The sequence below is a fragment of the Strix uralensis genome, chromosome Z (assembly GCF_047716275.1).
Source record: "Strix uralensis isolate ZFMK-TIS-50842 chromosome Z, bStrUra1, whole genome shotgun sequence".
Lineage (NCBI taxonomy): Eukaryota > Metazoa > Chordata > Aves > Strigiformes > Strigidae > Strix > Strix uralensis.
The window spans coordinates 22,271,697-22,415,875 of record NC_134012.1 but is presented as its reverse complement, the minus strand read 5'-3'; the positions used below and the strand labels follow the sequence as shown (position 1 = coordinate 22,415,875).

Below are 144,179 nucleotides of genomic sequence, written 5' to 3'. Positions count from 1 at the left end.
GTTCCCCCCCGCCCCCCCCCCCAATCTTGTGTAGAATACAAACAAAAATACAGTACATGTCATTAAAACTATCTCTTATATCTAGCGTAATGGGGTCTGATTCATCTTTCATTCAAGTCAGCTGAACAATTCTGACTGACCTCACTTAGGAGATGGCTACAATCCACAGCAAACTGTAGTTAAGTTAAACACAAACACGACCATTCAGAAAGCAATGAGGAGTGCCATGATGACTGTTTTTCCCTGCTGTTGGCATCCTTGGGGATGCAAGACAATAAATGCATCTGAACCTTTCTGAGAGAATTTATTTCACAAAGAAACAGGCCCTTTCATGGGCTCCTTTTTCCAGAAATGAACCAACTTCTTCTGCAGAGGTACTAATCTAAACCAGTTAGACTGAATGTGTGCTACAAGTGTATTTGGGAAACTGTCTTGGAGGCAGAGGGTGAAGATCTCTGTTGCTTTCTTTCATTCCTACATATATCACTTTACTGACTGTTGGAACTGGCTATCATTTGGCTTCCTCTGACAAAACAGTGACAAATTACTGCAGGTGTCCTAGGGCACAAAGCATTACTGTTTGATGAATAGTAGACAAAATTAATACTGCTGCAGACTTGGAAGCAGTTTGGACCACACAGATTGCATCATCACTAACAGACAGCGCTCCTGGCTGGGCACCTTCGTGCTATCTCTGATTCAGTGTTATTTGTTCGAAGGCAAGAGAACAGGGGTGGGGGGGATCAACTCATCAACTCTCACACTGATTGCCCAAAATGTTCACAGTCCTGACTAATGGAGACCTTCTCCCCTCTCCTCCCTTCAGATCCCGAGAAAACAAGGCAATAACTCACATGACTCAATGCCTCTTCGAGTCAGGCTGCTTTGCTCTCCTCCCTCCTCTCACTGCAACAGCAGATCGAGGACAAGATAAGCTAAGCATTTCACTTCGTAGCACTGAGATTTGTGGAGGCTGAGACATCAGCAGTCACCAACTCTTGGATGCATATAAAACTACAGGTTGTGTTTTTATCATCTGGAAGCACAGAAAGTTAGAAACTCACAGAGGGGAAAAAAAAAATTGAAACAGAAATCCCCTGTGGCCCTCCACATGGGATTAAGAAATTCCAGGAAGAAATAAGTTTCTTCCTACAAAAAAAAAAAGAAAAAAATTCAAACAAGAGGAGCTATAACTGCTGATCTCCATGGCTTGTGCAGTGGAATGAGCAAGGGGGTCACACAAGAGAGCGCTATGCAGGTGTAAAGAGGCTGGGAAAGTGACAACAGGTTTGTGGAGGTCGGATGGCTTGGCAGGGGCATGTGTTTATTCTTTAGGGGATGCTGGTCTGCCAAAATATGATGCATACTCAAATTGCAGCCACAGACTATGCTGCCACAAGGGAAAAGACAGCACAGAGTATTTTTCTGGGATGATAATGAAATCAGAAGAGCCAGAAAAGCAAAAGTCATGAGGTAGGAGCTGACTGAAGGTCATTTACCAGTTCTTTCAGTTCAGTTCTCCTTGCACACCCTGTGAGGGAGACAAAACTGACTCTGGGCTAGCAAATACTGCTTCCAGGAGGGGAAATGTGAAGGTTTACAGCTTTCATTTCATGCTTTGTTTCTGGACCACAGTTTTTGTTGCCAGCACATTTTGTGTGTCTGTGTGTGTGCTTGCAAGCTTGAAACAACTTGAGTCTGCCAACTTGAGCAGGCTCAGGCCACATGCAGCATCTGTGGGCTCTTAGAAATAACAGCCGTTGCTTTTTGGGGCAGGGAATTAGCTCATAAATATTTACAAGACTGTCAGTTACTGGGACGCAGAGCTCTTAGCAAGACAGTTCTGATCAAAATATGGGAGACGGAACTTCAGCATGCCTGACTGATCTAGTCTGGTAATTGCCCAGCAAAACCATTTATGAGCACAAGGAAAGCAGTTTCCCTCCCTCTGCTTCACAAATAAAGCAACAGCGTACATTGGAGGAGGGCTGCAAAATCCGGCACTGCTCAAAACATGACCCTTGAGACTGCATTTTTCAACCCATATTTAAGCACGTCTCTATTTTAGAGAGGCCAAATAACTTCTCCCCACACCCTCATGTGTTGTAGGAAATCAAGCCTGAATACATCAACTTAAATCTTCACCCAGAGCCCTAGGTCACACAGCCCCAGCCCCACTCAGACCAGTGCCAATGGGAGAGGCCCAAAGGTCACCCTGGTGTCCTGACTCACTGCACTGCTTCCTAACGAGGAGATGTGGCCATGCCAAGCATCTCCTGCAGGGGCAAATGATGCTCTCGCCCTCTTCTTGCTGGGGCAGTCCAGGGACTTAACGGCAAGGTACTTATGTCTCTCAGCGAGGGCTTTCTCCTAATCTCCCTTGGAGCTCTCTGCAGCTGGGTCATATCTGCAGGCACTAAATTAAGCCTCTAAAGGCTATGGTGGCCTTCATAGAACCAGAAATTTGCTGCTGCAAGCTGTATGCCGTCCTTGTCTGAAGGAGCCAGCTTGCACACTTTGAGGACAGGACCTTGGGAAAAGTAATGCCTGCCTCAAAATATAAATGGAATTTTTTCTTTAAGAGCTCATGGATTTTTTAGAAGTTTAGTTGAAAAAATTAGGAAATTGTTTGTTTGGTTTTTAAATGACCATGTGGTACAAGATCTCAAGGCTTGGCACAGTGTTTTGAGCACATCAGTAATACAAGGGGTAGAAAGGAAAAGATGAGGCACAGTGTTTAGGTGAGATATTTCAGCATATGAGGAAATGAGAGGGTTGATACAGATCATCTCAATTTCCCTTATCCAACCCATATGAGACATCAGCAGGACCCAAATGTCAGCGGGACCCAAAGGTCTGCGAGTATGGGCAGGACTGCTCTGCAGGAAGCTCAGCAGTAGGGATTGAGAGGACTTGGAGCTCCTGGTTTGGTCAGAAGTCCACAGCTTTGTCAGATGTAGAAAAGCCTGAGACCTGTGGTTAACACATGGAACTAAGGTCCATTGCTCCATTTCCAGGTGTTTCTCTTCTCCTGTTGTTGGTTGACGTGCCTTTTGGTCCAGCATGTAGCATTAGCATAGGCCTTGTTCTGACTGACCTATTTTGGGGCACCTTCCCTTATGCAATGCTCCAGGTATAACTCTGGAGCACACAAGGATCTATCCACATAGATTTAATTGTGGGATCAGGTCTTGAAGGCAAGATTTCTTGGAGAGAGGTTGCCTCTTACTCTGTGTTTTTCCAGCACTCAGTTTAACGGAGCTGTGATCCTAGTCAAGTCTGGGCATGGGAGTCATGCAATGATGGCATGAGAGCACGGCCTCTTCGTGTATATTATCCACTAGGCACTCACTTTGTAACGTAACTACATGTCTTAAGCCATGGCTTATGTTCAAGAACCGTTTTGGTCAGTACTTCTGCACATTTTTGGGTCTATGTAGAAAGACTCTCAAGTCCCACTCTTTTTGCTGGTTGTTTTGGCTTTCAGCTGTCAGCTACATTAAAAAGTGGTAACAGAAACGGCTTTGTTAAGTTTCATTGTGGCTCTTGCAAGGCACAGGAACTCAAGGTATTGAAGACCTTTTAAGGTGTGATGGGAACAAAGGGACCCTGCCAGTGGAGGCTGAAAATCCTGGTTCTTGCTTAATTTATACTGCCACATCCACCCTGGGGAATTTGCAAAGCTTCATCATGCTTCCTCTCCCCAGACTGTTGTGAGTGAAGAGCGATGCACACACTTATTGCACCAGTGATCACATGAGAGACTCTGATGATCAGCGAGGCGAGATGGGAGAGATGCCTGGTGTCTTCAGGGTGTCTGATGCAACAAAAAAAAGGTACATGAGATTTTTGCCATAGATGCCCATAATGTACCTGATCCTGCCCATGCTAACTACCCCTGCAGCAACTCACAGAAAACCTGGCACCAGCAGCTCTGCTGTCCTACCGGATGCCGCAGAGGTGATCATCCACAGGGCTGAGTCCTAACACAGCTGGAGTGATGGCATGCAGTTCCCCATCTCCGATGGCATCAGTCCCTCCAGCCTGGATGTGAGTCCAGAGGACGTGTCAGCCCCTCGCTTCTCCACTGAAATCTTCCTTTCAAAAGCTGTGTGCACACGCTTTTTGCTCTGATCTGGTGGTAATCTATAGAGACTGCTAATTAGTGGTCTGTGGGAGGTCAGGACTCTCCAGGAGCAAAACGGAGGATGTTGTATGATGAGTCAGACTGCAGCATGTTCTTTTCACAACTCTTGATGTGCCTCATACTATAAAATACAAAAGGCAGGGGACTAATGATCTACAAATTTGATATCTGATTTTAGAGATACGTTTAAAAATGGCAAAAATAATGAAAAATAATTACGATAAAAAAAGGTGAAAATATTTTACAAAAATCAATGCCACAGCATGCAAAGACTCTCCAGACTGTTACTTTTTTTTTGCTGAGGGACAGAGAAAAAAATACCACCATTTTTGGTGGGGACTCAGTCTTTTGAAGTGTAGAATGGCAGGTCTTTTTCCAGTGTCTTCTGCATTTGCAGTGTTCTTGCAGAGACAGAGAAAGATAAAACTAGATATATGAAGGACAAAACCATATGCCTCAGAAAAGTTCTGAAGAGCCATAGTGAACACAACAGATATTTTGCAAAACCAAGAAATATCTGTAAGCAAGATATGCACTTTCTTGAAGAGACACAGCCTAATTTCACTACTTTCTTAGAATCTCCAACAAAATAAGCAGGGCAAAACTGGATTTATCAAAGGGCCCTGGGACTACAGGCTTTTCAAATGCATACTCATGTTTGTCCTAATCACATGTAAATAAAAATGCCTTTCTGAAAGGAAGAAAAAGCTGTATAACTCAGTGACTTCAAAATATCACCTTTTCCTTATCACTGGCCTTAATTCTACTGCCCTTCCCTACTCAGCAAAACACAGAAATGTAGGTTTAATTTCAACCATGCGCATAGATGCTTTGCTGGAGCAGTACAGAGCATTAATTGCCTGGTTGACGCTGATCTTTGCAGGGACTGCTGCAACACCCCAGCACCGGGGAATCCAGCAGGGCTTTCCCCACCGGCTTTTACAGAGCTAGGAATTTGCTCCAGCACCCCATGGGAATCATTCAGCATGTGAGAGATCAAGCTCTTCTCTTTAATAGAAAATGGGAGCTGAAATGTGGCTCTCTGCCCATTTGGTTCCCCAGCACTCCCAGGAAGCTTTTGTGCAGCCTTTGGCCAGATCTCCTCCGCTTTCCCTGCAGCAAAGCAGTGGGACCATGAGCCTGTTGGCAATACTATGTCCCTGGACTTTGCAAAAATGCTTTCCTGCTTGGTCTCTGGAGGAGGAATGCCTGCTGAAGGGTGAATTTAAAACTTTCACAGGACACAGCAAGTGTCAGGAACTGCAATATATATTCTGTTTAAGGCTGTAAACAGAATTAGTTTTATTAAAGGAAAGACAGGGTAGAGATAAGGGTCCTTAGAGGACAACCTGTTGTCACTCAAGCCTTACTCCTTTCTGCATCAGTAACCTGCACTGACTTCCCCAAACGGAATAAAAACCAGAAGATAACTGGTTTTCAGCCAGTGCTTTTCCCCTAATTAAATCATATCTCAGAGTATAGAGGCACTGTAGGATTTGTTTAAGAAACATGATCTCCTAAGGTCTGTCCCGTGTTTCTGAAACACGTTTCCATTACAGCATCATCTGTGTGTATGTAACTTATACAGTGTCTTTGTCAGCTGGCAAAAACTCAGGAATATATATGTCCCCAGCCTACCCTTTCATTCACGTGTACCTGGACAAGTTCTTCCCAACCCCTTTTTTTCACTGAAGATGCCACTGAAATTTCCAGCTCAGCTCCTGCTACAGGTGGCAGAGAAGCTGCCACTGAAAAGCAGACAAGATATTCCTGCATTATTCAGTGCAAAAAAGAAGTTCCTTGCCCTGTCCAATGCATAAAGCGCTGGAGCTTCTGCAGGCATCACTATGAGAAGCACAAGGCCTTGCAATCCTTGCTCGGCAGGTCCTATGTGTGGCCAAGTGGTGGCCATGGTGTAAGAGGAGGGTCACAGCCTTTGAGACATGACATGCCTCAAACAATGTCTTTTGTGCAGAGGAAGTACATCTCCCGGAGGGGAACACGTATTGTGTCTCACGCCACAGAGGATGGAAGCTGTTACAAAGCTTTGGCTGCTGCGTTGCTTGTGTTTGCAGCCCTGGACACCCTTCGTTCCTCAGCTCCCTAGCCGCTGGCCAAGGGAGGCTTGCGAATAAACAATTAAACAATATTGTCGGGGGAAAATTTTCCAGGAGTTCTGTAAAACATTGTGGTCAGCTGAAAACAAAACAAGGCCCGATCCCTGGCAGGAGATGTTCAGGACATTGGAGGATTGAGCCTGAGCTGAGCCAAAATAAATCCCAAGGAGCAACAATAAGCCAGCAGCCTCCATGCTAAACAAGAGTTTCCTTCAGTTTATCTACTTCTGTAGTGTTACTGCTTTGGTGTCCAGGTCCTGAAAAAAGCATTTTTTCAGAGACCAGAGGTCAAAAAAGATTCTTTAAAAGTAATAGACACCTCTTCACCTCTCACAGCGTTCAGGACCACACACTACTGCAAGCTATGTCCATGCCTTCAAAGAGAGGAGAGGAAAGCTTTGGTGATGCTGTTAACTGCAAATTTAAAAGCTTTGCTGCCATTACCTTGAGAAAATAGCAATATCTGAAAGCTGCAGAGTGAGGCTGCACTAAGCCAGGAGTTTAGGAGACCCTTCTTTGCTGTTCCATAACAAACCCCAGCAATGCAAGGGCAAAGATAGTCTGTCCATAAAGAGGTCTGTGAAGGCATGAGTTGGGTCAGGGAGATTCTTCTATCTGAGTCTGCAGACTACCACAGAGATGCCATTGATGCAGGATAGTGCAATGAAATCAGTTTAAAAGTACCGATAGGGGTTTTCAAGGCAGCCTGCAAACTCTGACCACTTATCTCTCTGCAGACTACAGGGCGTCTGAGGGAGCAGTGATTACTAGGGGTAGAGCACAGAGCAGGTGAAAAAGTAACGCAAAGTAACATCCCCATCTGGTTTCAAACACAAGGCTCCCAGTTAATTCGATTTCAGATTGCAAATTCAGCAAATACTGGTGTTTAAGTCTTAAAGTCTGCATCCCAGATATCCTTGGGATAGATCCCAGCATTTCTTCGAGTCCAGACATGAGGTCTGAACCTTCCTGTAGCTGACAGGAAAATGCTGGAAAAATACTAGAATACTTGGAGGAGGAACAACCAGCAGGCAAAAGTGCCCTAAAGGTATGGTTTTAAATATTCACGGCTTTTATTGCAATTTCATGACTTGTGGATGTTTGAGTTTAAATTACCACTAAGCTTTGATACCAAAGCGGTGCATTCAATCCCAGCTCTTCCAAAAATACTGTGTGTAACAAGCATGGTCTTTGTTGCTCAGAGGCTGTACTCCCACATCAAACCTCTGACATTTAACCACAGATGCAGTTGTACACTGCAGGGTTTTAATGCTGAGTTTCACACCACAGATTTTTAATGTCTCCATGTATTCCTTCACTCGATTTTTGAATAGCTCATGGTACACATAACACTGTTACTCAATGATTCATAGCATACAAAGAGTCATGTCAGAACAGCCATCAATATGAAATCACAATACGCTGGAGAAAGAGGCTGCCAAAGATCCAAAAAAATTTGACATAACTACTTTGGGACAGAACAGGAAAAGCACAGGAGTGCACATTTATTTTCTTGCCAGAGGATTAAGTGAATCAGAAATAATATTAACTTCACATAAAACTTTAGTATGCTAAATGATTTCAAAAGATGTAACAAGGTCACAGGCTCAAAGACAACTTTAATTGCTGGGTTTATGTTGAACAATTCTGTTAAAATGAAACAATGTAAAAAGCACCAGGTATGAAAGAAATTGTTAGGGCTACCACAGAAAACCTTAGAGAGTTGAAACTGTTCTTTCCAGAAATGTACAGAAATGACTGTGCTTGATCCCTGGTGTGTGTGTGATTTCTGGCTTCATGCAAGCTAGGAATATCACAGAAAGCTACTCTCTCAGATCATTTCATTCCATCAACTTCTAGTCTTAGCCATAAGCAAGCCTAGAAAATTAAGGGGGAAAAAAAAAAAAAAAAAAGAAGCAGCTGACTATTTTTGATCCTGAATGTAGTGCAGATCTGAGAAAGCTGAAAATATTGGCGCAGTGCCAGAAGGGTCCTTATTTCAGCAAAAGGGACTGGTCCAGACATGACTTTAAGGGCATTGGACTCAGTCCTGTTGCTACTTAAAAAGAAAGTGTTTCATCTTTATGAAGTGTGAACAAGCAAATCCATGGCAGGAGCCCTGAGATATGTGAAAAACAGCATGACATGTTCCTGGTGAAAATGGAAAATGGTTGAAAGTCTGTGCACAGATACAAATGAATATATTCCTTTTTCCCTTCTCTTTCTCTTGCCTAAGGCCAAAATAACACAATGATCCAACTAACAAATGGATTCCTGCTCTGTCTTTCAGTGGCAAAAAACACAGACATCCTTTATCCAGAAAGTCTGACTTAAATGATAGGGGAGTCAGTAAAGCCAGCCAGGGACAGTTTTGAAGACTGTGTTACAAAATAATAGGAATGTATTAAGCAGCTTGGGAAACTTCATGACTGGCAAACTCCTCACAGGAACTTACCACATGTTTTCCAAGAAAAAAAACCCCACCACATATCTCCCCCCTTGAAAGCCAGCAGCTTTATTGTTGCCTGATTGTGTTGCACCAAACTTGTGTGGGAATGAGCCACAGCCATCATTCTGCTGGTTTTGCTTTGCACCGTGCTTTTTCGTGTGCAATAAAAAAATGAAATAAGAGAGGGAAAGCAAAATCCAGAGATAAAAGCAAGGAGAAGCAAGTTATGGAAAATTAATGGAGCAGAAAGACCCTGAAAGGCCAAATGGAAGGGCTGTGCTCTTCCACTAGGCTCTGTGACATGGCAAATGGCTCAGGATCTCTATTATTTTACTACACGAAGATCCCGTGCAAGGGCTGGATCATCTGTCCTGGGCAGCCCAGTGCTTCATACTCCTTGGCCTTGTCAGTACAAAGCTTTTTTTTCCCCCCTCTTCAAGTTTCCTCCTGTTGTTTTTGCTGTTTAGTTCAAATTCTGACAGTGAGGGAAAACATGCTAGTGCATGGCATTTAACCATGGTGCCAGCTAAATCTCTACCCAAAAGATTTAGAAAGTGGCTCATTGGTCAAATCCCAGCTTTCACAAGACATAAGTCACATCAGGCTGCATCATTTGCCTGCTGATCGGGATGCATTCGGATGGAGCAGCATATATGGGGAAAGAGGCGAGAGGAAAGAAAGCACTGCCGTTTCCAAGTTCTCCAAGCCCTGAAAAACTTTACTGAGAAAAATCCAACTGGAAACAAAAACAGCCATCAAAACCCAACGTGGAAGCTAATGGTCTCATGTATTCCCGTGATTTCCAGGTGCTGGTGCGTTAGACACTCGTGAAGACTGAAGGGTGACATGTGCCCACTTTGGGTTAGGGGAAACGGGCAGGGACAGCGTGAAGCCAGCACACCAGAGGCTCGCTTTTCAAGGTCTGGATGCACAGACTGCCCAGCTGTGGATCACGAGTGACACACAGTGGAGGGGTCCATGAGCAGAGAGGGGATGAAAGGCAGGTTGCAGCTGAAAAAAATGCACCATGCCTCATGCGGAACTTGAGAAAAACCACACTGTGCAACTTCGGGACTACTCAGCAATGCCCCCAACCCCGTGCACCTGGGCTTTCATGCAAGGGACTGTAAACAAACAAAGGAGTAGGAAACAGAAGCTGGAAGAACCCTAGTGCCTTTCTGAAGAGGAATTTTAGCTGAGAAAAAGTGACATAACAAAACAGGAGCTTCTTTCTTCAGCCTACAGTTGAACATAAGACGAGTTGGAAAAAAAACCTTCCCTTTCGTGCTCCCCAAAGAGCCCCAAGCACACCTCTCCTCACAAACGGCAGCCCCCTGTGTCAGCCTTGCTATTAACTCCTCCCTTGCCATAGTGTGTCTCTTAAGGGCCTCCCTGGCCAGCTGCATCCTTGGTGCTCTGATGTGCTAATTCAAGTGGGTTAGTCCTTAAAAAGTTGTAGTGCACCCAGCTGTGTGAAGAAGAAGGTGGAAACTAGTCTACCCCCAAACACCTCTTCATGAGCTTTCCATAGAGTGTTTTCTAATAATCTGAACTGATGTGTAGAAAATCTGATTTCCTAATTGTGTGCTGGGTTTTTTCCTAGCTTCATGAGCCAAGCTATTAAAGCTACCTTGTTGCCTTCTTTTATGTTCTTTCCTTCCGCAAAGACGGACAGGCTGCTTTTACTTTACTGCAGAGGAGTAACGACAAGGTAGGGTAGGTTTAATGAGTTAGTCAGAGTGCGGATGCATTTTCCAGGGGCAGGGCAGGTGGTTTTGTCATCTGGAGGAGCATGTATCTGCTCCTGCCTCAGTGCCTGGCAGACACAGTGCCTCACCCATCCTGACTCTGTCTTCTGCATTGCAACTAGCTGAAAACATCTCCTACTTGCTATTTCCCCATGAATATGCAGCCAATTTTCTCCTTGTTTATGGGAAAGAAATACCCTCTTTTGGAATAACAGGGGTTGTGAGATAGATTTTGCCTTCCTTGATCAGTGTGAGTTGTACTTTCCTTGGAGAACAGTTTCTTTGAAATTGGTGAATTGTACCATGAGCTCCAAGTAGAGGCAGGGAGTTCTGCAGATGAAGAAGGTTTAGAAATTAAATGTAGGTCATAGTTTTCATTGAGGTTTATATATAAATAACTTACAAAATGTTATTCATAGGTGCTTAATAGATTACCTTAGTGATTGGCAATCAATTTTTAAGGAGTCCAAAGGGCAATGTGTTGCCTCTAGCCATCAATTATTTCAGTTACTTGAAATATACCATGACACACATTAGACAAGAAATATTTAAAATGTCGCGTTAAACTATAATAAACCTTTTCCAGCAGAACTTTCACACAAGTTAATGACTGAAGCTGTTCTGCAGTGCATGGTACCCTTTCTATCTGGATAGATATTTCAAGTGCTGCAGAACAGACCTATGTCACTAGGATGACATAAGATAAGATGATCTGCCTTTCCTGTAATCTTCTCCAGGGTAGTACCTCAGGTTTGGGAAACTGAAGAGTGGCTTTGATGGGGTCTGTGCTGATTTATAGGAAGTGTGTCTGTAGCCCTGTAGCAGTTTTTCATTAAAAGGAATGGGGGTGATTAGTAAACCTGCTAATGATTTCCTAAAGTTTTAATTTTAAGGCATGTGGCTGTAAGGAGGGACTTGGTATGGGGTCATTCTGGTTTTTTCCTTTCTTTAGAGTCACTTTGGGAATAATTCTTCATCTTTGCATACGGCTGTACCACTGCAACGTGATAAAATTCCCATACCAGTTCTTAGCTCAGAAAATTTATTTCTGACTAAAGGGCCTGTGTAACTAGTCAAAAATTCCTTCCAGAACAGTTTTGCAGAAAACAGTTGCGAGCTCAAAGAGTTTTGATTAATTAACCAGACTGATGACAGGAAGTGGGCTGGGAATAGTCTTGAATGAATTGTATGAGGTAAACCCTAAACTTTCCATATTATTTGAACAGTCACTGTGTACACACAGTCACCCTTCTTCTGCCTGGGACTGCAGGAGTGACTCCATACACGGACAAGCTGGGTCTTCTCACCCAGGTCACACTTAACCTGCCTGTTGAGTCCCACTAAAACCAGTACAACTGACTGCCACAGATGACCAGGTGAAACGAGTGTGATAAATGGGAAGACACTTATATTACCATTTACACAGCTATTTCTTCTTCTGCTGCTGCTTCTTTGTTAATGGCATACAGCTACAGAAGAGGAAAACTTATGAAATAGAAAAGGGAGAAATGCTGATGTGCATGAATAAAATAAGCACAGCACTGTGAAGCAAGGGGGGGAAAAATGGCCAGGAAATACACATCTATCAAAACACATCTATAAAAACAATATCTTCTCAAACTCATGTTAACTGCTCCCCACAGCCCTGACTTTGTTTTTTTTCCAGCAAAATTATTTCAAGTTGTGGAATCCAGAGACCATCAGAAAACATCTTGCCTGATTCATATTCACTGACCAATAGACAGTTTTATAATTGAATCAGTGTCCTTGGAGGAGTAACTGTATATTTGTACAAAAGCATTTTAAAGGTCTCAGCAACAGATTGAGACAGAACTTCATACGCGGCACGCCACACCACCAAGTATGCAGCTCATGAGTTTAGTATGCCATTTCACTGACAGTAGACTACTTCCCTTGCTTTAATATGCAAGGACAGGCAGACCAGAACCTCCCAGATATTTCTTTCTGTAGGGAGGGCTCATTTAGAAAAAAATCAGTATAATTTTGCTATAATCCTTACACATGTGCAAAACTCCAAACTTTTATTTCTTCCTGCTGGAGCAAATCTTCAAGACATATCCCTTGACCCCAACCCAGCAGGTCTAAATTTGATGCAAAATTCTTGGCGGTGCACAGGGGCTCTCTGTAAAATTAGGACTTTATGTTGCTATGTGCTGCAGAAGCATACAGGAAAGAAGATGTTTTTGCCCCACAGCTATGACAACGTGCAACAGGTTGGGGAAAGAAGAGGGCAGGGAGAGAGAGGAGAGAGTAAGATAGAAATACAAGCACGTTTTCATGTAGACAAGTGCAGCTAACTTGTTGAGAGATGCCATCAGAAGTCAACCTTCTGTGGATATCTGTGGATATGTTTCTTCCTAGATCATGAAAACTGCTTTTGCTCTTTTCCTGGCACTTAGACACAAAGAGATGCCAAGACTGGATCTTCCCAAGGAATTATGCTTGGGACATCCAGAGCTACAGCTGAGATCTCCTCTCACAAGACTGAGAAGTGAGCTCAGGATGGACAGAGATGTACCTTAAGTGGAAGTTCTGAAAGACAGGAATATTGAGCATTGTTTCATCTTTGGGTCCTGCTCTTGCAGATGGTGAGAACTGGAAATGGAAGAAATATGCTAACTGAAAGAAATCTGGAGGAGCATTGGTCAAAGTAATGCAACTGGCCTGGGAGCAGAACTGACTAGCAGAGCATCACTGAGTCAGGAAGCACTTGGGAGATGAGAAGTGTGGTCAAAAAGACATGAGGAGAAGGTGAGGTGGAGAGGGAAGGGCCCTGTGGCAACAGAGCTGAAGCAATCAGCATCTTCAGCTGGTGGAAAATGAGGAATTCTCCTGTTTTTTTGAGGAGGACACTTTGCATCTGCAGTGGTCAAGCTACCTTTTAGCTGCCTTGAGATTCTTCCAGGCAGTTAGATTCTTCCAGATCACCTTTAGAATTTTATGGGAGAAAAGGTCACTTAATAACACCCCTTCTTGCAAGAATCCATCCCACAAGAATTTCCAATAATCTCTTGGCCATTGCATCGCTGAAGTATGGATTTTCCAGCTGCAAGAAGAGACTTGTTAAGGTGAGCAATCCCAAACCCTGGGACATCTTTTTACAGCACAGCTCACATGCCTATGGTGCTTTGCAGAATTTCCTCAGAAGCACATGTTTTGACTCACTTTCAGATAATTTAGAAGATAGACTAGATGATTAATCCGCCTATTCTGGATAGCAAGATACGATATGCAATGTGAATGGATTTCCAGATTTCCGTTTCACCACAGAGAGACAACAGCTGTGGATGAAGACATCCTCTGCACCAGCTCACAAGGTTTGGTCTGTTCCACCGAAGGTCCACAGTCATTACCATCCCAGGGGGATGGCATCTAGGCACATGGTCTGTAAAGTGCTTTGGGCCCCTCTGGGGTGTGAGGACTTCTCAGGGGAAGATGGTGACATTTTCTTCTTGCTGCATTGATGTTTGTTTTTTCCTCTCAGGTGCCTCAGGACAGCTGACTGCTTGACTTTCTCCCTCTTGGGTCTGCCAGTAGCTCAGGTTTCAGTTGGGATTACAAGCATTTCCTGACCACTGGTGTTTGGGTTGTGTCACACAGGAGTTAAAAGCTATTTCCATGCCACAGTAGCCAATGAATGATACTTTTAAAAAAGGAAAAAAAAAAAGGTCTTTCTACTGTTTTTTCTGTTTTCCCCTCCTGTAGCGGAAACTGGCATTGCTTCTAGGGAAACACGGCTGACAGGTTGTTTCCATGCTTCTACATGTCAATCTTCGTGTTTATGGCTTGCAGAAAGGGTTGGATCTTTGGCCTATATCCTTAAACCCTCTTATTCCTCCTGCACAATGCCGATTGGTATGGCCACAGCCTCCTGACATAGCCTTGCTGCAGACCCTGGCTTGGCAGAGCTGGAGTAAGGAGGGTACAGCTGGTGAGCTCCTGGGGCTCCCTCCTTGGGCGGAGGGATCAGCCTCTGGGAACACAGCATCCAACCAACTGTACCACAACTCCAGTGCTTCCACCCACAGGGGCATCAGGAGACCTGTGAATGGTGGCTCACATGGTTCCCAGAAATGCCTCTGGGTCACCCACACTGACGTATGAATCTTCCAGCTCTCCAGGTGCTACTGGGTTTATCTACCTTTTAGCCACTAAAAGCTCTTTTTCCAGCCAAACCCTGAGAACTGGCATTCTAAAAGGGATTACTGTGTCATAAGCCATTAGAATATACAATGAATGAGACAAAACCCCCCAATTATTCCTGAAAAGTCAAACTGATGGCACAATCAGTATTGGCTGCTTCTTTTTTCTTCCATTTGACAACTTTTTTCTTTAATTTAGCCTTTGCAAAATAATGTGCTGCTCAGATGATCTCCTCTAGGCAATGATTACATAATACTTTTCAAATTGGCTAGGTGTAGGGATTTATTAAGTGTTACATACGAACACATAACAACATTTTAAGGTGAGTTATCCTATCAGCTGAGGTTACCAACAGGATGTTTGTCTCAACGCATTGTTTGAGCTCAAGGAGCAATGTCAAAACTTTGTTTATTGACAAAGGATCAGCACTGACAGACAGGACAGGATTTGCTTAAAGATCACCAAGATTTAGGAGTGATGCACAGAAGTAGAGTAGCACAGGAGAGGTGTGCATGAAGCAGGAAGATGAATGATAGTTTTTAGCAAACTGGAGCTATTAATTTTTGACACTGGTTGGTCCCCTCATGCTAAAGCTGCTTGTACCTATCTGCTGACCTTCCACTGAAAGACTGGCTCTGAGTAGGATTTTGAGGGGACATCAGTTATTCTTTGGCAAACCAAGAGGGAATGGACCAGCAAGAGTATAACAGTATTTTTGCAGTTGTTTGGGTTTACGTTAATGAAATCCTGCTCTTGTGACTACTACTGAAGTCTACAGAGTCATAGCATGTCACCGGTTATAGCTAATCAGAGCATGAAGGATGGAAGTTTGAGAACTTCCTAGTGTTGGGCTAACTCATCTTTCTGAAGCCACTATGGATTTAAGCATCAATTTCACAGACAGGGCAGTGCCAAGTGCTATGGAAAAAGACACCTCTGGAGCCATGAGGAACTTGTTTTAAACAACTGTATGACAGAGACATGTACCTGGGTGCAAACAGTGTATGCACTGAGTTGGAATATCCAAGGCAATAGTTCTCAAACCACTTTGTAGTGACACCACTCCCTGGATCAGACAGACAGAAAACCCTCTGTCTATGCAGGCTCTGCTTTCAGTTTCCATTTCCTCTTTACAGCCTCCACACTTCCTTTTTCGAACACTTTCTGCCTTCCTGCTGTTAACACCTCTCCATACTGTGGATGTTGTAATGCCATCCCTTTCCTAGAGTCATCGTTCAGCTCATTTCTAGTCTTCCCACATCAGGTACTAGTGCTCATTCACAAAATAATAGGAAATGAAGTCAGTACTCCTAATGTGTCTGTGCTAATGCATGATGGATCATTTTTGGAAAGACCTCCAGCAGGCCATCCTTATTCAACTATGTTATTTCTGTTCACTCTGTCAGAAATTGGTGTTTGTTGCTTCAGAGTTTGCTAACGGCAAGTGGTCACAGAGTGGCTCTGGCTCCTCAGCCCTCTTGCTGCAGCTGGAGGTGGGAGATGCACTTTCTGGGATTTGTAAGGGCTGGTGATATACTGGGCCCTGCCTTGCAACTCCCAGAAATAATCCTTGGAGGTCAAAAATGCTAGGTATTTTCTAAAGGTGGCCCTGTCTTTGTGTCTGGAGCTGTGAACATTCCCCAGCTGCTTAAGATCATCCCTTTTGGCCAATAAAACATACACCAAAAGCATCCTTCAGCCGGTCACCTATACATTCCCTAAGCTTTCCACTCACCACACAATCCCATGATCTCTGTTTATGATAAACATCACAATACAGTGAGGATTTTTGCATGAGGGAGTGAGTCACCCCTAGGCAGATGTACAAGCTTTGTGAACACCTCCTGACAACAAACCACCATGGAGCCGAACTGGAGGCTTTTTTTGAACAGGTAAAGTAAGGACTTACAGGCCAAACACTGCACCTGTATTTCTGGTTGTCCTCCTCTTCACTTTCCTTTGGATGTCAACTTATTTGCTGAAAAAGAAATATCCTAAAGAAAATAACTTTACCTACTATTGTAAAATTTAGTGTAGCTGGCTACCCAGATGGGTAGCAGGTAAAACCAGTGAATATCAAACTAAATGGTAATTGGTTTTATCCTCAGCTCTTTTTCTGATTCTGAGAAGAACAACTGATAATGAATCAGCTTTGAAAAATTGAAAGGTAAATGAATTTCAGTAGTTAGCTTCCAGTAACATGAGTTTTTAAATGTTCACAATGTTTAAAAGGAGCTGCAGGAAAAGCAGGTTGCTCTGCTTACTCTGAAACCTGCCTTTGGTAATATGAACAAGCTCCCTGTCTCTTTCTAAGCTTGCCATCATGTTACTGGGTCTCCAGGCATCCACACTGGTGTCTCCAGGGAGGGTAATGTGCCAGGGAACAGGTATTTCCCCCACTGGATGTGGGTCATTACCTGAATTCAGATCTCCAATTTATAAACAACCAGAAAATTTTCTTACTCCTGACTCTGGAAAGCCTCCAAAACATATATGACATGAATGGTCCACAAATGGTGGTGGCAGGTTTGTAGGAGATGGTGAAGTTGGATGGGAATGTTTCTCTGAAACACATTGACAGAGTCAGTTTACAATTCTCACCAGTTGTGAAGAAGATATTGGTTTTCCCCATCATTAGCACTAATTCTATCTCAGATGTTCACAATAATGTGGAAAGTTTTTATCTGGAAATCTTGGCCATTGTGTCAATATGATTTCAAACTAAGAACTTAATCTTTCCCTTAAAAAAAAGCAAAAGCAAAAGTGTTATAAGGATAACAATAAGGACAGCAGGAAATCCAGGTTCAAAGCCAGTGCTTACCCAAGTATTATCAGTGTTCCACAGTCACACTTGTAGCCTTCCATGCCCTGATCACTTGCTGTTGCTGAGACAGCTCAGAGACTTAATACCAGTCCTCATCACAAGGGAACGTTGCCCCTGACCTGAATATTAATACAGACTCTAGCTTTTGTTTTTATTTTCATGAGTTTTCAGAGATTACATATTGTCAAAGGCGGGTTTAGCTCCCATTTGAAAAAGAGTAAAAGCAGTGCCCAGGTTCTGATCCTGGTTTTATAGACATACATCTGGAGTTGCTTTTCTGATTGCAGTAGGATCATCTGGCATTTACAGAAAAATGAGACAAGGTCATGACTGTATGGATAACAGTAACACCACTTTCTGTATTTCATCTCATGTCGTTCTGAAAACAGTTTAAATTATCTATTTTAGTAAGAATTTAAAGCCGTTAACCTGTAACAACTGATTTTTCCAGGGTATGCCACCTACAAATACATACAAACAAGTTAATGATCTTATTGCAGAAGTAGTTACCACCAGTGTATTGAACACTGCAGCAAACCTGATGGAGAATTCATAAAAGAGGAATGCTGTTTCCTTTCTAGAATGGCCACTGGCCTGTCTGAAGAGCATTTGTTTGCTCTAATGGACAAATGCTATTATGAAATGGACACAAATGGTTGGCACTGTGCATTCCAGTTAAACCTCTGGTGTGGCACCTTCTTTTCTGCCTCCAAGGAGATGTCCAAGCACTGAGCGGATATTGTCATTCGGAGCACCTCACCCTGAGGTGTGCTGCTGGGCAGTGTAGGAAACTGTGCTGGCTCCAGTCCCTGGGACCATGGGTGAGACTCACACTTCCCTCCATAGCAGGGATGTTCCCACTCAAACCTCTCTGAAGTCAGCAAGACTTTTTTTCCATCACCTTCAGCAGCCTGGGAGAAGGCAGCAGACCTCTGAATGCAACAATTTTTTAAAACAACTTAAATGAAAAGGCTTGTGCCCTGAGACTGTTAGCACTCCATAACTTCAGTTATCCTAGAAGCAAATCCCTTCTGATGGCACCAAACCTGTCACTTTTGGATGCCATATTTCCATTCAGTTATGCTCACACTTGGAGGGGAAAATCCATGCTGTCTTTCTGTCTCTACACAAAGACATGAGCACTCTGTCATGAGGCTGATTTTGGCCACTGTATTACCTTCCTTCAGCTTGGCTGTACTTGATTGTTACAACAAAATTCAGCAAGAGACTGTCAGGCTGACTGTTTCAACAAAACATGGCTATGTCCATGGCCTTGACTCAGGTGAGGGAAACCAGGAGTACGTTTCCAGTCATCACAAAGGGGAGAAAGAAATAAGCCCAACTAAACTCAACACAACAGGAAACAGAGGGGCTGGCAGCTGGACGGCTTGGGCTCCATCCTGCACAAAGTCCAATGGAAACCAGTCCCAGCAAGCTGGCAGCTGGCCCACAGAGGGTCAGTTCAACATGGCTGCCTTAGCCCTTCTCCTCCCTGGATTAGACATTTCACCTCGGTATTTATGAATAAAATCCCTTAGTTGCCCCTTGGGAATTACCATGCATGAAAGGACCATAGATCCAGGAGGCAAAATCAGGGAAAATGGCCAGGGAAAAGCCAGGTCATGTTTTTCCATAGGGCGTAGTGAATTCATGCTCCTATCCAACTCACCCGCTAGTGAGTTTGATGCTGTAGGTTCCAGCCAAGATCCTCCATAATGGATCTCTTGTTGTGAAGTCAGTTTGCTCTAACAAATGCTGTTCTGTGCTGTAGTCATCTTTTGGAGCTGAATGGCTCTGCTCCTTGTTTCCCAGGCAGAGCCCATTCCCTCCTCTCTCCTCCCAAACACCACAGGCTCACCTTTAACACAAGTCCACGTGGTCCCACTAATTTTCCATAACCCTCCTCTGCAGCTGTATGCATCTAGGTTTGCTTAGATGATAAACTTGCTGACCTGATAAAGCCTTCCAGGCTTTCAGGAAATACAGCCATTTCCTGCTGGACACTACTTCAGCATCCTACTTTTCAGCAGGTCCTTTGATGGCTTCCTCATCTCCAGTCCTGCAGGAAATCAAGCCTTGCAGTCCCATTAGTTTTCTGACTGTGGTCCAGTAAAGCTTAACCGCAAGTTGTTTTTCAACTTTACATTTAATCCATTTACCTTTTTCTACATTTCTCTTGGTTTATCATCACTAAACATATATTTTGCCTTCTTCCTTCATTACTAGTTTTTGGCCTTCAACTGCATTCTGATGTAATTCTCTCTTTCTGCTTTCCTGTCCAAACTCTTCTCCAAGAATGAGGTAAGTACATTACTAACCAGCTCACGCCTGAGCTGACAGTGAGTCAGCTGGGTGACTGAGTCGCTCAACTGAGGGACTCTTGACTCCTGCACCAGAAATGGCCTCATTTCCTGGTGGAAATGCTCTCCCATGGAGATGTTCATTTATTGGTCTGGGTTCTGCAAAAACACATTACAAAGAGGCATTCCCCATACTGTGGAATTCACAGTGGAAATGGAGCAGAGGGAATAAACCTATTACCCCTAACTGAAACGGAAAATTTAGACACTGAGGGGAAATTGCCTAGTCATATATAGCCTGTGACAGCCAGGCATAATTTCTATCTCTGGACTCTTGGCACACACAATATTTTACTTAGCTGGCTGTATTTCCTCTTTCTTTTGATTATTCCTTGCATTTGTTGACTGTGTCCTGGGTCTCTGGGTTAGAGGCAGGACCAGAAGGGAAGGCACAGCACGGTACAGTGACTGGATTGCCACATCATATCATGCGGTGGCCTCTTGCATGGGCACTGCGGTCTGGGTGAGGGGCATGCACCAGGACCACAGCCACAGCCCTTCTCAGCACAGCACTCCATTGCCAGCTGCAGGGGCAAATCCAACCATGAATGGGCTGGGGACGGTTAGGGAAGAAGGAGGACGCAGAAGCCCACCCAGCCTGGTGGTGCAATTGCAAAGACTCGTGTAGCTCTATTGATGAACAATTCTTTGATGAATGACTGGATCTGCTTTGTTTTTCATTGTATGCTTGACTTGCACACAGTGTTAACTAATGAAAGCATGGTTTTCTTTATTAAAATCACACGTATGTCACTGTTAGTTCATAGCAAACAACTTGGCTTCATAGTGAATTTATACGCCGTGTAATTTTTTTCCACTCTTAATGAAAAACACACTGTTTTGTTTGGAGCATTTCCAGACTTTTCAGTTATGGAGTAACTCACTGAAGGTGGAAGCATGTGGGAGGTTGCTTTAAGCAACGTTACTAGCAAAGCCACTTAGTCTGAACATTGGCTGTTCTTTTACTTTATTTGGATGAAGAGTAATATTTTCAGAAGTGTCTGAGCCACTTAGAAGTCCATGGCCTACACCAGAAAAATTTCACTGGTGCATGCTGGACTGGATGTGATGTTTTTCCTCCAATGGCTGCACCTTCACACAGTAGTACAAGGCATTGGAACAAAGGTGCCTTTAACTAGTGCAGTTTCTTTTGGTTCTTGAGCCAGAATAACCTGGACTGGCACAAACAATGGTAGATGAGTACAGATATATTGATGCAAGTGGAGTTGTGTCTCTTCCATTGTACTCAGCAAAATGAATGCAGCCACATTTGTGAGTGACCTAGAGCAGTTGGAAAGAAAAATCCTTTTGACTTTCAGCCAAAGTACTCTACCGAAACTTTATGCTTCTTCAGCTACGCAAATGATTTGGGAAATGTTAGCCTTGCAAGTAAAGGGACAGACCACTAACATTAAAAAAAAGAAAAATCTGTGCTACAAAGGCTTTTTTTTATACCACTGTGCACTGGAAAATGGGTAGAAAAAGCAGGAACTTGAATTTTGCATAGATGACTTACTTGTTTTTTCTTACACCAGTGCCTGATGTCTGCTCACTATTAAAATGTCTAGCTTGGCTACAGCTGTGCTGCAGGAAACCTCCAAAATGCTATTCAAATGCTGGAGAGAAAGAAAATCCCAAACCCTGTTGCAAGACACAGGCTGCACACATCCTGCTGGTAGTATCTGCTGTGGGATGGATTCTGCTGCCACAGCTCAATCTCCAAGCCAGGCAATGCAAGCCAGAAATGCTCACTGGCCAGGAGCCACTGGAGAGGCAGAGGGGCCATCAGGCTGTCATTTTTTCCACGCTCCTGGAAGGGCCCCCTCATATCAACGTAGCCATATATGTTCTTTGACATGTCCTTCTTGGCTGAGTTATAGCCATGGAGGATGAGTTAAAGCCAGTGGTGAGGAGCCCATCCGGAGTTCATTGTGGAGCGCTGCAATTGACATCTCCTGACAACAGCCCTTAAAGCCTCGGCCCAGACAAAATTTATATCCTTGCCCTTTGAGCCAGGTCTGCAATGATTATAATCCACATTATGGATTCATTATAACCATATCATTCCCAGTCTAGTGCTGTTCTGCTGTATCCCAACAGAGATTTCACCTCTTTACAAAATGCTAAAGGCAGGGGAGAGGGTTGTCCAGCCTGGCTCCATTTCATATCACTACTCGCAAACATTTTTTGCTACGTCCTGCTTGCAACACAGCCATGTAGCTTACCTGCAGCTGCTGCTCCTGGCAAGGCTCCCCTGGCACAGCCGCTTGCCTGGGCTGACTTCTCCCCCCGAGAGAGACATGAGGGTCCCCCCTCCTGTCCACAGCCCCTTTGGTCCCTGCCTTCTCTACAACACTTCAGCCATGGCAGGGCAGAAACTGGGAAGGGTGAATAAAACTTTCCTGATTGCATCCTATTCCCTGAGCTCACCGGGAGCAGGTCAGATTCAGAAGCTAGTGAGGGCACTTTTCAAGGACTGCAATCCTTCTACAGCAGCTAGGTTTACATGGTTTGTTTAAAAAAGGAAGCTGTCATCTATGGATGGTGATGAAAAAAAATCATAATTTGTCATTTTACAGTTGCTCTTTGTGCTTTTCCAGGATTCTGGAGCGCTTAGATTCAGGGTGCGTTCTGCAAAAAAAAAAAAAAAAAAAGAGTAAAGATGCCCAGTGTCTGTCAGTTTTCTGCATAAAATATAAAATAATAATAAAAAAATACATTTTAAGTGAAAGTTTTCTAATCCTGTAAGTTTTCATGCAGTTTGTCTAAGCAAAATCATTGCCTGTGTTGCAATTGTGTTTTATTTGTGCACTTAGGATAAGTCATTAAATGTGCCTGGTGTTCCTGGACCAAAATAGACATCACAGCACAGACACTAAGCATGTGTCTAGCTGACAAGAAAAGAGGTCTGACAGTCAAGGGCCCCAGTTCCCACTTTACTTTTATGTGCGCTCCCTCTGGTAGAACAGGTGTGGATGGCTCATGCTTTTAACTGCATGGACTGAAAAGCAGGATTTCCACTTCACAGAAAATTTGCAATTTTTTTTTAATTTTTTTTTTTAAACCGCGAGCTCTGTTTTTGAGGAATGATAATCCACAAGGAAGACTGGTGCTTCTGAACCACCGGCACCTGCCATTTCCAGCGTGCTCCCCTGCTGTTGTGGGTCTGTGTGATCTTGACGTAGTTATGCCCAGATGCCCCATTCCGGCCACCCCTTCCCTGGCAAAATGCTGCCCTCCCTCACAGGCATGTGCTGAAGTCGCCAGCCCAACTGCACCAGTCCCTCCAAGCTCCTGCACCTGGGGGCTCAAAACAATCTTTCCTCCCTCAAAACATGTGTCGTCTCTCTCTCTCCTGACCCAGGAGGGAAGAGGGCATGGACATGCCAGCTCGCTGTTTCCTGGACGGGTGCCATCACCATCCCTGCTTGTGAGTGCATGACCCTTTGGCCAGCAATTCGAAAAGTCTCAGTTTGCTGCTGGGCCCCTATTGGCTGGGTACTTTATACCCCCAGAGGGATGTCCCCACCTGGGCATCCAAGGTAAAATAAGTGACTTTGGAAGAGGAAAGGAGCCACAAGTAAAAATAATGCCAAGCATCAGACTTCTGCAGATGTCTACAGAAGCATGATTTCACCCTTCACTTCCTCACGTGTGGGCTGGGAACCTTCCTCCCCCTCCTCCTCTTCTTTTTCCTCCTCCTTCTCCTCCCCAATGTGTTGGCCACCTCCAAAAATGAGTGGTTGGCACTGCCAGGCTTGGCATCCAGGAGCCCACAGGGCACTGCTGGCACCATTGGGACAGTGCAAGCCTGGGCTGGCCAGATCTGGACCACTCCTGAGCCCTGTGACAGACCCTCTCCTTATTCTGACACTGTGCCTGTCCGAGGTCGAGTGTCCTTGTCCCACCACTGTTTCCACTGACACTGCTGTGGGGAGCAGGGCCACGGACAGAAGTGTGTGTATTTCTGAACAGCAGGAGAAAGGACAGGTGAGCTGAAGACTAAACAGCAGCTCACCCGTAAGCATGTTCATGCAAAGATGTAGGAATGATGTTTCAAAAATAAAACAAAGGTCAGTCATCTTTTTCAAACCCTTAACCCAGTCCAGCTCAGAAAAGTCTGTTTTCCTGATGTGCCTCTTTAAGAAATGCCATAGGGGTAGCCAGCTTGCCTGCAGCATATTGCATTAGCTGTAAGGACATATATATGATATTGGCATCTCCCCTGACACAAGAATTTCTAAACAAAATAATTGTCACTTGCTAGCATCTAGTTGTGTCTCAAAATCAGACCTCACTGTGAGCAAACAGCAGAAGGGGTCTGGAAGGCAATAACAGCTGGACTAGCTCAAATCAGGCACATTTTTGAATAACTCCCTTGAACTAAGGAGTGTTTACATATTTTGGAAAAGCAGGATTGCAAAGAGACACTTGAGGACAAGAAGAATGTACAAACTTCAAAATCTGTGGCAGAACAAGCATTAAAATATCCAGATATCATGAACATTGGAAAACAGAGAAATGAAAAAAAATAACCTATGTCAGTCCTTGAAGCATCCTTCAATCTTTTAGCAGTAGAACACCATTTATATAAAAACAGTTTAATTTTGTATTGAGTGTGGGTGGGAAATGGGAAGGCTTCTCCTTGTTTCAGTTGGCCTTTTGAGCTCTTAATAAATTAAATACACCTAAAACAACAAAGTCTTCCATCAGGAAAAAAAAAAAAAAAAAAAAAGTAAGCCATGGAAAGGGTATTATTCTTTCCAATAGAAAAAAACCCACAACCCAAAATCCTTTCCTGAACTCGCCAGAAAGCCTTTGAAAGGATCATAAACCAAATCCTGCACAGAAGGTAGGGGGTTCTGTCCCATGTTGTCCCTCCTTGCCTGCAATTTTTCACTTCCCTGTTCTCTATGTATTATTTTTATTTTCCCATAGCATCATAGAATCATTCAGATTGAAAAAGACCTTTAAGATCATCAAGTCCAACCATGAACCTAGCACTGCCAAGTCCACACTAGACCCTGTGATGGGGACTCAACCACTTCCCTGGTCAGCCTGTTCCAATGCTTGACAAGCCTTTTGGTGAAGAAATGTTTCCCAATATGCCATCAAAACCTCCCCTGGCACAACTTGAGGCTGTTTCCTCTTGTCCTGTCACTTGCTACTTGGGAAAGGAGACCAACATCCACCTCGCTACAACCTCCTTTTAGGTAGTTGTAGAGAGCGATAAGGTCTCCCCTGAGACTCCTTTTCTCCAGGCTAAACAACCCCAGTTCTCTCAGCTGCTCCTCATAAGACTTGTGCTCTAGACCCTTCACCAGCTGCATTGCTCTTCTTTGGACATGATCCAGCACCTCAATGTCTTTCTTGTAGTGAGGGGCCCAAAACTGAACACAGTAGTCGAGGTGCAGCCTCACCAGTGCCGAGTACAGGGGTAAGATCACTTCCCTGTCCCTGCTGGCCACGCTATTTCTGATGCAAGCCAGGATGCTGTTGGCCTTCTTGGCCACCTGGGCACACTGCTGGCTCATATTCAGCCCGTGTTTGACCAACACCCCCAGGTCCTTTTCTGCTGGGCAGCTTTCCAGCCACTCCTCCCCAAGCCTGTGGCGTTGCATGGGGTTGTTGTGACCCAAATGCAGAACCTGGCACTGAGCCTTGAACTTCATACAGTTGGCCCCAGCCCAACGATCCAGCCTGTCCAGATCCCTCTGTAGACCCTTCCTGCCCTCAAGCAGACCAACACTCCCACCCAACTTGGTGTTGTCTGCAAACTTACTGAGAGTGCACTTGATCCAGATCATTGATACAGGTATTAAACAGAACTGGCCCCAATACTGAGCCCTGGGGAACACCACTTGTGACTTGCTGCTGACTGGATTTAACTCCATTCCCACTTCATCCCCCAGGGAATTACAAAGAAACTGTATCTGTGGTGGAAAGCACCTGGTGTTTACCTTGCAGCTTTATTTAGAGATGCTTTAGACTACCTGGAGGAGGTGCAGAGAAAAGCAACACAAATGAGGAACTTCAAGGGCTTTTTGAAGGGTTGAGAAGAGTTTGGCAAGAGGTTGGGTATGCAACAAATAGAGGGGGGAGTGGCAGATCCATAACCACGTGAAGGCTAAGCAGTTAAGAAGAGGAAGACTTTAGACAAAAGTGGAAGAGGCTAATTTGCATCTGCTCCTGCTGGGACCAGCTCATCTGCAGCAGTCCTGTCCTCCCAGCCATGCCTGGCCTGGAGGGGCAGATCTCAAAAGGCACAGAGCAGGTTGTGGGGGTTGGCCCATGCGATGCGGGGGAGTGTGCTGCAGGGTCTGGGCATCATCATCCCAACTATGCTGGCTTTCCATGCTCCTGCTCTGCTTGCTGCCTACTGCACATTGATGCTGCGTCCTGTGTCGCTGCACGTGTTGTGTATTTAATATTAACGGATTGCCACATAAACAGTCTGACTTTGCCAGCAAATGGTGATCCAGGGCTTAAAACAAAAAATCCCAGAGGCATTGCACTGCGTTTTCATGAGGCGTGATTTATTTAGTAACTGTGTATTTTGGCTTTCTGCTCGTTATGCCCAGCAATCAAGCTCTATGGGGCTGCTTTACATCACACATGCCATGTCATGAAAAGCCCAGCACCAGGGTATTAGTCATGAATCACCAGGGTTTAGGGAAAGGAAAAAATAAAATTCTTCCCTTTTTATATTTTTGTCCTTAATAATGGCCGGAGTGATTAGTACTGCAATTTTACCTTAGGAGCACCACCTTTATCTTCTGCTATTTTGCTGAATCAGACATTTAGTTTCTCTCAGTATACAAGTGATTAGCTTCTCTAACAAAAGGCAGGGGGTTAATCAACCCTTTACCCAAGACCTCTTTTCTTCAAAATGTGAAATAGGAATTAGCATAAAAATAGAGTCTTAAATCAGCTATGCTCAAACAGCATTGAAATAATCCTTTCCCCCCCCCCCCCCCCAGTTTTTCCTCCTGTGGCTTTGCAAATCTGTGTGTGGACACATTCATTTCTATATATAAGGCAACCAGCTTTGGTTTAGTCAATGTATGACCTTCTGTGGTTAAATCAAAACTGGGGACACATTCTAGTACAAACATTGTCTATGCATAGCAAAAAAGGAAAGGAAGGAAAAGGGAGAAGGGATAGGGAGAAAGGAAAGAAGAGGGAGAGGGAAGAGAAGCAACAGGTTTGTTTTCTCTGTGCAGGAGAACTTTTCTATGTAGCAACAAGAGGAGGCCTGAGGTTAAAAGGCACAAATGTGGACTTGAAAGGAAGGAAGGTAGGCAAGTAGAAATCAGGAACAGATTATTAAGTGATATACATGAAATAATGTGTCCCTTCATTGTCCCTGGGTTTCAGCCCTATGTTATCTCCTGGAACAGACCAGCCCGTATCCTCCACACAGACATGCTTTTTGAATAATTCCCCTCCACATCCAAAATACCAGCTCTCCCAACAAAGGGTATTTCTTGCACACTCCAAATTACACATGCTAAATACTTTATTGTACTAGATACAACCTCTAAACATTTACAGTAAGTGCACTTAATAGCAAAATTGTTTGCCAAACCTCATTGGCTCTCTCCATACTTGTGAGTTATAAACATGGTTTTGTTTAAACAGAAAAACAAATTAACAGATTCCTGAGTCTCCCACATACACTTCTGGTTATCAAAAATTTATCACAGGCAAATAGCATTTCATGGAGGCTCTTGTTAAAATGCTGGCAGCTTATCAGCGGGTTGGATTTCCATATACCACAGAAGACAGCAGCATAGTTTAATATCCTTGTTTGTTTGTTTATTTTTATATCAACCTCTTTTTTTCTCCTTGATAGACATAGAAAACTGGAGCTGGGTGAATAACTTCTTGAAAATCCTCTAAGAGAAGAAAATGGGAGAAAGAAAAACATTTTCTTGAGGAGGCATGGCTGGACAGGTGTGAGAGTTATACTCTTTAAGCTCTCTATCTATTGGAAGTGGCCTTCCAATCAAACGGTAAAGCCTGGGCAATTTGGCTGAACAAATGAGATTGCAGTTGCAAAGCCTCTCCATTCAGACATAAGTGTATAGCACAGACGGATTGCTAATGGCAAGAACTGATTGGAAAGGACAGGATAGGTAGGCTTGTAATTGCAAATTGCTCAACAGTAAAACCCTTAAGAGAATGAGAAAGGAAAAGCCTGTATATTTGGGTTATGTTACTTCTGCAGCTGGTGGAGAAGAGCCAGTGCCCTAAGGCTGACTTCTGCCAGCTCCGTCCAGTCTCATGGTCAGAGGGGACCCAAAGGAACAACAGGTACAATGGGGACAGGGTCATGCTGCGGTGTGGGGTGGGGACGGTGCACTAGAGAAATGCCTTTGCCAGATCTGCTTTGCATCACCTTGATTCACAATGATTGAAAGACAGGCTACGGGTATTTGCAGTAAAGACTCTCTGCAGATGTACTCTTTAATCCCACCTGGGGAGAACAATCTGCTGGGTGGGCTTTTATCTCTTTCACAGAAAAAGCAGCATGTTTTTAGTCCGGGGACACCTACTGCAGTGAGAACAGACAGTGCCAGTGGTGGCAGCATCACAGAGAGGAACCCCCACTGGCTTTACAGTAGCTAAGCCTGGTATCTGGCAGCATACTTCTGGGGCAACACAGAGGTCAGTAGAAGCTATAAAGTCTGCTTCAGAAGCAGAGCCCACTTGAGTTTCCCATGACAGATTGTTCCTGGGACCCAGACTGGCCATGGCCAACCCGCACCTGGCCACCACAGAGGTACAGACCAAAAGACATACGCCTTGGAGTGACCTGCAAAGTTTCATCTCAGTGCAATGACATACTTGGAGAAATTTATGCTGACATTGAAACGTTACTTTGGAGGGGAAGCAGAATTAAGATACTGGACATAAAAATATGTCCCTTCCTCTTTGATACCCGTTACCCAGGCTTAGTTTGCACCACGAACATAGCATGCCTGCCCTTTCTTCACCAAGTGGCATACAAGCAGCCTTCAATGCCAGCTTGTTCAAGCAGTGCCACAGCTGTGACTAGTTGGGAAAGGCAGAGTTAAAAAAACAGTGGTGGATCTTGAGGCAACTATTTAAGAAAAACCCCTTACTGGTGCACTACAGACAGACAGGTGTGTTTGGTTTTAGGAATCACTAAAAAAGCTCTAGATTGGTCTGCCCTTTCTCCTTGTGTCAGCTATCTGCCCAGCTTTGAGCACCCAGGTTAGCAGCCAGCCTGAAGCTACCAAGGGATCTCAGAGAACATGGAGCAAAAAACGGGTTGACAAGAAATGCAATGTGTGTCAAACACAGAACGTATTTTCAACTTTTCATGTAAGTGCTGTGATTGACAGGTCTGTGGACCAATGGGTCTCCCAGCCTCTCTGTGATAGCAACAGAGAGTTAAAATTCTACTTAATAATCCTTCATTCAAAGGAAATCTTTTCAATTAGTTTTCAGACTTGTGCTGCCACTGAAAAAACAAAGTAGGAAAAACATTTTCTTTGACCTGCAAATGATTTCATCAACCATATTCCTTTTAATACACAACTCCCCACCACTACAATTGCTGAAACAAACACCATTACATTTGAACTTCAAGAGGCTTTACTTGGACCAGAGGCAGCCAGCAACAGAAGAATTTTAATGACTGTGGGAGGATCGTTGGTATTTTAAGAAGTCTTCTAAAACCTTTTGAAGGATTTGAGATAAGTAAAAATAAGTGGAGCAATTTTTTTTTCTCTAAGTACTTTGCACCATGTTTTCACATAGCAGAAGTGAGTTCTACAACTGCACAATGAAGCTGGAAAATCTGGACAGAGAAACAAAAGTTAAAAAAAATCTGAGACAAAACCAAGTGGCATGGGAACCACTCTGAAGAAGAGAGCAAATGAATCCTTCTATTCCAAGCTCTGGTTTTTATTCTCTTTGCTCACAGCAGATTTAATTTCATTAGCTTGCAAAGCAACACTCCATCCACAGATCAGATTTCTCAAGGATATAGGGAGATCATGTCAACAAAACAAAGCACTAATTAAATTTTTAAACAGCATCCACATGCTCAGTGATTTCGTCTAGTGGAATCACACAAGCAATGTTTGAATCCTGTTGCCATTGATCTAAAGCATTGCACTTCACCTATTAGAAGAAAAAGGCACCTGCTGCCAGAAGTGCTCCCGGATTAATCTACCCCACAACTGAAATTTAACTGCTATTAAGAGTTCAAAAGGTCCAGCTTCTTGAATTGTTGAGTGCCTCCTTGGAGAAGGGCTGATCGATGTACCTGGGTAGCAACTACCACCTGTTGCAACTACAATGAGAAAAACAAAGCCTCTTTGGGCATCTGTCTTCACAAGGGGCCTCTGGACCCACCCACGTGTCATAAATGATTGCACCCCTGGTTTAAAATTATTCACTCATGGCTTCTCCAAAACCACCACACTTTCAGCACTGTAAACCAGGATAATGTTATTTCTTAACATCATCCTCCCACCCTATCCAGGAGAGATTCAATAAAGAACATGCAAACAGCAGTAAAAAGGACATCTGAAAAGGGCAAGCCCCCCCCCAAAATAAAGTGTCCATGATGTCCTGCTTTTGTGGGGAAGTTGAGAACAGAAAAAAGCGCTCTCCCCCTGGATCCAGGGAAGAAAGCAACTCAGCACTCTTGAGAAAAGGAAATTGTTTTTCAGTCAGACATCCCCTGTCTTTGGAGGCTCTGACCCTCTCCTTTCTTCCGTTTACCTGCACTAGTTCAAACATCATGCAGGCACTAAGAAAAATTTATGAGTGGCGTAGCAAGCAGATGCTTTTAAATGAAAAAGTTCACACAGCCTGTTTTTCTCCTTCTCAGTACAGTTATGTGGATAAAAAACAAATCAACCTTTACTTGCTCTCAAACACAGTCAGAAAAAAGAACTGTTTTGTCCAAAGCAAGTGCGACATTCAATACCTTGGTCAACTGGCCAATAATGTTGTGTCTATCCCCTCTGCCCACTCCATCTTCCACTGTGTCCACACAAATTTGGCTTGACAGTACAGGTGAATTTCAGTTTTATGGAAAGCAGTGGCAAAACTCTCACTTTATTCAGTGGAGACAGGTTTTGCTCACTTGCTGGTCTTCCCTCCCTCAGCAAGGAACTGCCTTTTCCAAGCAATTTTATGCTTGGAAGCATAAAATCCAAGCCTCTCTTCCATGCAAGAGATGCTAAAAACTCTGCTCTTTGCTGGGCTGACCCTTTCCCCTCCATTTCTTACCTGCCCAAATGGGAGAATATTGTGCCTGTGTTACATTCCAGTATGGTACATTGAAGGATACAGCTCTGATATTTTTTTTTTTTTGTTATAGAGGCAAATTACAATGAGGAAAATGGCCCCAGGAATTTACTGTTGATATATTTCACACTGTTAGGAGAACACACAGTTTCCCAGAGAAAGGTCCCAAGTTTTTTATCAGCAAGATCCCATTTTTGCTCACATTTACCCCTGTCCAGGAGTTTTGATTAATGTCACTGATTCTTGGTAAGTGAGATTCACACAAGTGGCATTTATCATTGAAACAGCCATATATGAAAAAAATCCATCTCTTAGCTTAGCTATTCATAACAATGTGCATGTGTGGCTATTACATGTAGCATGGTCCAGTCATTTGCAATAGACGACTACCTATGTTGTCTTGACTTTACAAAATAAAATTCTACCTTGGTTCTTAGTAGTCCACTGCTTTTGAAATGACTGATACATCATTGAAGAGATACCCTACAAATATTTCTTAGTCCAAAAATGCAGAAGGTGTTTTGTTTTCCATGACAAGAAAGGTTCCATAAAAATGTATACATTTTTTTCACATTAAAAATCCCTTTGCTTTCTGCCATGAACAAGAAAAGCATTCCAACACGATACTTATTTTTTAAAATCTACCAACCTGACCTTAGCCCTTTAAGAGCCTTAGGGACTTGTCCTGCTTTAAGAACTTGTCCATGAAAAGCTTGGGACCCCTCACATGTTACACATTTCATACTGCACTTCAAAGAAGAACATTAAATACCTTGTGACTAGAGTACTGTTTATTTCATAATCTAAACAAACACTGGAATACAGTCTATGCTTTTCTACTTTCCTGCAGACTTTACAATGAGCTTCTTTTTTTTTTTTCATAATTAAAACAATCTGCATACACACAGAACATGCATGCTCTCTAACACCAGTAATGAAGGTAAGAAGAGTCAGTTTCCATCATCTTCCTGTTGCTTGTATTAGAAAAAAATACTTTTGTTTTTACTGTAGTTACGGCAGTGTGGCTAAGGATATGAAGACTAGAGCACAATTTTACTCCCTGCACAGAAAATGTTCATCACAAGCATGCTGATGGTGATAAATATTACATGTCTATTAAATGATAGGCATACTTTTATCCCCTTTACTCCCTTTTTAAAAAGACTAAGTGGCTACATGTAAATGCAGTGAAGCAGGTATAAGCTTAATTAATCAGAGTTGATTCAGACTGGCACCAAGATGCAGCGAAGTCCGACAAAGTCTCAGCGAGGCTCTCCATGGGCTATTGATGACCTCTGCCACAAGGCATCTGCCTCCTACTTTTTGAAAGTAGAAATCAAAGGCCTTGCAGCATGGCCAGTCTTCCGGATGGGGTGGACTGTGCCGGTGTGTTGGGCTCCCTGGAAAAGAAGCACTTGTAGTCCATTAGTGTTTGAGAAAACCTTGTGAGTGGGTTACCTTCCCCAGGGCTGTGCGTCCACCCCGCTCTGTGACATAGCCTGCTGCTCTTCGTCGGCCTCGTGACTGGTTGCGGTTTTACACCACTGAGTGGTCGTTGCTGTGGACGCCAGCCAAGATGGTGTGGTTGAGCGAGGATGCCGACCGGTCCGAGCCTTCGGTGGGGCCGTTGGTGCTCTCGCTGCGCTGGCAGCAGAGGATCTGCTTGAAGGTTGCGCTCATCTCCTTGTCCCGGTAGGAGTAGATGATGGGGTTCATGGCGGAGTTGAACTCTGCCAGGAGCAGGAAGAATTTTTCATAGGCCAGGACGTTGCACTGGGGACAGCAAACATCAAGGAGCAGCAAGACTAATCCTGGGGTCCAGCAGATTATGAAAGCACCTAAGAAGAGAAAGAGAGGACAAAACACAACAAAACTCACAAATACACTAATGCACCATTACTCGTCAAAACACTGTGAGAACCATACAACTGGAAGCGGCAACGGTTAATTTTCTCTCTCAAGAATATCTTTCCCACACTATTTCTTCACTGACCTGATGAGAGGGATGCCTTTCAAAGATCTGTAAATGGTTATGGGCAGCACATCAAAAGAGCAAGTCATTCCCCCCCACACTCACCATCTGAAACTCTGCTTGGCAAATACATTTGCATTTAAAGTTGATAATGAGGAACATTTTTTCCCTTCAGCTAGAGACCTCTGACTAATCAATCTCTTGATCAGGAGAAACAATGCTGCAATTTACTTCTCAAACTAATAACAACAAAGAAAACCTTTCTGTGAGTGCTGTGACTGAAGCATCAGTAATAGAAAAAGAGTGTTGCAGGGAGCAATTCTCAAGAAAAAGAAAGCCTGGGTCTTGTTAATCCATTTCAGCCCCATTATGTAATGGAAAGTCCTAAACACACATCCTTCTTGCACTGAAATGCCGTCCTTCAACAGATCTACTTCTTTTCTTAGGGCTCCATTCAATAGAAATTCAGAGGCTCCTCAGGCTTCAATAGTGTAAATGCCAAAGAGCCTTACCCTGATTAAAATGCTTCCCCCTCCTTTCTCTGCTTTACAAAGCTCTGAGGAGAACAAAGCCCAGAACAAAATTCAGAGTTCAGTGCAGAAATGAAATCAAATGCCTTGCACTTTATTGGGAGTACTGAGTTAAACAAAGATGCTAGCTCCTTGCAAGGTTAAAAAGGTTTTAAATACACGCACTGCTGGGGAAGCCCTTACACACCAATCATGTCAGAACGAAGATGGTGCTCCTGAGATTTTCCAGGCTGACATGCTTGACTGAGGTGGAAACCAAGGTCTTATCATCAGTGGGCAGGCTTAGTGCAGGCAGTAGCAATAAGGGCTTCCCAGTACTACCCCGTGAGTGCTGTTTTCAAACAGGTTCTCCTGTCACTGTGGTATTTATTTGCTAACATACTGCCCCTGTTTTTTCTGCAGCGATGCTCTCTGCAGGTCTAGCAGCTGACTATAGTCAGTTTCCACAGCATGCAGACATTTTGCTGCGCCTGCCAAGGAAGTGCCTGCTATTTCCAGCTTGGGCAGTGGCGGCTGTAAACTGTGCAGACACCTTTCTGTTTGGATACCAAACCCACCTAGATCAAACAGAAGAACATTTTCCAAAGGGCTTTGCAAATATGCAGGGTGTGCCAGGCCACAGACACTGGTTGCCAACGAGGCAACCACACACAGGCTTCCTACATACCAAAAAGTATCCCTAAACTGAGCTTGCTTGCAACATATGGTGCCACGGTGCCACTCAATGCCTATCACTTTGCCAACCAACACAGCTCACAACGGTACAGAAGCTGGGAGGCAAACTGCCAGCTGTCAGTGCAAAGCACCGATGTCTTTCGCCAAATGACTTTGTTAGGGGCTGGCAGCAATTTAACAGCATAGGAATGAAACTCTCCCACGCCGAGGTGGCATCAAACACATGAATCCACTTCATAGCTTTTGTCTACAGATCTTTCGGATTCCAGCAGTCCTAGAAAGGAGTACTTGAAACCCATGCAAAGGACTAAAGTCTTTTATCCCTTTCTTGTACCTTGTTCCCAGAAGAGTAGAAAACTGCATCTCTTTATTTGCAGGATTGTCAGCATTGATAGAGAGACTGCACTCTGCATGGAGCAGCTCTGCTGAGCTGGTTTCTGCAGAAACCAAGACAATCTTTCAAATTCAACCACTCACTGCTGAAACTGTGCGTGTTGTGTTCAACCTCCTAGCTAATGAGGCAGTGGTGGACTTTGTTCCAGCTTGAGCATGTATTTTCTTCATTACAGGCTGCCTCGGGAGAACAACATCAGAGATGGGAACACTGCAAGTCATGGGATCTACAGTCAAGGACAAAAGATGATGACAGCATCCTCATCAGGCCTGTAGCAGAAAAGTCCAATATTGGAACAATGAAGCTGACAGGAAAGTTCTCCTGGAGTTGTTCAAAGTTGCAATTGAAAGCTTCCAATTTTCCAACAATTTTTTTGGTGTGGTTTTTTTTTTTCAATTCTGTTGTTGAGAAACGAAATACACCAAACAGAACATTCGTTGCTATCACTTTTGGGTTTGTTAAAAGCAGTACGTTGGGGGAGGTAGGCATTTGCCTCTGAGAAAGCCCCAAAGTCTTTGACAAAAGTCCACATGCAGCCCACTGCACTGAACAGTGGTCTTAGGTGGAATTTCTGAGCCTCTCTGTGCTCTCAGTATCCCAGATAGATCCAATAACCTATACGCTGAGGCTTGACATGGTTGCACTCAAGAAAAAGTGGACTGTGGTTGAGCAAGCAACTAAATGTTCAGTGCAGCTCATGCCACACTGAAAAAAGATAAAAACAAAGGGTTGCTTTCCCACCCAGCTCTGGAAGAGAATGGAAGTCATTATTCTGCAGTGTCACCCTGCTGCTCATGCCAGGCCTGGAGCTGGGTCAGTGATGCACTGGCAGCCAGAGTGTCAGAAGGAGATGAAATCCATGTTGCCCAGCTCCAGACCCGCCCGGGGTAATGCGGGCTTTCTGCTGCCCTGGCCCCCAGCTGCAGAGCAGGCCGACTTTCCAACCTGGTTCCTCCGCAGGCAGCAGTGGCAGCAGAGGAGCACGGAGCATCCAGGACCGCACCTTTGCGCAAACGAGGCTTCTGAACAGCTTCTGAACAGACAGCTCATTTGTTACTGGGAAGTAAAAGCTGTTGAAGCCAGCCCCATTCAGTCTAGGGTTTTGTTTTACTTTAGCCCCTGGGATTTTCCTAGCAAAACTTCCCACCATGCTAATGGCTCCTGCAGCTTATTAAGTTAAGTGCTTGCAAATGGTGACACAAACAATGTCTCCGGTTTTCTCACTTGTTATTTAACTGTCAGTGCCCTGGAAAATACTGGAAAACATCGCTCATAGTAAGGGCATGTTTGAGTTAGGTACAATGCAAGGAACATAAAAATGTCAGCCTCCTATTACTTTAGATTTAGGAAATATAATCTGTTAAACACTGAATTCTTTCCCTGGAAGAAAAAAAAGCTTGAAGTTTATTTTTTCTACTTCTCACTTGGAATATTTGTCAAAGCAAAGTGATACTAAGCTAAAAGTGAGGTTAAATTCTCCCCTTTCCAGAAAGCTGTTGTGCATTGATTTCATCAAGAATGAAGACCTAAAAATATCACATCTAATAAAACAATGAGAACCAAAAGCTTCCTACTGCAATATACTGAAAAGCCTTAAGCATACACCAAAATCTTGATATATTTTTCTCCTCAGAAACAGAACTGAGAGCACAGTGTAATTTCCAGGTGCATCTTAACATTTTACAAACCCAGTCAAACCCACATTATAATGACATATAAAGCAGATCTATTGCATTCAGTGAATCAAATCTGCTCATCTTTGTGGTTATGTCATTGTCATGCCATGACATGGCATGTCAACATGCGTGAATAAAATTGCAGATGGTTATGTCCTTGAGTGGCTGAAGAGCACTGTGTTGCCTGGACAGATAGCACCTTGGCATGACACCTCCAACCCTGGCAGTCCTTAGAGGTGCTGGCACTGCACGAAGCTGACCGAGCTGTTCAATTGCAGCCGGAGGAACACCCCTATGGAGCATGGCCAAGGTCTGTCCTGCAGGTCTGGCAAGAGAGGTCTGGGTGAGGAGGAAATGCCCATCAGGCTGAGGGGTGAATGGCTAGCCATGAGACAGGAAAGCCCAAGGGAACTGGAGAAATGGCACTGCATCTTTTAAAAAGATTCAAGGAGGCAAGAGGGGAAGGGTCCCTATAAACTGAGGAGCATGTTTTACAGCAGGAAATCTGAGTTACAACAAAGCAGTCATGACACTAATCTCATTTGCTGTTGCTATGTGACACCTCTCACCCAGGGCTGAACCTCCAACTTCTTGTGCATAGTCTGTCTTGCTCTGCTGTGGCAGAAGTCCACTGGGGGCTTTCCAATGACCATTATATGACTACATCACATCTGTCTTGAACTCTTGCCTCGTGCACCAGTGCAGACTGTATTTCCATGGTAGTTGGATGCTTGCAAACTGCTAGGTAAGCATGGCATGGCCTCAAAGCAAGATCTGATTGCAAGAGAGTAAAAACGGTTGTGGGCAGTAGGCATGTCAACCATGACAAATCACACAAAAATGAGTGACTGAAAAAACAAAAGAGAAAACAACTCCAAAAACCAGCAGCAGAAAAGAAACAAGCTACATGAGAATAAACACTGATGAACTAGTCACTCTTACTAGAATACGAGACTGGATGGCTATTCATGAAACTTCTCAGGTTAGCAGGTGAAGCATTTCCTAAGAAGCACTTTTATTTTTTTCCTTTTGCCTTGGACAGTGTAAGTCTGCGTTTATTCCATGAACATTTAGTTTTCTCTAACTCACAACAGCAAAATAAAAGAAGCACTTTTGCTCCTGCCAAGTCACACATCGCAGTCCCTTGGAGGCTTCAGTGGGATGTGGCTCTTGTCAGTGCACACCTATTCTGAAACACCCCTGTTCTCCTGCTTAACCATATTGCATCCCTTTCATATGCCTTCTTCCACCCATCTTTACTTTCCACCCTAACTTTACTGATCTCTGGCATGGGTGGGCTCACATCCACCCTGCAAATTCCTCATACGGAGAAGTCCATATGGAAGGGAAAAATATGGAAAGGGCCTCTTTTAGGGAGTGTGAGGAGAGAATGTGGAAAAAAAATCTCACTTGTGCTTGCAGTTTTGTTAAGATTACAGAAACAGGATAAGGCACTACCCTATGACAGACAGAAAAGACCCACTCCAGCTGAACTTCAGGGACATTTATGTTCTGCCGCTGTTGCCCACCTCCTCTTGTCCACCCACTGGCCTCTCCAAATCCCCTCCTGTTCTCAGAGTGGCACTTGTGATGGGCAGCTACACCACCTCTTCCACTGGGACACCAGTGACCAAGAGAGGAAAGGACATTGAGCATCACTGACAGTTACCAACAGGGAGAAAGGTCTTGCTGCACTTTCTGCAGGCTGAAAGCAATGCTATGGGGAGATGATTTGTTTTATTTAACAAAACCATAGCCAAAAAGGGCTACAGAAATGCCTGGCATTTTCCATGTCACAATACAATCCCACCCTCAGTAGGGAAATCCACTTGCTATGCTAGCTGAGGAGGAAGCTCTTCAGCTGCAACACAACTGCACTTCTTTATGCCCTAGCCATCTGTAAGCTCTATCAATAACACTCCTTATCACACTGAGTATTATCTTGTGCATAGCATGAATAGAGATAAGTACTGAATGAAATAGTGCTTATTTATAGCTATGTATTGTTTTCCCCAGACACAAATATTAGAGAATGAAATCTAAAATGAATGCTGAATTCACATATATGCAAAAGATCCATGAAGATCATTTATCACATGGTAAACATACAGAGTGTAGGAGTAATTCTTCTAATTCTAGTCTGACATAATTTTCCCTAATTTTGCCACAACATTACTACACTATAGCTTATAGTTCTTGGTGGATGAAAACACAGTTGTTGCTGTTTTTTGTAGTTTCTGCTGAAAATAGTCAACACTGGGGAAGGTTTGCTTCCACGCATCAAATGTTTCCATGAAAAAATAAAATGTGACTTTGACATATGGACCAGATTAACAAATGTAGAATAATCCTACGCTGAATTTGGCAAATCCTGCAGAACTTCAGATATGAAAGGCTTGCCTCTCCATCCACAGACTCCAAAAGGCTTGGGGAGGATGACAGTGAGAGACAGTCCTTGAAAAATACCCCAGGCAGGGGAGAGCAGGATGCAGCGTGCTAGTAAGAATGGTCTTGTTGAAAAGGGTGATATCAAAACCCCTTCATTTATTTAAGGTGTCTTTATTTAAGGAAGCTGTATGAATGCTGAATGAGAGATTCATAGCATACTCCTGCAGTTTTTGATTGAGTGCAAAATGCTGCTTTCTCTGACATGTGTCTGGGAGACGTTGACACAATGGCTCCTTTGGGTTTCAAGCCAAACATTTCTCTGGTGGGACTGTGTGTGAAAGGGAGGGGGGATATCTCCAGCAGTGTAAAATAGGAAATGAGAAACAAAGCAAAGCTAAATAAAATCTACATTCATATTCATGCAACAGTATCTTGCATGTACTTCTCATAAACTGATTTGGAGCAAGAGGACCCAAGCAAGTAAGAGAAAATACACAACTAGGGGGCATATGGAAGGAACTGGGTGGTATAAGCTATAAGCTTGTCTTTCACAACACTACAAATGAGTCATCCCTGGGGTCCCCCATTCTAGTCTCCCATGAGCTGAACAGCTCTGAACATCCAGGTTATAGATAAAATCCTGACCCCAGCTTTTCCAAGTATCTGAACTCCATGTTACAAGCTGACAGGTTTGCCAGATTTTTCAGTCTGCTACACCCATGGTTTGCAAAGGCATTTTTAAATATAAACTGTTTCTGCTAGTACTGCATCCATTCCCCGATTTCCTACCACAGCTATATGCACACACACACCCCAACCTCCTCATGAATCCTGTTCTGGGATTTTGAGCTGTTGAGTTTGGTTAGACTTTGCACAAAACAATGGCTGGAGAGTGTAGGAACACAGAAATCATGTCTTGCTCCAAAACGTATTTCCCCTTCCCAGCAGGAATACAGTGTGTTTCTGCTTAAAACATCTGCCTTCACCTTTGAACTCCTGTGCACAGAATTTATGGCTATCTTTGTCAACAAATCACCTCCTCTCTGAGGAACCTAGATGCTTCCCTCTTAAACTATGTATCCCGTTTAAAATATGCTAATGACTTAATATGAAACTTCCTTAGGGCTCTGCCTGTGCTCTAGCTGGGCTGGGAGGACCAGCAAACCTTACCCACAAAGAGTGAAGTGTCAGTGTATGTTAGCATCACCTCATTCTGGGCCCTAGTATTTAGTATTTCACCTGTGTCTGTTCATCCCTTTAATCCTCATCAATTTCTTTTTTTCAGGAAAAATAAAATAAAGTAAAAAACTCTTCCTAAATGGACATACAATCTTGACCACAGCTGATACTGCTGCCGGCATACAGACTCCTTTACTACGGGCTGGCCTCTGCTCTCCCTGTTGTCTTCCAATGCTCACATCACCACATTGCTCCTGACAATTTATCATTTAAATACTCACTCTCACAAATTCCTTGGTGAGATCTTTAGGTCAAAGCCCTCCTTTTAAACCAAACACATTTCTGCATCTACCCCTGCTGGATGTAGGGCCAACAGAAGATACACTTGACCCACCGTGGCATTTCACAAGGTGCTGACAACAACCATTAGCCAACAACATCACTGCCACTACTAGCTGCACCACCACTGTCTCTGAGCATGGAGATGCTCAGACAAAAAACGCCTGTGGTTGGTGGGGCAGCATCTACAGCCATTATGCCCTTCTGTCTGTCGTGGTGGCCGACACCTTTGGTTTTCTCTTCCTGCTGCAGTTTGCAAGCCCAGACCAGAGGTAATGAAGAGGAGGTTTCCCTCAGTAAGACTCATAAATGGCAACCGTGGGAGTCCTCGTGAGCTCGCTCTCGTCTGCATTTTGCGATCACTGCCCCTGAGTGCTTGCTGCTCAGTGCTGGAGGCAGGGTACACTTGGCCTCCTGGCCTTCCTTCTGAAGGTCCTATCTGCTGGGTGCCTTCCCACCTGGACCCTGGGTGGTCTTTCCACAGAGCCTGGCACCAGCTGCAGATGTTTCAGATACCATGTGGGTCTCCAAGCCCTTGCGTATCTCTGTAGTATTTGAAATTTTTGAAATTTGAGGCCCTAACAGACAGAAAAGCCTGGGGACCACCGATAACAGAACAAAACAAACTGAAGAGGAAATAAGACGTGGGCAGAAGCGACCTGTCAGAACTGACCGGTTTATTTCATGGGTACTCATTAAACTCTACCTCAGGTTAACACCTGTTTGGTGTCATTCTCTGCCTGCTGCTTGCAGTCCTGCAAAATGAGTTTGCTGGTCTCCAGCCAGATGATCCAGCCACCCCCAAGTATTCCTTGGCTGACATCTCTGAAGGAGAAATCAAGTGCTAATGCAAATGGAAGAGACCAGGACTGTTTTTCAACTGACACCTGCAAACCAAAGCTGTTCTAATACCTCCTCGTTTCAAATGTACGCTTATCATGGTGTTAAAGAACACCCTGCAAAAATGGCATGTGCAAACCACTTTCCAAAAAGAAAAGCAAAAGCTTGAACCCATGGCAATTTATCCATGTTCATTTAAATCCCTGAAATCAAAAGGCTGTTAAGGAAAAATGGAATTTGCCACTGATCTAGTGACTGCAGGAGAGAAACGGTGCTCCCCCCACTGCCTCCCACAAAAGAAGAAAGTAAGCCTTTTATCTATAAAAAGCATTTTAGACAAAAACAGGAAGTCATTAAATGCCTATGGTCAGGATTCCAACTGGTTTCTAAATTCATAAAGATATGTGAAGCTAATCTCTGAATAAAAGCCTGCCTGTTGCCAAAGCAATCTGAGTATTTATCTCTGTGTAAAGACAAACAGTAGTCCCCGTGGAGTTTCGCTGTTGCCAAAAACCTGACACACAGAGGAAATTTTGGTGTCTTTTTCAACTTTCAGGCATTCTAGACAACCCTTTATGCTCTATTATGGACACAAATACTCCTACAGTCCCAAATCAATGGTGGTAGCTTGGCTGGAAAAGAAGCATAAAAGCCCAGCTGGTAAGAGGCTCCTGAGGCTCATGGCACTGGTCTCCCTGGGTCACTGCGACACAGGACAAAGAAAAACAGGCAACAGATGTCTGGGGAAAATTAGAAGCAATAAACTGCCTTTCAATCCATACCTGGTAACCTACTTGCATCCTCTAGTCCAAACTCACCCAGGATCCTCTTTATGGGCACTGATTGCTTGTGGTCATGACTTGGGGTGCTGAGTGGGGGACAGACTTGTCCCTGAATGGCAAGAAGACCCTGAACCAGGGGTCTGGGTGAAGCTTTCAGGTCCTGGATGTGAGGCAGCTGGAGGTGCCCAGGTCTGGTGGCAACGTGAACGTGCCTACGCAAACGTGAAGGCTCACCGCAGGAGGTCATCTGAGGCAGGAGCCGGACAGCTGGCACCCTGCAGGCAGGGCTCACAAACCGGACTCTGTTCTGCCTGCCTCCGCAAGGTATATTTAGCATGCTTGGGACTTGGGTGTTTCACCACTTCTCTAGTACCTACAGTTTTCAATCACAGAAAAATCATTCACGGCCATGTTGAAAAAACCCTGTTTTGCCCACTTTTCTTTTGGAAATCCATATACCCCCTGCGGCACTCTGGTACTTTCCCAGGGACGGTCACAATGCTACACTCAAACAATACAGTTTGTTTAGCAGATTTCAAACAACTTTGGTACAAGAGATTGTTTAATTGTATTTTCTTTTGTTGTTAAGGACATGAAGTGTTACTGGTATTATGTTTGGATAAGCTCCAGTTGCAACACAAGTTTCCAAATGAAGCATGGGTGGATGCAATTTAATATGTAAAGGACTGCTTTGATTCTTACATAAGATGAAACTAATAATATTAGAAGAAAAATATTAGTCTCTCTCTGCTTCCTTAATAGGAATAAAATTTGTTTCTTCCGTGCTAGTACCAGTCTGTGAATAGGAGAAAGTGTTACAAAAAGGTAGAGACACTTAAAATGACTGTATTATATACCAGCTCTACCTCAACTGCAAGAAAACTGTGTATGCTTTTATTTTTATACAGCCATACTGCAATTAATCTGATTATAGTTGTTTAAGATGTGGTAGACACCCCTCGAGGGAACTGCATTAAGACCACTTATAAAAAACAGTTTTAAGAAGCAGCATCTACTGTGACAGCTGTGCTCCTCTGGTAAAATGAAGAGCACAAGCTCCAGCGTGAAGTGGACAACAGGGGAAAAGCCCTCTTGGTTAAGGGGTTGTCACTCCAGAATAAATCTTCCTGGAAAATGAGTCTGTCTTTTGGATATGATAGGACAGCCTCCTCCCCCAAAATACCTTTACTCCTGATCTGAATGTTAACAAATCAAAATACTGCCTTAAAGCAGAAGCAGCCTTGGACAGACTGTACATGAACAATGGCGCTATAGTATAAGTCACCTGTGCACCTCACCACCCAAGCAGTGTCAAAGCCGTATGGACATTGCTTGGGCTATCAGACTACCAGCAAGGTGTCTACAAATAGCAGTGATAAAACAAGGGGACAGCAGACAGACACAGCATTGCACTTCACAAGAGAAGCACTGAGTGAAGAACCATCCACACTTGGCTTGTAGTAGTATATACTGACAGCTTATCAGAAGGGTGAATTTCAGATTTTAGCACTTGATTCTACACGTACTCATTTAAACCTACCTAGATGAGGCTGATAACTTAGGCAGAAAATACAGCTTTTCGTCTATATTTCCACACTGGAGACATGGTTTAAAGGGATGCAGCTACCTCTTGGTACTCACAGATGCCTCTGAATTCCCTTGGAACATCTGATTTTCCCTGTCTGCACGAGATGCCATCATACTGTAACTTATGTCTTAGGTGTCAGGCAGAATGAAAGATTAGTATTTTAACAACTTCTACGAAGCCAGTCTCTGGATTCATTAAAAATACTATAATGCAGAAAGAAGCACTGCAACAGTGTACAGTAGGTACTTTTTTCCCTGTGAAAAGGGTGTTTACCATCCTGCAGCATATAATTTTACTGCGGTAACGACAGTATTTCCCATACTTAAAATGGGAAATACAGTGAACCAGTCTGGAAATGTTTCATTGCTGGTGGTAAATACCTGGATTCCAGTGGCAGTTCCTCTGTGATTTCCTTTGTATTTACCATTACAGAATCTATATTGATTTAAAGTCTTCAGGCAAACACAGAACACAGTATTGATAAAATTTAGCCTTTATTTCAACTCATAGCTTCAAGAATCACATTGCCAAACCATGCATTATACCGGGGAAAAAAAGGTGCGTCTTCAGCTAGGCCTCTCTCTCACCAGCACACAGCTGTGGAACACCCTTGGGAGCGCAGCTACTGGGGAAGGGATGCTTTGCACAGTTCTGTTTTATGTCATTAGGTCAGGACAAGCAGAAAAAAAAGGGAAAAATTCAGAATGCATTAGACACCGTCAACACAACAAACCAGGGAAACCCACTCTCATCCACTTAAAGGGTTAGCCATTAAAACCATTTCTGGGTTAGAGGAGTGATGTGTCCTCTCACTATCACTGAGTTTTCCCACATTTCATGCATTTATTGGAGATGTGAGTTTGATTTGGCATACTGAACTGATCGTGGTGTTTCACTTGGTTTTCAGGAACAGCACTCTACCTTTGGCAGTCTGCTCTCTTGTTCTAAATTTAACCCCTGATAAGCAAAGTATGTCACCTAAAAGTCTTGTCTTTCAGTTAGTGTGTTAGCACCACATCCTGCATCACTGTGGCTTAAAGATTTCTATGTAAATAGCCTCTGAAACCACAAAAAAGCACACTATCATAGTATTTTGAAGGTTGCTCAATCTGCATGTTTCTGAGGATGTGACTCCTTTGACCACTGGCACAGTTTGCTCGTGTCCCCATAAAAGACTGTAGATTTTGGCTATGATAAAAAGGAACAATAATAGTGAAGGAAAAAAAAAAAGCACTAAGTCTTTTCTTTCAGTTCACTTACTCCCACCTACTCATGAAAGAGCAATTGTGTTGCAGCAGAATACTGAAATACTTTCAATGCCAAAACTGGGCTGATTCCCAGCCACCTTCATCTCTTTCAGGGGTCTTCATGAGGAGTGCCAGACAAAGGTCATTTAAATCCAGCCTCTATCTACGAAGCAAGGAAGGAAGAGGCGTTAACATCGCCGCTTTCTCTGTAGCATGCCTTGATCACAGCTCGGCTATGTCCTGGGTCTTCTGCTGCTGGGCATGAAAAAGCTGTCTCTGTTCCCACTGAACTCTTGGCCTTTCTAATGAGACTGCCAAAGACGACAGTAATTATTTTCTACTGTCACCTGTCTCCAGACTAAGGGCAAAGCCAGCTCACCTCTCACAGCGACACAGAGAAGGCACACTGCTGCCGGGGCAGAGCTTGTGGCTGTGCTCAGCAAGCTCCCTGCTGGGGAGCGCACTGCTTCTGCAGGGCGAGAACTTGGAAATTCTTCCCTTTTAGCACTCTCTGCTTGCCAGGGACTGCAGTCCTCAAGGGATAAAGGATGTAAATGCCATCCAATGTAAAATCTTTGGCAGTTGAAAACGAAATAGTCTAGAAGATTTCAAAATACAAAAGACATTTTAAACAATTCTCTGAGATGTGGACTGAGCTGATCTGGTAATAATTCACATCACCTTACTTTACTTTTTAAAATAACTACTAATAACAGTTCAATCAGATGTGGCAGATCAGCTATGTGCAGCACAGGCCACACCAATGGCTGCCAGAGGCTGAAGATACCTGTGAAAGCATTTGCTTCACACTTGGAAAGCCTGATACTACATGCAGAGAATGACAAAGCAGGGGCATCCAAAAAGCAAGCCTAATTTGTTCTGCATGCTCTGAATGGCCCTTAGATCTGTCTAATCCCCTCCGATTCCTCCTTCACTCTATGCCCACCATCCACATCTGCACAGCATGCTGCTTTGATCTCTCCATGGGAACAGGTTCTAGATGCAGGATTGAGCTTTCTGCTAAAAGAAAGGGGACATCTTATAAACAGGGAGCCAGCCATCAAAGAAACTGCAACTTGACTGACTTCCAGAAGCAGTTGTAGAAACAGTCTCATTGAAAGCAGGCCTCTAAAAGAAAAATGAAAGGCTCCTCCACACTCTCTCTGTGGAAAACCGCAAGAAGTTTCTGCATGATTATCAGTCGTGAAAGGAAGGTCTTAGTACGTCAAGGACATCTACTGTATTGCATCCCTCTGCTTTAAACAGGGTTGCAATCATGGGTACGGGTTGCAAAATAGAAAACCTAACTAGCATAACACCAGCTGTTGTTCCCTGATGAAACAGCAACTGAAGGACCAAGACTGCTACCAAATCATAAAGGCAATTTCCAGCTGAATTACCTTCAGCAGCTGCACAGGTCTGCAGCTCACCTATGGGGCTGAGGAAGCAGCAAATTGAAACAGAAGGGGTGAAACAGGGCCATGATGATTAAAAACCACACCTCCTCAAATTCCTGCTGCCAGCTTCTGAATTGCTTGATATTAAAAAACCTACAGCACCAAGTAGACAGGCTGTGCCTATCAGCATTGCTCAATGGTACCAGCACATGTCCAGGAGGTGGAATCTGGGGACACAGAAACTGTATTTTATTGCAATGCCAGCTAATTAAAGCACCTACAGTGAGTACTCCTCCTCTAGCACACACCCGAAATACTGCCTGCAGGATCATGCAGATGTTTTAATTCAACACTGCTCACAGTAGTTTAAATCAGATTATATTGGGACAGACACACTTATGTATGAATTCACAAGACTTCTGCAGTTGTTTTTTTAGCAGATGTTTGTGGGTTTGCACCTAAAGCAAATGGGAAGCTGCATGAGATAAACTGAGACTTCTGAGGCAAAAGGCCCTCCACTGAGGGAATTTTGGGTTAAAAGAAAAAAAAGGCAGAAAAGCAATTAGTACATTGTAAGCAAATCACTTGCAAAATCCTTCTACTCAGCAAAATAATTGCTTCCAAGAAGTACCTCTACAGCTCTAAATGAAATATACAGCTTTTTTTCTTCAGAAAAGAACAAACTGCATAACGATTCAGCAACACACTGAAGGAAGCCAATCAGAGCTGACCTTAGTTTCTTTTGAAGTGTTTTAACAATGAAAGGAATATTGACGCAACACTGAGGTAAGCTCCAACACGGCAGCAGTGGTTAGGGGAGGTGCATGGAGAAGACCTGATGCAAACTCAGATCAACCTTTGCTGGCCTTCATTTAAAGCTCCTGGTGATATTTGCTGACTTCCCACAATTTTTCTGCAGAGCTCAGAGCAGTAGCCATAACAATAACAGGCTAGCAAAATTAGGGTTGAATGCAGCAAGGCAGAGAGGCCATTTCAGTACTGTAGGAAAAGCCCATGCCTCCAGCTGCTTGTCTTTAATAGGCAGGCTTTGTAGCCTGGGGATTGATCACAGCTGTGTCTCAAATCATAAAGACCCAAACCAACCAGCACAACAAGCTTCAGATCTGTTGGGTTTTTACTAGCTGTTCTGTAAACTGTGGGGGGAGGCTAAGGGTACAGATTTTCTGTCTCTGGTAACTTCTTGGAGAAGCAAACAACAGAGGATGAGTCCACATGCTCCTCCTCCAAAATTAATTGGCTTTCAGTTTCCTTAGTTGCCTGGTGACACCACAAGCATTTTTACTGGGACCAGTGCTCTCTCTGCTGTCCTGTCATCTAAACCCTGGTATTGTAACTGTGTTCATTAATTCTTTATCTATGTGCATGAGAATACATGGCTGGGAACAAGGTAATCTAAACTGTGGTATTATAATCGTGTTCATTAATGCTCTATGTGCATGAGAATATAGAATCACAGAATCATCAAGGTTGGAGAAGACCTTGAAGATCATCTAGTCCAACCATTAACCTAACATTGACAGTACTCAACTCTACCATATCCCTCAGCACTTTGTCAACGTGACTCTTAAACACCTCCAGGGATGGGGACTCCACCACCTCCCTGGGCAGCCCATTCCAACACCTAACAACCCTCTCTGTAAAGAAATGCTTCCTAATATCTAGTCTAAACCTTCTCTGGCGCAACTTGAGGCCATTACCTCTTGTCCTATTGCTTGTTACTTCATTAATACATGGCAGGGAACAGAGTAGCGACCAGGCAGGTTTTCCAGACTGACCTACTGCAAGTTTGATGATTCCATGGTATTTCCAGCACATATTTTTCTGAAAACACTCACTGTTTATACTTACCAATGACTACACTTCTGCCTTAAACAGCATTTATCAGAGAAGGCACATGCAAGTTTCACCAGCTCTAACACTTTTAAGGATGCAGTGTTGGCATATGCAACAAGGCTGAACATGGCTATGGGTGCAGGGCAGGTAATGTGGTCTGGGCAGGATAGAGTCTTCACCTGCTGCTCATTTCATCAACATTTGGCTGATCTTACGTTTGAAGCCAGCCGAGTGCTTTGCAAAGCCTGCAGTGTTGCGATCCCCTCTGAGCTGCTTGGATTGGTGAGCTCTATGCTCCAGTGCACAAGATGTTGTTCCTGGTTGTGATTCAGCCACCCTCCCCTTACTGACACGCCTTAAGTGCGGAGTTTGCTCTCCTCCCACCTGACCCACAGCTGGAGAAGCCCGCATCAGTGCCTGAACCATGGGGGTTTTGCAAAACCCGAGCTATGCATGCCTGGGGAAGGGAATGAGCAAGAATGGGGAGGTGCATGAGCGCTGCTGGACCCCTCTTCCCCTCTTGCCCTTCCAAAACCAGGAGAGTTTTTCCCCAGCAAGTCATTAACAGCATCTCTCTCAAGGCAGTGCTGGCTCTTGTTTTTTCTCCAAATTGGCCAGGGAAGCTGCCTTGAGATTAGAACCTGTTACTGTTGCCTGTTGCTGTGACTGTCCACTGGCATCGATGCTCTGTATGTTACTGCAATTGGCTATACATTACATTCATAAGAGAGAAGAAAAAAAGGTGCCTGTAGCGATCCACAGCCTGGATGTTCCTCGTCTCCTCCTCATTCTGCATCACAGAATAATTCCTGTATTGATCAGGGTCATTTTGGGCAGGAGTTCAGAGTTGATGGGAAAGGGTGGAATGCAGAAGTCTCCCAGAGTTCAGTTGTGGCTGTCAAACACTGCTGCTAGCAGCAGGTCTAAGCTTGAACGTTGCTGCAATGCAAGCGTTTTGAGTGGAAAATTCAGTCATTCACAGTGGATGGTACAGGGTGCAGGCAAGAGCAAACACATCAAAAAGCAAGGAAATGAGTTTGTCCGCAAAATGCAGTACACACTGTCAGAAGTCTTTGAGATAAGCAGCGAGATAAACACATACAGTACAACGAGCACAGGGAAAGGCAGAGGAAAGTACACCAATGCCTGTAAGAGCATTGCACACCACTGCAACAGACGCATGTAAATGTATACAGATGCAATTTAAAACTTAATCTTTTCCCCAGAAGTGTTTGAGACACGCATAAAAGAGATGAAAAGAGACAACCCAAAAGTTGTTTACAACAGAAGAGGGCCATATGTGACCTGCCACCTCTCCATCCTTCTCCCTAGCTGTGCTTTCTGAATTTCATGACACTATGGAAAGTTGTCCCATTAAGCTGGCATCACAAGAGCATGAGCTGTCTCCTTCCTGTGCGGAATAACCAGCAGCACAAACTTGCTGACAAAACCCTTCCTTGCCACAATTCTTAGGTAATTTTTCTGGGAACATTCATACTTAAAGCAATCTGCAACATGCTAAGCAGGAAGAAGGAAAGGAGTGCTAATTAAGGAATGGTACTGATGTCTCTCTGGCTCATTTAGCACTGCGTGGCTTTTCAAAAGCATGTTGTTATCACAGGGCTAGAAATTATTTAATGACACTGTGGCATTATGATTGTCTTGCCTGGCTTCCAGGACATCTAACTGGTTTGCAATTTTTTTTGTTTTGAGGAGTGGTGAAAGCAAAACCACTGGTGTACCTCCATGCCAAATAAAGTGATGGGACTCTCTGGAAGTCCTTGCTGGAAGACGCCCTGGAGGGACCAGGAGGAGGAGCCAGGGCAGCCTCTGCTTGTGGCTTCCTCAGAGAAAAGGGCCAAGCAGTTTACAGCGTTCCTCCAAGGAGAGTCATGGCCACCCTCTGTAATGCTCCCTGACATCATGGCATTGCCAGTGAGCCAAAACCCTCACTCATCGGAGGCAGACCCAAACCCCAAACCAAACTCCCAGCTATCTGTTAGGGTTCAAAGGCAACTACTATGACCAGAATTTGAAGGCTCGTCTTCCCAGTGCAGACCCACCACCTATGCCAATGTTTTTTTCTCAAGCGTTTGTAGTAACTCGGGGACAGGACACAACTGGAGGCAGTTCCTGCCAATGTGCAGACCAAAGGCATGTTTATCAGCTCTTGAGTGCTCAAGAACTCTAAGCAAGTCCTGGAGCCAGAGCTGACACTGCCACAAAGAGGGCAGCTGTGGTCACAGCAATGAGGGATCCTCTGGAATAACCTCACACCAAGGGCAAAAATTGCAATATGCATCCATACACTTTAATCTCAAATGATGAAAATAATCTAATACGAGTCCTCTCCATCTAAATTAAAGAACAATTCATACGTGAAGTGAGCTACCAAATAAATATTTCCAAATGTTTCTGTTACTGATATCTCTCATGCCGGTTCAAGAAGTTTCCAAACCTAGTGCTAGCCTAGCAACTCTTCTCTCACAGCTCTTTAAAATGCTGGCAACATGCCTGTCTTTTCCAAGCACTTTGCGTTTTATTTTCCTGGGGCATGAAAGATAGAGGTGTTTAAACAAAGAAAATATACTTCCAAGCTTCCAAGCATGTGAACTTTTTTTTTTTTTCTTTTTTGAAAGTGGTCAGTCCATGTCACGGAAGTGGAGGAGATGGTTTCAAGATGTGGCAACATACATTTCTTATTATCACAGATTTCAGCACACACAGAACTCCACCATATCACACTATTGCAAAATGCTGCCTGCAAAGTTGCATCCATGGAGCTTTACAGGCAATTATATCAGGATACTAGTGCCTTTTCTATGCACTGTAGTAAGACTACTTTTCTAACAACAAAAAAAGTTAACTCTTTAAAACAGTATCAGAAGCCTTCTGCTTGTCTTGACTTGGCTTGTTTGTTGTGGTTTCTGCTTTCTTGCATAAATATGAAGAGATGCTCAATGAAATTGCTGCATCCAACAGATGTTTCTCTTTCCTGTTTGAAAGCAACAGTAGCAAAAAGAGGCAGTGAACTTAAACTTCAAATAAAAAGAAGGATGTCAAAGCTTCTCTGATAAAACTTCTGGCAAGTATAATATTTTCTTTAGTAATTTTTGTTATTTTTTGGGAGATCTGCACTCAACAGTGCAATATGCAATGGAGACATCCCATAACTGACACTTTGCAAGATTCCCTCTAAGGTATGAGTCAAGGGTCACTCTTTATAGTTAGCCTGTGCATGCAGGAGACTACTCTTAAAACTTCTGGCAGAAAAGCATATTGTTTCAAAGTGAAGTTCATAAGGTACAAAACTTAGGAATGGATCATGCTCAGAGTTTTAATATATTTCATCACCGTTTTTTAAGGTCAAGGCCAAGTTCTAAAATCTAGTTCATGGCCCTGCTAAGATTTCACCAACATTCATAGTGAAATCCTGGTGTTAACACAGCCAAATGCAGAACTTGTGCTTCAGCCAGCTCTGGATCCAGCTCTCTCCACTCATTTTAAATGGAGGAGGAGATGTTAGAAATTTGAGGCACTGTTATATGCACTATAGCCTGGAAAATTGCTACATCTGTGGCTGAATATCCCTCCTGAAGGGAAATACGCAAACAGGCACAATTTCTTTCTGGATCAAGCCTTGACTGGTCATTATCTCTATGTAATCTACTTTTTCAATTACTGATGCTCAATCAGGTCCTGAGCTTAGGAACTGGAAGTATGTGACAACTAGGTTAAAATAATTTTTGGTATTGAGTTTCCAGAGCACTGAGGAGGGATTATAGTATTCCAGGCTCCCCAAAATTTTGCTTGTTCTAGGAAGAAAATGTATCCTCTGCACCTCTAACCACTATCGTGCAGAGGAACGTGTCCCAGCCCTGCTTGGTTTCTGTGGGCTCTGGTAGACCTAGAGGGAGCTACTCGAGGCATGAAACCCCAAAATCTCAGCAGCAACAGTAAAATGACCTGTGACAGCCAGTGACTGAGGGCAGGGGGCTCTGTTGCCCCACTCCCTTGGACCTCCCCAGCCAGGGAAGCTGGGAAGCAAATGACTGCCTACCCAGCTTTGCAGGCAAGGTACTCAATACCCTGCTGAGGTAGTTCTCTCCTTCAGTTAGAGAGATAAATCAACCAGAGGGGTCAATATTTAGTTGTACGATTTTCTAAACCTTCCCAGGGAAAAATGTCAAAGTTCTATAGCCACAATTAATGGAGGATTTTATTTATTGATTGATTTTTAATTCTTAGAAACTCAAAGATTCTAGGGAATTCAGATCTTCTTCTGAATGTAAGCAACTGGCAGATGGGCTACAAGGTGTGAAACAGGCAATTTCAGCAAAAACAAAAAAAAATTAAACAATTCAGCAAAAGCATAGTGAATTAAGAGCTCCCTGTTAATTAAATCATGTTTGCTTGTAAAATCAACATCCATATCCATCAAAGAAATGTCAGAGGTTAAATCCTCAATGCATATTACCAATAACAAACAGTTTGATTGTATCTACTCTTACAGATTAAATACATCTATCTTTAATGCACACTGAAAACTATATGGTATTGCCACTAGCAGGGTAAAAATGCAACAAATGCTTGTTCCATTTCACAGCCTGGTTCCAAAACTCTGGAAAAAAAAATTTGCTCTTCTTCCAGGAGTAAATCTCTATGCCCATGACAACAGTTTGGCTGCTGGCTACACTTTGTTTTCTGGAAATAGGCCTGGAATTACTTTTCTCTGCCACACCAAGAGCCAGGAGAGCCCTGCAGCCCAGTCCTGCTCAGAGGCACCTGATATGGGATCACTGGTGCTGCCGGACAGGGTGGTCTGGGCTGCAATGACCCTGTGACATCCTCCCACAGCTCACACTCCCACGTACCATCCCAGCAGCTGGGCTGGCTCTCAGAGGTGCTGCTCCTGCCTGCCAGCTGAACGGGAGCAAAGCCACAGAGATAAAGTTATAAATAAAGAAAGGGAGTGGAGAGACAGGAAGAAAGGGAGGGGAGAGGGAGGGTGGGTGAAGAATCAAAAAAATTTAAATAAAAGGAAAATCTCACGGGAAACAGCATCAATCACTGCTTCTCTGGAATGTGCTTAAAAGGTCACATTTCTTGAGTGCAGACGGCTTTATACACACCTCTCATGCTTACTTGGCGGGGCAAGCAAGGCCAGCGCTGTGAATCTGAAAGCCTTCTGCTCTTTAACACCACCACACAGCAGCACACAGTGAATGAATGTGGATGGTATTTGGTGGATTAATAGACTGAAAGCTAAAGTGTTCATATAAAGAATGCTACATTAATTATTTCCAGTTAATTAGTTTGCTTTGTTTGTTTATTTAAATTGACTCCTCCTCACTCTAGACTGAAACAAGCCAAGCTTTTCTGCTGGAAAGATAGAAACCAGCACAACTCATTTCATGCAGAACACTGGCTAAACAGCCAAGGATTAGATGTTGATTATCTTCAGTGAAGGACCATTTTTATTCCCTGCGGTCTACAGAAGCCATCTAGCCTAATAATCAATATGCATCCCCTTCACCTTTTTTTTTTTTTTGCTGTGACAACAATAGGAAGGACATTAAGGTATAACACACTCTGGTATTACTCTCTCCTTGTTGAAGGAGAGTAAATCCCAAATGCAATTGGAAGGCAAAGCCTGACCACAAGGCTGAGCATCAGGCAGCAAACAAGCAGCAAGCAGTGATCCCTCGGCGCCCAGCACCCCTACACCTACGTCCCACAACAGTGCTTATACCCGGGGCAAAGGCTTTCCAGGAAATGGGCTGCAAAATGCAAAAATGCACAACAGGGCCTTGCAGAGCGATGACGAGGGACCAAGCAGGAGAGGGAGTTTTTGCAGGTGGCCATTTCGTGCACCTCTTGTCCCTACAGAGCAGAGGTGAGCACCCTCCCTGGGGATGGGAATGTTGTGGACAGGACAAAACCTAAGGAGGAGGGACCTGAGCCAGCTGCTGGATTAACAGCTCTCTTAGGGAGTCTCCATCTTCTCTCTGCACCTGGGGCTGAGAGGTTTTCTCAACAGAGATCTCATTAAGCCTGTAGTGTGCCTGAAAAAGGAAAAAAACCCCGGATCGGCACAACTTGAGAGCTAAACCCTGCAGATCACCCTACATTCTGGTACCAGAACAAAAGCAGAGCAAGCAAAAAGCCAGTATACTTCATTTCCCATTTTGCTATGTTATGTAACAAGCATGTATATTGAAATAGTAATAAAAAAAAAAAGTGATCTCTTTAAGGAACAATGAATACACTCCACTACTGTATACTACAAAAAATACTTCCAAAAGATGCGTTGTTGAAATAAATTCATAAATCATCATGGAGTACCCACACAAGTTCCAGAAACTATGCCAGGCATTATCAGAAATGCCAATTTCTTCTGTATTTCACAACATACACAGAGTATCAGCTTCAGTGACCAAGGCACTGCATCTCTTCCACTCTCCCCTAACAGTGAGAGTTACTTCCTTTTCTCTAATATGAATTATTGACTTGTCAGAACAAGAATTTTAGTCAGCACATTTTCTTGGGATATGATTCTTCAGTTTCCTAAATGTGGCTTGGTATGAACCGGCATACAAGGGAAAAAAAAAAAGTAAGCACCTTGCAACTGCATGCTTCAAATTAACCTTATGGGTAGTCAACCTCTGAAACAAAATACAACAGAAATTAAAATTCAACCAATTTACCTGTTCATCTTGCCTGAATTTAAGTCTTTCCTTTCAGTTACTGTCAACCTTATAGACTTCTTTTTTAGCCTTTAAAGCTTATGCACCATCCCACCACATCCATCCCGCACATTAAGATGGGAAAACCTTACAGTAACCCCTCATCTGTGTGGGTTCTAGCTGTGCACCCTACATTTCAGGTGATTTCTGGCAAGTCAGGTTGAAGACTTTCTTCACAAAGTATCTTCCATGGTCCTGCAAGGTACATCCATCTCAATGCAAACCTCTTTCTGTTTTCAACATTCACACCTGCAACTGAGGTACACGCTCGAGAGCCTACAGCAGAAGAGTAGCTGACGAATAAGGCTTTTGCTATTGTGAAATTATATAAAACTCCTCCATATCCAGCTGACAAACCATATGCTTGAAGTGAAGCAGTAGATACAAAAAATGGAGGCTTAACTCTGAACTACCTAAAATGTGGACCATGACCTCTCTGTCTCCTTCACAGGTAGTCAAGATGATAGAAATTGCTCATTCTCAAATGTAAGATGAGACTGAAACACCTGAGGATGTCAGCAGGACCACAAGGTACTACGTTCACCTCTTGCCTTAGGTAGAAGAGTAGCCTGTGGTCTTCTCTGACAAACTCCACTACTCCTCCAGGGATCAGGAAGGGTGCAGTTTTAAAGTTGCAAACTGTTAATAGGTGATTGGAAAGCTCAAAAGGTGGTTCAAATGAGAACTCCAAGAAATACATAGCAATTGCTTTTGTGTGCAACAGCATGTAAACAAGAGAGCTGCTGGGGAGGGGAGACTGGATAATGTCCGTAGGAAACCAAAACAAAGTAAAGGCTTTTGATTCAGAAATTAAAGAGCTAAGTAGCTCTCTGCATTGACATTACCTCAGAAATTACCTATTTTAAACCAAAAATACACTAATTTTTATAGTGTATAGTCATATTCTTTGGCTTCCATGCAGTCCCTACTTTTTTTGTTTTCCTTGGGCACATGCGTGGTAAAGGCAAGGGATCTCCCATAGAATGAACAGGTCAGTACTGAACTCCTTTTCACTATTCGCCTCCAGAGGAGGAACCAAAACATGGTGTGCCCTGCTGACACGACTTTGAACATCAAACACTAGCAGACATGCTTTGCAGGTCTGCCAGCTCAAGACAAACAACTTTTCTATCACAAATTTCTGTTTTGACCTGTGCAAGCAGGGGTTAGAAACCACACATTATTCCCACCCTGCTTTCTACAGTGTGGTACAAGCAGACGGGAGTTGTTATGCATTTCTATTTGCAGAAAAAACATGACTTTACACCTTCAGCCTGTGTCCTTCCCCATCCATGAGGCTTTTCACAGTCTGGAGTTCAGTGACTCTTTGTAGCCCCTTTCCCAATTAACTGAGAGTGAAGGGTTGTATTACATGTCATTTAAAGTTGACAGTTTCTTACTATGTATTGAAAGAAATTTATTTCCCCATTAAATGGTTGTAACCTGGAAGTAGACACCTCATTGCTTAAACTACGTACCCAAACCATGGCTATGCTAGTAAGTTTTTAATCGTAACCTCCCTGTATCAAAACTATATCTTGTAGCACCAGCTGCTGATTGACAATCATGCACAACATGATTGACTTTTTAGTAGTTATTCACCAGACTCTTCACTCTGCCTGCCAGCTGAAGAGATAAATAAAACGCCAGCCTGTTCCTTGTATGTTCAAGGTTTGAAATGAAGCAGGTTTTTTTAGTTAATTATGTAGAATTTTTTCTCCCAATTCATGGGAGCTAACTGAAATGCATGTGCAATAGCATCAGCACTGAAGCAGGTCGGCTGTGAGGGGCAGCGTGTCACATGGGAGAGCAGCAGGTGACATCTGGTCCCTGGTGTGGTACCCGGGCCTGTTTTGGGGCATTAGTACAACCTCTCCAAGTTGGGAAGAATGAATATAATTTCTATTGCACCCTTTTCTCTTGCATAAGCCAGATGCAGTTGTGGTAGAAAATATGTCATTAAATATGTTTATTTTGATAATTAATAAAGGTAACCAACTTTAAGAAAATCCAAGACATCATCAAGGAAGTCCAGTTACATATCTGAACCCATTTAATATATTTTTAGGAATTTCTTTCAGCTTACCTTTTATGAACTAGTTTTCAATTTTAGTTTAACAGAAGAAAACAGCAACCATTCTACAAATACGCAATAGAATTACACAGCTTGCTTTCTTTCTCTATACATACAGCTTCTGCTTAGAAAATTCATCTGTACGTTTCTCCTTGTACTTCTAGAAGAGTAAGTGGCCACTTAGCAGCAACTTCAAACAAAGACAGACAAGAATTATCAATGCCATATGTCAGAACAAGTTCTTTCTGAGGTTACATCAATATCAGAAGATGGGAAACAGCTCCCAAAGCTACTTTTAGGAGAACAAGGAAGGTAGTGAGTCCAGGGTCAGAGGAAACTATTTCCATGAAAAGAAGATATATGCAGGAGCTCAGCAGCTTTTTTTGCTTGTAACAGCTAAATTCCCTCCCTCATCTTCAGATGACTTCTTTCATGAAGGATGATATTTCAAAAATTGTAACTGTCCTTGCATATCTATGGTTATACTAGCAAATTCATACTCAGATATCAAGTACTTTACTCAAGCAGAAAGACCTAAGCAGATAGCTCTTATTCCAACAGAAAGAAATGCAACAGAATTGTTCTCACTCCCCTCAAACTTATCTGAACTTTTTTTTTTTTTTTTAAAGTAACCTCATAGGCTTTTAGTGCTAACATCAAGAAATTACTATTTCAACCTACAACACACAGAGGCTGCTTTCGTCACATCAGCCCACCGCAGCAGATAGCCAGCCCTGTGGCAGGTATGTCTGGGACAGTTTTACAGACTAAATTCTCACTTCCTCTGTTGCAGAACTTAGGATCACCCTGCCCACAAACTTCAAAGCACTCATCCCTGAGCGTTTAAACACCTCCTCTTTGTTGGTGGGCCTGGAAGCCAAGCATTTTCACTTATTGTAGTTCCCCTTGCTCCACTACTTCATTAAGGGCAAATTGTGTCTGACAAACCTGATCACCTTCTACGACAAAATAACCGGGGGTGAGTGACAGACATGGTTTGCCTGAATTTCGCCAAGGTTTTTGATATGGTTCCCCACAGCTTCTTCCTAGAGAAACTGAGGCGTTATGGTCTAGGCAAGTGGTCTGCGTGGTGGGTGGGGAACTGGCTGACAGGCTGCACCCAGAAGGTGGTAGGAAATGGCTCCTTTTCAAACTGGCAACCTGTCACACGTGGGGTCCCCCATGGATGGATATCGGGCCCAACCCTGTTTAATATCTTCATAAGTGATCTCGATGATGGGATCAAGTGTACCCTGATGAAGTTTGCTGATGATACCAATCTAAGTGGGGAAGTGGACACTTGGGAAGGGAGAACCAACCTGCAGGAAGACCTGGGTAGGCTGGAAGAGTGGGCTAACAAAAACCGTATGGAGTTCAACAAGGCCAAGTGTAAGGTCTTCCACCTGCATAAACCTGGTGAGAGAACCAACCAGAGAAGGTGCCCTGCTGCATCTCCTCTTTGTGAACAGAGAAGGACTGGTCGATGATGTGGCAGTCGGAGGACGACTAGGGCACAGCGATCATGAAATAATAGAGTTCTCTATTCTTAGAGAGGCCAGGAGAGGGGGAAGCAGAACTGACATCCTGGACTTCAAAAGGGCTGACTTTGTCTTGTTTAGGCACCTGCTTGAAAGGATCCCTTGGGAGACGATCCTGAAGGGTATAGGGGTCCAGGAAGGCTGGGCACTCTTTAAGACGGAAGTGTTAATGGCTCAGGAACAGGCAGTTCCCAGGTGCTGTAAGAGAAGCCGGCACCAGAGAAGACCACCCTGGCTGAACAGGGAGCATTGGTTGGAACTCAGGGAGAAAAGGAAAGTTTACAGCCTTTCGAAGAAGGGGCTAGCCACTCACAGTGATTACAAAGAGCTGTGAGGCTATGCAGGGCAGAAATCAGGAGGTCTAAAGCCCAGCTGGAAATTACCCTGGCTTCAGCAGTCAAGGATAACAAGAAATGTTTCTATGTCAGTAGCAAAAGAAAGACCAGGAAGAGTATTCATCCCCTGCTAGATGCAGGAGGAAACATGGTAACAAGTGATGAGGAGAAGGCTGAAGTCCTTAATGCCTTCTTTGCCTCAGTCTTTAATAACAAGACTAGTTGTATTGAGGAAATCCAGCCTCCTCAGCCAGAAGACAGAGACTGGGAGAACAACCCCCTGCAATCCAGGAGACAGTCAGTGACCTACTGCATCACATAGACACACACAAGTCTATGGGACCAGACGGGATACACCCGAGGGTGCTGAAGGAGCTGGCTGGGGTGCTTGCCAAGACGCTTTCCATCATTTACCAGCAGTCCTGGCTGACCGGGGAGGTCCTGACAGATTGGAAACTGGCCAATGTAATGCCCATCTATAAGAAGGGTCGGAAGGATGATCCAGGAAATTACAGGCCTGTCAGCTTGACGTCGGTGCCTAGGAAGGTGATGGAGCAGCTCATCCTGAGTACCATCACACAACACATGTGGGACAACCAGATGATCAAGCCCAGTCAGCAGGGGTTTGTGAAAGGCAGGTCCTGCTTGACAAACCTGATCTCCTTCTACGACAGGGCGACCTGCTTATTGGATGAGGGAAAGGCTGTGGATGGTGTTTACGTTGACTTCAGTAAGGCCTTTGACACCATTTCCCACAACATTCTCCTGGCAAAACTGACTGCTCGAGGCTTGGATGGGCACACGCTTTGCTGGGTAAAAAACTGGCTGGATGGCCGGGCCCAAAGAGTTGTGGTGAATGGAGTTAAATCCAGTTGGCAGCCGGTCATGAGTGGTGTCCCCCAGGGCTGGGTTTTAGGGCCACTCCTGTTTTACATCTTTATTGATGATCTAGACGAGGGGATCGAGTGTACCCTCAGAAAGTTTGCAGATGACACCAAGTTGGGTGGGAGTGTTGATGTGCTCGAGGGTAGGGAGGCTCTGCAGAGAGACCTGGACAGGCTGGAGGGATGGGCTAAGGCCAACTGTAGGAGTTTCAATAAGGCCAAATGCTGGGTGCTGCACTTGGGCCACAACAACCCCCAGCAGCGCTACAGGCTTGGGGAGGAGTGGCTGGAGAGCTGCCAGTCAGAGAGGGACCTGGGGGTGTTGATTGACAGCTGGCTGAACAGGAGCCAGCAGTGTGCCCAGGTGGCCAAGAATGCCAATGGCATCCTGGCCTGTATCAGCAATAGCATGGCCAGCAGGGACAGGGAAGGGATCTCACTCCTGTACTTGGCACTGGTGAGGCCACACCTCGATGACTGTGTTCAGTTTTGGGCCCCTCACTACAAAAAGGACATTGAATGACTCGAGCGTGTCCAGAGAAGGGCAACGAAGCTGGTGCAGGGTCTGGAGCACATGTCGTACGAGGAGCGGCTGAGGGAACTGGGGTTGTTTAGTCTGGAGAAGAGGAGGCTGAGGGGAGACCTCATCGCCCTCTACAGCTACCTGAAAGGAGGTTGCAGAGAGCTGGGGATGAGTCTCTTTAACCAAGTAACGAGCGATAAGACAAGAGGTAATGGCCTCAAGTTGCACCAGGGAAGGTTTAGACTAGATATTAGAAAGTATTTCTTTACAGAACAGGTTGTTAGTCATTGGAATGGGCTGCCCAGGGAGGTGGTGGAGTCCCCATCCCTGGAGGTGTTTAAGAGTAGGGTCGACATAGCGCTGAGGGATATGGTGTAGTTGGGAACTGTCAGTGCTAGGTTAATGGTTGGACTAGATGATCTTCAAGGTCCTTTCCAACCTAGATGATTCTGTGATTCTGTAATCCAGGAATACAGCACAGGGTGGGATCTATCCAGCTGGGGGGCAGTTCTGTGGAAAGGGACCTGGGGGTCCTGGTGGACAACAAGCTCAACATGAGTGAACAGTGTGCTGCAGTGGCAAAGAAAGCCAAGAGGATGATGGGTTGCCTCAACAAGGCATCACCAGCAGAGATAAATAAGTCATCATCCCACTCTACTTGGCACTTGTCAGACCACACCTGGAATACTGTGTTCAGTTTTAGTCCCCACTATGCAAAAAAGATGTGGACAGTCTGAAGAGGGTCCAGAAGAGTGCCACAAAGATGATCAAAGGACTGGGAAGCCAGTGTATAAGGAAAGGCTGAGAGAACTGGGGTTATTCAGCCTTGAGAAGAGAACGCTTAGGGGAGACCTCATCACCATGTTCCAGTATTTAAAGGGTGGCTACAAAGAAGATGGAGACTCTCTTTCTACAAGGAGTCACATGGAAAAGATAAGGGGTGATGGGTACAAATTACTCTTGGTGAGATTCCAATTGGACACAAGAGGAAAATTTTTCACCATGAGAACAATCAGTCACTGGAATAATCTCTGCAGGTAAGTGGTGGATTCCCCAACACTTGACACTTAAGATTCAGCTGGACAGGGTGCTAGGTCATCTTGTCTAGACTGTGCTTTTGCCAAGGCTTGGACCAGGTGATCCTTGAGGTCCCTTCCAACCTGGCATTGTACGATTCTGTGAAGTAGCACAGACTGATGGACAACACTTGAGCATGGAAAAGAAATGCTTCAGACTTAACAAATGTCATGGTTTCTGAAGTCTCATGACCTTCCATGCAAGCTCTGAGTCTTCTCCTTGCTCTCCAGGGACTGATGGGAAAGGTTGTGTCAGCCAGTGGACCTGCCACATACACAAGAAGCACACTTGAACATAATATCAGTGTTTCTCCATGTGGATACAAAGAAAATGAACTTCACGAGAATTTTTTAGGCCGAGCAAAATGGAAGGGTGGCACGCAAAGGTTTCCCAAATGATTACCACAGAAAGCATGAGGATTTTCTGTTACTGTTGTTACTTCCAGTTTTACAGAAGGGCATCAAATGTCTAAGAGTGTGACAGAAGCTTACTCATGGAAGAGCTGGAAAAAAACAAAAGAAAAAAGACCATTGTCTGAAAGAAAAGAAAAGAAGTCCACCTGTGAGCTCTGCAACAGCATCCCCAGGTGTATGAAACAGGAAAATAGGAAGCGGTTCTGCTAATAAAGCCAGAACCAGAAAAGCTCAGAACCACATTTTTCTTTCACATTCAGGTTCAAAATACATTTATTAAAAAAATGCAGAAACTAAGCCTTTTCCTTGAACATGCTTTTCATGCTGAGACTAGGAGGAGGGAGGCACAAAGGCTGTTGTCTGAAGGCTATCACTCACTGCCAACCATTTCCCACCCCACTGACCAGCTGCTGTACCCTCAGATGTCTCAGCAAGCTTTTCCACAGGCAATAACTTTGTGTTTTGATGTGAAGAGCTGCAGTGTCATTGAAACTATAAAGGCAAAACTAAATTAGCGGTTTAAAATTGTATTCGTCTGTTTTCACAGATTACCCCAGAAAAACAGGCAATCCAGAATACTTACTCACACTGCTCATGTGCAGTGAAGCAATGCACAAGAAGGAGCACCACTTCTCCTCTCCCACAAAACAGTCTCTTGTTCTCAGTGTTTTCCACTGGTGGAAACAAATGATTGTTCAGTGCCTCATTGAATGCAGTTTTGCAATGCAACAAGTTAACAGCTGGCATTTTTATTCACGTAGTTTCTTCAGCTGAGATTTAGCTGTAAATTTGGCTTAGCATTTGAGCGGTTTTCACTGAAACATGGGAAGGACAAATGGTATCTCAAAGATGAAAACACAAGCCAGAAGCTGGACATGGACATTACTCCTTATCTTCCAGAATAAAAATGCTTTGCTTTAACACTTACCAGGGATGTATCAGTTTTGGCTGAGGATGCAAGAAATTTAACTCAGAGTCAGTGAAGAAATTAAGCAAAATATTTAGAATCGAAGTCCCCATGCAATTATGTGTTTTCTAAAGGACAAAAATGTTATCTTGCAAGCAGCCATTTTGTAAAAGCATTATTGTTGCCTCTTCTAAAAGATGGATTCCCATCTTCTGTTTCAACAAATTCAGCTCAAAAAGCCCAAGATAGGTAGGTCTTGATCATGTGCTGACATTTTACATGTAACGTCTTCCTGCACAAGCTGATTTTCAAATTTTTTCCTTGATAACAATTTCTACCCTGGACCTTCAGCTTTTCTCAAAGTTTACCAAGACCTCCGTGTTAGAGCAAATATCCCACAACACATCCCCATCTCCACGATGTTGGAGGAACTCAGGTTGATGAGTACACACTCATGGATGTAGCACTGCTGAGTGGAGTCAGGCAGCAGAATGAGATATGGTACTAATTCATTTTGGTTTAGTGTGGATTTTCATTAAGTGAATTTCACTCCTTGGCCATCCATTTGTTATTTCACCTGGATCCGACAGAAAAGGTTGGATTCTATTGCTTGGGGGTAAGGGTGTGATTTCCAAATCCTATTATTTGTAAATAAATAAATAAATAAATAAATTCCCTTAGCCTTGTTGAGAAGAATACCTACTTTTGTCATTGCAATTCATATTTAGAAGCCTTTTGGAAACTAGACAACCTATGCAAGTAATTATAATTTTCTTTATCTTTTTATTTTTAAATCAAAAGCTGAACATGAGTAGAAACCAAGAACTACTCAAGATTTACCCCTGTCTGGCCTTTTTTAGAAGAACGCAGAGAGTTTTCCTTTGCCCTTTAAATTTATTTCTTCCCTGAAAAGGTAATAAATTATACTGAAGTCAGGGGAATGACTTTTATTAAACAAGGCCTCATTTCCATCGTATGTAAAGGAATGGATTTACTAGAGGGATTTTTCCCCTTAGAAATAAAGTAAAATAAAACCACATTCCTGCCTTGGGAAATGATGGAAGTTCCTCAAAGCACAGTTTCAAAGGATACCAAATGAAAATAAATAATACTTATTCTTAACTGAAGGGGGAAAGAAGGGGGAAACTTCCAAATGGTTTCCCCAGGGTGAAGCAATGAATTACACAGGGATACCTGACATACTTTAGAGAAAAGACAGTTACCAGGGACATACCAGCTTTAGCTGGGGATGCAGTAAATTTAATTGGGAGAGTCAGTAAAGAAATTAAGCAAAACATTTAGAACGAGACTCCCAACACACCCGATCATGCTCTGGGTTCAGAGAAAGAGCCACCTGGATCCAAGGCACCAATAACTTCTCCTTCAGCAAGGAGAGCTTCCACAGGCTTGTCTTGAAAAAGAAAGCTACTTATGAAGTTTATCGTACAAAATGACCACAGTGTAATTTCCAGATGCTGTGCTCCCTTATTCTTTTTCCTTTCAATATCCTCACCAGCCAAGCAGTACTGGGAAGAGATTTGGTTTGGGACTACTAGACAAAATTCAGAAAGATCAACTGGAATTCATTTGCAAGACTATAAATGACAATAAAAATGATCAGTGAGTGAGATTTAGAGAGACAGATTAAGTGTCAGAGAGCACACATAGTATTGCTTTTACTAGCAGCATGAAAAAAACAAGCAGGCAAGAGACATCCTATGCAAGTTCAAAGGGTCTTAAATTTAAGACACACTCCAATCACTGCATAATTATGTACAGATTACAGCTTAGACCCTTAGCAAGTTTTCATGCCTCCATTATTTTAACTGAAAGCAGAAACCCATTTTGCTGATGAAATGTAACTGATTTTTAATAGTTCTTTGTGAAAATTTGTCTTCCTTTTATAAAACAGTGATAGATCTGTCTAATATAGTAATCAAGCTGTATTTACCAAGAAAATAAGAATATGGACAGTTACATGTATGAATAAAAATATTAGTCCACTCATTATGGATAATAGACATAAGGAAAATTCTATTTTTTGTTATTAAATTTGAATGATTTCACAATGAAATCTAACAAATATAAGCAATAATATGAAGACTTCCATTTCGCTTCACCTACTTGCAAGCTGAATGCACATTTTTTTTAAGTCAATACCAAAATGACATTAAGATGCATTGGTCAAAAAAAAACCCCAAAAAACATTATAAGTAGTAACAACAAGCCCTGGAAACCACTCCCACCCCAAACTTCATGTATTATTTTCATCCAAGGAGCAATCACAACTACTCTTAAGGACTTCCACTAAGAAAAGAGGAAGATATCCAAAATCCTGTAGGATAAAGTGTGCTATTAAAAAAATCTTATAGAATAATTTTAATTAACATTTCACTTCTTCATGCAAATATTTGATGATACAGCTTGAATGTATTGCTGCAGTCACACTGCAGCTCTGAAAGGACTCATTATAAATCTTTCCTCTCCATACAATGGTAGTAATAATTAATCTTATAAACTCTATGAGGAGCGCTCCATTTAGACTACAACCATCAGCCACAGTTTCCCAATTTACTCAACTGTGGGTTAAATTCACAGTTTATGCACTTTTAAAATATACTTATCTAAAAACACTGGGACCGCACATAACTGCACCCTGTGTGCTAGAACAGAAAGTCATTGATGCTCAGACTTATATTGCCAGCGCCAGTTCCAGAGTTTATTGCCCTGTTTTTCCATCAGGACTAAATCAATACACAAGCAACATTACTGTGACGCAGGGATCAGGCAGGGTTGGTGACTCTGAACGAGCCCCCCTTGCTTGCCACAGGGTAACCCAGTATTTACGGCTTCACACTCCCCCACTTCCAGAGAAGAAGCTGTGAAATGTGCTGCTCTCATCTGAACTCCAGCCTGATCTCACTCCAGCCCAGCTCAGCTTTCTAAGGAAAGTGTAATAATGTCAAGGAAAAAACCCAGCTGGATGCTGCTCTCAAAATGCATCCACCGCTACCTGATGAAAAGACATCTCCAAGCTAAGATGACATCCTTATTTTCAGTCATCTCAGGGAAAACACTGCTGGAGAGCTTAGCTCTCTTCATGCCAGCAGGACTCCAAGGGAGGAGGTGAACAGGTGAAGTTCTGCCAGTCACAGGGCTCAGAGTTAAACCCTGGCTTCTCCAAAAGATCCTCTTATCCATTGCATTGTGCTCCCAGGGCTGATGTCTCCTGTGGCCCACCAGAATAACTTTTCATGGGCAGGGAAGGTCTGCTGCAGTACAAGTGATGCCATAACCAAGATCTGTCTAGACAAGATCATCTTCATCTCAGCCCAGGACCACTTACTTGGTAACTGGTGAAATACAGTTAGTTAATAAGGCTTAGGTAGGTCAAAGCCTTATGATTTAGGGACTGATGAAGATAAGCTATCCCAGTTAACCACCTGACACTGCATGAGGGGTATGCATATAAAGACATGCCTCTGCAAAACACAGGGTGCTGGCATTCAGGTTGTAGCAGTATTTCAGGGTCTTTTTATTTTCTACTGAAAATCAAGTGCTCTTGCTGCATGAGTGGAGGAAGCGGGAAAAGATGCAGACTGCATTCCAGGAGAGAGAACATAGTTATTGAAAACATCTTTTAGAAAATGTGCCCCCACAGAACTTCATGGTTTTGATCTTGGAATGAAATTCTGCGTATCAATCAATCACCCAGAAAAGTTAAAGTTATCAATAATGCACTTTGCTTGCTTTAACTGTCTGGCTACAGCATATGTTGACACTCAGATGCATTTCCATAGTTATTTGCTGCTTTCCATCCCTATTTGGTACCTAGTTGTGAAAGAAAAGCTACAGAAGTACAAAAATAAGTCTCTCATGCAATTCATAACTATGGCAGAAAGAGAGGGCAGGAAAAAAAATGTTGCTGAGCATTTCCACCCTTTCCAGATGTTTATACTGAACTTCCAGATGTTTTCCTTGCATTTATTGCTCCATTATAAGTACGGGACTGTCTTCAAACACAGTGAGACTCCTTTAAATGTCAACAGTTTATCCAAAAAGAACCTTTACTTATTTATCTGTGCCCACATTAGTTTCCAAATCTTACAGAGTAAACCACACTCCTCCAAACAAAGTAGATGGTCTTACAGGTGGAAGAGGCCTAAGTGTCTTTTTAGTTCCCAGGAACATAAGGGGTAAGCAATCGTGAATTAATTGTTTGCTGCCCCTATGTCCTGGGGGCTCGCTGTGGTGCTCGGCTCAACAGGCATGCATAATTTTAGCCAAACATCATTGAGAACTCACCCAACACAGAAGGCTAATTGGCAGGATTGGTAAAATACACATAAGAAGGGTTATTGCTATTATGGCTATTTAAAATTCAGTTATAAAACCTCAATATTATAATCTTCAAGTCTAACTTCTAAATGGAGAAGAATATCCAAAGATATGTATGGAGGTATAGGGAAGAGTTATCCACATTGTATAAACAAGAGCTGACAAATTAAGTATGGGTGTTTAATCAGCATTTAGGCAGAACGACATACAAGCTAACTTTTCAACAGCAACAATGTAAGCTGGTACTTATCTACAAATGCGGCTATATAAGAACCCCTAAAAGACCCTAGCCTTTCATTACTTTTTCCAGGCCATGGAAATCCAGAGCAGAGGTAGTTTTTCCAGCCCTGAGCTTTGATATAATTTTTTGGTGCTTTTACTGCTTCTTAAAATAGTAGTTAGACATTGTCATCCATGTTTGGTCCAAACTTCCATTCGGCCCAGTCAAATGCATTCAGAGTCTAACTATGACCTCCACCAGAAAAGCAGTTTAGCTTTGTCCTTAAATGTAAGATAAGAAAATGTGGAGGATGGAAGGGAGGATGCCAAATTTCAGCTGTAATAACTACTAGGTTTCTGCCTGTTCCCTTGATTGCTCATTTAAATGTAACACATGGTGCTGGGGAAAGGCAAAGTGTCATTGAGCTGCAAACCAAACCAGACCCGATTTTATGACTATGAGCAGTACACAGATCAGCCCTGCCTTAGCTCCAGTGCAAAGGAAAGACATACTCTAGAGAAAGAGCTTTATGTTCCTTGTTACTTTCGAAAGATTTCAAAAGCAGCCTTGTTAAAAGAAAAAAGGCTCAACTATGAAATCACTTCCTTCTGTTTAAAATATTTTACACAAGGAAAAAAAAAAAAACAAAAGGGCATGAAAAGGAAAAAAAAAATAATCTGTTCTCTGCTTTTGACTTGTTCCTAGGATGCAGCATCCCACCCGGTCTGTGGGATGACGCAGTGTGCCAGATCCCGACCGCTCCAGCCAGCGCGTCAAGCAGCCGTAGCCCTCCCCACACAATCACCCTCTTGTCAGAGGTGGCTGGCGGCCGCCCCACACATGCTGACAGCATCGTGGCCGGGAGGACTGCACCTTCTCCCTTTGGAGCAATGCAGCAAGGCGCGAGGAGGGCAGGCCGTGTTAGGCAGCTAGCAAACAAGCAGCTCTTGTGTTAATTCCCTCCTCCTCCTGCCCCCCAAAACGTAGTGTGGATGGGGACAGCGGAAAAGAGGATCTTCTGCTTGCAGCAACAAGGCCTTTCCGGGGAGTACAGCCAGCAGGACAACTTCGGGAAGACCCGCTTATGAAAGTTTAAAAGTCAAACGAACAGTTCATTGCTACCCAAATCACAAGGGGGTTACTTATGGCTGAGCAGCATTTTAACAAAGATCCTAAGACGAGGACTGGTTTGCCTCTGTCTGCCAATGCTCATAGGTTTACTCATACTCTCAGCTGTTTTTCCTTGGTTCCCAAGGCACCCTCCCCCACCTCTAAAATTAATTGCCTCCTCCTGGGTAAGTGGGCTGTCGAACACCAACTTCCTTCCCCACTCAGCTGTGGGGCAGAAGAGGAGGAAGAGGGATCGTAAAAATAAACCGAAACCTTTCCTTTCTCCCCTCCACCTCCAGCAAAAAGTTAGTTTCTGCCTCAAACAGCAATGCGTTACCCTGATCTGCACCGTTAAGAAAGGCAGGGGGTCTCTTCCTCTGCATTATTGCTGTTCACTGATGCAGAAAAAGACAGATTGCATGAGATAAGCATCCAGCAAGTTGCTCCAGGCAGCCTAAGATATCCCCCTTTTCTGCCTTTCCCAAAGCTGAAGAAGATAAACTTGCAGTACTATGCATTGACTGCCTTTACAAGGAGGCACTCAGGAAGTACAACACTTGAAATTAAATCATCTGCTTGTGTAAATTTTAAACCAGAATTGCAAGCAGACTGCAAGCAGTGCCAGAACACCAGGACGCCTGCCTGATCAACAGGCTGACCACACTGTCTACTCCAAACTGAAACACCACCTAACCAGTGCTTCGAAGTGATGATCAGCTTTTTTTCTTTAGAACATCAAAACAATACTCCATTGGAAGTGCAAATTCAGTGACACAGACAGCTTATGGCAACTAATGAACATTTCTTGTGGTTCATCTAGAAGTCTGCTTAACACCTTGATGCACAAACATTTAACTTCCCAAAAGTCTCTGTGGTTGCCCTCAGGCCTGCTTTTTGGCTTCAGGCTTTTTTTTATAAATTTGTTAATTTTTTAAAATCACTTTTATTTTTTAATTAAAAAAACCCACCAAACCCACAGTGGTTTCCTAGACATCTTTATCTTGCAACTGTGTCTCACAGGTGGTAAGGAGGTGAAAGAATTGCTGCTTTTTTACACTATAGCCCTATGACTGACCTCCTCCAACCAAAGAAACCACACTGCTGTGGAAAAAAAACCAAAACAGAAAACCAAACAAAAACCCCTTTTCAAAATAATACTGAAGTGGAAGATCCAAATACAGGATGAAGAGTGCCACAGCCTGGGGTTCCCTTTGTTTTCTTCAAACAGATTTAATAAAATAATATGCTGCCTCTCTCTGTAAATGGTGTTTTATGCAGATTAGAAGAGGTGCTAAAGCAGAGTGTGTGCACAACACTGAATGAATTTAATGGCATCACCAACAAGAAACAAGGTCCTGTTCGAATTTTGAAGAAAGCTTCCACTTGTGCTACCTCCAGTCCTGAAAAACCTTACTCCAAATAGCCCCAATAAGGAATCAGAGATATTACTGAACTACATCAGCAACTAAACTCGAGTCACCTTCAGTTTGGCTAATGCTACTTAACCTCTGGAGTAGTTCCACTGTTTCCAGAACAATACCTGGAAAAAATAAGGTACTTAATAAAGAAAAAAAAGGCTGCTTTATGTTCCTTGTACACCTCTACTGTTGCGGCCACACTGGGTGGCCTGTACATCTTCCCTGTGACCCCTGCTCATAGGAGAATGCTGGAGGGTGCAGTCACTACCTAGCCTTCCAGCTGCATACACACCTCTAGTCCCATACATGCTTGGGATTAGCTGCCATGTGCTATTTATTTATTTATTCATTCCTACAACTCTGCATTGCACTGGTATAAATGCTTACTATTTCTCACCCACTTTTTTTTTTTTTTTTTAAAAAGTCTGAGCCAGTCTTTCACCTCACAGGAAATCACTGCTGTATGAATAGCAACTCCTTCAGGAGGAAAAACAAGGATCTATTTCTTAAAACGACAACTGCAAAGTCTGAATTTTCTTTGTGTTCTTAATCTCATCTTGGCTTCTTCAAGGAGGATCATGGAGGTGGAGATGGACAGATTTCCAAACCACCAGGCAATCAAGAGAGGTTCTGCCCACCACTACAGCCTCCCTCACAAAACTCATAGATTCTTTTCCTGAAGAGATGAGTGGAACATGTAGGAATATGACTTACCAATGGCTGGACAGGTTAGTCAACTACACAGTTCATATTCTGGTTACAACGTTAATCACTATGTCTGAGAGCAACATGTACATTCTTAAACTAACGTGAGTTGACACAGTGACTCAGTAAATATCTGCAAGTATTCTGCCATGTTTGTGCAGACAGTACTGCTAGAAAGCACAAGTCTTGGAATAAGGCCATGGAAATCAGGATGTCAAAGCAAGACCTGGGGCTAAGTTTTGGGCTTTGTAGACTGCATACAGTTGCATTTATGGACTACTAGGGCAACTTCACAGTGTAACATGGTACTAGGATCCCAAGAGACCTGTGTACCATGTTGGAGGACCTCATGAGTGGGTACACAGGTGGGGACAAGATGACAACTGACACGATCCCTGTCTGACTGCAGCTCACTATCATCTGCAGCAACAAAGAGCAGAACAAACTGCAAAGAACATCACCAGGGAATGGTACCCAGTATCCAGGCTGTGCTTTTACATATGGAAACTGAGAGTCCCAGACAAAAGCCAAATACAGCCATTCACAAAATGACAGGAACCTTCTGACTCCAAAGTGTGTAATGATATTTGCCTCATGTTTCCCTCTTTTCCAAGCCTTGAAACTTAGGCACATCCTGAGCAATGTGCTTAAGCACACCAGTGCCTCACTTGCTAATTTTCCGAATTAGCAAATTGGCAGATACTCAGACGTGCCAAACATTATAGACCTGAGTGAACTGTACATGCTGTCCTGCTTAACACGCAAAATCTTTTAAGCAATAGCCTGTATGTAGCTCCTCAATGTTCTCCAGACATGGGAGCACTGCCTGAATACAAACAATATCTTTTGGGAGGCAAAAAGAAGATGATGTGCTTCAGTGGAAGATTGAACCTTCCCTGTACTTTTTTAAGGTTGTAGCCATTTGGCATCTTCAAAGGCAGAAGGGTGAACACTGCACAGGATAGGCTGCCACAACAGGTTTTAAACCTGCATTGCTTCAAAAAACCATCACCTTACATCTCACGGTCCTAGATTTTCATCAGTTTCATGTTACAGGGCCGAGTGACCAAGTCTCTTATACCCAGTTCCATAAATAAGCTTAATAGTCCCAACACAGTAATGAATGCTGGGGTTTTTTACTGTTGCCACCTCTTCTAGTGTCTTCCAAATGCTGCCAACCTCCCAGAAGCTGGACATGCATTACTGAAATCACCTGATAAGGAACAGAGGGGTAGAACAGGAGAGGCAAATTAAGCACTTACCAAGCACAATGACCACAGTCTTCAGGAGGCTCATCATGGTGTCCCGATTCCTGCGGGGTCCAGAACTGTGTCTGGACATTCTCATAGTCCTTTGGCGGACGTACCCAAAGATATGAGCATATAGGACCACCATGACCACAAAAGTGACCAGGTTGAAAATAGCCCAGAAGACCAGGTAGGAGTCACTATAAAGTGGTGCCATGTTGGAGCAGTGAGTGATATCACAAATACAGTTCCATCCGACACTTGGTATGGCACCCATGACGATGGCCATAGTCCAGATAACAACAATTACAACCACCACTCGTCGGTTGCTCATCCGAGTATGTAGCTGCATTCGGAAAACTGTAATGTGCCGCTCAATAGCAATGGCCAACAAATTGGCTACAGAAGCCGTCAGGCTAGTGTCAATGAGACCCTGACGGAGAAGCCAGGTGCTTACAGTCAATCTTCTAGTATTGGGTCCTGTGTTGAACATTAAGTAAAAGTAGGCCAGCCCTGCAAAAAAGTCCGCAGCAGCTAAATTGGCCATTAAGTAATAAATAGGAAAGTGGAATCGGCGGTTGACATAAATAGCCACCATAACCAAGAGGTTGGCCAGCATTATGAAGATGCAGACGGTAATCCCCAGTCCCATTACAAGCTTGCTGACAGTGTTCCATTCAGTGGCTAGGTATTTTCCACTTCGGTTATAAAAGAAGGCAATAGTTTCATTGTAGTAGCACTGTGGTTCGCTCATGGCCGTGGACTGAAAGAAAAGGGGAAAAAAAAAAAAAAAGAGAGAAAAAAGAAGAATGACATCAAAACTGAAAACATATGATTGCCTCCATGGACAAAACATGCACAGAGAGTGGGGAGGGGGACAGGAAAGAAACACGCTTCAGAACAATTTTTTTTTTCAGACCAAATGGCATTCCACAATTCACAAACAATTGCTCTGAGGAGTCTATAACAGCAACCAGATTAGAAACAACCAGAAATGCTTTCAACTGCTCTGGGAGCTAGCATGATTTCTGACGTAGTTGTAAATTGCACAGCAAATGAGCTTCTGGCCAAGCAGACCTGCTGAAAAATTCACTTAAAGATAAGGGCATGCAATTCATAATTAAGAAAAGTTAACTCTGTTACAGGACACCTTATTTATATTATCAATGCATAAAACTGTTGTTTGGCTGTAGCATTGTTAAAAGAAGAGCTCCTCAAAGAGGTGGAAAAGTGGATTACATTTCCCAGCATGTTTTAACTCATTCAGGTCTTCTTCAGGGGCATTCCTTCTTGTCCTGTCTTAAAAACTGGGGAGAACACCCTAAATTAAGATCATCAATGTGCTCTGAAATGGCAAATTGCCAGGGCCAGGGGCTATGTCTGTCCATAAAGCATGAAGTGTATTTATAAACAATAAAAGAAGCATGCCACTGTATTTCTATGAGCATTCTTTTTCCATCAGACACGTTTCTAAACAAGGTTTGTAATACACCATGTTTTAAGTCATCTGAACTGGCTTATTCCAATTTAGAATAGAAGGTGTGAAGCAAGAAATCAGCAAAGCAATATTTGACTTAACTAGAGTTAAAAGCGTCAAACCTTATTCCTTGCATTAAAGTATTGTTATGGCTATGTCAGGGAATACATGATTAATTCTCCTTGCAGAGTACTTAGCTGAGCGCAGGTATGGGTGCAACAAACAAGCCCCATACTCCACCAGAATGTATTGATTTTGTGTAAAACTGGTGGCTAACAAGAAAATGCTTAATGAGTTTCCTTCCCCAGTTATAATCAATTACTTAAGGTGCAATTCCCAAAAGGTAAATCTTAGAAAAAGAAACCCCTCTGAATAACATTGTGGTTCCTTGTTTAGCACGGCTTAACAATGAGAATGTAAAAACAATAATTAAAAAAACCAAACCAAGAAACTCATGTCAAAAAAGTCTCTTTTTAAAGAGACCCAGGAGACGTGGCTCTAACACCATGCTTTTATGGATGTGAAACTCTACTGCCTAAACTTCAATTTTTACAAAAAAATAGGAGCAGTTTTAGCAAGAAACTGGATAATAAGCCCAATCAAAGAACAGACCAACAACACTAAAAGATGAGAATACCTTCCTATTATCTTCCTAAACATACAAACAAAACTTGTTTTGGACAGTTCCAGCCATTCTGCAAGGAATACTACAGCTAACCTAACCTTCATGTTGAAACCAAAAATGTACAGAATTGGGAAACAGTAGTAGTAATTGGACTTGAGTGAAAATAGTATCTGATAAAGATTTCCTTAGTATTACCCAAAGCTACTTCTGTTTCCTTTCACTTCCCTCTGTTTGTCAACACAATTAAGCTAATTCCAATAAAGCAATATACAAAACTTTCCACCTATATCCCAAATGCATTACATGACATTTAGATTTATGTTAAAGAAAAAGATCTTTTTAGAATGATTTTACCTCCAACCTAAACATTGATCAGAAACATTTGCAGACCCAGGATAATAAAAAGCTAGAGTAAATAGTATTTCTCAGCACAGTGACTATAAAACTTTTATTGTTCCTCTAGGATACATCAACTCTTAGGTTAGAAACCTTTCAGCCTTCATTATTTAAGAATTTTAAGAAGTTCTCATGTAGGATCTCTCTGTTGTATAGAAAAAAACTATTTATAAGGGATACTTAACAAAGAGAGAGCTAGCTACAAGACATCTGGCTTTAATTCTTTGGTTAAAGACTGTGTAGTAATAACAGGTCAAGTATAAGAACCCTTGAGGGAGAGAGGAAGTCATACGAATGAATTAGTGGCCCTTATAAAAGCTTGCCAACATCTGCATTAATTATATGAATGCCCTGGTTTTTTACTCTCTGTAGGAATATCTAGACACAGTCTTACACTCTGAATTACAGAGGAGGTCAGCACTCCAGGATCTAGTGGACTTTTTCAATCCTGAATAAATTCTCTCTTTGTTTATATATTTGTCGATCTAAATTTTTCTTTCAGATGGATGCTGCCCATATGTAACAACTCCTGCTCCACTGTTGCTCCCATGGAGAGAGGCCAGATAGACGTAGCCGAATATGTATTTTTAAATTTTTTGTGGCTTTATTTTGCACTGGGCTTAGAATGTGATTTATTCCCTGATTTTGTAATATTCTCCCGAGCTTTTTCACATGAAGTCTGAAAAAAGGTACAATAAGAAAAAATTGTCTTATTCACAAAATGCCATGCCAGGGCTGAATGTATGCCACACACATAAGAGTATGTAAAATGCTAAAAAGTCAGATTTGTTAAATTTAAAAGCATGACAGCACTTGAGTGATTCAGAGGAATAGCGTAAGGCTCACTGGCTTCTTCTCTTGTTTTGAAGACACAGGAACAAAACACTGTCTTCACATAAGTGATTTTGGAGCAGTTTTGTTTTTAGGACATGCTAATCTAAAACCTGGGATCTCCTTTAAAAGGAATCTTTTCAGTCCCAAGGGGAAGAAGAGCAAAAGAAGAGACAGTTTCCTGACAAAAGTTCAAACAGGGGACTTCCAGATGATCAGCCTTCTCAAATGCCAGCACATATCTTATAGGAAAGTTTTGACCTCCCAGGTCACAAACATATAAATCCCAAGGCATCACATGTAGCCGTGATACTTCTATCTGACTGGAAAGACTCAAGCAGGAGGTAAATACAACGTATCTCTGAGTACCGAAAGTGTTAACATGCCATAATGGCATATGCAAGCAGGCAAACCCATCCCTCTCCTACCCCTGCAGGAAAAGGGGCAGGGAAGTTTATATTTTAATTTCCTGAAGTTTCACTCAGTGTGTTTCATTGCTTGGGTAAGCCAGATGTACAGTGCCCTGAGATTTACCTCATCCATTTAGTATATCTCAACAGAAGTTTAAAACAAACTGAACTGCAAATTGCCCATGTTAACTAAACCTCTAGGACACATCTGTGTACAAAAAGAAAACGTCTGAATTATAAATCAACAAGACAGATAAAGCAAAAAGGAGTAATAGCAGGCTAAAAGCAAAGCCTCCTCTAACCAACTGAGGTTGATTTAATACTCAAGACAGCTATCCCAAACCAAAGAATTAGAAAATCCTGAGTACATGGAGTTAAATCCCTTAATATCATGAGACATAGTTATAACCACAACACAGCACACAGAGACCAGGAAATTTGGCACTAGGACTTAATAATTAAAACTCACTCTGCTTCTACAGTCAACACCTAGTCATCCAGTGGCCAGAACGTCCCCTTGGCACTGGCCTTTCCAGCCACTATTTGGTTTATTTGTCCTCTTGGCTTCTCTCCCCTGATGGTATGGGGCCACATCAGTGGGGAGACTGGGAAGAAGAGTCCATGTACACAGCTTTCCAGTGTTTTGTGCTTGATTAATCTTGCTGCTGCCCTACCTCTCCATCACAACTTAAAGACTGGGGTGAGGATTTGGATCCAAGGCATGGAGCAGCTTGCCCACGGGATGTCCTTGAGTGAGCAGCACATTACCACCTTCCCCTCTCAAGGAAGAGACCAGAGTGGAGAAGGCACTGGCTGCCTGGAGCAGAATGGTGAGAAGTCATCTCTGGATCCTGCCAGCTGGGTGGTGGATGACAGCCCACCTGGTGAGGACTGTGCATGGTGAGATGTTTAGGGTGGAAAAGTTTTCAAACACCACTGATTGATACTGTCTAAATGAAGCATTAGTTAGCACAAGGTGCCCGAGGGGTAAAGGATCAGTTTGCACACTCTCAGATTGCAGTGGAGTTTGTAGAGTTCCTCTGTCCACCTAACAAAAAAGTAAAAAAAAAAAAAAGACACCCACCCCAACCCCCCCAGCATGCATGGGTGCATTTATTTCTCTCAGAGAAACAGAGCTGAACATTCTTAGAATACTAAGGTCTGACTTTTACAGAGCTTTTAAAACTTGGAAGCCACAAAAATGATTCCATATCCAAGAAAACTCTGAAAAATATTTTAACCCTAAGCTTTCCAAACACAGTCTGCTCCTCAGTTTTTTCCCCTTTACTGAATTAACCTCAACATGCTGTTGTTTTCTTACCCAGAACACAGCGACAAGATGAAAAGCAATTTATTTGGCAAGGAAGTCTGAGGAAGATGACAATTTTACATACAATGAAATGCCAAGTACAAACCAGAGACAGTTTTGCAGAAGTCATGCAACTTGCATTCAGTCTCCTTAAAGTTTGTGAGACTGAGAAGACTCATTCTATACAGGATGAGCTTTTAATTCTGAGGTACCTACCCTTGGATCCCCAAAACAGTATTTATCATTCTCAGTGCTGCCCAGAAATGCAGAAAACATCAGAGGGAATGCAGAATTGTGAATGGTAGACTAGGACTCCAAAACAGCAATAGGTGTCTTACAGCTTTACATTTAGTGCATCAGTGAACGGAAAAGCAGTAGCACTGATTTCAGTTTACTCAAATTCTCTGAAGTTTACCAACATACCAGGAAGCCTAGAGATGAAAAAATCTGGGGAACTGCCAACTTCAAAATCGCCAAATAAGGGTATCAATTAAGAATATCTTTAAAATAAGCATAAGCAAGTAAGTATAGGAATAATTGAATCAATATGTAAATACTTTCTCAACCCACAACTGCAAAACCATGGGTTTTATGAAAGTAAAGTTGTAACAGATGAGAAAAAATACCCATTTGCAACAAAAATTTCTCCATTACTAATGAAAAACACAAACTATTGTTCAAACTGCAGAACTCAAAAGAAACAAGGGGTTTAAAAATAAAGGAGAAAAGACAGTGTTTCCTTTAAAGATAAAAGTAGAAGCTGAGTAGGCATCTACCCAAAATTTAAGTCAAAAAATCAAAAAGTCTCAAGACAAGGGTCCTGATTCATTACAGCCTTATGTCTACTATGTCTTATGTGCAGATATAATTTCATCTGCACAATGGAAGTATGAAACCCTACCACCAAGATACAACTGCTTCTCACATACCCTTTTCAGAATTGCATATCCCAAAGTAATTGTTCAATGGACTTAAAAAAACCCTTGTATAATAAGATGTGGTGGTTCAGTCACAGCAGACTACCTCTTCATTTTACTAGACTCATTTTGACCTTCACATAGCTGAAAAGACAGGAGGAAATGAACCTCTTTGCAAAGGGATCCCTTTAACTCTGCTATAACATGATAAAGCATAAAGTTACTTATGGATCATGTAGCAATAGCTAGCATATCCAGTAATTTTTAGGATCCTTCTGTACTAGACTGTATTACTACAGAGTCTCAGAGCTAAGAAATGTCCCAACCATTAGAACCTGAACTGAGAAGTTCTCTGTATCCTACAGTTTATACCTGAAAAGGGCAACCTAAGATATCCACACACTCAGTGTACCAAAAAGACCTAGTCACCAGCAACACTGGAAAAAGAAGCAATTTTACTGCTAGAAGGTATAATTCACAAGTGGCACAGATCCTGTTGGAAGCTATGATTATGACCTCCACAGATTGACTCTAAAACCAGGGAGGGTGTTGACCTTCCTTAGTGCTTATTCACTGTCAACTACTACAAAAGCAAATTCAAAAATAGCTTCCATGGGCTGAAAAAGGAATGGGTGAGAGCAGGAAGTCCAGATAACTCTGAAAATGCTTTTCTACTGGAAGATGCCAGGGTCACTAACTATCGAGTCTGCAATATGTCGACTCGGCCCTACAGCTTTTCAGCATAGATAAATCAGGAGCTATGCAATTCACTATTTAAACACAAGAGCATTAGTGAAGAGCAGTGATGGTCAGGAGCATACTGAGCTGGCCCAACAGGGCCCCAGGTTGCCAGCTCTGTGGTTTCAACTTCTTGCACTTTCTACTGCTGCAGAAAGAAAGCATGTATGCACACATCAAGTATCTTTCACTGCAGAATTCTACAAGAAAAAGGAGATGTAGGAAATTAAAAAGCTAGAAAAATTGGAAAAAATATCCAAGAAAAGACAGAGAGTGACATCATCCCTCCAGCAACCTACCCAATAATTCAAACACTGCTGTATTGTTGCTCCTTTTGCACAGATCCATCGTCGGATGAGCTGCATCCCTCGCAAGCACTACCTACATGTTCTGATGAATGCTTTTCAGTTAAGAAGGAAATTAAGACTGTTTGAATCAGGGCATAGTTCTACATCATCACATCCCCCCCTTACATTGCTAGGATGGCTTAAACGCTTTGATTACTAAAGATTTGCTCCAAGACCACACAGCACTTCTATGCTGCCCCATCTCTGCCTTCTAACCACTTCTCAAAGGGAGGCCACTACTACAATGCGGAGGTATTGCAAAAATAAGCTAATTGGCTTTGCCCCTAGGAGAGACATGATCGGGCATGTTGAGCCCACATGTCCCATACAGAGTGCAAAAAGTGTTTTTATAAAGCTCTTGAAGCTTCATTTTCTTCTGGGGGAGCTTTCCTCACAAGCTGAGCTTCACAAACATTAGCCAAACACAGGTATACACTCAACACCTCCTGGCTTTGTGAGAGACACAGGAAGGCAATTATATTCCATCATCTAATTTAGTGACTGAAATATGCCACCTTTTACGCCTTCAAAAAAAGTCTGTGTCATGATGCAGACTAGGCTTCCCCATTATCTTGCCCAGTTTGCTCCTCAGTTGCTACCTGTCTTATCCTCAACCTGAGCATCATAGGCAGACATCTGACCTGTTGTGAGTCCCTGAAGGTTGCTGTGCAGGATGAGTGCAGTGCAGGACAGACCTTCCCCAAAGACCCCAGTCCCAGGAAGAGCCTTCTGGAGAGAGGTGCAGCACACAGTCCCCTATCTGTATCAGTTTAGAAGCTATCAGAATGCAAGAAACAGGAGGAAAAAAAAGTAATCTGCATCTCTAACATCCTAAGTGAGTTTCCATCCATAATGAATTACAACATGCATCCTTTGGACCCAGTTTGGTGCTCAGTGAGCCAAGCTGGTAATTAATTTTTGGCTCCAGCAGTTGAAAGACTGGCATTTTATGCTGAAAAAATGCTGTAAGCTATTGGAGCTACTTCCATCTCTAGGGCACACCTTCCATCACTCCTCACTGAGCAAACCAGCAAAGTGAGCACTTGGGAGAGTTTAGCCTACAAGCAAAATGCTGACTCAAAATTACATTAATGAGCATAGCAAATTTCATTTTGAGCTGGAAATTGAGATTTCCAAATGGAAATAAAACTATCCTCTGTTTATCATGGCAAACATTTTTTTCTTGAACTATACAACAGACAGTTTGGGTTTCTTTTGCTTTGATGCACTGTTCTGTGAAATATATAAACAGAATACAGCAAAATCTTTCTCAGGGCTCTGGCAACAATGGTTTCACTATCAGCAACTTGTTCATACAGTACTGAGCAGCTGCCTATAAGGCTTACTTTGAACAAAACAAAGATGTATTTTGAACCCCTGGTAATCTTGTCTAGTGTAAGAATATTAAAATAAAAACACACTAGTGTCTAAGTTTCTCTACGATGCCTCTAACTGGGTGGATATACCTCTAATCCAAACTGTTTCTTCCATCCTCACCATTTCATTTTGTTCTCTCATTTACCTTATTTACCACCATCAGAGGTCTGTTTTGGTAAAGAGGTTAATTCGTTTACTTACCTAGAAGGGAAGAAAAAAATCAGCACATTTGTTGGCTGCAGAAATTTGGGCAGCAAATCCAAAATGCAAATTGTGTTGGGCTTTGTGGGGGAAAGGGGTGAAAACAGCTGTGCCGCCCCACAGGAGTCTGTTCTCAAGCATCATTATAAAGAAGAAAAAGCTACTGAGGATGACCATTCTGTGGCAAGGATAGTTTAAATCTCTTCCACTCTAGTTCAAACAAAAAGAAGGGAAAATAGAGAAGTATGCAGTGGCACAGAGTGGGAGAAGTGTTTTTTGGCTCTGGTAACCACACAGCCATGAGAGGCCACTATAATGGAAAATGCTCTGGATTTCTCTTTGGAACAGCTGCAAGGCAGTTATTTAAATGTACTCATTTACTTCTAGCATTTGGCTGGTAGGAGCCACTTCTGGCAAAAGGAAAGAGAGAATGATGAATTTTTGTTGTTTTCTTGTGTTAAACATTTCTGAAGCATTGTTGGAAGTCCCTGGTTCATTAGGCAACTGGAGCTCAAATCATTTCTTCTTCAAAGCTTTTACTGCAGAATTCATCTCATGCCATTCACAAAGAGAGAAGATACTAATCACTCCACAGAGTACATTAATCAGTTTAGATCACCACTTGTTATGTTTCCTTTTTGCAAACAGCAAAGTCCTCTGGGATGCTAAATGTTTCTTACAGAATTATTTAACTTTCCACTTACTGCATTATCAGACTAATCAGGTTTCCATGATATAATGTTGCTTATACATAGTTGAGGTATGAAGTTGTCACATGTACCACAAAATAACCCCTGCTTAAAAATCAAAAAGTTCCACTGTGTTTTGTTTCTCTCTAAGAGCTGAATGGCTTATTTAACCTGAAATCACTAGATTCTGCCTTACAATAAAACCTCATTGCCAAAAATTCAAAGCATATTCTGAAAATTTTTCATTTCATTGACTTCTTTGACATATTGTGAATGGTGTCCCAGAACTGTCTTCTATTCCAGAAATCAGCTACGGATAGCTAAACTACCCTGAAACTTTACTTATCCTTCACATTTAAACATGACCAAGATGACTTAAATCTGTGCTCTTAATCACTACTTATGTCTAGTAACAGGGTGCTAGGGGGGAAAGAAGATGGGAGCAGAGAGCTTCAGACAGGTCAGTGCATAGGGAAGGTATGAAGAGACATGACTATTGAAAATGTGTTGCTTCAGTAGAGGGTTGTAGAGAGCACCAAAAGCAGTTCCCGTGTTGACACATTAGCAATAAGAATACTTTAACGGTTTCACACCTGGTATCAAGAAGTGACTTTCAAAAACTTTTTCAAAATGTCAGTCTTTTGTAACCTAACTCAGAAGACAAATCTTGAAAAAGATACCATTTGCAATTAAATTAGCAGGAGCTTCCCTCATTGTGGTGCCATGACAAGCATCAGTATGATTCATAAAACCTGTCAGGGTGGGCTTCAGATTGCAAAAGGTCCTGCTGAGGTCTCTGGGATTTGCCCCCATGGTAAATAAGAGTCTATTCTTGCTTGCCCTGTGCAATTAAAGGACTGACAATAGGCAGAGGAGTATTTATTACTGAGATGTATACACACACATAGGTATACATACCTGTGTTTACAAAATAGATAATTACTTCTAAGACTGAATTGACCAAACGTGAAGGAAACCAACTATTCTGGCAATGCTAAACGAAAGTTTAAAGATAAAACATACAAAAATATTACAGATAAAGACATTTTAAAGTAAAGTAGCAAAACACTTTTTGTAACTGAGATGCCATCTAGCTCATGTAGAAGGCATGCAAGGCTACTTCCAAGTTTAAAAAAAAAAAATCTTTCCCTAAAACATTAGTGTCTAAATCTCTTCTGCAGCCCACTGCAGCTCAGTTTTAAAAGGCAAAATAAAGTCCTCCAAAAAAAAAAAGCACGTTAACGGATATAGTTTTCTGAACTATATCCAAAATTAATTTGTATGTCAACACAAACATGGAAGGCAAGCCCATGCAATCCCAGTCTGAAGAGTGCTTTATCTCAATGCTTCTATCTAATGATTTGTCTCTTTAGCTATGCATCTCACTATGTCCTTGCCTGTTAAAAAGCTCTTCCTTACCCTCAGAAACATACACGTGGCTCGCAGCTGATTATTTGGAGCTGTTACTCCTTTACATAGGATTGAAGACTTGTATCAACCATCAGATCTACAATGGTTTACTGAAACCTGTGGGAATTCATGCATGCATGTAAGTCTGCCCATAGGGATATCAAATTTGAGTCCCTTTTGACAACGTGAGGTTGAGAGAATGCTATTTTCTACCATAATCTCCCACACTGAGATACCAGTCTTTCCCCTGCTTCCTAATGCCATTTCTTTTTGGCTCCCAAATCAAATCTCATTGAAGCACAGTTTCTAAAACCCAAGTGTGGAGGGAGAGCTGTCTGGATTACCAGTCAATGACCAGAATCATCCATTTATCTCTAGTCTTTTGTCTAGTGATGCAAGTCCAGGGCAGGATTTATTCAGCAGAAACTTCTGCAGACACAGGACGTGCATTTATTCATCCCTAAGTACAACAGAATGGTGACTATGCTGATCATCAAGTCCTTTACAAGTGATAGCTTTTCTTCCACTCATTCTTGCACCACAGTTGACCTTATTTTCCCTTCCAGAAGGCATTTACCCTGAACAACAATCCTTAGATAAACAAATTTCTCATACATAAGGGTCTGAAGAGAGAACCCATGGAGACAGGGGTGCAAGTGCCTTTCAGAGCATGCAAGGAGATGGCCTGGGGCAGCCTTTCTCCAGAAAGGGAGAAGAGTCCAGTAACAGCCAGGCAGCCTGGGACACAAGTATACAGCATCCACCTCCTTCCAGGTATTCTGTTCTGCTGTAAAGACAAAAAATTCTTCTCTGACCCTAACAGGGACAGAGAATTGAAAAGCAACAAAAATACTTTTAAGATACACTAGTTCTCCAGTTGAAACACAGGAGGAAGAGGAGCACAAAGAAGCTTCTCCAAAGCAGATTTTGGATTCAGCTTGTTTCACATCACCACCCGTTAGTGGACACATTTTTGAAACTTCACAGGGTCCAGGGATCTCTGAACTACTGCCCTTCTCAGTGCATACTGCTAAGAGATGTATTCTCCTGAGCCAAAGAATCTCCAGCAAACAAACAAACAAAAAAAAAGCAAGCAAAATAAACATTCGATCTGCAGTTTTCTGACATGTGCCTTAAGCAACTGTGGTGCCCTCATCAGTAAAAAATATATGTCCTTAAAAGTTTTAAGTTGTAACAGACACTTGGGTCTCTAGGAAGTCAAAGGGATGTTGATAATGCTTTTCTGAGATGGAGTGACTGTTACTAACATCTCCTTTTGTTGTTTTCTGGTGAAGTAAATAATACAAACAGAAGTACTTAGTGTTCAGTACATGGAGTTGAATAAATCACTTAGGTATTTATAAATACCAACACACTTTGGTTCATGAAAGCAAGATTAGTGTGTTGGTAATTTTAAGTATATCATTAATTTTATTGCTGCTTTTGGCTTAGAACTTTAGGTGTTCTGATAAGAACAGTGAACCTGAAATTTCCTGTGGTATTATTCCAACTGAACCACATTATGACCTTCTACTTTGTATTCCTTAGGCACAGTAAGAATCAAACCATACTGCAGGGACCACCTACATGGATCAGTAGAGATTGTATGGAGCACATGTCGTACGAGGAGCGGCTGAGGGAACTGGGGTTGTTTAGTCTGGAGAAGAGGAGGCTGAGGGGAGACCTCATCGCCCTCTACAGCTACCTGAAAGGAGGTTGCAGAGAGCTGGGGATGAGTCTCTTTAACCAAGTAATAAGCGACAGGACAAGAGGGAATGGCCTCAAGTTGCGCCAGTGAAGGTTTAGACTAGATATTAGGAAGCATTTCTTTACAGAAGGGGTTGTTAGGCGTTGGAATGGGCTGCCCAGGGAGGTGGTGGAGTCCCCATTCCTGGAGGTGTTTAAGAGTAGGGTCGACATAGCGCTGAGGGATATGGTGTAGTTGGGAACTGTCAATGTTAGGTTAATGGTTGGACTGGATGATCTCCAAGGTCTTTTCCAACCTATATGATTCTGTGATTCTATGATTCTGTGATCTGTATTTTGTCATGTATTTTCTTCTACAAATAGTAGTATAACACAGCGATGTCATATCTCAAAGTATAAAAACATTCTTAACAAGTGATGAGTGTCTTTAATACAATATTTCAGGAAAAATTCAGAAGTGAGACAGGAGAAGAAGCTAGGATTCAATGAGGAAATAAGAAAAAGGTTCAGTCAGTTCAGCTGCCAGTTTCATTGTGGTCTACTCACCTCAATCACCTCAGGTTGCGACATCATGGAGGATGGCACCAAATCGGTGGGGATATCCATGGTAGCTCAAAATGTCCCTGCTGTCCTTGCACCCTTCCTCTGCACCTGCAAACCCGTGGCAGGAACACAGGAGCACGTCTCTCAGACCCTAGTCATGCTGGCATTTGCTCCTAATAGGAAGGGAAAAAAAGTTGTTGAGAATAACAAGAGAACTGGGTATGCAGTGAATTCCCAAGCCCCTCGGCTGCTACAAAAGCAGACTGTGAGTTTGCACAACCCAACTTGCTTACATGAGCATTCACAACAGATTTGCAGGAGAAGTTTCAAAGAGCACATTGGAATTTGGTCCAGAAGAGCCGAACAATTCACTCGACCACACAAACTAGAATTCAGCAAGAAGGCTAATGAACAGACCATGTACACATTTGCAAGGAACGATGGTCACCTACAGAGCATTGGAACCGTGTTAATGTTTTTGGGGTTTTTTTTCACACCAAAAAAACCCCCCAAACCCTCACAGAAGAGTACTCAGAATTACTTGCAGGAATTTAGGATACATTTATTTCTTCAACAACTATAGCTTTACAGTTTGGTGATCGCATGAACTTTTCTTCTGTGTTAAGAGAATAACTTAAACATTATGCATTACGACATCCTTATCTTAATGTATTTGAACCATACTTCCCCCTCCCCCCCCAGATAGGCAGATTTGCTGTAGGTGAATATACTGAATTGCCATGTAAAGTTTGATCAGCTGATCCAACAGAATAAAATTATTTCCATAACTATCATGTTTGTCAAATGTAAAAGGCAAATAAATTAATGCCATTTAAAAATTTTGGACTAAGGCTACTGCAGCTTTTTCCCCCCCAATCAGGCCAGTCATATACAACACAACCCACAAATTAGCCACTACAGAAAGAATTTTGGAGAGACACCTATTGCTCTCTGCATCTACTACTTTCTCTTCTGTAAGTCACAGTGGAAAAGCACTCACACTAAGTGTATTCAGCATCCAACAAATATACCAAAAATGACCCCAAACCTAACTGGTATTTTATATACAGACAATGCTAGTAACTATCCTGGCCACTGTTTCATTTTTTCAAAGGCAAAACTTACTTACCAAGCCAAGAAAGAACAGATAAGTTCCATAGGAAAGTTGCACTCCACATGCTTTTCTGAGTCAGTTATGTCTTTTTTTTTTTTTGGTCTTGTTCATTTAAACTCAGCCTTTGCACGCCACTGTGGAAATGATTTCTCCTTCTTAAAAAGCATCATCTTGAAATGCCTGCTTCACATTTCAACACATCCCCACATGCCTTACGTCACATGTAGCTGTCTCATCTTCCAACCTCTAGGATCACTTTTTCCATCTTTATATAGCTTTCCAGTGACCCCTATTCTTTCCTACTCATTTCTTGCTAGTAACCTTTCATTCTTTCCACTCCTTGCTCCAAATTTCTACTACTATACTCATGGAGAGGACAGAAAATGGAGATTTAGCATTCCTCCAGGAAAGCCTTCACTGGAAGTCGAAGAACCAAGCTACACATCCTTCAGGCTTCCTGTTTTCTTTTCAAAAACAGAGTTTTGTCTGTTTTCTGAAATTCACTGATTTTTCCACTGTGCATGGCAGATGAAGAAAACAGCATCAACTTGAAACTACTGCTCTTTTGACTAAGGGAAGCTTTGCTATTTGACCAAGAGAGTGATCTTCAGTAAAACTCCATCAACAGTCTCAAAATCCTCAACCAGTACGTTTCATCACTCTCTCATGAGCTGTCACAAACGCAACAAGATCTCAGAAAACCTTTGTTTCTGTTCTTCTCAAAACACACTTAAGAGCAGCAGTGTCACCACACCTACTTTACAGTAGCTCATTGTTAGTTTCTTTTAAAGTTTATTTTCTCTTCTCTTAATCCTGCAATGCTGCCACTCTTGGATAATGAAGATGGGGAAAAAATTACAGATGAAGCAGACTTTAGGGAAGACTATCTAGACCAAAACCAGAAGTATGTTTAGAATCCTGTTTGTCACATATAAAAACGAGAGAAAATGGTAATTTTTAGTAGGGAGTTTCACAGAGCAGAAGAGGAAAACTAAGAAAAAAAAAATCTTAAATCTGTTTGCCTTTAGCTAGCTCTGTGTACTCCAGGTAGAACCAAATGTCAGAAAAAGCTTAACCTCATAAAATCCAACAAGCACTTTAATGAAGATGAGGAGAAATATGCCTATAGTAATATTTCACCATCTCTCCAAAAAATAGAAAATGCAGGATTAGTAAAAAGTTCCTAAGCCTACGGCCATTTCACATTTCCCCTAGCTGCATTTTTATTACTTGTATTGCATTGATCCCTCAATTTGGCTAAGAAAAGGAAGGCTCTTCTGCAAACTCTTGCTTCTCAACCTCCTGAGCACGACGTACACAATGATTAAGACTTTCTGCCAACTGGTTAGGCTCCTAAAAGCATTCCAGCTGAAAATAGGTTGGACTGTACAAAAGGACTCTCCCCCTGCTCCCAACCCGCCTCATCGTCTTCAGCAATAAAGTACAGAGAGGACTGTGCTTTCACAGCCGTGCAAAAACAGGCTGGCTCAATTCAAGCAAACAAAGGTGGCTCCTAACTTAATACCCGTGTGAGTTCAGGGTGCAGCCCCATGTTTTTCAAGAACTGCAAATAAGGGGAACAGGATCCTCAAATGAACTTCACTAAAGGGCATTATGACAGAAAATGTAGTCTCTATTAAAAAGAAAGTCTGAAACACAAAAGCACAGGAGTGGCTTCTTACTAATTAGATTTTGATGGCTTGCTGCACTACAAAGCATTGAAAAAAACACCCAAATTTGGAAGCAGATTCACACATATCATTCCCAAACACTGGAACTGCAGGTGTCGCAGGCAAATACCACTCTACGTACTCTTGTTTTGATAGACACAAGATAGAGAATTGCAAACTGGGGAAACACCTTGGATCTGTATCTAAAATTTGTAAAATAAAGAATTTCTTGCCCTCTGTGAAGGTGACACATGTCTCAGAAATGATGTTTCACCATAAACTACAACATTTAGAAAGTCATTATGGTAACGCATTTGAGTTTCAGGTTAACTGAGAATAAAAATAATCAGTCAACACTCGGCAGAGTAGCGCGTATCTAACATATGGAGCAGGAACACATCCTCACCAAACAAAATATACTGCTCTCTGACATGCTGTGATTAAGCATCATGATTTCTGGATCAGCTGTCTGAGACCACAGAAAAGAAGAACCATGCAATTCTGTCAGTAGTTAGGAGAAATGTAATCATTTATCACAAAAACATCATCTTGAAGGAACTGCTTCCTAAAAATCCATTACGATGACAAAAAATATTATCCTTATTCCTCCTCAGTTTCTTGCACAGTACACCATGATCTGCAATTCAGGACAGATACCGCATAACCAAAAACTTCTGCATCACCGTGTATCTCATCCGGGCCCACAAACACACAGTGCTTCTGCTGGAGTAAGGTGCTGGGACTGAAAGGCAAATTGGGTTTTCATAATCTGTGCCTGTCTCAGACGATATCAGGTGTCCTGCATTGTTGCCGTCTTTCAGCTTTGGTTTCCTGCACCCCTATCAAAGCATCTTTTGGTACCACAGCTTGACTTCACAGACTTCAAGTTTCTGGATTACACAGCTCTGAAGATGTTGATTTCATATGATCTTGAAGCTGTTAAATGTGACTTAGCTAAACAAAGCTACCCTCCCTGCACACCTCTAGTGAATAAAAGCCTAACTTACGGTTTCTCAGAGGACAGTTTTAAGTCCTAATTGATCTCAGATGGATAAGACCCGTAAACCCATCAAGGAAAGTAAAACATTCGAACAATATGAAAAAAGGTGAGAAAGTAAGAAAAAGTTCTTACATAAGGGTACTGCTTCTAGATGTCATTTCAGAGACACTCCAGATTTCATGCGGCATCTGAAGTCTTGCCATCCAAAAGTAATCATTTGCATCACTCATCTCCAGCAGCACCCTTCACTGAACAATGGCTGCTTGTAAACATTAGTTTGTTCAACACACAAGTAAAAACATGACCCCACTGTCACAGCCATACAAGGCGAAAAGGCAAACGAACACCATCCAGGGAAAACCAACAGTAATGACTTGACCTGTCTACTGCTTCATTTTATCACTTGTTAAAGTGATGGTGATAACATGAATTTTCAGTTACCTACTATGGACTCATGGAGGTGTTTTTCTGCTCTCCAATAACCACTCGGTTAATAAAAGAGCAACTACAGATACACTTTCTAGCACATAAGAAAAGAAACATGAAAGGCAGAAAAACTGGTTTCAATTTCATGCTGCTAAGAAAAGAGGAGAGGCCTTCCTGTTATTCCTTCCTTTACTACAGTGACTGCTACGAACTATTGCAAAAATCTGGATTTTCTTTTGCAAGTTACAGAGCACTAGATCCTATTCCTAACAGAAAGATATTACCTCTTTTGAGTCCTTATTTTAGGTAAAACCTTCATCACCTCTGATGTTGTCACTTTGAACAGTAGATGTGCAGATTCACTTATGCAAATGCAATTCACTAGCTAAAAACTGTTCAAAAAAAAGTTATTTCATAGTGACTCTTCAAACACTGAAACTTCTCTTGACATATATTTAAAGCAATTAATAAAAAAATCCTAAAACACACAGAGTCTGTCAACATGATTTCATAGGTGAGCAGAGGCACCTGCAACTGTGACACGATAGTCACAGTAGACTGGCAAAGAGAAAACCACACCACAGAAATGCAGATAAGCTCTTGGTCTCCCTGAAATTGCAAGGTGATCCAAACTCTGATGTCAGTATTGACTTCTCTCAAACAGTTAGTTTCAGCAATCATTTGCATTAACATAGCACTCCGTATTTTTTTTTTTTTCATTAATCAGTTCGCTACTGGTTAAAATGGGGGGAAAAGCCGCATACCAGCTCTCTGTCCTGTCACTTCAGGACCTTCATCCTCTTTCCTCACATGGCATGTCTGGAGTTATATTTCAGCAAACATCTTGATTTGTGTCAGGGACCAGACTGCTGAATCTTGAAGAGAGTTTGGTACGTGCTGTACTTTGACAAATCAGAATGAGCTGTGTAACGCATGTGAAACTTTACTGGATGACCCGCCAAAACATAAGGACAAGCTGAACTGATTTAAGTGGTTGTGTTCTCTATAATCCATATTTCCTTGCAATTCTGCCCTCTCTGTTCCAGGGTGTGTTCTGCCTACAAATGAAGATAACTTCCTGTGCCCTGCATTAACTTGCTCAGCAATTAAAAGAGCTTCAATAAGTTAACAGCTGTGATTCAGTATTGGGCAAAAGAAGCAGAAAAGAAAGGAGGAGATTTCCAGACAGATGGTGTAGCCCATTGTTGTGCTTTTGCCCTAAAGTCCTTCTGAACAACAATAACAAGTCTTTTTCCACTTAATGACACTCTTTCCCTACCGTCAAATTCCTGATGTCTCAGAAAAGAGACCTCCCCTTCTCTTGCCTTAGCAGATGAATCAATACAGTTTGGAAGCTAGCACAAAATTAACTGTCCCTGTCAAACTTTGTTGACACTGTGTGTATTTGAATGCACACATTTTACTGCACAAATTCTGCAGCTTGGTTGGTATCAGCCTGGCTCTTTCACCTGACACCCCTCTCCAGAAAGCAGGATAAAGGCTGTCGTCACATCCACCATCTATTACTACAGCAATAAGTATCAGAATAGATCTAATATATGGTTGGAAATTATTTTGCCAATATAGTATGGAAGACAATTACCTATTTCCAATGTCACAGGGACTGATGTGAGCACTGACTGGGTGGTAGCATTGTTCATATACATCCTTGTAGAAGGAAGTGGATGCAACTACTCAACATGCCTTCAAACCAACAACCAACAAACTGCACAAGTTACACCTGTTATTACACCACATGCAACAATACCCTCCATTGTCCCGGTGAAAACCAGTTGTACAAACATGACTCCTCCCAAAGCCTTCCCGTCTGTTGCTTCTAGTTGCTGAACAGACTGCTTTAAAGAGCTACGGAGCTATAGCATCTCAAGCATTTTGGAAGCTCTTTGTAAGAATGAATGTGAAAATGGATTTGTGAGGTTTTACTGAGGGGTGGTAAAGTCTGGAAAGGGAGTGCCAGAGGAAAGCGACAACATCGCTTCATTTCCTGTTTTGGCTGTAGTACCATCATCCCCCTGAAAACAGCCTCTGCCGGTAAAAACAGACATTTCTGGAGTCCAACTTCACTGTCTAGAAAAATAGATTTTACTGGAATTTGCTAACATATGGAAAGATTCAGACACAGCAATAGGAAATCTTTATCTTGCAAATATTGGAAAATAAAAACCAACCCAACCCCAAAACCCAGAGTAACACATACTTGATGGTCTCTGCCCTTTCCCACTAGCGAGTACCACAAAAGTTACAACCAGCCCTAAGAAACTGGTCATATTTTTCAGTCTGAGAAGAGAGATCAATGACAGACTGAAGACGCAATAAAACTGAGCTACTAATTCACTTCTGCAGAAAAAATTGAGATCCTCACAGGAAACAAGGTGAATTTTCCATGCCGCTGTTACACTAGCATATCACACAGGGGCAAAAAATAGTTTTCCACATGTACCAAGACAGGCAATATCTACACAGAGTAAAAGATGCTTATGAAAATAATACCCCATCCCCAAAACACAGCACGCACACTTGGCCAAACTGCAAATGGAAGTTAATCCATATCCAGAAACTTTTTTTGCATCAAATCCCTGTCCTTGTGGAGAAATGACCTAGTCATTTCTCTGCAGTACTCAATGGTTAATTCACTTTAACTGTCAGTTCTTTGCAGATATTGTTTAAGAGATCAGACCTTTACATTTGCAGGCTGAGTGGGTTAATCCAACAGCATCAATTTCTATCCAGATAATTTCTGCTTATAGATCTTCCGTTATTGGTGAAGTAATGCACTGTTTGAGCACAAACATTTCCAGAGCAATTTAAAAAAGCATAATTTTCCGATGTGACACAAAGAAACTGGCGAAACAAAATATCATTAAGGCTTAAAAGGGAGGGAAGGAGGAAGGGAGAGAGACATGCTAAAAGAACAATGGAGTATTTTAAAGTGTTTCACTGTCACCAACAAATGACTTGTTAATAATAAATAACCTGGCAACTACAGTGGACAGTTGAGCTGGTTGGCCCAAAAACCAGAAACAGTTGGTACTAACCCCTCTCTCCTGCCATCACTCTTTGGCTATATGGTAACGTGATCTGATTTTGTAATATGCCATCCAACAAGCTGGGGGCTGCATCCCAACATGTGGAGCTGCAGAAGCACTAGCAGAGCTATGTTTACAGGACGTCCCATGCAAAGGGGAAGGCTTACAAATGCCTGCAAAAGGGTTGGCAGAGAGGTAGGCTGTGACAGCCTTCTGCCTAAGCACTGAGAGAGAGCAGGACAACAGTCTCCAGCAAGATCTCCGGAGAGCAAGTGACATTGCTACCTGCCATATGATCTCCAGCATGCTGTCTGACCCGCCTCAAAACCTCTGGGTAAAAGAACGTGAATACCCCAACAGATTAGATTACAAGAGTGGAGATCCCCTCTTCCAGCCGTTGAAAAACATCCTCCTTTTACCCCATGTGCATCATCTGCTTTCTGGTTTTCTCAGGTTTCTGTTTGTTTGTTAGGGTTTTTTGTTGCGAGGTTTTTTTTGTTGCCTTTTTTTCTTTCTTTTTTACAATCTGAGCACTTGTGACTTCAACAACCATAAAAGCAAGACAAAAACTTTCCCAAATTCAGATCTAACCCAGCGACTGAACATGTCAAAGCATGTAGTAGTGCCTACACTACTGCTCCTCCAACTTCAGAGCAACAATGTCCTAAACAATTGTCTTGGAAGTGATTCAGGGTCCCAAAGATACACCACAGAATCAGGGATTTTATTATTGCTGTGGTCCCACATAAGTAATACATCAGCTTCTATGTTTGTATGATGCCTGTTTTGATTGCACTTTGTCAGCCAAAGCATACAATCCACATAATATATAGCATGATCACCTCTTAGTCACTAACAGCATTAAAAGCAGGATAGTAGCATGTTTAGCTGTTTATCACCTTGCAGATTGCTTTACTGAGAACAGCAACAGCTGTCCAGAGCATTCAGCTTTTACTTAAGCCAAACCAAAACAAAATAATAACAAACAATACCTTGTGAAGTTTAACCTGAACTTGCCCAGCCACCTGAAAACCATCTTATGAAAAAAAGTCAGGAACAAGAGAGATAACTTAATGAGGTCAAATAAAAATGCAGAAGTCCAAAAGCCTACTACTAAAGGAAAAAAAGGAACTAATTTTTCCTACTTTCTCTTCTGCCTTCAGCCAACACACACCTGTACACCTCCAGGAGTTTTTAAAAGGTGCTCCAGGGAAGTTTGCAACTTCCTGAAGCTAGAAGACTTACAGTTTCCACTGCCTCAGTCTTCACTTTCAGAAGCACAATACAGCTGTTAGCTCTCCTTATGTAAGGAAAAAAGGTGAAGTTTTCAGTGGTAATCCAAGGCTAGAAAGCAAATGATTTTGACACAAATTTTAAAAATGCCCTTGCATTCAGTAGGACTCTTCCACAAGACAATAATCAACAGAGGGTCTCAAATCTACGTTGTTTGCATCCACAGCGCAGCCTGTGCTTCAAAAAAAAAAAAAATGACATCAGTCAAACCTTTCTGAATAGGAGCTCTGTAGCTAATCAGGGAAAGATCATTGTTCTGGCCTCAATAATTAATAATATGAGAACTACACAACTGCTCCTAAATCGTCCCATGACAGAATACAGCCTGCAAGGAGTTCAGCAAAGATGTGCCAGGTGGAGCCTTCTTACACAAGCTAAACAGTTTCATGAACTCTGCAGAGGCAGCGTTGTGTGAAACTGTCCCTTCCTCCCCACTGCAAGATTAAGGAGACAATCTGTCACTTTATTCATTTACCAGGCACTGAACTAATTTACAACAATAAAATAGCACGACTATGCAGTGGCACTGCCTCCGAGAAATCATCTGCTCTCACAAAGAACACATGGGTCAGGAGACACATCTTCCCAGTCATCCCACCAGGGCAAGATCAGAGCTCCTGCCTATCCCTGCACAAAAAGCAGAAAAAAAAAGATCTCTACTCACAGACTTTCAATGCAAAAAAAATCAGTAGATAGCATACTACCCTGAAGCATTTATCTTGCAGTGAAATCTTCTCCATGTGCCACTCTATTTTGCCTGTCACCATGCCTTGTTACCCCTTTTGAGGATGACAAAAGCAGGCTGACCACAGTTACGCACTGGGTTCCACCAAAGGGCAGACAGTTCAAGCATCTGTAATTAACCTATGCATGTCTGCCTTTCTCCTTTACCTGCTCTGATGTTTATCCCCAGAAGGGACATTCAGATGTTTTGCTGTGGCCACTGTGAAAGCTCTTTGGTGAGTAGATTATTCCCAAAATTACAAGGTGTTAATTCTTTCTGGAATTGTTTTTGTCTTGGGGTTGTGGTTTTTGTTGGTTTGGGGTTTTTTTTTTTTTGGTTGGTTGGGGTTTTGTTTTGTTTATTCTGGCAAACCAAGAGTCTGATTCTGTGCCCATGAAGTTCAAATGCATTTTGTTGATGACCTCAATGGCAGCCAAGGAAGGCTGGAGGACTCCCGCTTCTCCAAGCATTTGCTACAGGTCCAACCCCACTGAAGCCAAAGAGCCTCTTCACCACTCTGTGCAACACGTACCCTCATGATTTCCTATTGTTGGTTACTGGTGGCAAAAGGTATTTGAGGAGACGATGTTACATTGTTGATGGAAGCAAAATGTATTCTCATTTGGCCCATCGTGATACTTTTTTTCCAATTAATGGAAATAATCAAGGACATCTTGAAGGGGAAATAACGTCTTCCCTCCTCTGTGTCAGTGGTAGAAAGATGATCACTTAAGAGGTCTTTTCTAAGGCACATAAATATCCCATTATGAAGGAAGGAAAAGAAAAAAGATTTTTCTCTGCCTTTCTAGTGTTCTGTGTCCAAAACAATTAACTCATTTCCCACGGAATATTCAAGAGGATTTGTATCTTCTCTTTTCTGACTTCTATCAGAAAAAAATGCAACATTTTACTAATAAACAGAAAACATATTTTGAAAGGACAAGCCCACAGTATTTGGCACTGTAATGTGAAATTACAACTCACCCTAAGTCATGTCAGTTATGGTACAAACTGGATTCCCATTAGCAGCAGGCTAATCTAAAAGGCATGCAGAAGCACCTCGGGTTTCTCTGCATACTGCTCAGATGAGATTAAAACCAAAATAAAATCAAGAGGCACTCATCATTTTCTGTTCAAATCTCAACATTTTTTGCTAAAAGTGCCACCACCATGCTGTCCACAACTGAATCATGCTCCTTTTCCTCATTAAACATAGGATACCTTCTCTCTGCTACACAGAGGGACTTGAAATCTTATTTACCATCGGACAAAAACTTCCATTTAGTTTGTGTAGCTGTCCTTTTTAAGAATCCTTTCTGTATTTCCCTAACCTAGGTCAGTTTGCACCATCCATTGCAATTCTCTCACTTGCTCAACCTCCTTTCCTGATTACTTCCATATTGTATCTATTCCACACCCATCTCTTGGGCAGCATTTTCTTGCTGTTTTTTAAATCCAAAATGATACTTCATCTTCTCTTGAAGCCTCCTAGTTCCCTGAAAAGCTTCTTCTGAGATTTGTCTGAAAAGTCAAAAAAATTCTCATGGCTTCCTCAGTTTTCTCATATTCCTGCAGTTCCTCCTTTAATGCCAACACATCAGGTTGCCTTCCCATTACCATCCAGAACCTCTAGACTTATTTCAACCATTATCTATCAGGAACATAGCTTCCCCTAATGACCTCCATTAATCTTTAATTGTCAAGGATTGCTTAGACGTGGTCGTTCCTTCGCCACTCAGCAAGGCTGGAGAACCTCTTCCTACTCTCACTTGGGAGAGTGAGCGAGCATCTGCCTTAATGCAAGGGGTGCTGTCTAGTACATGCATGTTTCTTCAGGTGTATTAGGAGCTTCTTCAACAGAATGATCAGGTCGGCGTAAGATAAAACAATCAAGCCACACACAAAAATTGCTTTAAAGCATCTGCACTAACCACAGCAACTAGCTTCAAGAAACAACTGCAGCAGCAGCTCCACTAGGTTTTTTTGAATTAGTGAGTTCTGGAATAATAAGATATTCCTGAAAGTGAATTTCTGGTTTCTCTGTTTCAAGTAAAAGCAATGTGAACTAGGAAGACTCCAGAGTAATAATTCATGACATCATCTAATTTCAATATTATCTCACTACTCTAAACTTCAAGAAAGAATTGCCAGAAAATAAAGAGGAAAAATACAGCTAGACACTGACTGCTGGAAAATAACGCCAATCTGCTCAGGCTTATGTAAACAAGTTACTACAGTGTGGATGGTCTCTCATAGCACAACCACAAGGAAGCTGCTGTCATATGACATTGTTTTCATAATCTGCACTTTCATCATAATGACTTCTAAAGTACTGAATACTTCTGAAGTAAGTCATTTCAAAACAAGTTTCTGAAACTCTTTTAAAATGGTTTATTTCTACTGACAGACATTAAATTTGGAGAATTTAACTAACAGGGAGAAAAGTTCAAAGTCACCATGGATAGCTCATCATTTAAGATGCATCATTAACTGTGGCCAGCATTGTGCATGCATGTGTGTGTGTGTGTGTGTGTGTGTAAAAGCAGCAAGTATGGTGCATGTTTTTGCCCTCCTCCATCGTTAAAATTATTCTGAACACTGCGATTGCAAGAAGCAGTTTTAACAACACAGAGCCAAGACGGACGCATTGCCTCACACTCGTAGTTGGCAGAATTTAACTCCCATTGCATTCTCATCACTATTTGGCTTACTAATCAGTATCATTAAAGAAGACAATAGTAGGCAAAGTCACTTGTATCAAGGTATAAATCACCATATAAGATATCAGGGTGTTTTTCTCCAGCTACCACTCCTCAGCAGGAAAAGCAGTAAGATCTTATCTTCTCAACAATTTACAAACAGACATTCAACGTTTATTTCCAAGAAGAAAAAAAGTGATACAATTCAATGCTTCCATGGATCAGCAACAGAGTCTCCATTTGCTAACCCTACCTGACATGATCTACCTTTTGTATAAAACTCAGAAAAGTAGTAGTATGTCGGCATACTTCTGAAATAAGTTTGTATTTAAACATTCAGACAATATTCCTTTCACTAGATAAAAAACATCTGGATGATAACAGAATGTCACAATTCTCTAAACAGCTTTGAGGAGGGCCAGCATTAAAGCAAATACTTCTTTTTCCCCCTGCATCCACAAAGCAGATGTTCAATCTTCAGGCAGAATGAACCACCACACAATACAATAATCTGGAAATGCTAAAGCCAAGGAAGTCCTCAATTAAACATGCCAAAACCCAAACCCCAAATTACAAATGTACTATCCTAATATAGATCTACACAGACCCTGACCAATGGTGCACAAACAGAAGTTTAATTAAGTTTATCTGAAATAGAAATTTGCCAACCACCCCCACAAAAAAAGTACATTAAAAACTGCAAGGCATCAGTTTAACATGGTTCAGGTCATCACCAATGCAGACATAGTAACTGTTTATAAATCCCTCAAACTAGAAATAACAGTCATGCTGCTTCAGAAATATTTTTGTAACATCTGCATCAGTCCAACCGACCGTTCTCCAGGCAATTTCTGCAGTGCTGTGTTTTGCATAGTTAAGCTGAATGAAGTTTGAAAGAAATTGACAATAAGAAAGAATTATCTTAATGACAGGGTTTAAATTCCCTATTTTCACGTCACTGCTTTTTCCCAAGGCCACAAACAAACTTATCTGATGGACAGCAGTGACCCAGAAATAAGATCTTACCTTTGATCTTGCCATGATGGAGGGGGAACAAACCCAGTAGCACAAGACAACAAAAATCCTAATGTTGACAAATGAAAGGTAATTACTTCTTGCCCACCAAGAGTCTTTGGTGTGCTCAGGACAATATATCCAGAATTTGAGTGAGGGTAAAATCAGGGCTGGTTACTAGTTTACTGGAAGAGATTGAGAGGGCTTCCTTATCCCACAGTCTGCACCGTATTCCCTACCATCTACAGCATCCCAGCTCAACCAGTTGGGCTTTTTGAGGAACAACTGTTAGGGATGATCAGGAAGTAACACAATCCCCAAAATATCCTGGGAGCAGCAGCAGCTGTCAGGGATGTTTAGTACAGGGCTGCTGCAGAGTACTGGGTTTTGGCCTCAGGTAGCTCATGCTGATCATTCCATGAATTCAAGATTTATAAATGCAAAGCAGTTTGAAATATGCCCTGAAAGGAGACAGATGAACAAAACACCAAGATTTCATCACCTTTCCCTAAAACCCTTCCCCTCTCAATTATCAACTGAAGTTTAATGCAACTTAGGCTGCTGCATACCTGAATAAGCAGGTAAACCCAGAGGATTAGCATGCAGCTTGACTAATTCACTTTAAATATTGATTTGGATTAACTCTGTGTTGTGTTTAGCAGACAAGCTTTTAGTGCATACAGGAGATCACATGAATTAAGTAGGTTGTTGTAAATTCACCTCATACTTCAGTGATTACTCAACTTCGCTGACTAAGTCCTCAGCATACATACTGCCCAACAGAAACAAATATTTCAATTGGAATATTTAGGAGATACCAAGAATTCAAGTGGAAAATAAAGAGTCAGGAGGCAGAATGCAATCAGTGTAAAAACAGAACAAAAAACCCCAATTTCTAATGCATACAGTGACAGAAGAGAGTACAAGCACTATCTAGTCTGTCTCACCACTTTTGAGATACACTCCTTTTGCACATCTTTTAAAGAGCAAGAAAGGAGAAAAAACAATCCTACTGGAGAAAAGCGCAACTGAATAGGAATGGATTATTCTTAAAGAAAAAAACAAAACTAAGTAGTAGTTTGCCTCAAACTCCCCCCTTGAAACTCAGTGCACAGTAGCATGGGTACAAACATTAAAAGCACACACACTTCAAAGACTCCTTAAGACAGTCTGTAACAAAAGTATAAGCCATAAAGCATTACTCAGGAACCACTAAGACTCTTTTTTTGCAGCTACACAAATAAACTAAGAAGTCCAAAGGATCCAGGCCACAAAACAAGAACGTACTGAAATACACCCACAAAACAGATTTTTTAGGCATCCTGCAATTGCACCCCACCAAAGCCAAAGGCCCATGCAGAGCTCCTCTGAACCCGGACAAAGCCCACTTAGGCATGGCAGGTCTGAATTTTGGTCTCTCCTGCTGCTGTGCAGCTCCTCCTAGGTTGGCCAACCTTATACTCCCCCTCTACTCCACTCTCATGAGACCCCACCTGCAGTGCTGTGTCCAGCTCTGGGGCCCCCAACATAGGAAGGACATGGACCTGCTCGAGTGGGTCCAGAGGAGGATCATGAAAATGATCAGGGGGCTGGAGCATCTCTCCTGTGAGGACAGGCTGAGAAAGTTGAGGGTGTTCCACCTGGAGAAGAGAAGGCTCTGAGGAGATCTTCTAGCAGCCTTCCAGTACTTAAAGGGGGCTACAGGAAAGATGGGGAGGGACTCTTTATCAGGGAGTGGAGTGATAGGACAAGGGGTAATGGCTTTAAACTGAAAGAGGGCAGATTTAGATTAGATATAAGGAGGAAATTCATTACTGTGAGGGTTGTGAGACACTGGCACAGGTTGCCCAGAAGGGGCGGTGGCTGCCCCCTCCCTGGAGGTGTTCAAGACCAGGTTGGACGGGGCTTTGAGCAACCTGGTCTAGTGGAAGGTGTCCCTGCCCATGGCAGCAGGGTTGGACCCAGATGATCTTTAAAGTCCCTTCCAACCCAAACCATTCTATGATTCTAGACAAACAAACGTTATGGCACACTGGCGGAACTGACACTGTTTTGGAGAAACCCAATGCCTGCTACTCAGTCAGCTGCTGCATAAGGCCACTGCTAGGGTCTCACCTACTTTTGGTCCCGCAGCAGCATCCTTCAAAGGATACTCCACTTAACCCAACACACAACACTGCCGGCGGGAAGAGTAAAATATAACTAACCAAATCCTCAAAAGTTTCCCAGTATAGCTATACTGGCATCCCCCTCTAGTGGAGATGCAGCTTATACCAGTAAGAGTCCCCACTGCAGGGTCTCGGGGGGAGAGAAGTTAATCAAACCAGAAGTGGAATGGTCAGGGGGAGATACGGGGCATGGGAGACTTCTGGAATCACTATGGGAGGCAGATGCATAGCAGCTTTGCGTTTGAGTTTGCTACTGACCAAGAAACAATCACCTCATCTTGGCAGCTCCAGGGAAAGTCAGTATTTTCTCTCCCTCCTCTTCCACATGCCTGCCAATGCTGAAGCACGAAGGAGCAGGGTGTGGCTTCAACGCCAAAGCCCTTCCTGAAGTTTTGTGACACTCTCCTGAAGGAAAAAGCAACTGCTTTCCCACAATAATTGTACCAAGAGTTCCTTCACAATCTTCACATCATATTGAGAAAAATTTAGAGAGGACAACTGAAAAAGCGATAAACAGGTCACTTGACCAGAACTTTGCCATTAAAATCTGGGCAACTGGCTCCTGTTTGTAAGAAACTTTGTGGAGGAGATGCTGAGGATAGATATATGCAGGACCACAGCAGAAACGTTTGTTCAGGCATATTAGTTTTAAGGCATTATGAGTTCTACAATCATGTAATTCCCTCCTGTCTTTGGGTTGCCATCAGCTTGCTCATCTCTCCCTCTGTTTTTTTTCTGTAGGCTGAACCTCTTAGGATGCTTTTGCATGTGAAACTTAAGCAACCCAAGGCAGGTAACAAAAACATATCATACTTCTTGGAGAACCAGGCACTAAGCTATGCTATTCTCATCAACTGTTCGCAAAACTGCAGTAATTATACCTGTTTTAAGTCTATTAACTAATTACCAGCATTGCTTTGATCACAGTAATACCCTGAAGTCTCCGTCAGCTTCCAGCCTCACTTGCATGGGGTGTTTGAAATAGGACACTGCAACTGCTGTACACAAGAAACTGAAAGACTACAGGACTGAACAGATGAATTCAGAAGAGTCTTCTGTAGTTTGCAAGGTTTCTGTATGGGGAAATGCACTGCTCTGAGAAGAAGTTTTCACCAGTTCCATCCAAAGCTTTAGGAGGAACAAAATGAACCTGATGCATTGCCAGCCACATCAGGACAGCTCTCAAAGCCCTGCACAGAAACCATGCTCAGGGCAAGTCAAAGGCACCATGGCTCATCTCCACAGCTTTGCTCTCCATGTCTGCCACATTTTGGGACTGACAGCAAAAGGGAAGACCACTAAACTCGACAGACATTTATAACAGTATCATTCAAGTACAACATGTCACATTCAAGATGTTATTCCTTGAACATACCTATCCAGACATCAATTTGTCTAAGTTGGTTACCCCACTACAACACCTTGGAAAAACAATCAGTGAATCCCATTTCTTTGACAAGAGGAATGAGGGAACAGTGACCCTGTTGGAGCACTGACCTTGTGCCTGCAAGTGTAGCTGTAAGCGGAGGGGACATGTGGATAGAAACAGCTGAATGCCCCAGAGAATCCTTCACTGAAAGTTAAGGCTTTGCTCCTTGACCGAATCTGATGATTATGTGGATGGTAAACACATGCTCAAATGTGACTCCTAGCACATCCTAGGTGCTACCATGGCATATAGGACAACATACTGTCAGTACCTTGGCTGATTCTGTCTGACAAGACAGGGGTGCCCAGGGACATTCTTGGCACAGACCCAGGGAATATTCAAGTTATTCTCCTGTACTGATAATTTGTCAATCGGACACTTCAGCAGAGCTGTGTATACATTTGCAAAGACATCTTCCAAGTGCAATAGTCAAAGACATGCAACACAGTATTAACACAGAATTTATGATGCAGCATTCTCCTTTGGGATTTATGGGCTTATTGTCATCAGTCTGGATCTATTCTAGTCCATTGCACATTCTCCTATCAATTTCCCAAACACTTTTGTACTTCAGTAATTGGTTTGATATGTTCAAAACTAGCAGGCAACTATAGAAATGTACTACAAAGTTTAATCCTATAAGCACAACCTGAGGCAAAGCAGTCAAATTGCCCCTTTACATCGTACATTACAGTGTGATTACCACATCAAAGCAACACCTTTCCACTGCAGCTCATCTCAGGACTGTACATATCTTGTAAAACTACTGACCCAATCTCTACAGGGAATCACTGAAAACATACCTGTCACAATAGGCATGGAAACAGCAACTACACAAAAAGTGCGTAATTTACTTCTACTAGCCCGAGTGTCAATGAAAGCTCTCAGAAATATCTGGATGGAAAAGCAAACACACACACACACCCCCTGCCAGCCTTTGCTAGTATTTCATATTTGGTCGCAAGTAACTGTGAAAATGGTTAGTAAAGAAACAACCAATTCTTAAAGGTGCTAGGACCCAAGAAGTGACATCACAGCTGCATAGTAAAAGATTAGAAAAAACACAGTAACCACACGAAAACGGATCGCACTAAGTAAATCAGTGAGTACCCACTGCAGGCACGGGAACCAGAGAAATACCATGTCTTGACTGCAATAACTACCACCACAATCCCTCCTAGTGCAAGGCAACTTCTTCTAGGGGCAAGCTGACCTCCTCCCGACACAGTTGTTGGCTTGAGATATTAACCTACAGTCCTCACCGAGGTCTCCTGCCTCCAGCCTGCCAGTCGAGGGCCAGGAGCTGTTGCTGGCGCTGCTTCTCCTTGCCCCAGGGTAGCAGGAGAGCGGTGGTGCTCACCACCTGCCAAGCTGCTATGCTGCGAGCTGAAGGGAGAGTGGCTGCTGCACTGGCAGTGTCCCTGGGCCCAGGATCAGCCCTTCCACCTCGCTTGATGCTGGAGAAGCTGATTCAGAAATGAGCAGCAAACAAACTGGGGCTTTATTCTGCACCAGCAGAAGTGACACCTGCAGCCTGGCTGGTGACAGGAAGGCAAGGGGAAGGCATGTTGCCTCTCACACACTGCAGCTCTGTAATGCCACCCTGGTTCCCTCGCTTTGTCACCAGCAGTGGCTCAAGGCTTTGGGACACCGTTCTGTAGGTCCGATATCCATGATGGGTCAGAAGCAGATTGCACCATCTGTGACTAAACATTTAGTGAAATCCAGTGGCTACAGACCCTTTACCAATGCCCCATTGCAACAGACAAAACAACACTTGCCATGCTTGCAAGGTATGTAGCTATTTCTTCCTGAGAGGTGAGCAGTATTCCTCCTTTCCTGCAAACACCAACCTGAAGTATAACCATCTAACAAATGGATGCGACCTGTACAGCATCTCCCTTGCCTTCTCAGATACCAGGAAGTCTTTGCTGGAGTTCATGTTAAACTCAGTGCTCTCAAATAATCACCCTACCCATCCAAAGAAGATATAAATTTCTCTATGCAGTAAGCATTCAATACTCATCCAACACTTTTTTTTTTTTCTTTTTTAAATTTAAACAAAGCTGCAGCTAAATTTTTCACAATAAAAAAAGGATACTGCTCTAGTTATACATACATTTTTCCATCCAGGCTGAAAACAATCATCCTGAAATGGCCAAAGAACTTCTAAGAAAAGTCTCTGCAAACTGCACCCATAAATAATACACTGGCACCATTTCGTATTTGACGTACACGCCCTAAAAAGGGGGGGAAGGAGGGAGAGAAAGGGGCTTACAATGAAAAACAGTATGCATTTCCTTTGCCAGATTTTTACCACTCTTAAAATCTCCAGCATTTTGTACAGAAAGATCTTGCCTTTGATGTCAATCCAATACTTTTTTGCTTGCTCCTGCAAGCACTGCAGTATGCAATACATTTTCTAGCTGGCAAAGAAATGGATGTACTGTCTAGAGAGTGCCTGTGAAATTCACCCTAATCAGAAGGTCACTGTGGCACGTGAATTCCTAAAGAAAAGGCTAAATGGTGTGTAGACCTCATATTACAGTGAGCTAAAGTTCATCATATACGACCATCAAACTCATCAGCACTTTTTCCAGCAGTTTCAAAAATCTACTTCAGGAGATGTTTGCCTGTTATTCATAGTCAGAAGCAAAAGCAAAAAGATAATATTAGGCTCGCATACTTGGCACCTTTGTATTTTTAAATAGAAGGTGAAAGCACCTCCAAATTTGATCTAGAATATGTCACATGGAAGCCAAAAAAATAAGCAGTTCCAATGCCTCTCAAGTTAAATTAAAATAAAATAATCCATTTGTCACAAAACTGTAATGAAGTTCTCACCAATACAGTATCTGTGCTCCCAAAACATGTTTCCTCCGAAAAGATATGTAGCCTTCCCAATTTTGTAACAGGAAGTATTTCTTGCGCCACCAATCCACACCTCAGCAGCAGACACACTACGATCCATGGCTGAGAAACAACAAGGGGCAATGCTTACCTCCCGTGTTCCCAGCAGGAACCACAGACAGGTCCTCATCCAACTCCACCAGCAACAATCTTCAAGGCGCTTGGAACGCAAAACACTCTCCACATGCTCAGGACACCGTCCAGGCTATTTATCCCAGGAGTGGCCTGAGGAGGAGGGACACAGTTTCCTCCGCCCCAGCAGTGTTGCTGGCAGGGGGACACATGCCTTACCCAGACTCCTTGAACCACAGCAGCCACGCAAGTCTGTGGCAGTTTTCATTTGTCAGAGGCAGAGGAAGGCTTGCTTTCTTTTTAAGAAGAAATGCTTCTCTACCCGGGGGTAAGTGCACCAGTGCTCACCCGCTTATGTGCACTAACATAATTGCCTACATTATGTGGGTCAAGAAGGAGCCAGATCCAGTAGGAAATAGATGCAGGACAGAAAAATGTGTTTAACAAACTACTCCAGGCTGTGCCTGTCAGGAAATTCTGGAGACTTTGCACTGATCCGAGCAAGGCTACTGTTCCTCTATACAGAAATGCAATACCTTAGCCACCTGAAAAGGTCTTTTTCAAGAGCTCATTAGAGAAATGTAATGATTATGGAGTTGCCATGTGGGACAGGGACACACATATACTACCCAAACTGGCACTAAATAGGCGCTTTTCCTTACTGGCGCTAAATGTTGCACAAATAGAAACTACATTTTCAAGAATAAGAGGCACCAATCATCAAAAAATGAAAATTGATCCTAGAGTGCAACCTTCAGCCAAACAATGACTATGAATTTGCAAGCCAGGTATGCTACTGATCAGCTTGGGTGTAGGGGAAGAGTATCAGACAGTCAAGAAACAGCAATGGATCAGTAAAGGAGAGATCTGGATATACAAAGGCAGGCACGCCTCAGAATTCTCCTTTAGTTTCATTAGATATTGAAACAAGGCACCAAACCTGCTTCAGATATTCACTATCATTTTCTTCAGTATGGCAATGAAGGTGCAAGAATGCAAAGCCTTCTACTTGTTTTAAAGCAACTAAGCTTTAAATGAATATGATAAATGAAGAAAACCAAAATTCAAGTTCCCTGAAATGTAAGCAGAACAGGCACTCTTATTCCTTTGATAGAGCTTTCCTCTGCCCTGGGAATAATTTTGCATGTCTATCAGAGCAACGTATCAGCCTTGTGCCTGATCCAAAGCCATACAATGCTGATAAAGATTTTACCATTGACATCTATGGGCCATGGATGAAGCCTTAAGCTTCTCAGTTAGCTATGAAGGAAACTCAGGGACACGAGATGTGCAAGTTCAGCCCTAACATTACACCACTTAGGAGTGTCACATTTCTACAATATCTCCTTGCGATGCATGGAAGAGCAAAAAACACACATGGAATGCTACATAATCACTACCAGTTCAAGCCATTACCACCTCAAGTCCCGCACAATCGGATCTTTCTGGAGAGCAGTGGGCAGTGTTCTCCCTTCAAATTATCATTCAATCCTAAGACTTCAAATGGGGACCTTACCTGAAGGGAAAGCAACCTTAAAGAAGAGAAGAAGGAAAAAAAAAAAAAAGAAAAAATAAGAAGAGTGCAAGTAGTTTTTTCAGCTATTAGCATTGCCTTTTGATAACTCCTGTGTTTTTATTTTTTATGCAACCATACTGTTTACTTTTTTGAAAGTTTGTTTCCTTTTTATACTACTAAACTGTTAAAAAAAGAGAATATAACACTTTGTGAAGGAAGAAGCAGTGAAATACACTACTTATAAAGAAATAATCCACAAACTAAATATGCTGAAGGGATCAAATATTGTTTGCAATATCCTTCTTTCAGTAAAACAGTTGTATGCTTCTTTTCCCTAGCATTACTTGTAGCAGTTGCAGTTCAGATAACCCATTTAGATGGATTTAAACTAAATTTAAGTGTCCTTCAAAGTACATGCCCTTTATGAAAGGGAGGAAATCCCATGAACATTGCAGATTCCAGTTTTGCGGGGGAAATGATAACGAAAAGGACAACAGCCTCATAGTACAACCTGTCCCCGCTCTCAAATTCTAGGTGTCCTTGGACCATCACCAAGATGATGAGTAACAGCTGTGAGAGCTCCCCATTCAGTCCTGTTGGTGACAGAGCTGCACTTGGTCTTCCCCTGCGCCCACACAATAAAGAAGCCACATACACAGCAAATGACATGGTAACACTGCTCAGCGAGTGCTGCCAGGTCACCACCTAGAGGTGCTCAAAGCCAGCTCTTCAGACATCTGGAGGAGGTAGCTCACCTCGGAGAACTAATGCACAAAACTGCTGGGTACTCCAAGGTAAGATGGTGGTGGTCTCCCAAGCACAAAAGCCACTCCAGAAGAAATACCCGCCTTTTGGTTTAAACCTCTGAATATCGGACAAAGCAAGCTCAGTGTGGAGAAGCTACTGAGAAACAATTAACTATTCATTAAGGTGTTATTAATGGCTCGTCACAGCAATGTAAAAGCCAATCCTACATAAGTCCTATCTAAGTTTCAGCTCCAGAGCAAAACACTTTCTTCAACACCCCCTCCTGGATTCCCCACATGGTTTCACTGTGTAACACTTAGTACAAGACCAGTTTAAAGACAGATTTTTATGTTCTCCCATTTTTTAGCAGAGAAGGAATTATATTTTAGTTACAATCTTCCAGAGTTACTGATGGAAACCACACAGCCCTAAGTATCTTTGCACACAATGGTAAGACTGTCTGTTACCCACATGTTAATTTCACTTAATTAAAGCTGCATACACAGTATAGCATTACTTCAATTTTGCATTTCCCCTGTGTTTTGTCTCAAAAGCTGTTTAACCTTTCCACCCTCAATATTTGTTTTGAAGAGGGGAGGAAAAGAAAGCAGACACCAGTCAGTATTCTCCTTTCTCCAACCAGCACCTTTACTGGTAACTTCCCAGAACAGGGTTTATAGCAGCCCAGGGTCCAACTACTGTAACCTGTAATACAGTGTGATAAGGACAACACCATACTGAGCATGAAACAGTGTTTCCCAGCATTCCTAAATAACATTTCCCTAGTTAATGGCAACTGAAAAGCCAGAACAGCCACAGCTCATGTACAACTGCATGGGATGAGACAGTGTCAATCTTTTCTGGAGAAAGCATTTGATTTTGCGTAGCTAAGATTTAATAAAAACAACAGTAAAACACAGGCCTATCAAGTTGCTTTGTTAGTCTGAGCACATATCAGTTAAGGAGAAACATACGGCACGCCTACAGTCAGTATTAGTAAGCTGCAGGACGGAACTTCACTTAACGCCTATGCACACAGAGTATCCCTTCAGTCCGCTGCTGAAATTGCCAGAACGTATTATTTTAGTACTACAGCATACCCCATCTTCTCACAAGAGTAACAGGCTGCATGGCACGCAGTCGGGACTGCCAAATTGAAACATGACTCTCAGACCTGAGAGTGACTCATTTTAGACCAAATGGTACAACACACCAAACCTGACTTAGCATGCAAGAGACTTTCTTTGAAAAGATACGAGTTGCAGCAGTTTTTAGTAGTAAAAGGCTCCAGCTACCCCAATTCCCCAACTTTAGGAACACAGGTTGCATACAGAGGCTCCTGCAAGGGGATATTGAGCAGCTTCTAATTTATTCAGACAACTGAAATCAGAAAGGTGTGAGTTTGTTTCACATAGAAATCCACAAGAAAAAAAAAAGTTGACATTCCAACATTTTTCTGATAAAGGGCTATACAGAAAACTTTTCACCCATTTCCATAGGAAGCAGCTTTTTGGGGGGGTTCCCATTGTGAAGCTCTTTAAAAAGAACATGCAGAAAGGAGTGAGAGGAAGAAACTTGGTCCCTCGGGTTCCACCTCTCTCTTCTCACTTCAGTTTGCTAACGGCTTTTGTCCTAAAGCTTCCCTCCTGCTCCCTACCCTCCCGGTCCTTCTCTAATACTCCGTACCCTTGTTCTTGTCATTCATCCTCTCTATCGTTTCCTTTACCTTTGTAAGCACCACGGATACATGGACACAGCTCCCATCTGACTTTTGCAGGCTCTTCGTCCAAAGGACTGAGGAAGTCAGGAGAGAGAGGTGGCAACCATTTTTTTAGTTAGGACTTTTTCCACTGCCTTAATTTGGTATAAATAAATCCAAAGAGACTTCACGGAAAAAAAAAGAAAAAAAAAAAAAAAGAAAAGAAAAAAAATCAGGACAGGCCCTAAGTAAGCGAACAGTGGCAGCGCTGTTAGTGTGCAGGCCAACCTCAGAGAAGTTAGTCCAGCAGAAATAGCAGCCTGACCCGACGCCAACAGCCCATTAAGGCCCGTCCCTAACGAGCCCGCCGCCGGACCCCGCCGCTTGCAAACGCGCGCCTCCTCCTCACAGCGCTGCACACCCGCCAAAGTCAGCACCGGTCTCAGAAATACTCAAGAAAACACCCCAAAAGTGGAGGAAGAAGAGGCGCCGCGGACGCGGAGCCCCCGGGGAAAGGGAAGCGGACACCTTCTCCCGGGCGGGGACGGCGGGACCCCCGGCCGCGGGGCGCTTACCTGCGGGGGCTGCGCGGGCGCGGCTGGAGGGAGCGCGGCGCCGCCGCCGGCGCGCACAGAGGGAGGGATGGGGGGGGAGGGAGGGAGGCTCGGGGAGGGACGGGCTCCCTCCGCCCCCGCTCCGCCCGCCTCCGCCGGGCGGGGGCCCAGGTGCGCCCCGCTCCGCCCGCCCCGCCCCGCCGGACCCCTGCCCGGGGCAGGGGGGGGAAACGGGGCTGTGCGCGGGGGGGGGCCGGCGGCCCTGGCGGCCCCGGTCTCCTTCCTCCCGGCCGGGGGGCGGGGGAAGCGGGGGGCTGGCGGTTGCCCGGTGTTGGCAGCGGAGGTTGGCCGGTGGCGAAGGCCAGCCGGGGTAGGGGCTGCGGGGCTGGGGGCACAGGCTGCTTGGCGGTGGCATGCGGATGTTTCTGGAGCAACCACGTTTCTCCTCCCGCAGAAGGGTTGGGAGCTTCTGCCGACGGCGGCAAGAGCCCTTCGGGAGCCCCAGTTAGAGAAGAATCAGTCTGTAGGTTCATCAAGCCCTTACAGCTGGAAAGGGGCAGAGTTGCGCAACGGATACTTTTCCGGACTTAGAAGAGTTATTTTATTATATAAAAACAGGTTCAAGTTACTTCTTCTCCATGTCCCGCTCCCCATCCGTTTTACCGTGAAATAGACTGATTTAGTTGGATTGCAGGAGCATCTAGAGGCCACTTTTGCATGTGCATGCGTCAAAGTGAAAAGACAGTGTATGCTGCACAGCACTTGGTGTTCCGTGGCTGAAACGGCTAGGCGTTTCTAACGCCTGTAGAGAGGTTTCTACAGAGATTACTTAGAGCTATACAAGCCTGCAATGACTCCAGCAGTACAAAAGCCTATAATGAAAGACCAAACCCGTTTAAGTACTCATTGTGTTTCTTAAGGAGCCAGAAAGCAGCAGAGAGAATTCTCCTCTAGTCAGATCTTCACTTGTGTACCGTCAACACAGGGATGACACTGGCTTCCATAGCTACTGACAATATCTGCTGTATCAATCACAGGTAATGTGTCATTAGAAAGGTTTTCAGCATGAGTGTGAGCAGATCTCTTGCTGTCATGGCTGGTTAGGAGCTCCTTCCCTTTAGGAAGCAGTCAGATGCTTTTTTTTTTTTTTTTTTTTTTTTTTTTTTGTATCAAAACCAGTTATATATGTGTATGTATATGTATTTCAAGAAGAGAGATATGTTGTCCCCACACACCACCAGATCTTGTTTTTGTACTCAGCACTGTGATTTAGCACAGAGACTAGGCTTCAACGTGATGAAAATTTCTGGTAAGTATTCAACAGGCCATTAACTTCAGAAAATGCTTTATTTCATCTTCTGTTTCCAAAACAAGCTACCAAGTGTTTGCAAGGGTTCACCAAGAAGCATGTTCTGTTACAAGCTCTAATACCTGGTTCAGCATCCATACACTAAGCGCTGTGGCAGGTCTTAATAGTTTCCCACCTATGCACAGTCTGCATCCAAGTTGGACAACAACTGCAGGCTTGAAACAGTGTGCTCAAACTGCATGTGTCCTCTCCTGGTGGTAGAAATGTGATGACTCTCATCACCCACTGGTTGAAAAGCTGGTCTTCAGAACGTGACAATGATTCCTCCAGTGCTATGGCAATATGTTTTTCTTATGTAGCTGCATTATAAACCAGATTTTACTTAGCTTTTTGGGGCAGGAACTGCCTGCACATGTCTACAATTCCTGTCTCATGCTCAGCCAGTTGCCCAGATACGACTGTACCAATATTTACTTAAAAATAATCAAAGCTTCAGGTAAAGGATGAGCTGGAAGGACTTACATCTCCATGGCGAGACCTACTACCCCAAGCATGCAGGAGTGTGTGCCAGTGGGACGGTGCAGGTATGAAGACACTAGGTGGGAAGAGCTACTGCATCCACAAATGGGGAGTTTCACTGCCTAGCCTCCATAAAAACATCCCACCTAGTATGGTTACTCAGATTTGCTCTTTAGGACGTTCTCAGTTGTGACTCTAGCTACTGACGCTTGAAGGAAAATAGCAGTCCTGTGCTCATGGGGAAAGGCTGATCTGTGCGTGAGATGGAATTATATGAAGGCAAAATGATGACACAGGTTTAAAAAAAAAAGTATTTCTGAGTCTACCTTCAGTGAACCAATGTAGTTAAAGTAGCAATGTTCTTTCAGTTGCTTTGATTTCTGTTAGTGACTTCAGGCAAGCTTGCTCAGCCCTGAAACAGTGACTTGTCATTTATTCAAGGCTAGTATAATTACTTCTCAGTCCTCCACTCTTGCTCTAACTAGAAAATATAGGAAATCTTCAGTAAATCTTAGAAACAGGCAAATATTGAAGGTCCAGGGGAGATCACGTGGTCTGACAAAATTTAATGAATGTAACTTCTATGAGACTTGACTGTGCTGCTCCACAGTCTGAAATGTGTTTATGTAATCACACACAGATGTACTGAATCACATTATATAGGAAAGCAGTTTTCACATCCTTCAGTCTGGAAAAACGTCTGTTTCCAGAACAAAACGCGTAAGTTCCATGTGCTCCATTTTGCGAACTGATTCAAATCATAAGTATGCTTAACATGTACACACATTGATATATTTATATTTAATTCTCAGTGTTCATACAGTTTCAACTCAGTGTCTGCAAGATTAGTCATACAGACCCAGTTAGAGATCTAATTCCTCTTCAGTCTGGGCCTGGAAAGTACCTCTGGTGTTTTTAATTATAAAATAAAAATTCAGGGAATTTACAGTTAAGATGTCTCTTCACTCTGTCACTTCTCTATGCAGCATACTGTGGTGTTCTTTTAACAGTGGATAATTTCATTTTGGATTAGAAATGTGTCGAATCATTCAGTGCAGAGGATGCTTTGAAGGAAGTGTTAGATGAGACCATAATTAATAGTATCTTGGTGGGGGAAAAAAGTGGCAAGCTTCAGCATTACCTGAGATAGGAATGATTAGAGAACTCGAAAAATATTTTCAGTGTACACTTTTTATTGACCAACTTTTAAGTTTATTCCAGTTTCCTAAAATATCACCATCTGTAGTGCTTGCTAAAGCACGTGTTATGTTACGAAGAACAGCTCCAGCAACACGCACAGAATAAAGCGCTCGCTGGAGTTTGACTTTTTGCTCATTTGTTATATATGGACTATCCAAAGCCCAGTGTGCACATGTAGGGTATCTGTTCAGAACAGGATGCAGAGGAATCTGAGCAAATAGCAACATTACCCACAGTTGGAAAACACACTGTTCTCCAGAGCAACTTCAGACACATCAGAAGTCCTACAGAAAGAAAGCAGCCCTATGTATAAAGCCACGACATCTTTGTTCCATTGCAGCGCTTCTGCCTTCGTTCAGTCTCTTCTGGCCTCCTGCTACCTATTTACAGCAGCAGTGCACGACGTCCCACAAACCATGAACTGCTCTGAAACTTGGAAAGCTCTCAAGGCAGAAAGCAGCTTTAATCATGCAGAGTCTCTCTCTCCCTAGCTTGGCCTCATGCTGCTCGGACCTTAGCTCATCCTAATCCTTCTGCAGCATAGCTTGTTGCTGAGAAGTTGCATGACTGCACTGCTCCTGCAAGTCAAGCTTTGGCTTTTCATGGCTTTCTGCCTCCTAATAGCAGGACTACAAGGCCATGACTGGAGGAAAAGTGGGTGCCCATGGGTGCCTTGAGCATATTGAGGGTTATGGATGTATGCAAAAAAGCAGAGGAGATGGTTGGTCCCCATAGTCTCCGTGACAAGGTCTGGATCATATCAGGCTGTTTAGATCAGCCTAATGCCAGAGATGAGAGCAGCGTCTGCCCAAGAGACCAGCATGTTGGCGGTTTGTGAAAGGAGCTTTGGGTTTGTCCTAGCACTTGCACCGTCCATGTTGTCCTGGTTGCACCAGGGTTTATAAGACACTTCAGGCAAGTTACTGTCAGAAGTGCAAAGGAGTTCAGTGCATTAGTGGCAAATTCAGTAAAAACTCATACAGAACCATAAACCTCAGCTTTACAATTAATAATCTTACGACCCAGGTAGCATCAGGTGCTGGAGCACACATGAGTTGATGGCTGTGTAAAGTGTACGGTGCTTGTTGGGGGGGTGAGGGGGGGGCATGGGAGGCAGGAGGCTGGCTTCTGGGAGGGGAGGCTGGGAAGCTGACTGCTGTGGCTTCACCACTGCGGGGGAGGTGAGACAGAGCCGGGGAGCTATATGTTTTGGGATAAGGACAGGGACGGGGATGGCTGCAGATTCCATGCGGGGAAAGCCACAGGGGGAGGCTGGAGACGTGCGTCTCCCGTGGGAGGGCAGCACCGTTGAACGGCCCCATGTGTCATCTGTCCTTTGGCTCCGAGGGGCGCCTGGGCTGGAGCCTGGGGCTGGGTCACTGCTGCTGTTTCGGGGAAGCTGCATTTATACAAGATGCCTAAAAGCCCAAGTAGCCGCCAGGACATTGCTACTCGGTCAGCATTTTGTTTTCCAGGTTCTCTAAGAAACATAGTTTGTAGGGTGTTGAGGGAAGACTGGATGGTGAGTGATGTTCTGATTTGTCTCTTTATTAAGCATAGAGCCCCAGTCTGGCATGACAGGACTGAAATCCCCCTTCTTATGAGGATGCAGGGAGACAAGGGAGAGCTCTACTGCAGCAGCAGCTGGTGGGTGCACTGCTTTAACACACCTCTCCAGCACCCACCCCTCTGGGTCTAGCTGTAGCAAATGTAAAATCCTGCCCCAACAGAGATCGTTAGCTAACACACAGCAACTAAAATACAGAATTTATCCTGTCTTTGCCCTTTCACCTGGAACTGAGTGATACTTTTGCACCAATAAATTGAATGCCCTATTCCTTTACAGGATTAAAAAAAAAATAGCTTGGAAAAAGTCTGATGAATGCCTCTGTACTGTACATGACTTCGCATATCAGTTTGGTCTGTTTAAATGTCAGATCTTTGAAGAGTTACTGGAGCTATCATTTGAAAACAATAAAAAATGGCAAGTGAAAATCTCAATTCTACATTAGAATTGCATTTCATTCAAGTGACAGTATTTATCATTAGTGTCTAAGTGTTGTTATTTTCACTGAAGTATAATTTGCCCCTTCTCTCTCTTCCAGAGCTTCAGCACCATGAACCACTAAAACTTTTCCAAGAGGTGCTGTGTCCACAGTGGGAGGTGGAACATGCATATCCCCAAAGGAGAAGTGGGGTGGGACTGAAGATTTAAGGGAACAAAACTGAAAAAAAAGCCCCTCCAAAATGCAGGATAGGACTTGTAATATTAGCTGAACAGTAAAGAATTTGGATATATTTAGTTAATGAAAGCTCTTGCTTGAAGGTAAGATTGGGTCCTTTATGTCTGCACAATAACAGCCCCAATGCAGAACATATGAATGCCAGATGGCTGGAACTGTTCCATTAATGAACTGATGCTTTCATTGTTCTGAATTTGATTTTGTAGCTTTTTGCTTATAATGATTTGATTGCACCATTAAAAACCTTCAATAACCTTCCGATAAATAATTCAGTCCTCAGAATGCAGAAGAGAAGATGCCTCTCATCCTCCACTTTCCACTGGCCTTAAATGAGACCTGCAGGTGTGCAACACCTCTGGCAGTCAGGCTGATGAATACATTTCATGCTGTTTTCTTAGTGCTGCCATTTAAATAATATATGCAGGACTCATGCACAATATATTCTTCTGAGGCACAGGAAAATTAATTCCAGGTGACACTCCATTAGAGTCCATGGGTTTACCCAGTGATGAATAGGCAGGACAAAAAAAAAATCATAGGGGTGTGTATATAGGGAGAAATTCCTTCCAGATATGTGAAAATACAGGAACACTGTCAGGCACTGGGAGATACACTCTTCCCTTAGAGTACACGCCTCCTTCATTAAACATAATTCCTATTACTGATCTACAGGCTTAATTAATGAGCAGTCTAGGAATCCACTTCTTGTGTATGCTACCACAGGCACATTTATTTTTCTGGCTTACACACCTCTGTAAACTTGCTCTCAGCTCCAACACTTAACTCCAACACTGGCTGCATCTCCACTGTGGCTCTGTGGCCACCCTTTGTCACATACAGACCTGGTGTACTTAGGTGACAAACATATCTCTGTCCTCTGTGGCTCATCTCTATCCCCATGTCTGAACAGAGATTATGAACAGGGAGCCTAGAAAAAGAAAAAAAAAAAAATTGTATTAGGTTAGCAGTGAGCAAGGACTTCCTATCAAGGCTGGGCTCCAGCTATACACCTACCCTTGAGATGCTGGAGGGACTCCAATCCCTAGGGCCAGAAATGAAGCCAGGTCTCTTATTTCTCTTTTACTCCAATTTCAGTTCTTCTAAGGTTGTACTCATTAAGCAAGCTAAAAATAAAGTAAATTGAGAAAAAGAAGGAAAGTAGAGGAATGTGGATACAGACTGCTCACAAGACTTGGAGACACGCTCTGCTTTCTTTTGTTTCTTGGTCTCCCTGTGCCCCCTTTCTCACCTAGCTCCCACAAACCTCTGCTGGTGCTGGTAGACATTAATTATCTCTGATACAGCTTTTTAGGGCAGGGCCACAGTGAGAAAGAAGCGGAGCTCAGGCAGCAGAGGGAGATTTTGGTGTTCACCCTCCCTAGCATGAATGCAGGAGTACAAAGGCAAGCTGGGATGGGGAGAGGCAGGGATATCAGGTATCAAAGCTGGCAGACTTTTTCTCTAGGCACCCCTTTTCCCTCAGCAGAACACAGGTTTTTCCTGGGGTGCTCTGTGTGGTTTGTTCCTCCTGGACTTCAGCACTGTGTCTCAGGGACACTAAAGTCAGGACCTGACCTTCAGCCTGGAAACTGGGCTGTGAGGATGGAATTCACCCCACCATCTCATTCCTTGTTCCACCTGGGACACTGTGGGGTATCTAAGACCCAGCTCACAAGCACTGGGTGCACAGGGAAGCTGTGGGAAACCCTCCTGTGTCTTTCTGCAGTAGGAGGGAGAGTTCATTCTTGGGCATCCCAGATGGAAACAGACATGTAGGTTTGGATCCAGTTTCCTGCCAAAGGAGAGTGAGCCAGGGTGATGGAGACATCTCAAAGCTTTGCCCACCTCCACGTAATCCAGAAACGCAGCTGCTGCATCCTTGCAAGTACTCTGCTGATGCTGCACACTCAGTGAAATTCCCCCTCTCTGCCTCACACAAGCATGGAGGAAAAGCTTGGGGTCAGCTCAGCCTTGTTAGTTAATAATTGAAGGCCTGGTTGCCTGCCACTATCTGTTGCCATTTAGAGTTGAATCACTGCTTGTGTTTACAAACCCAGACGTAATATTTGCAGCATTTGTTTGCAAATGTTCTTGTAGTTCCTTTGCGCTGCCTTCACTGGGCAGGCAGAGTAAGGGCTACAATGAGAAACAAGTAGAAAGCTATTTGTTTAATGCCGGTGGAGTGGGAGAACAGACCCCTTGACCTCATCAACTAAAGCCACTTTAAACCTGAAGAAAGTCTAACCCTGTATTTTTAACAGATGATCACACCTTCCATGATGTCACGTCTACTTTTTTGAGCAGCTGTCAGAAGTTGGCTGGCTCAGACCATGGTTTTCAAAGATTTCTGAATGCTCAGTTATCATTTCTTTTAGTAGGAAGAAGGTGTTCAAAGTGCAGATAGAGGCCTGGTAATTTCCATGGTAACTCTTTGGAGACATGCTTGCCTTGATGATGACCTCCTCAGCACTGAGAGAAACCAATAACAGCTCCGGTTCTGGCTTTTGAACTATGCAATAAAACAAACATGGGGCCACATCAGATTTTGGTTTTTAAGTTTTGCTTTCAGGAGTGAAAAAACCCCCAGGCAGGGCGGAGCAAAGAGTTGCGCAAGCAGAGGCAGGGAGGAGGCTCAGGGAGGCATACAGCTCTGAGGGGACACTGGCCTGTGCCACTTCCCATGCCAGGGCAGTGGAATCAGAAACGAGAAGAGCAAAAGTAAAGGAGCAACAGTACGTTAACCCAGTCCCCTGTGCCACCCACCACATCACCAAAGGGGCTGAGTGAGTCTGGTAAAGAGGGCAAAAAGAGAGGAGGAGATGTGTCAGGAGCAAAGCCAAGATGTTTCTCTAAGTGTTTGTTTACTTGTTTTTATTTCTTAATACTAAAATCAGTAACTAGAAGCTTGTTAATTGGAAATGAACTAAATTGGTTGAAATTTCCTGACACAAAACTGTGGGTTTTGGCCCATGACAGAAAGAAGCAGTCTGGTAAGCAGAAGAATATGGGTTACCGATTCCTATAGTTTTGTTGATGGAAGTAATGGCTGTCAGGTTGTTCAGGACTAGCAACACCTGAATTCAAGTCCTTGCTCTACCATGGCTTGAGATCTTCAAGCCAAGAATATATAGGTGTTTTTACGGAAAACATGCTTTATCAGTCATCAATTTTGCACACAAAGGACAAGTAGCCAAGGCAATGTCTGTGGCAGCCATTACACTTAAGGTCAGACTTAATTACTTTTCCCTAAGCCTTCAAATATTTAAGTTGAATGAACAGGGCTAGCCTGATTCTACATCAGACTGTGCAAGAAACATCCTGCCTTCCAGAAAGCAATAACTGTGTTAAATGGAAGGGGAAAAAAAGTGTGCTGCATTACAGGAGCAAGGCACTGACCTTTCCAGAGGTTAACAGGCAATGCACAAAATGGAGATTTTTTGTTCATTAGGAGGAAACATGAGAGTGTAATTAGAAACAGGCTGTGCTGTATGGTTTTGTCTACTACTAGTACTATTCAACACAGTAGAATAGAGAAAGGTACCCACTAGTTTGGGGATTGAATTAACAATTGCAAATTTAACAGTGAGTGATTAAGGTAGGCACTAATTTTCTCCCCATAAAAGTTAGGAGACCAACCTGCAATTGAGTATTTGAGCTTAAAATTAGTTGAATAATGGTAATTTTTTAAAAAATGTGATTTTTAAAATTATTTGATAGTATAGGTAATGAAAGGAATATGCAACTTTCAAACATCTTTATAAGAGGCAATAGGAAAACTATAAGCATACCACCTGAGACTGATCTATTTGAATTGTCCTGGAACCTGTTCATAAAAGACCTTGAGCCAAAATTTAGTCTCCATTTTACCAGCTGTGCATAAAAGCTGAAAACAGACTTTTTCTTTCTTTAAGGTAGGTCCATATACCTAGTGAAAGTTAATGGGAACTGCAGGAGCATTTGCCCTACAGGAAGGTGGAGATAGAAAAAGCACATTATCAAAATGCTTGATCAGAAGTTTGGCCTTTAGCACTTACAGTCTACATGGATACATTGAAACTATTTTGTTTTTTTTTCTTCTTGGCAAAAACTCTCAAGAAAGTTTTAAAATGTTGAGGTTGAGCAGAAAAAAGTAGGCCAGGGTACAAGGCTGTTCAACTTTATATACTGGGAGCCTTACTGCTGAATAGAACACGCATGCTGCCTCATACTGAAGCTACGTAAAATAGAGGCTTTAAAAATGTGGCCTGTCCATACCGTTTTCTGCCAAAGGCCATGGAGTTGTTGCTAGTTGGGAAGAACTTCTTAAGCCAGGGGTTTGACACAACCGCTTGGTCATAGAAATGACTCCTGACTCAGGTGGCGTAATGCTTGAATCACTGGAAATGGAAGTGTCACTGTGCCACTTTCCATTCATCTGTGAACTACAGGACAAGATTCACAGCCTGAAAAAGACCAGAAATCCACCTACTTTTCAGCCAAATTCTTCCAGGTACCATTTTGAGGCACTTGCTTTACAGTCACAGATCTGTCATTCCGGTAGCGTATATTACATTCTTACACACAATAAAATATATATGTGTTTGAACATACCAGATTGCAAGGATGAGAAAGAAGGATTCCCTTTATGTGAATGCCAAGAATCAATCTTTCTTCTTCAAGGCACATTTGAGGATTATGAACAGGTGGATGTGTAAGCCAGATGAGCCAAGTGAAATCCACTCCTCACCCTGGATTCTTCCCAGCCAAGGGTAAACACAGGTGTATGGCAGCAAATTTTCTTGAAACTCAGATAAGGTGAGTTTACATGGTCCCCTAAGCACTAGGTAAGTGAAGTTACCTATTTGTGAGAAATCTGAAAAATTCTGAGGCAAAATGCTTAATAAAAACGATTTATGAGAGGACTGGTATTGTGTCTTCTCTACAAGTTAACTAAAATCTGTATAATGTGCTAAGTAAGCTTTTTGAGTAACTTGATTTATTACACCTTCATGAACTTTACTAGGATAGCTTTTAAATTTGTTGCATTAAAGGATATATTCTTAACGAAACACTTCTGGACCCTATAATTCTCTTTTGCCTTTTGAACTGTGACCTGTTCTTTGTCCCTAGTGTGTTTCAGGCAAGCTTTTATTTACTGCAGTAAGTGAAAGATTACATTTTGTGGAGACCTAATACCTAACAAGAAGACGTCCATAAAGTCATTCACACAGTAACACACATAGCTTCTGTGAACTCCAGAAATCAGTTACTGCCCCAAAATACACAGGTCATGTAGGTAATGATGAGTTAGTGGTTGAGTTTAAAACCAAGTTCTCAGTGTCAGGAAAGGGCTAATGTAAGTTAAGTGGCTTTATATGGAGTGGTCCACATCACTGTCTGCATGCCTAGGTAGTACAGCCTGTGACTCCCATTAGCACTTGAAAGGAGTGTGACACAACAAAATCCCTCATCTTCAAAATAGGAATACACCCTCGTATTTTAGCACATTCCCGGGAAGCCTGGAGCAATGCACTCCTTGTGACTTGGGGCAGGTGGTTTCCAGATGCTCTTTTGGTCAGTCAGTCAAGCGCAGTGCTGCTCCTCAAATTGCAACCCTCCTCACGCTGCTCATCCAGCAGAACAAATACCCATGCTCCCTGGGATGAAGTTTAAGAATAAAAGGCAGCAGGACTTCCTCATTCCGCTTCCTACTGAGTCAGGAGCTTGGACTTTGTTACGCCAAGGATTTATTTGATGTACTTTGCTGGAAGTACAAGTAGACTCTGGGTACAAGAAAGAGCAGGTTTTCTCTCAGAGTAAGGATGCTTCCACTACAGATCAGGAAGAACTCCTTTTAGCAACCTTGGCATGAAGAAAATATGCATCTCTGTCTCCCATCCCTTCTAGTTTCCACTCTGACTCCCAGAGTTTACCAAGAACAATAAACATGCTTCTGTTCTACCCACACATGCATTTTGTCCGGAGGAGATTATCTTCAGGTGGATAATGAGAGGTCGCCCGTAAAAAAAGCATCTTTCTTCTAAAAAATCACCATCCTTAGAAACTGCCATCAGCTAGGAGTGATGGAGATAAGGCTGGAGGGAGGAGAAGCGGGGGAGGAGTGTGGCATGTGCGGCATTGCAGTCCCTCCATGAGTTGGGCACCTGCTGCCATCTAGATCATCTCCCAGGATTTCTGGAAGAGCTCAAAGGCTGAGGTTTCAAGGAGGGTGAAACTAAGAACAGAGTCCCTCAGGGTATGGGGTGCAGAGGGGAGCTTTGAAAAACTCTGAAATTAACCTCTGCAGTCAGAAAAAGATACAATGCCTTTTATTCTACTTTCAAATGCTCCATTTAAAAGCGTCAACGCAAAACTTGGTGAAAGGAACAGTAAATTCTTTGGGACAGAGACCAGGTTTTGACAGTCTCTAGCAGAGTAAAACACCATTTTTGAGTGGTACCCATGAGTGTTATAGTTAAAAAAAATAACAGAAATGCAGTTGATACACTGCCACCCTATACATCTTGGGTTGTTGGAAGCATGTGACTCCTGGATTTGAGTTTCAAATGACATAAAAGGTACACTGTCATGGGATGTCATTACTACAAACCACATGCCATGCTACCCACTCTTACTGATGTAGACATTGTCCTGGTTTCACTTAAGCTCTGTGTAAACTTGCATTTCACTGTCATGATGTTTCAGACATGAATTACAGCTCCTTGATGACATCATAGCCACAAGACTCACCTCGCTTTGCTAACTGGCACTGGAAATGTCGCACCTGACTTTCAGCAATGCAGAAGACAATACGTGTGGTTCAGGGGTGCAGAACAAGGGGGTGAAAGAGAGGCCTCCGTGACAAAAGGAGGCCAATCTCCAACAACAAAATGAAGCCCATGACAGGATTTTAAAATGATCATGTCACAGCTTGGAGCTGCTCTGTAAAAGCTCCACCCGCTGCTGTGCAATGGCAGAACTGCAAAAAGCCAGGAAACCATCAAATAAGCACAGCTGTAACCCATAAAGTCCCCCTTCTACCCTGCAGCAAATCTGAAAACAGCCTCACTTTAAACATCCCTCCTCCTCTTGTCCACAAATTGCGTGAGATATGAATAGGCTGGGTCTGGGAACTGGGAACACCAAAGATGCAAACCTGGTCATCAAACCCTCTTCTAACTCCACCATCATTAGTTTGGCTGTCACCATTCAGAAAACCTGTGCTAAGGAGATACATCTGAATTACACAGAGCAAAAAAATTGGGCATGGAGCAGAAATCTTGGTAGGATGTATAATGTTCTAAATTTATAAAGTAGAAATTGATAAAAAGACAGGAAGAAAACTGAATTTTGCAAAAACAAATATCTAGCATAATAAAATTATAATAAAAAGCCCTTTGTATCATCCTATGGGTTTCATTGTTTCCTCTTGCAAATAACGTTATCTGGACAACACACAAAATTTCCATTTAGTCCAAAGACTGTGGCTGTCTCCATCCTACAGTCATCTATATGCTACAGGAATAAGGGGGAAGCACAGAAAAGTGGTATTTTTTTTAAGTTTTCCCGGTACCTGAAAACCTCCTCTAACTTGAATGTTTTAAAATCAAGCATATGTCTCTTTCATTTTTGTAAAGACTAGAGTCATCAGTGATGTCACAAATTTGGAAAAGAACCCCCCATCTCTCCTGCCAGCAGTAAAAGACATGTTTTTTCCTATAGCCATGACTGATTTTAGATTTCACGTTAAGATTTGATGAACACATGATTAGTGTATCTGAGCATTTCAGAGAAAAAAGGCAAACTGGCATTCAAAGGCTGAGGTGACTGTTTGAGGCAGAACTGTATACACATAAGGACACACATTCCTCCTCCACATTTGTGTCTTTTTCTTTCAAAGTACATGTAGTCACTGTCCTCCTTTGTCTCTTCATCTGTGTCTACTTAAAAATCCCAGTCAGTTTAGGCTGTGTAAATGACTTCTAAGATAAATCTGATAAACATCTCTGTCATACTGAATATTGCCTGCAATAGGCTCTTCAGAGTAGTTTACAGACAAGACCACTTTCTTGTGGCTTAGAGAAATGTGCACAGGACAGAAGCATCTAGTAGTGACCTTGCCAGCATGGAGCATCATTGGCACAGGTGGGAAAGCCATTATTCCTTTACAACAAATAAATGCATAAATAAAACCAAGCCATAGCAGACTTAAAGGTTTGTGTCTAGGTTGAAAAAAACCACCAGGAAGTAATTACACATCTCTGTTCTATTGTTTAATCTTAAACTGTGTAGCACTTGTCTAGTGCTGAAGTGAACAATAGGTTGCATGAAAGCTCTTGTGACTCATGGCTACTCAAGTGCTTGTCTCTTGCTCACCTGCTTGCTTACCCTTCACTGCATCCTAGTCCTTTACTGGTGGATCTGGAAATTATTTCTACTGCAGCAGAATCTCCTATTCTCTCCTGCCTCTCAGTCTCCATCCATGGGGATCAGGACTGTATTGTGCCAGATACATATATGCTACAACAGAAACTCATAGTCTCTGTATCTTGCAATCTAAATAAGCAAGACCTGCAGAGAGCAGGAGGGAAGAAAAAGTTATATTCCAGAATAAGAAATGAGGGTTTTATTGATTTGCTCAAAGTTGTGCATGTAATAGCTGTCAGAGCTAAGAATTGAAAGCGGGACTCTGGAGCTCCCAAGTGCCAGAACGAAGAAACTAGTCTTGTGTAAAATTTGCTCAGCTCTGATTGAAAGAAATAAAAGTATACCTTAAAAAAAGAAACCCAAAGGGTTTATGTTTCATATGTATCAAAATATGCTCAAGTAAAATCCTTCCTTTCTCAAACCCAGATTCTGTGTACAGACACACACGAAGATGAATTCAGAGTTTAAGTGGGTGAAGTTTGGTTTATTCCCCTGGAGCTGTGCCTGTTTACATATAGCTGAACTAAGGGTATTATGTCTTTGACAATGTACCCCATTAATATTTTCGAACATATGCATCTGCACCACAATATCCAACTGTTGTCTATTACTCTGTTTTTCAGTTGTTTAAACTTTTCACCTTCCTGCTGAGTTCCTAATGGAACAGATTCCTAATGCTCTGGTTTCTGGTTTCTGGTGTGGTTGCTGTTTTTTTTTTAATTTTCTTTTTTTTTTTTTTTTTTTTTTTTTAAGGTTTGCCCAGATTGTCCAGCACTTTGAGCAAAAGCTTTAGGAATAAATATATAACAGTGGGACCAATCCTTTTGCCCTTCCTCATTCTGAGGTTCCTCTTTTGGTTTCAAGAGCGGAATCTGCCGAGCAAGACACTACTCAGCACAAATAAAGTTCGCAGGAGGAGCCATTAAGCAGAAACAGAACTCCTGTCCTTCAGCCAGAAGGCATTATAATTTCTGTGACAAAGGAGATCATGTTGCACTGTTGTTCCTACAGTCACAATAAGAGGAACAGTCAGTTCTCAGAAATATGGGATTTTATTTTAAGCAGTTTTGCATGGTAGAGAGAGCTGAGCTAACACTGCAGCTAGGCTCCTGCAAAGTAAAATCAGAAAAAAACCTTGAGGGTCAGATCCTCTTGCTCCTTTTGGTCTTTAAAAATTCAGCTGGAGGGGGCTGGGAGTAGCACACCAGCCAGCTATGACTGTGTGAGGATTTCACCCATACAGGTCAGTCTGAAATTAACCTCCAAAATCTCCACAGGACACAGCCATGGAAAATGCTTGATCAGATGCAGTATCCACATTCAGATTTATTCTAAATTACACCTTGTTGTTCCTACAGTATAAAGGGCACTAACTTAACCTGCTTGGCACAGCAACAAAGCAGGTGCTAGCAGATCTGTGCCATGCTAACCACATCCTTAAACTGAATGTATGGATACATCTTTACAACCCCAACTTTTCTTCTGAAACAGGATCTAAACCTTTAGAGACCTGGGGAAAACACCATGGAAAAGGCAGAGTAGATGCAGTAACATAAGGCAAAGCATGTACTGGAAAGGAAACAGTGCTGTGAGAAGCTTCTTCTTAACTGAGGAATGGATTTGAGAGGAAGGAGAAAATGCACATTGGAAGAATAATTGACATTATCTAGAGAAAACACAATTCAAGCTGCATGCGGAACAACTGGATACACCCAGTGAGCAAGAACTGGAGAACCTGAGACACGTGGAAAACTTCTCAGGAAAGAAAAGCACTGCAATGAAAACTCCTGGAAAGCTCACTGAAAAACTGGAGGCAGGGGGAAGTACCCAAGGAAGCAGTCAGAACAGGGAAAAGCATCGAAAAAAAGGTGAATGAAGATCTAATGATTGAAGCAGAAACAACAGTAGAGTGGGGAAATGCAGAGCCTTCTGCCAAGAGATAATCTACAAAAGAAGAAATGGGCCAATTGAAACCAAAGATGGAAAACATCCTCAGATTTGGGTAGAACAACACAGGAAAGATTAGAAAAAGTAAAAGGTGCAGGACTTCCAAGCAGTTACTTCCACCTTAATACGACATCCAATGAAATATGGGAACTTAGCCAAGATATCATTAATATCACTCCAATAGAAATGTCTCAGTGCTGCAATTGAGAGAATTAAAAAACAATAGCTCAGCAGTCAGAAAAGTCCTAGCAGTAATGCTAGGGATATGTGACAGCCACCACTTAAAAGAAACTGTGGCAGAGCTCGGCAGAAATGACTGAGAAAGAAAAGATATCCCTCCAGTACACTGGAAACACAAAATTGTTGTCAAAATGCCCCAAAATGTGATTACAGGAACCACAATGTTTGGAAATGAGTTATAAACTGTATTTAATCTGAAAAGTTTTCTTCAAGTGCTGCACCTCATGGGGTAAAACAAGCAAAGTTTTGGGAACAGCCTGGATATAGGCTCAGCACTGTATAGGCCAGATACATCCTGTATAGACCAGATACATCCAGTTAGCCCATTGTAGATGTATGCAAAACAAATCACTATCTTTCAAAGCTCCCAAAATAGCTGGAAAAAATCTTTGCTATGGAGTGTCTTTTGGTCCTAGAGAAGCTCATTTGCTGTTATTAATAACAATAAGGAAGAGAAAAGTGAAGTGCTGTATCAGAGAAAGAGTAAACAGTTATTTGGCATGAACACTCCTACAAAACATGGGTGCATATCCCTTTCATTGATATTATGACTTGCCACGGATGGACCATGCATGTGTGCACTGACAATACAAATCCTAGTGAGAGTGGCTTTGGCAATAGTTGCTGAGACAACTGAGGCTTCATTGCTGACATGCTACTGAACAACACCTCCAAGGAACAACGAATAAAAGCAGAATGCCTGAAAAAGAAAAAACGGGTCAAGTAAAGCTCGATTCAATTATGCCAAAGAGTTTATCCTTAAAAACTGGCTTCTTAGCAGGTAACATCAAGAAGATAAAAATTTTACCTGAGTAGTACAGTAACAGCCACCAGAAAACACAAGAAAGATATGAAATTAAGAACAGGAAAGATATCTGCAGTATTCACTCAGCTTAACATAGCTGCCTCCCAGAGGCACAAGGAAAGAAGGGGGTGTAGGAGAAACCTTTAAGGTGGTTTTCCCAGGGAGGACAGATACCTGACCTTATATTCAGAAGAGACAGAATCAGAAGTTAAGGAGAAAGCAAAGCTAAAGAGACAAGAGACTGAGCACCAACATCGTTTACAAGGAGACACTGCCTCTCCACTTTTGATAGCACAAATGTCCCTAGGTACAGCTCATTGCCACAATGTGTCACAGTGTCCAAGTTATCAGGAGTTCTCAGAAGAAGAAAGAAAGGCTGGATGTTTTGATGGCTGCTTAGAGTACATGCACCCTACATAGATTGCTCTTTGGAAGATATAAAAATAAGCATATTAAAATTTCCAGCCTTTCTGGCCAGTGATGGAACACAGTTGTTTTGCCATGGCTGTGACCTGTGATCACACATTATCTTATGTGTCTGACACATCCAGTAGCTCCCAGAAGGGTGTAAACTACTGTGCAACCTCAAGTTGACTCTGTCACACGTGCAGAACTAAGTTCCTGAATGCTTTGAAAGGCCTCTGAGAAAATCTGGGGGCAGACTACCACCAGAATAACACATGAAAGTTAATCCTTGCTCTCCTCTTTTTCTCTATGCACCTGACAACATGCCAGATGTATTTGTCTCATGGCAGCAGCACACTCCATGTTGTTACCCTTGTGGGGAGTCCTGTAACTCCTCTGTATTCACAGAGCAGACTAATTTTCTGATTATAAAATATTACCAGACCCAAATGAGACTTAAATTGCAGGTATTGTTAGTTGACTGTGTTGTCTGCATTGCTCTGTCAGAAACAATGGAAGTCTGCTGCTTCTCCTGAGGACACTCTCATAAACACACCTCCCTGATTTCTTCACCATAAACAACTGACAGGTGAGCTGCCATACCTTCATGGTGGCTCTTTCACTGCCTCTCAGTCAGCTAGGCTGCAGAGCACTATTGGCATGGATGCTCTCTTGCATCCATCTTACTCCTCTTCCCATCAGTTTTGAAAGGTGTCATTCTGATTTTTTGGTAATTCCCCAGAGCAGATTTGGGATGTGATGCTCAGCCTCTCATATTCATTTTGCAAACACTTCAGTGCACCAGGGTAGGTAAATCCTTATCAATGCACTGGCATTTATAACAAGGTCCACAGTTTTGGGGAAAGGTTATCTCAAACCTTCTGCTGGTGCTGCTTACCATTGGAGGTCTAAGTCAGTAGCAGGTTGAGATTCTTGCAGAGTTTGCAGAGTGTGACTCAAGGATGCGAGACTCCACTGCCTCCTCCAATATGGGCAGGAAACATTTACAGATGCTCCCAGTAGAGTCTTCAAAGGGTGAGGCAGGAAAACACGTGGTGAATGTGTGGAGTTGGGATGGAGGGTGGTTCTGCTGTGATTCCCTCTGTGATTTCCTCTGTCAGCTTGTTGTGATACAGACAGCAGACCCTGAGGGAATAGTGGGACGGTGGCTCTGAGTGCAAGCTCTGCTTGCTCTGAAGCAACAGGCAAAGCTGCCACTGCAACCATTTGCATTGCCAATAGCTATAAGCCACAGATTGGCTTTAGTGGGCCAAGCATGGTATCACAAGCAAAAGCAAGCAAGTTTTCTAATGAATATTTCCTTGACCTTGAGTTTTGTAACTTTGTGGAAGTTTATGCAGCAGAGGGAGAAAGAAAGGGAACACCTCCTGCTTTGCTTCACTGCTTTGTGCCAAGGGCTAATTATCACTTATACATTGCAGCTGTAGAACTGATTATCCCAAAGTTAATTAAATCTTTGCAATCCTTAGAACACCAAGCAGTTGGATGGCCATATTTAACCATTGTATTTAATCAGTCAGTAGCGGAAGGAAACTCTTGTTTAGAACAGAATATGCTTTGAATCGCTCAGCCTGTCCTTGTATCTTCCAATACCCAGTTTCTCAAAGGAAAAACTCCTTCTAGTTTGCAAGCAGAAGTCATGTAAAGATCTCTTCTGCTTGTCCTTCATGCAAACAGCACCACAGGAGTCCACACTCTTTGCCAGTATGACTCTGCACTGAACATAATGTGTACACAGAGTTATTTTATGTCTCTTGAAGAAGCAAGCTGTTCCTTTCTTTATTCCTTGATCTTCAGCTCAAAGAGCAAAACTTTGCATATTGCACGCATGCAGAACTATTTCTTACGTACTCACATGACCTCGACTGCTTCTGCACAACACAGTTTCACAAGGAAACTTCGTGCCATGACTGAATTGAAACAGGATTCCAATACACCAGGAAAATGTGAAAACTGCTCAAATGCCTTAGTCAAAAACTGTGAAGGTTAGGAAGAGGCTGCCAGTTGTTAGCATGAAGAACTCTTGTACCCAGCAGAGTGTTACACGTCCTTCCTTATGACACGTGTCATTTTCCTCCAGCAAAGAAGCCATCCATTTTTCTTCCTTTCTTCAGCTAAGAAAGATAGTATTTTAAAGAGCATGTACATTAGCCAAAATTGTCTCAGTATTCTCAGAAGTGAGAAGAGGAGAACAAGCCCAAATTTTTTCATGCACAAAGAAGTTAGAAGTCTGTTTCTCTGGATATTGTTTGTCTCAGTGATGCAGTCACTTTGGTATGAATCTGATTGATTTCATGAGCAAAGTAACAAAATGTTGGCTAATGTACACTACTTCTATTGTGCAGCACAGAAAATAATTGAAGATGGCTCCTTCTCAGTTACCCCGCATGGCTCTTGAGTGCTGGCTAGAATGTGAGCTAATAAAAAATAATGGTTTTGTCGCTAAAGCATCCAGACATGACTCTAAGTTCAGACGAGGAATTGAACAGGGAGGAACGCAGGTGACACATTTTTCATGTTCCAAAGTAAGTGACACTCCAAGCAAAGAAAGGATGGGACAATCTTCAGACTCTGACTCATCAGTAGGTGACAAGATGTCTTGTAGGGACTGTGATATTCCGATATTTTGCATCTGGTCAACAATATTTTGAAGTACTAAGAAAATCAAGAGATGCATGCATGCAAAACACAGAATCATAGAATCGACTAGGTTGGAAAAGACCTTGAAGATCATCCAGTCCAACCATTAACCTAACACTGACAGTTCCCAACTACACCATATCCCTCAGCGCTATGTCAACCCAACTCTTAAACACCTCCAGGGATGGGGACTCCACCACCTCCCTGGGCAGCCCATTCCAATGACTAACAACTCCTTCTGTAAAGAAATACTTCCTAATATCTAGTCTAAACCTTCCCTGGCGCAACTTGAGGCCATTCCCTCTTGTCCTATCGCTTATTACTTGGTTCAAGAGACTCATCCCCAGCTCTCTGCAGCCTCCTTTCAGGTAGTTGTAGAGGGCGATGAGGTCTCCCCTCAGCCTCCTCCAGACTAAACAACCCCAGTTCCCTCAGCCGCTCCTCGTACGACATGTGCTCCAGACCCTTCACCAGCTTCGTTGCCCTTCTCTGGACACACTCGAGTCATTCAATGTCCTTTTTGTAGTGAGGGGCCCAAAACTGAACACAGTCATCGAGGTGCGGCCTCACCAGTGCCGAGTCCAGGGGCAAGATCCCTTCCCTGTCCCTGCTGGCCATGCTATTTCTGATACAAGCCAGGATGCCATTGGCCTTCTTGGCCACCTGGGCACACTGTTGGCTCCTGTTCAGCAGGCTGTCAGTCAACACCCCCAGGTCCCTCTCTGACTGGCAGCTCTCCAGCCACTCCTCCCCAAGCCTGTAGTGCTGCTGGGGGTTGTTGTGGCCCAAGTGCAGCACCCGGCATTTGGCCTTATTGAAACTCCTACAGTTGGCCTTAGCCCATTGCTCCAGCCTGTCCAGATCTCTCTGCAGAGCCTCCCTACCCTCGAGCAGATCAACACTCCCACCCAACTTGGTGTCATCTGCAAACTTTCTGAGGGTACACTCGATCCCCTCGTCTAGATCATCAATAAAGATGTAAAACAGGAGTGGCCCTAAAACCCAGCCCTGGGGGACACTACTCATGACCGGCCACCAACTGGATTTAACTCCATTCACCACAACTCTTTGGGCCCGGCCATCCAGCCAGTTTTTTACCCAGCAAAGTGTGTGCCCATCCAAGCCTCGAGCAGTCAGTTTCACCAGGAGAATGCTGTGGGAAATGGTGTCAAAGGCCTTACTGAAGTCAAGGTAAACAACATCCACAGCCTTTCCCTCATCCAATAAGCAGGTCACCCTGTCGTAGAAGGAGATCAGGTTTGTCAAGCAGGACCTGCCTTTCATAAACCCATGCTGGCTGGGCCTGATCATCTGGTTGTCCTGCATGTGTTGTGTGATGGTACTCCGGATGAGCTGCTCCATCACCTTCCCAGGCACCGACGTCAAGCTGACAGGCCTGTAATTTCCTGGATCATCCTTCCGACCCTTCTTATAGATGGGCGTCACTTTGGCCAATTTCCAATCTGTTGGGACCTCCCCGGTCAGCCAAGACTGCTGGTAAATGATGGTAAATGATGAATTGGCGAGGACCCCAGCCAGCTCCTTCAGCACCCTCGGGTGTATCCCGTCTGGTCCCATAGACTTGTGTGTGTCTATGTGATGCAGTAGGTCACTGACTGTCTCCTGGATTGCAGGGGGTTGTTCTCCCAGTCTCTGTCTTCTGTCTGAGCAGGCTGGATTCCCTCAATACAACTAGTCTTGTTATTAAAGACTGAGGCAAAGAAGGCATTAAGCATGTCAGCCTTTTCCTCATCACTTGTTACCATGTTTCCTCCTGCGTCTAGCAGGGGATGGATACTCTCCCTGGTCTTTCTTTTGCTGCTCACATACTTATAGAAACATTTCTGGTTGTCCTTGATTGCTGAAGCCAGATTAATTTCCAGCTGGGCTTTAGACCTCCTGATTTCTGCCCTGCATAGCCTCACAGCATCTTTGCAATCATTGTGAGTGGCTAGCTCCTTCTTCCAAAAGCTGTAAACTCTCATTTTCTCCCTGAGTTGCAGCCAAAGCTCCCTGTTCAGTCAGGGTAGTCTTCTCTGTCACCGGCTTCTCTGACAGCACCTGGGGACCGCCTGTTCCTGAGCCATTAACACTTCCTTCTTGAAGAGTGCCCAGCCTTCCTGGACCCCTATACCCTTCAGGATCGTCTCCCAAGGGATCTTGTCAGGCCGGTGCCCAAACAAGACAAAGTCAGCCCTTTGGAAGTCCAGGATGTCAGTTCTGCTTCCCCCTGTCCTGGCCGCTCTAAGAATAGAGAACTCTATTGTTTCATGATTGCTATTATTTCATGATCGCAGAGCAAGAAGACTCATGCCACACAGGAGGGTCATGAGTGAGCTGTATGCCTTCAGCACTGAATTACGAGTAGGTCAGAGGTAACAAGTGTAACAAATCACAGTTCCACAAGTGCTTTTCATGCTATTTAACATCCCATTGCTGCATAGTTCAATGAGGACATGAAGCAGTTGCACAACAGGTGAATGCAGCAGGCTTTCCTCTGATTTCAGCACAGATTTATGTATGGCCTGGAGTAATCTACAGCCTCAACACATTTGAGTTTTGTTTGAAAAAGCACTAAAGCATCCAGATGCTTAATGGATTCTTAAATCTGTGGAAATGGGTTAGGGATGATGCATACAAATCCTTCCTTGCTGGACTTTTCTATAAGGCTAATTTGACTGAAAGCACAAATTGCCTCTATCTAATGGAAACAACTCCTTTCTCTGTCTTCATAACCCCATCTTGAAGTTATTCAGAAAGATGCAGAAAACCCTAGGAGAATTCCAGGTTTCCAGCATGGGAGGTCTCTCCTTTGAGTACATTCAGTTTATTCTTCCCATTAGAAGTCCAAATCTCTCTTTACTTCCCTGGGTTCTCTTCCTCCAAAATTAATTTAAAGTCTTGCAGAGTCTGAGGTACGCTAGGAGCATGTAGTTGCAGCCTCTATCCAAGAAATGCTTCAGAGAGAGAGTGCTAAGTAAAATGTTAGTATGAAAATAACAACCTCACAATATACCCACTCAAAATCCACAACTGAGCACCTTTATGATTAATACATTCTAGAATCTTTCCTTGCTCCCCATTTAGCCCTAAAAGTTTATAGCCAGAGTGCCAGTCACATCAGATGCTTTTACAAAAACCCTCGCAAAAAACAAGGGTTTTTTTAGAAAACAAAAATCTGTTCCATTCAAATTCCTTTGCTTTGTGTGTATGGCACAAACCTGTTCAACAGAAATAGCTTCTACAAAACCAGCCCCCCTTTGAACTACTCTGGACTCAAGTGGATACTAAGGGCAAACTAGCAGGGCAACTCTTCCTTAAACTGGAGACACAGCCCCTTCATCCTAATCTCTAGATGGAAGTTTTCCCTCAATACCAAGAAAAACTGACTGAAGATCCAACTCACATTCCCCATGCAGTCAAGTGGAGAATAATTTTCAACCAAAAAACCCCTGAATTGTGCCAAATAAAGGCATTAGTTAAAGAGAATGGGTCAGTTTCATGATGCTGATGTTGATAAGGGGTTAAAACTTCCACTTTTTGCTGAAGTGAAACAATGAGAAAAAACAAGGGCTTCAGGAATTTAAAAATCTGGGGTTTTCACCTGCTGTGTCACATAGTAAAGGACATAGTTGCTTGCAGAGGTGTTGAGAGTATGTAAATCTAGTAGAGAGTTAAGATCTTTGCAGGTTTATACCAGTGCTTTCAAGAAGGATCTCAGTAAGTTGTTGCAGTCACACTAAATGAAGTGTTTGGGAAACAAGTACAGAAGAAATGCAAAGCCTACACGAGAACTTTTGGGTCAAAATAGAAGGCTGTATGGAAAGGTGGCATGCTGAAATCTGTGGCCTGTCCAGGCTTCTCTCTATTTAAAGATGAGAATACCAGTAATCTCCACTCATACAAACCATAAAGGTAAATGATGAATCTCTAAGCATTCCCATCCTCTAGTATACCTACAACTATACTGAATGTTAGAGATATCTTGGTTTTCCTTTCATTTCACTTATAAAAATAACAAGGTGGGCTTTCAGAGAGGTGCAACAGAGCTTCCATGTTTTAGCTAAATGTAAAAGTAAGGTAATCTTCTGCAGTCACAGATTGGCAGAGAGGCAACTGAAAGCATTTTGCTTTGCCAGTTGCGTGCAGACACATCATAACCATCTTAATCATGTTTGCTTTGGAGCAGAAGACAACTTTAGGAAATGTAAAACAAATAGTAGAGTCAGGTCTTTTGGGAATTTTGCCATTTTTTTTCCATTATGAAGCTGGTAGCATTTTTCACTATTGAGTATGTACTTCACTAAGGGCAAGTTTTGTCCTTGTGGAGTTAAGGCACCACCATCCCTCTGACTGCAGTTTAAAAGTACTGCTTCAAGACCTAGAAAAGCTGCATGGGGATTTCTTTATGGGGAGTACATAGTGTGTCCATGGGATGCTCCACAGCAACCTATGTGTCCCACACATGTTTTAAAAAAGAGAAATTTGCCACTTTGTGAGTTTTCTCTTTCCTGGATCCTTCATGGCAAATAGCTCATTCTCAGACATAAATACACCATCCTGGAAGCTGCCACAGCTTAACTTCATGGTTTTCCTAGAACATCTTCTTTAATTTTTTATAACTCAAATGGAAACTGAAATTCAAACCTACAATACCAAGAAAAAACCTACTCTAAATGTAGCTTGAGGACTAGTCAACAAAATGAGTTTGGCAGAGTAATTTCTTCTCCATAGGTCACTTTTATTGCTCATTCCAAATGCTTAACCTAAAGGTCTGCCTTCCCGTAACATCTTCACTGTCATTATTCTACTTCTGCTTTAATGTACCTGGACTAACCCTGGGCTTGGACTTAGCTCAGTGATATCCAGTGGAATTTGTATTTCTGTCTCTAGGAAGCTAAAACCTACTGTCCTGAATTCACTGTTTGTTCCTCATTGATGCCATAGCTCTTTAGATCCCACTGTACTAGATCAAAAAATTAATCCCAAAATCAGCATTGCACAGGTTGAAGTAGAATTAAGTATCTAACTGTTCTTGAAGGACCTTTAGGCCAGAAGTCTACATTTACTGCTGCCTACACTTGCAAATGCCACTCATAATCTGCCTGTAGAGTTTAGACTTCTGTTTTACTGCACTCTCACTCCCACCCTATCCTTGGGTCAAAAGTAGATTTAGCAAACTCGTGGGTAAAGCTTTCCTAATTTTGTCACTGAGAAGTCCTGTAGCTATTGCCCTTTTCCTAAGTTAATCTGAAGTCTGCTTTCCCCTGGCAAGCCTTTCTCAAGCATTAACTAAAACCCCAACACCTTGTTTAGGCTCAGACTTGCCTCCGTGATACCCATCAAATGACATTCCCAATTTTATCACCAACAAAGCAAACAGCTGTTGACCTAAATTTACTCAGGCCAGCTCAGAATGCCAGAGCGAATACACCCCCTTCCTTCAGTGTCACTGAATATACTTTATCTTAACCCTTGTCCATGTTCACAGACAGAAAACTAAGAGAAGTTTCTCAGAAACTCTAGGAAAAAAATATACTGCCCTATTTATTTTTTTTGGGGGGGGGGGGTGGAGTGCTTGGGGGCATCTCAAAATGCCATTGTTACTATTTGTCTTTAACTTTTACTTTAAGGAAAAAGTTTTCTCAACCCAAACTTACTAGTTACCAGAGTGAGACAGCATTATTCCTAGGGATGCACTTCTACCATGGAAAAATATCTCTACTTATTTCCTATTGTTTTTTTGATTACATTCAGTAGTTTTTAATACAGAGAAAATTTAAACCTAAACTAGCGTAAGAGAAGAAATTAAAGAATATGCTACCAGCTCAGGTCAATGGTTCACTTCACCTAACCCAGTTTTTGGTCTTGAATAGCAGCATAATTGGGGAAAGCATGCAAGCCTGGTCCCACTTTGCAGCCCATTCCCCTTGTACTACTCTCCCAGTATACCCACTTGTGTTGGGGACATTCAAGAGCACTTCCCTATGCCTTATAAAGCCCACTGACAGACTTGTCATCTGTGAATTTGCTCCAATCTCTTTTTGAATCTCATTTAAGGAACCTTTCAATGTTTTAAATGCCTACAATTTCCTTTCGAAAGCTCCTTAACTTCTATGGACTGTGAACTATGAAGAGCTTGGTTTGCTTTGTTTTCTTCTTGAGTTGTGGCACACCATTTACTTTGGCTTCTAACATAGTATTTTTTTAAAAGCTCCCTGGCTGCTTGTAGATATTTTTTTTTTTTTTTTTGCCTTAGATGTTTTAATTTGCTTTACAGTTTGCTTCATTTTCTGCAGTTCCTTTCTTGAAATCGAGCAGCTTTGTACCACATTTATTTGGCACACTCTCTTCTGCTACAACATTAAACTTAATGCTGAACCTTTCAAATGGAGTTCCTACTATAGGTTCTGATTTTGTTACTGTAAGACCAAAGAATTACTCTCTTGAGCTCGTTCTGTGCAGTCACCTGACTGGCATGCTGATTGCTGCTTCCTGAACTCTGTTCCTAAATTTATGCTTGTTCTAGAGACAGAGATACAGTATAGAACAAAATTTCTAATTTTTTAATTGCAAAATCTAGTGCCTGCTCTCATAAACTTAATGTGTATCTGCTTGGCAGTGGCACAGTTACTGTTGCTTTACAGCCCTGACCTTTGCAAGCTGCAAACTAATCTTAATTCCAGCCATACCCTAAGTGATGACACCTTCATTATTTCACAGAGAAAGGTAATGTTGCTTGTCCCACATATATTCTGTGATTCACTTCCAAAGAACTGATTTTGAGAGATCTTTACTGAAAAAAGTAATTGGGGAACACAACAGAATGAATACAGTTACTAAATACTGCTATTTAATGAAAAAATATCCAGGAAATATAATTTTATATTCAGAAGGAAAATAATCTTAGTAATGAAATTCCTAGAAGCTTTTAAATACTAAGAAGGATCACTAGGCTTTTTACAGCTGTATCTTTCCCTTTTGCTGAAAGGAAACATGGGTGTCAGTGTATCTGCTGGTGAGAAGCTCAGCATGCAGTGAGCCTGAAGACAGAAGAATATTTTTCCAGATGAGAGGAGGTTTTTTGTTGTCTAATCAATATTATTGATTTGTGTTACCACAAGTGGCTGTACTTAATTTGTTACTCTTTTTTTTCCCTAGGAAGGACCGATCAACATTTACCCCAATTTTTGTGTTTTGTGCTTATCCTCACAAATGTAACTTTGTTCTGTGGTCAGTTGTAGCCGGACAGCTCTTGTTGCTCTGCCTCCAGGCTTCAGCCTCCTGGGTGCTATCCACATACCCTGTGGAACAATAATCCTCATTTTCTCCCCGAGGAACCTCAAGGATACAGTCTTCGGTACAGCTGAGGTCCATTATCCACTGGCAGTCTAATTCTCAGTCTGTAGCTTCTACTTTACTAAGCTGTAAACATACTGCTTTATCCATAAACACTTCTCTTGTGGAGGTAATGCATGGAACAGGTTTTTTAAATTTCTTGTTAACATTTTCAGGGATTACTATTCTAAAATTGGGATTTGCTTTCCAACTGCCCCATTACTTTGATCCAGATCTGCCATCCTTTGGTGGCATTGTTCTCATGAGTCATGGCCATTCCTGTTGTGATTCTCACTTCTTTGCATTTCCACTGCTACAGCACCTGAGCATCTAGTGGATTTTTTCTCCTACACTCTTATGATACCCTACACTGCTGCATTGAGGCTTGAGTCACTTTCCCGTGGTTATAAAGGAAATTTGTGCCAGTGCAAGTAATCATTCCTTATCTTTTAGATCTAGGTGCCTTCTGTCTCAGACAAATGAACTCCTTTGAGTGACTTTCAGGGACAGCAGAAAGGACCCTGGTAGTACTCTGCCCCGCAGCTTTCTGGCCAGGCACAGAGGAAGGACCCTAAGGAGCAACTTCATGTAATTTTGCTGCTCTTTACCCAGTGCTCTCCTTTGGCAATCCACCCATTAAATGCTGCAGGAGACTTCTGCAGTCAGCTCCCTGCACCCAGTGAACTCTTATCATGGGTACTGCAAAGGTATCTCTGGAGCTGCTGATGATTGTGCCTTCACTTGATGGTCTCAGTAGGTACCAGATTGTTATGGCTAAAATCAACACTTCTGGGTGGCGAAAGCTTAAAGTGAATTTGTCTTTGGCTTTTTTAGCAGTGGTTGGTGTTCAGTTAACACAGCAATTTAACCACTGAGATAGAGCATTATCTTGACTGAACTATTACCAATATGGCAAATAGAAAACCATGCAGTAAACCTCAGTTATCTTTTCCTGTACAACATTCAGTGCTGCTGGGCTCAGGAAGGCAACTATCTGCTCAGTGCTGTGCTGTGCCAAATAATGCTTTGAAAGAGCATAAGATAACACAACCCCTGACACCTCTGTTGACTTTTCCAGGAGCACTTTGGGAAGGTAAATTTGCCTAAATGTGAAGTGAAAGTAACTCAGTACTTCCAGGAAGCAAATTCTCTGGCATCACTGCTATACTTACATGCTTCCTGCTGAACAGGTTACTGGGAGCGGGCTAGGCTGGACAAATCATAAGTATATTCCTGAATGCACATGTGTACCTGTGTGCACAAGGCAGGACATTCACAACCTCCACATTCAAACAAAACAAAAGCATAACCAACGCTCACACAGTGAGCATCCCATGGAATTACAGCTCTGGGCTAAGAAATGATGTCACACATCAAAGAGTATTTTGTTGCTTTCTCCACTGCTTTTTAGTTAGGGATATTACTTCAGGTACTGCACATATCTAAGTAAATTGCAGTCATTCATGTACTTATCCTTATCAGTCTCTAAGAGGCAAGATTTCCCTTAAGATTTTCAGCTCAGCTGACCTATCTGAAGCACTGTGACCTCTTTCACAGAAGGGTATGAGTGTTTTTATGCCTCTAATGTCACTCATTTCATAACTCCTCATGCACCAGAGCAGTACCACTGCCCCTCTCACACAGGCAAGAGCAGGAGTGCTGGGGAGTAAAAGCCCTGCCTAACAAGTCCATGATATGGGCAAGTGCCTTGCCCATGTACAATCCACATGTCGTCTTCTTTAGGTACTGCATGGAGACTCAGGACCACTGCAACAGCATTCAGCAACCAAGCATGCATCAGGTCAGGTTTTGCTGCAGTAGCCAGGCCTGGGATGTGGTGGTACTCTGTTGAAAAGGTGTCAAAGGGTTGATAGATATTTCTTTTCATATTATTTCCAGGTCTGTGCATGAGGTAAGAAATAATTGTGTGCTGACAAGGCTGGCTTTGGGGATAGAAGAGGAGCTCTTTGCAATTCAAGACCAATAAAGCCCCTTTATCCCTGTGCTTACTTTTTTTTTTTTTTCCACAAAACACTGGGCTACTGAAAGGATGCATGAATCAAGTTTCCTCCTGCTATGTTCTTTTTCTCACATCACAGTTTCAAGATATTCTTCACAATAAAATGCTTAAGGACAATTAAATGTCTTTCCAAACAACAAGATAGCAGCCAGAGGCAAAGTTCTGTATTGTCCAACTCCAGTGTGAGCTTTCAGATTGAGCCTCCTCTTCTCTGTGGAGCTCTGGGTTCGTCCAGTGTCAGGTCTGGAGCATCCAGGATTTATTTAGAAAACAAGAGACTTTAGCCCCTAACAAGCAAGCCATACCATATTTATGGAGTCAGATGCAACAGCCATGACTGAAAGGTTGGAAACCCCTACAGCAAGGAACCTGACTGGTGCTTTCAACACATTATTTGAAAACAATCTTTACTGGTTTGTAGCTTTTGGCTATATAGACAAAACACAGCCAGTTACAAAAATAAAATTAAATAAAATTTGACAAATATCTGATGGGACTTAGGCTCTTTCCCTTCCATGCCTTACTACTGGCTAAAAGGACTAACTCACAAAGCATTTAGTATCCTTGTTGCTCTGGACACCAAGAGCTATTTCAATGTCAAACTGTCCCTGGGCCTCCTGATATATCACCATAGTCATTCTGTTAATGCAATAAACCTAATTTGTTCCAAACTGAGATCCTCCTCTTAATCCTACTGATTTACTTTCTAGTTCTCTTCTTGTCATTACTGTACTCAGAAACCTTCAGGTTCTCAATAGTAGGGTCACTTTCCTCAACATATGCTAAAATTTCTTTGGCCACATGAAATGTGAATATTGTTTCATCTGTCTCCTTCAGTATAACAAATGCTGCTCAAATCCCATGGCAACCCTACAAGAACACCTGTTAGAAAAAGAAAGATAATAAATAAATAAATAAATTAAAAATCTGTTGTAGGATCCAACAAAATGATCACAGGAAAGGCAACTTATCTGTGGGGGTTTTTTTAAATAAAGACTTGTAGATGCTTAGTCCAGCAGTTGTCTTTCACTGGTTGTTTGGTGAAGAGGCACAAATCCACTTACACAGCCAGAAAAAAATACACAAAAGCACATGTATTAGGCACGAGACTATTTGTGGTTGTTTTTGTCTATTCCATCAGGTGTTATTTAGTAGGTCCTGATTGTGGCATTTTGGTTTTTTATGCTTGTGGGGTACTTCAATGAGCTGTTGTTCTGCAGAGCTGTTCTGTCAATTTATACTCTAGTAAATATCTCTCTGAAATGGTGGAGAGCTAGCTAAAATGAAAATCATATGTCTTTCCAGTTGTAGCCAGTAAATGAGGATAAAGGCATTCCTGAATCCCATTAGAGGATCCCTGTGGTATTTCAGACTTCTTGAGGTTGCTGTCATCAAGCCTGTCCCTACTAAAGATCACTCCAGCACTGTAAGAAGCTCACCCTTACAATTGTCATTACATTAGTACTGCAGTACTAATTGTCCTAGGAAGTGGGAGGTCACGATGAAAGTGAGTGCTCTCTCTTGCTCCTGCAATCCTGAAACAATAGGCTGCTCTCCTGTAAATAATCTGTGCTGGCAGACTCCCAGAGCCAGGTAGGCAGCCCATGGGTGTAGGAGCAAACCCCAGTGGACATCCTGCTCATGTAGAGGCTGCCATGGACTCAGACCTGTGTTCAGAAGAAAACCCAGAGGATGGGTGAAATACGTAAGTGGGGGCAGAGAAGCAAGGGGAGCAGGCAGCACAACTCAAGTGTGAATTGTGAACAGACCAGTTCAGCACATGGTGTGAACCAGGGAAGCAAGTATGCATAGGATATTAAGCATATCATAGAATTATAGAATCATTCAGGTTGGAAAAGACCCTTGGGATCACTGTGTCCAACCATCAGCCCTACTCTACAAAGTTCTCCCTTACACCATATCCCCCAACATCTCGTCTAAACGACCCTTAAACACATCCAGGGATGGTGACTCCACCACCTCCCTGGGCAGCCTATTCCACTCTCTGACCACTATTTTAGTGAAAAATTTTTTCCTAATGTCCAGTCTAAACCTCCCCTGTTGCAGTTTAAAGCCGTTCCCCCTTGTTCTGTCACTAATCACCTGTGAGAAGAGACCAGCACCAACCTCTCTACAATGTCCTTTCAGGTAGCTGTAGAGAGTGATGAGGTCTCCCCTTATATATAACTGAATGTATTGACAGTCGCAAGAGGAAGGAAGGAAGGCTTTGAGTCCAGTAGTAAGAGGTACATAATGTCATACAACTGTCTCCTTTAGCCACATTTCATGAATTTTGTACATTTTCTCAGACTCTATAAGCTATTTTGAGTTTCCAAATGTGCTAGCATCACCTGCTAAATTACCTGACATCTCATTTGCTTACCAACACCAGAGAACAAAAATGGCTTTCAATTGCAAAATGAGGTATGACCAAGCAATTGCTTATGGTTATTGCAAAGCCACTGTGGACTTACCACACAGAGAGCTGCACTGCAGCGTGAGACTTTGCATCACACAAGGCAGCTTTGTGTATCTGAGTCCTCAAGAGCTCAGGTCGTGTTAGTTATTAGTTCCTGTATCTGTTGCTTCTGTGGTCACTCCTCTCAGGGCAGGCACGCTTGCAGCTGCAATCTTGAACCCTTGCTCTCAACTGTGCACACCAGTAGAATAAAAAAAAGATTAGTCTATGTGGGCAAAGTGTTCCTCCCCACCCACTTCTGACTGCTTGGCCTGGTGGGAGGGGAAGCAGTTTTCCTGTTAAAATTGGAGATTGCATTTGCTGAGAGCTATAGGCTGTGGGTGGAGCGTGTGGTGTGAGGAAGCAGTGCCTTCCCTACCTCTGTGTGCAGAGCCCTTTCCAAAAGGTAGCTGTCCCCAGGGCTACAGGTCTGCAAAATACTTCAGAAGAGGCAGTCCTACTGAAGGACTCCAGCCAATCAAGCTTGTCAGAAATAAGCTTTTGGCTGTAGAAATGCAGCTGAAGGACAGCTTCTGCCCAGTCTTCCTTCCGAGGTGTCTTGTTGAACCACAGTTCTGCTCTGTACGAGGGTGATGGCTGCTATTGGTACTCATCGAGTAGCTGTGTGTGTGCAAGTAACAAAAAGCTATTGTAAATGTAAAGAAATATGAATTTTTATTGAAGGGTGTGATGCTTCCTCCTTATTTTCCCCAAGGAATCCAGTGTATACTCTGGAACAGAAAAATGTTCCTTTCCTTCATATTTTAGACACTAATCTACATTTTAGGTTTTTTTTTTCCTCCTTCCTGGCTGAAGGCATTTTCTTGCCTCAGCTGCTAAAAGTATTCAGCTAATGATTTTCTCATTAGCCACCATTACCACAGCTAAATGCATGCAGTTAAGACTTTCACCAAATTAAAGCTGCAAAGCAAATACATTGCTTAGTCGTTCATCCCATATTTTGCCAAGCCTAAACAGGAGAGTGCTCTTGTGAAAAGAATCCTGCAAGGCTGAGGTCACAGTGAGGGTAAAACCAAGGGCTACAGGGACTCTAGATTACACACAGTATTAAGAACAACAACTGAACTTTTAGAAAATGGTGATAAACTGTAGGAAAATATTTATAGAATCATGCTTCTTCAGGTAGCATCTACAAGTTACGTGTTCCCCTTTGTGCATATTTTTCAACCAGATTATAACAGAAATGCTCCTGGGAACAGGGAGTGAGAATTAGCTACCTTATGAGGATCTTAGGCCTCTCTGAGGCCATCAGCTAGTCCTGGGAGGTAGGAATAGCATCTTTTGTGTGGCTTTTTTATCCTTCTGGTGAGAGGCTGACAGGGTCACCACCAGTACACAGGAGACGGTAGCAAAGATACATGGGAAAAAGATCCCATGGGGAAAGGAGAGGAAAAAGAGAGGTTTGAAAATAGAGCTCATTCCTAAACTCACATATGTATTGTAACTTCACTTTCTGGGAGGTGCTGTTTGCATGAAAAAGTCTTGCACCCCTGTATCACCCACTGTGCACAGGCACTATTGTCCAAAATACAATTTCTCTTCGTTTCCTGAGTCTTGTCATGATCTAGATGCTACCACTATCATAGCCCTCAAAGGTGGCCGTTGAACAGTATGCTGTGCAGACCATATATTGGCAATAGGTGTAAGAAATTAAAAGTATGTTAAGCATAATGAGAAGTGTGCTTTAAAAAATAATGACTTTTCATGTCTCTGGAAACAAGAAACTGTACAGCTGAGAGGGGCTTGAATGACAGGGGTCAAGTTCAAACTGAGACTGCGATACCTCCAACAGCTGGTGGTGGTTGAATGCAGAATTTTCCATTAAAGCACTGCTACTATGACTTTAGCTTCATACACAGCACCAAACTCTCTCAAATCTCCTTTAGATGCAAAATCTTGGTCTGGGTCCATCTCTGTTGAGCAGCTATGGCAAAACCTATATACATCAAATTTGTGCTCAGTGAACCTTGTGTCGATTTCTGCCCTCTACTGGAAATGAACCTGGTGGCACTCATACAGTGACAGCAAATTGGAAATGCAGTTGCTGCCAGAAAAACATTTCCTTACACACATATGGGTGAAGCCACTTACTTTCTGCTTTTGTGACTGCTGAACAGTTTCACCTGTAAAACCGCTATTTTGAGTGATGCTACAGGAACTGAAATAGTCTGTGAAATTGCAAGTCTGAAGCACTCTTGCGAATACAGTGAGGATTTTAACACTATGGGGAAAGAATTAAAAAAAAAAACATCACACGGTGCCATTTTTACATTCTGCGGTGTAGTGTAAATTTGTTTCTTCTGGCCTGAAATAAGAGGTGTGTCAGCTGCATGTGGGTCACTGAAGAAAGTACCTATCCTTTCCTACTGGGGTGACACTCAGGAGAGAGCTTGTTACTGACTGCCAGATTTCTTCTAAGTTCTGATTATCAATATATGACTATACTGGCTTGTGGGTATGTTGATCTGCTTGTGAATGGGAGACAGTGGTTTGTTTGAGAGCTTTGCAAAAGAAGGAAGTAAGACTATTCAGGAAAACGTAAATGTAAGAATGTAGATGAAATTATGAATGATGCTATAAAGTTAGTCAACATGAGTGAACGGGGCTGTTACAAAGAGAAGAAACTTCTAGCAAACCACTACCCCAGGGTGAAGAGATCATCTGTAGATGCAAAGCTGCAGGCGCTGGGAGCTGTCTGCAACTCTCTCCCTTTCCTTGTGAGGGTTTTCCTACTGCCACTCACATTGAGGTGCACAGGCAGAATTGGGCATAGAAATATTGAAGGAGGTGAGGCAAGCTACTAAAATGCCGTGACCGTAGTAGCTGTATCAATAATAGATGGAACAGTTGGGGGTATTAAAGAGCCCAGTGGGATGGAGTGAGGCATATTCTCTAACGAAGGACAAGAAAACATTGTATAGTACAATACATCCTGGTAGCCTAGTCAACTGAAGTAAGAATCTCGGTCCCTTTCAAGATCTCTCTGATTCCCCCTCCTCTTTGACCATTAAAGGATTTTGTATTGTGGGAAACCTAATTAAAGACTAATACTTACCATATTCTTCCTTCTTTTTGTAGGTCTTGTCCACATAGAGAGCTGTGCCAGTATTGCTTGGTGGGTGTTTTTAAGTAAACAGTGTTAAATCAATTTAGATCCTTTGTTAATGTCTAAATAAGAAGGAGAGCCTCTGACTTACAAACTTTCTAATTCTCCCTTCACTGCTTGAAATGGCCCCAACAGGAGAGACAGGGAAAAACCCAGCACTTCTAGACTGAGCTTTTGTGTGCGACTCTTGCTCATACTCTGTTCTTTTCCTCTTCTTTTCTTCTTGTGTCATTCCCCTCCAACAGGCTTGGGAAGCATCATACACTCAGAGCAAGAGTGTATGATCCAAGAGCAAGTATTTACTGCAAGGAAAACCATTCCAGTCTAAAGAGTTGCTGTATGAGCGAACAGCTGTGATACACTTTCCTATTTAGCTTCACATCAACATTTTGACTATTTACATATATGATACTGTTTGTCCTGATAAGAATGTTGTATGTTGCCAAACAGAATAAAATAGCATGGTTTCGTATCTAGAAGTCTGAGTTGGCATTTTTTGGGTTCTCTAGAGCCTTAGGAATTTCCTGTTAATTGCTGTATCCTGCCTTGCACAAACTACAGGTTTTCCCCGTTTTGTTGTTTAAAAAGAAACTCCACCTGCCTTTCCTTCTTTGTAGCTCCTCACAGTTTTTTCTATTAGCCCTCGCAGAGGTGAATTGCCTTGTGGGGAGAATGAAGAATTTCAAAGTAATTGGGAGGTGGGTGGTTAATCTTCATGAAGCTTCACAACTGATGTCACTTAGCATTACTCTAAGCAGCTTCAGCATAATTAGGCCACTGCTTCTGGCTTTCTGGTTTGGCTTCTGCTGCTTGTAGGTTTAAAACCTTTGTAGGAAGTTTTGTGTTTCCTGAGCTGGTAGCAGAATACGTGTTCAAGCCGAAGTCTGCAATGAGCAGCCTGATGGAAGTAGACAGCAGGCAGGCTGTTGAGATGACTTGTGGAAA

The 144,179-nt window shown here is 42.7% G+C and overlaps 1 protein-coding gene across 5 annotated transcripts; it reads right to left on the bottom strand.

Moving 5' to 3' along the window:
• Positions 1–27,310: 27,310 nt before the first annotated feature.
• On the bottom strand, positions 27,311–108,614 carry LPAR1 (lysophosphatidic acid receptor 1). 5 transcript variants are annotated; one of them, XM_074856466.1, is made up of 4 exons: positions 108,578–108,614; positions 84,478–84,647; positions 71,513–72,260; positions 27,311–32,939 (listed from the first exon to the last, which is right to left on the bottom strand). In XM_074856466.1, the coding sequence occupies exons 2-4, from the start codon at positions 84,535–84,537 to the stop codon at positions 32,638–32,640; spliced, it is 1,110 nt and encodes a 369-aa protein (XP_074712567.1). In that variant the 5' UTR covers positions 84,538–84,647; positions 108,578–108,614; the 3' UTR covers positions 27,311–32,637. The 5 variants fall into 5 exon arrangements, with proteins under 5 accessions (XP_074712567.1, XP_074712568.1, XP_074712566.1 ...); XM_074856467.1 differs by lacking the exon at positions 108,578–108,614 and adding an exon at positions 108,030–108,422; XM_074856465.1 differs by lacking the exon at positions 108,578–108,614 and adding an exon at positions 104,060–104,155.
• Positions 108,615–144,179: the final 35,565 nt, after the last annotated feature.

Bases quoted from the DNA above. Each gene is read 5' to 3' on its own strand.
- LPAR1 (XM_074856464.1), bottom strand. From the start codon at position 78,565: ATGCAGCTCATCCGACGATGGATCTGTGCAAAAGGAGCAACAATACAG. The intron at 72,261-78,499 runs GTAGGTTGCTGG...CTTTTCTTTCAG, and splicing joins AGCAGTGTTTGAATTATTGG to TCCACGGCCATGAGCGAACC. The intron at 32,940-71,512 runs GTAAGTGCTTAA...TTCTCTTCTTAG, and splicing joins GACTGTGGTCATTGTGCTTG to GTGCTTTCATAATCTGCTGG.